Source organism: Mustela nivalis, assembly GCF_964662115.1.
Source record: "Mustela nivalis genome assembly, chromosome: 5".
Classification (NCBI taxonomy): domain Eukaryota; kingdom Metazoa; phylum Chordata; class Mammalia; order Carnivora; family Mustelidae; genus Mustela; species Mustela nivalis.
Window position 1 is genome coordinate 46609221 of NC_139024.1, and position 144179 is coordinate 46753399.

At 35.6% G+C, this 144179-nt stretch overlaps 1 protein-coding gene across 2 annotated transcripts; it reads left to right on the forward strand.

The window, feature by feature from the left end:
- The first annotated feature begins 5463 nt into the window (after positions 1-5463).
- Positions 5464-101319, forward strand: IBTK (inhibitor of Bruton tyrosine kinase). Of its 2 annotated transcripts, none has more exons than XM_082730694.1 (29): positions 5464-6357; positions 21243-21952; positions 27186-27282; positions 28707-28831; positions 33097-33207; positions 35603-35773; positions 38743-38860; positions 38941-39121; positions 41373-41496; positions 43566-43743; positions 46870-47047; positions 48246-48845; positions 49956-50042; positions 50525-50607; positions 50687-50724; positions 51167-51263; positions 58995-59096; positions 62237-62354; positions 65679-65739; positions 66086-66207; positions 67669-67781; positions 71963-72111; positions 73654-73817; positions 75011-75103; positions 75563-75706; positions 87637-87783; positions 98423-98494; positions 98902-99034; positions 100050-101319. In XM_082730694.1, exons 2-29 carry the CDS (start codon positions 21632-21634, stop codon positions 100179-100181), a joined length of 4059 nt encoding a protein of 1352 aa, XP_082586820.1. In that variant the 5' UTR covers positions 5464-6357; positions 21243-21631; the 3' UTR covers positions 100182-101319. The 2 variants fall into 2 exon arrangements, with proteins under 2 accessions (XP_082586820.1, XP_082586821.1); XM_082730695.1 differs by having other exon boundaries at positions 46873-47047.
- Positions 101320-144179: the final 42860 nt, after the last annotated feature.

Here is a 144179-nt window from a genome sequence, read left to right on the forward strand (position 1 = left end):
AATATATTTTATAAACTTAGTGATAAAGCAGTGGCAGGGTTTGAAAGGATTGACTTCAGTTTCTAAAGAGGTTCTACTGTGGGTAAAATGCTTTCAAATAACACTGCCTGCTACACAGAAATCATTCAAGCAAAGATGAGTAAATAGATTTGGCAAACTTCACTGTTGACTTGTTTTAAGAAATTGCCATAGATAGGGGCGCCTGGGTGGCTCAGTGGGTTAAGGCCTCTGCTTTCGGCTCAGGTCATGATCCCAGGGTCATGGGGTCGAGCCCCACATTGGGCTCTCTCCTCAGCAGGGAGCCTGCTTCCCTCCCTCTCTCTCTGCCTGCCTCTCTGCTTACTTGTGATTTCTCTCTGTCAAATAAATAAAATCTTTAAAAAAAAAGAAAGAAATTGCCATAGATATCCTCACTTTCAGTGACCACCACCCTGATCAGTCAGCAGCCATCAAGACTGAGGCAAGACCATTAACCAGCAAAAAGATTGTGACTTGTTGAAAGATCAGATGAAGCTTAGTATTTTTTAGCAATAACATATTTAAATTTTCTATTTCATTTTATTTTTATTTTTTAAAGAGCTATTTATTTATTTATTTGACAGAGAGAGCGAGCACAAGCAGGCAGAATAGCAGGCAGAAGGAGAGGGAGAAGCAGGTTCCCCATTGAGCAAGGATCTAGATGTGAGGCTCAATCCCAGGACACTGGGATCATGACCTGAACTGAAGGCAGTCACCCAACCTACTGAGCCACCCAGGCATCTTTTTTTAAAGGAATTTCTATGCCCAACAAGGGCCTCGAACTCATGACCTTGAGATCAAGAATTGTATGCTTTGGGTACCTGGGGTAGCTCAGTGAGTTAAAGCCTCTGCCTTCAGCTCAGGTCATGATCTCAGGGTTCTGGGATCGAGCCTGCTTCCCTCCCTCCACCCTGCCTGCCTTTCTGCCTACTTGTGATCTCTCTCTCTGTCAGATAAATAAATAAAAATCTTAAAAAAAAAAAAAAAAAAAGAATTGTATGCTTTACCACCTGAGCTACCCAGGCACTCCAATAAAGTATTTTTTTAAATTAAGGTATGTTCATAGTTTCGTTTTTTTTGGACATAATTTCATACTTAATAGACTGCCATATAGTGTAAAAATAGCTTTTATATGGTCTTGGAAAGCAAAAAAATTTTCGACTCACTTTATTGTGATATTTGCTTTATGACAATAGTCTAGAAGTGTAGTATCTCTGAGGTATGCATGTAATGGAGATTGACTTTATTTCATCAAGTGTTGTCCATTTCTCATGTTCTTCCTTCTGCCTTTAAATTGTGAGTTTCTGTCTGCAACATGCCCCTCAGGCTAAAGAACTTTCTTTAGAATTTCTGATGGGGGCAATTCTTATGGCTACTATTTCTTTTTATATTTGTGTCTCTGAAAATATCTTCATTTGCCTTCAATATTGTGGAAGATTTTCTGGGTTGACAGTTTATTTCTTTTGCTCTTTAAAGGTATTGATCTATGGTCATCTTCACAGTTCCTCTGTGAACTCCATAATGTTTTAAATCATTCTTGTTTTATGTAGTATACCATTTTTCTCTAAATACTTTAAGATTTCTCTTTATCTTTGGTTTTCAACAATTTGATTATGATGTTTCTAGGCAGTTATTTTTGTATTTATTCTTCCTGGAGTTTGCTGAGCTTCTTGGATTTGTAAATTCATGTCTCTCAGGATGTTGGCCTTCCTCAAATGTTTGTTGATTTTTGCTTTTGTGCTCATCTGTGTATTTGAGATTCTTTTCTTTTCTTTCTTCTTTCTTTCTTTCTTTCCTTTGTCCTTTTTTTTCTTCTTCTTATTTTTGGGAGGAGGCTTGTTGCACACAATCTCTGGGGGAAGGATTAAGACACATGACTACTACCTGAATACCTGTCTTTTCTTTAGATGTATGAGGAAGGAGTGGGGCATGCAGCTGAACAGGAAGCTTTAGAAGCTGATGTTCTGGGTTTAAGAGCTTCCTGATTTCTTCCAGGTTTCACCAGCTACCAAGATGCTGGCCTATCTATTAAACTGAAGGTCCTGTATATTCTACTTATGGATAGATACCCCTATTACCATCATGGGATGGGGCATGGGTAACTTCATTGGCTCACCTGCTTCTGCTGTGAGACTCTAATCACTTTGTGATTTAGTGTGGACTCCTTCCTGCTTCTTATGGTCACCTCTAGATGTGCAACACTTTTGGTACTGCAATTACCTTTTGTAACATTTCTCTCTTGTTTTGGGGCTATTACTCCTTTCTTCAGTCCAATGGAGCTTCCTATCCATTTTTCAGTGAATTCTCATAAGTTCTGTCCCACTGACAGTTAACCTTTTTGTTTTGCAATGCATTTATGAATTTGATTTTTAAAAATATGTGTTTTTTGCCAGGTCGAGGGGTTTGTGGCATCAAGAGATGGTTGTATTATGTACCCATTCTGCCATTTAAAATCAAACTTGCTTTTCTTCTCCTTTTAAAAAAAGGAAACAGTAGTGTTAACAGCTTGATTTAATTTTATAGTTAGGTAAAAAAGGAATACAAGCACCAAGAAAGGAACACTACAAATTCTTAGTCATTGTAGAGGGGAGAGAGAGTTTAGGGAGTTCACATTGTCCTGGTTATGAAATGATGCTAAGCTTGCCAAATTCATAGGTTTACTTTCTCAAGGATTTGCTTGTTACATGTAGGTTTTGAATTTGTCTTGAATTGCCTTAAAGTTTTAGATTCTTTGGTGGATTCTTTCAAGCTTATACAGTTCTAAAGTTATATTCAAACACTGCCATCTTGTGGGTCATTCCTTTTGTCTCCCCATCCTACACCTCAAATGCTCCCTCACACAAATACAACCAGAATGGTTGAGGTATGTTAACTTTTGTTAGTGCTACGAGCTCACCTGAGAGCTTGAGAGCTATCTCATTTAAACTTCATAAGAACTTTATGCATCAACTATTAATAATTACATGGTAGAGATGAGGAAAACTGAGGCCTATGTGGGTTATGTAACTTGCCTAAGGTCTCATATAAGAAAAGGAGTAAAATTTTATATCCAGGTGGTATGCCTTTGGAGTCCCTGCTTTTACTGTATCCACATGTAAAATAATAAATTTAAGAATAATACAGTGTGACATGATAATATTAGTAAGTTATAGAAGTTAAAGATGAGGGGATAACTGTTAGGAAGGGGCATCAGGGAAGTCTTCACAGATTTTTAAGGAAGTAGCTTCCTCTACATGAGGAGTTGAAGGATAATCACTGCACAGGAAGAATGTAGCTAGGACCATATCCCTTGGATATAATAGTAGAGAAATACCCAATTATCCATTATTTTGCCTGCCTTGTATCCTGCCTTCTTGGGGGAGCTACTCATTACTGTGCTTCAAGCATGACTCTCCTAGAAGCTGTCAAACATTATACCCTTGACTCCCCACCTAATCTGAGCCCATATGAACCCATCAGGGGCTCTGGAATTTTTGTGCTTAAGGCAAAGGGCACAGTGCTGTGTTTCCTAATGGAAAAGCTGTGGTGTGTGTCAGAAAGCTGCAGCCAGCCAAGTGTCTTCACATGGAAAATGGTCTGGAGCAGGAGAGAATAGGGCCAAACCATGAGGTTCCAGTAATCTCTAGGCCAGCTGCACTGTTGACCTTCTTATAGTAAAAACCATTCTTGCAGAATGTCATTGGCTTGTGTTTAGATCCACTGCAACCATACAAGTTCTAACATTTTTATTTTAGCAGCTGAAGTAGGGACAGCACTGTCTATATACAACTTGAATGACAATGTGTCTTGACAATATGTCTTGATTATGAAGGACAGCACTGTTAATTTATTTCAGTAAAATGGCATATAGGGAGTATTACAAATGCTGCGTTGCTTTAAAACATTTCTGCAGTTCTGTATTCTGGCTTCATCTCAAACTCCATTCCTGATGCCTGGACTATTCTCCTACTTCTCCACATTTCCAGCACTGCAGTCTTCTAAAGCCATCTCTGGATCTATTTCTTGCTTTAAGTCTACTTCAGAAATTCTAGTCAATTTTGGGGGTAAATTTTGATTTTTTAAATCAACATTTAATTATTGCAAAGAAAAATAAATAATAAAATCCAAAGAGGTCGAAATTTAGAAACACCCCTAAATCTACCACACCAAGATAATCACTGGTATATGGCTATCTCTTCTTCTATGTGTAAACACAAAAATGTTTAAAAAGTCTCACAAAATGGTTAATATTTCATTTGCATTCATTGTTAATCATTTCAATAATTTTTACAAATAACTGATATATTTGCAGGCATTCTGTTTTCTAGGGAAATGAGGGGCAATTCCATATCACTTGACTGGAATGTTCTTTCTTCCGTGCTTCATCTAGTTATTGCCTACTCATTCCTAGGATCATAGGTCAAGGGTCACTTCTTTGGGAAGTCAGATTACATTGATATTCTTTGTAGTACTTGTAAAGGTTGCAATTTATTCTTATGTTTGGGATTATCTGGGTTTGGCAACTGTTAAAATAAATGAATGACTGCTTGGAATAATTCTGCTGCTATGGAAATACTTTTTTTTTTTTTTCCTTTAAGATTTATTTTTAAGTAATCTCCATGCCCAGCAAGGGGCTTGAACTCCTAACCCCTGGATCAAGAGTCACACGCTTTTCTGACTCTGCCAGCCAGGTGTCCCTGGAAATACCTTTTGATTTATAAAAGTCAGATTTATTATTCATGAAGTGCTAGGCACTCTATGAACTGTATATCTGTATCTATGTAATTACATTTTTCACAAATATAAGTGCATTTTCGCTTCTAAAATACATTATTGTTCCTATTTTACAAACAAGGAAAGTAAGTTTTCAGAAAACCTACTTAACTTGCCAAATGAAAGCGATCAATAAAAGATTTGAACTTAGGCTTATGCATTTATTTACATTATTTTCTTTATTTGCCATTACTGTTTTCTTTATTCCTTATTATAAGTCATCATATATAGTTTATTTTCAAAATCACTTATTTTTTACAGTAAAAACTGGTTTTTGTTACATCAAAGTAGGAAATAGGGCACCTTGAATAAGGGGCAAAGGAACAGACCACTGTATTGGGAAGGGCAGCAGAGGGGCTCTTCTCACCTTTCCCTTTCACCAACCAGCTGTCAGGTTTTGTGCTTCCACAAGGAAGGCTGCAAAAAGACGGTAAAACTGAACTGGTGGATCTCAAAAAGACACGTAGTCCAACGCCTTCGTGCTATACAGAGGCTCGAGCTGTACTGCCAACTCCTAACTGCTAGTGTTTGTTGTGAATCAAACTATCCCTCCTTGAACAAATATTTACTGAATTCCTACGGTATGAGGCATTTTGTTGTAGTGTTTCCCATTCGGTAAACTAGTACTAATTTCCTCTTCCTCCTCTTAATACTGCTACTTTCTTTCCTAGTCGTCCCCACTCCACGCCCCCCCCCCCCGTTTTTTGTTTTTGTTTTGTTTTTTCTTTTCCTTCACTCCAGCACTTTTAAAACCGGCCTTGGATGTGGAGTTAAATGGGGGAAAAGCGGTAGTGTAAGCCTGGTGGCAGGCACTGACTGCCGTGACCCTGGTGCGCAGCAGGTCCCAGTAACAATCGAGGAAGGCAGTGACGCCTTCGGACCAAGGGAGTGACTCTCAGACAATCTGGGTGCTTGAGCGGGAAGGCAAGTGTGATGCTGCTAATCTGCGCTTTGGCTTTCCAGTGACCCCACTGGTAGGGCAACGCGAGAACTCTTCTGAGCAAGATGCCTACGCATTTGGCTTCTACTGCGTGGTGACTGGCTGCACAAGTCATCTGGCCAGGTCTCCAGGACTCTCTCTCCACCCGGGTTTATCCGGAACTCCCAAGTCCGCAGCTGACGTTTCTACCTAGGCCGCACTGACCCCAAAGGCACATTTCCACCACCGCTGTTGGCTGAGAATCCTCAGCTGCCGCGTTTCCCCGCCCCTGGCTTGCGCCGGTAGTCCGAAGGCCGGCAAGGGTCAAGTTCTCTCAGGGCTCCCGGGAAAGGCCATAGCTTAGGTGTTGCCACGCGAGGCCTTCTGGGCAGACACCAGCCAATCCTCATGAGGCATACACGAGCCTCGGCCAATCAATGCCTGTCTTATTCCTGGGTTCCGCCCGCACCGGCCTTTTCTCCCAGCCCCCTTCCCGGTGCCTGTAGTCGCGGCTGAAGCTGCAGCCGCCTCCACAGCTGCCGGGCCTGGGGATCAGACTCCCCCCTGGCACTGTTCGGTTTCTCCAGTTGTCTTCACTGAGGATGAGTCCCCGCGCGGCTGTGTGCCCGTCTCGCGGAGTACACCGGCGCACTTTCATCTAGCGACTGGTGAGGGAGTGCTCTGCGCGGCCTCAGTGCGGAGTAGGCTGAGGCGACCGTGTCGCTTAAGCCGGTGGCGGGGGGGGGGGGTGCGGGGGGGGGTGCGGGGGGCGGGCAGTGGGACAGCATTCAGTTTCCGGAGGGTGCGGGTGACCGGGGCACAGATACCTCGCGGGGAGGGAGCCCAGTGGCTCCGAGGCTGCCGCGCTTCGAGCGAGACGGCGGGGAGCGGGCCCAGGGATCGGGGTCCTGGAGTCCTCCTTCTTGCAACCTCGCTCAGCTTATGAATGGGCTGTTCTGCTACGCGCTACGTTGCTGTCCTGCCTGACACGCCCTCCAGCGTTGTTGCTTTGCTAGTTTCGGTAGTTGTGTCACTTCCCTTCGAGCCTTAAATTTGAAGCCATTCCTTGAAGCGTTATCCCTTCGTGGGGTCATATAGTTTTACTCCACTGTGGGGATACTGACTCTGGAATTCTGTGTGAATTGACCATTGTGTGAAAAGGAATCGGTTCTTGGGATTGAGGAAGACAGGATAGAGGCTTTTTATTGTAACACGTTGTGTGGTTTTAACAAAGTTTTAGGTCAGTAGCGAAATTGGTAAGCCCGGACATCCTTGACTGCTGTTCTCCAACATAGTTAATAAAACTTAAAGATATTTTTTTCAGGAAGCAGAAATTGATGTAGCACTCCCCTGCTCCCCTTCCCTCCATGCTTCGAAGTAGGGCGTTTGAAATTCGAAATCTATCAGAATTACTGAAAGACTGGGACTTTTTTTTTCTTTTAATGAGTGATAGTGTTTCTCCACTCATAATGTACCAATTCACATCCTTGCGTAGCTACTTCTTGATTTTTGTTTGTTTGTTTTGAATTCCTTGATTTGTATTGGTTTTAGAAACAGACATAGAGGAAGGCAAAAAGGTGTTTTCTAAAAAGAATTTGTTACAGGTATTTGCAGAAGCTTTAGTTAGAGCATAGTTTATCTCAGGAAATTTTTTAAAGTGGCGGTTTTATTATTTAAATAAAAAAAAAGAACTTGTATTGAGGGTTCTTAGGACGCTAAATTCTGTGAAGGAACTTACTACATTCTTTTACTCTCATTATATTTTAGGACCGTATGTAGTTCAATAGACCATAAATGAATTCAACTATTACATAAAGGAGCTCATTATTACTCGGTTTATTATTATAAATGGTATCAAAATCAGTTTACCGTTATTAATAGATCAGTAATTTTTTTGCTACATGTAGAGATGTGTTTGACCCCTAAGATTTGCAGAATTTGTCTGTTGTGAAACTGGATATTGCATCGGTAAGGTATTGAAGTCTCTATCTTTAGTACCAAGAGAGTATTTGAGATAACGTTTACTAAAATACAATATTGATGAAGGGAAATTACTAATCTCTTAAAGAAGCAAGTTCTTGTGTTTTAAAATTGTTATGTGAACTATTTTCAGGGCTTACAGAGGAATTAAAAAAATTTTAAATTCAATTTTGAGTTATAATTTGTAGCTTTGTAACAATTTAATATAGTTGCAAGTTTAAAAGGAAGATATTTTGGTATTAGTGCTTTATAAATAAGTCTGCTTATTGACTATATATGTATTTATATATATATAAATATGAAGAAATAATGACAACCCTGTCCCCAGTTCCCCCTTCCCTGAGAACTTAAAAGCTTTGTGTAGTCAAGGTCCATCCTAACAGGACAAGTTATTATCACCAACTTTGCAGATGGTGAAAAGGATTAGGGATATTAAGTTATTTGGCCAAGGTTTTATCTGGCCAAGGGTAGTAGGATCCCAATTCTTCTGACTACAAATAAGGGTAATTTTTTTGTAGTACACTGTTCTACTTCTTATTAAAAAAGATTATCTAACTGCATTTCGAGAGAGTAATTTGGGTAGAGTAGAATAGATAGAATCTAGAGTATACTTATCTGTATTTGTAATTTAAACTTTTCTGTATTTGTAATTTAAACTTTCATGTAAATTTCCTCATTGTAAAATGAAGGTGCTCATATATAAAAAGACAATATGAGGTTGAAATTTATGTAGGTTGTCCATATCAAAATTTAAAAGATGGTAGATGCTCTGTAACTAACGCATGGACACATTGGCAGTCTTGTAAGGGTTTGGGTGAAAAGCATTCCAAGCAGAAAGGACTCTAAAAAAGTTATGCCATTTTCTGACCTGTATATCAATATAAGCCCCCCCTTTCTTTTTTTTTAAAACATTTGTTGGGTGATTACATATGAATTAACTGTTTCATTTGTTTTTCAGAACAACCCAAGTTATAAATATTTGTTGCCCCTTTTTCTAAGTGAGAGAATTGAAACTTAGGAAATTGTGATGTGCCTAGGATCATTTAGTTAGTGGTCTACCTTGGTTCCTACCTCTGTGGTGTTCTGAATTTAGAGTCTGAATTTTATGGGCTATGTCTTAATTGACAGGCTTAATTGATGTTCTCTTCCTGACGTCCCAAGGCTAACCGTAACACATGGAATGTAGATATTAGGCTTGGACTTGTCAGAATGGCATGATCAGATTTGTGTTTTAGGAAGATAACTAAACTCCTAACCAAGGATAAGTGGAACAATTATGAGTCACTGTTGAGGGCTCAACCTCTACTGGCTAACACCTTTGTGGTGGGCTAGTTCCCAAGGTTGAACAATTGCCTGTAGCTAGCTGTACTGTTACAATTCAGTTTCCCATCAACATTTTGTATTCGTCACATATAAACAACTTTTCCCCGTTAATTTTTATTTGTTGCATTTTCAAAGGTTTTTTCTTTTCTTTTTCTGATTTCCAAAGTATTTACCCCCTACTCTACTTCTTGGCTGCCATTATATATAATCTGGCTAGAAATTTGGGAGTTATCACCACATCTTATATATTTAAGATCTTAAATATCTAAGTGTGTCTCTGAATTGCTCGCTTTCTTTATCCCTAAAGAAAGGCACAAAAAGCTGTCCATAATCTGTCCCACCTTGGTGTATATATTAAGCCTCGCTGTTTTCTGTCTTCTGAATTACTTGGAATTTTCAGAATAGACTAAAATGATTCCAGTGCTTTAATTTGTATTTTTTCTCCCTGCCTTGAATGCTACTCACCCTGAATTTATCAGGCAAACATGTACTCATCCTAATGTAGGAAATCTTCCCTGTCTCTCTCTTCTCAACTCCCTATTCCTATGAGTCACTTGTTTTATCTTTACCATAGGTTTATGTTTTAATCATTTGCTTAAATATAATCAGTCTTCTCTATCAAACTGTGACCCTTTGATGGTAGAGACAATAGTAGATAATAGATTTTGTTCATTGAATACAGATGTTAAATGAGCTATACTTTCACTTAAGTATTATCCATGAACCTATATTTTTATTATGTTATCTAAAATATTTATACCATATTTATTTTGTATTCCCAGTACCTGTGACCTACTGTGGATGCACTGGAGAGGCAGTGTAGTATAGAAGAAATAGCTTGTACTTTGCTGTTAAACAGATCTGTGCTTGAATTCCAACTTCTCTTTTATTAGTGCTATGATTTGGGTGGCTTGTTTAACCTCTCTGTGATGTAAAATATCCAATATGTAGTAGGTGCTTAGTAAATATTTATTTCCCTTGCTTTCTTTGCCTTCAGTAAGCATTTGTTGAATGCATGAATAACATTTACACTGGTAATTGGAAATATGGGCCTGGAATTTAGGAAAGATGTGAGGGTAGAAGACATATTTGGGGGTTATGAGCATATAGGTTACAGTTAAAAGGAAGAAAGAGATTGAAATTATTCAGGGAGTATATGAAGTAGAGAGGAAGAGAAGGCTGATGATGGAACATTGAGAGCTCCAAAATTTGAAGGTAAGGGGAAGAAGTAATGTCTTTGGAAGAAGGGGTGAGAGAGAGCCCATGCTTAAATGCTTCAGTAGTTCCCTATGCTTTCAGTATCCCTTCCTAGATACTTGGGAGAATGTGGTCTTAATGACTAAAAGCAGCGAAGTAAATTAAAAGTGTTCTTAGGAGAACCCTCTCGTTCCATCCAGATACTTAGAAGAATGTGGTGTTAATGACTAAAAGCAGCGAAGTAAATTAAGAACAGAACTAAAAGTATCTAAAAGTATTTGTAGATTTGGAGGTCATTTTGGTAGCCTTAGTGTATATGTTTTAATTGGAGAAATATGCATGGAAACCAGGTAGCAGAGGCAATGAAACTCAAACATGAATTTTGAGATTAAATTTGTTACCCTTTTGTTACTGAAGAAACAATAGTAATAAAAGCTACTGTTTGTTGCATGCCTATTTTGTGCAGGTACCAGGCTAAGCAATTTCATTTGTCATTACAGTAATGCTGTGAGATTGGTGACATTGTTTCTGTTTTCAGATGAAGAAATAAGAGATTTATGTAATTTTTAGAGTTACATAACTAGTAACAGCTGGCATTGCTGTATTTGAATCCAAAGATGTAAGGCTCTAAGAAACACTAGCTCTTAGTCACTTCCATATTTATGTTCATAGTATTCTGTATGTTTCTCCATATATTATAGTATACTACCATTTTTACATTTAATATTCCCCTTTTTGTTCATTGTAATTGCTTATGTATAGTAACAATTAGAGAATTTTCTTTGGTTGTACTCTGATTTTTTTCATGTAGTGTTTGAGTTATTTGCCAGGAAGTAGTTCTTTTCAGGTATTATGAATACACTGAAAGTACAAAGGTGGAAATATTTTAGATCCTCAAAAAAATGAAGTTAACTATAATTGACTATTTTGCTATGTATATTTTTTTCCAGTTTTCTGGAAAAGTAGTTTTAAAGTAGGTTTAAACTAGTTTAGTTTAAGTTAAGTAGTTTAGTTAAGTTTTAGTTTAGTTAGTTTAGTTAAGTAGTTTTCAACTACTTAAGGCTTTTTTACTTTTTTCTTCATGTCAACTAAGAAACGCTTTGTTTTTTATACCTATCAACAATTTAAGGTGGGGATAATGTTATAAGCCTTATATCAAATTATAAAATATACAGACTTGTAGAAACAACTGGAGCTAGAAAAGATTGGGAATCCTAATTCTATGCTGTCACCTCTGGATGGGGAAGTCAGAATAGCGAAGAGCTAGTTAGATTTAGGACTTCTGACTCTTAGTGTGGTTTGAAATGGGAGTTGAAAGTGCACATTTGCAATGTTTCATATCTATCTATGGTGCACAGAAGTTTCCCCTACACTTACAGTAAACTCATATATGTCCCTCCAAATAGTTGCCTCATAACTGTTTTTTCTTTTGTCATTCAAAATATGTATTTAAAAACTGAAATGAGAAAAGTGTTTTGGGGAATTTAAGTTTTATTTTAAGTTTTTATTTATTTATTTATTTAATTTATTTTATTTAAGTTTTATTTTAAGTTTATTTTAAGTTTTTAAAATTTATTCAGTTTATTTAGAACAAAAACAAACCAGTTCATCCAGTTCTGCCCTCCCACCCCTAATCTGATATAAGAGAGTCATATGCCATTTGCTTCCCTCTTACTCATTTCACTTAGCATAATGCCGTTGAGGTCCATCCATGTTGTTGCAAATGGCAAGAGCTCATCCTTTTTAATGGCTCGGTAATATTCCATTGTATGTATATAACTTTTTTAAAAAAATTATTTTTATTAACATATAGTGTATTATTTGCCCCAGGGGTACAGGTCTGTGAATCGTTAAGCTTACACACTTATAGCACTCACCGTATCACATACCCTCCCCAGTGTCCATCCCCCCACTCCCCCCAGCAACCCTCAATTTGTTCTGTGAGATTAAGAGTCTCTTATGGTTTGTCTCCCTCCCCATCCCATCTTGTTTTATATTTTACTTCCCTACCCCCCAAACCCCACTCTGCCTCTCAAATTCCTCATATCAGGGAGATCATAGGATAATTGTCTTTCTCTGATTCACTTATTTTGCTCAGTATAATACCCTCTAGTTCCATCCATATAATCACAAATGGCAAGATTTCAGTTCTTTTGATGGCTGCATAGTATTCCATTATATATAGCTACGACATCTTTTTTATCCATTCATCTGTTGATGGACATCTTAGGTTCTTTCCATAGCTTGGCTATTGTGGACATTGCTGCTGTAAACATTCAGGTGCATTTGCCCCTTCGGGTCACTACACTTGTATCTTTAGGGTAAATACCCAGTAGTGTGATTGCTTGGTCGTAAGGTAGCTCTATTTTCAACGTTTGGAGGAATCTCCATACTGCTTTTCAGGGTGGCTGCACCAGCTTGCATTCCCACCAACCGTGTAGGAGGGTTCCCCTTTCTCCGCATCCCCTCCAACATCTGTCGTTCCCTGACTTGTTAATTTTAGCCATTCTGAATGGTGTGAGGTGGTATCTCATTGTGGTTTTGATTTGAATTTCCCTGATGCCAAGTGATGTGGAGCACTTTTTCATGTGTCTGTTGGCCATCTGGATGTCTTCTTTGCAGAAATGTCTGTTCATGTCCTCTGTCCATTTCTTGATTGGATTATTTGTTCTTTGGGTGTTGAGTTTTATATTCTTTAAAGATTTCGATACTAGCCCTTTATCTGGTATTTGCAAATATCTTCTCTCATTCTGTTAGTTGTTTTTTGGTTTTGTTAACTTTCTTTTGCTGGGCAAAAACTTTTGAACTTGATGAAGTTCCGATAGTTCATTTTTGCCCTTGCTTCCCTTGCTTTGGCGATGTTTCTAGGAAGAAGATGCTGCAGCTGAGGTTGAAGAGTTTGCTGCATGTGTTCTCCTTAAGGATTTTGATGGATTCCTGTCTCACATTGAGGTCTTTCATCCACTTTGAGTCTATTTTTGTGTGTGGTGTAAGGAAATGGTTCAGTTTCGTTCTTCTGCGTGTGGCTGTCCAATTTTCCCAACACCATTTGTTGAAGAGACTGTTTTTTTTTTTCCCATTGCACAGTCTTTTCTGCTTTGTTGAAGGTTAGTTGACCATAGAGTTGAGGGTCCATTTCTGAGCTCTCTCTTCTGTTCCACTGATCTCTGTGTCTGTTTTTGTGCCAGTACCATACTGTCTTGATGATTACAGCTTTGTAATAGAGCTTGAAGTCTGGAATTGTGATGCCATCAACTTTGGTTTCTTTTTAACATTCCTCTGGCTATTTGGGGTCTTTCCTGGTTCCATATTTATTTTATTATTTGTTCCATTTCTTTGAAAAAAGTTGATGGTATTTTGATAGGGATTGCATGAAATGTGTAGATTGCTTTAGGTAGTGTAGACATCTTCACAGTATTTGTTCTTCCAATCCATGAGCATGGTATGTTTTTCCATTTCTTTATGTCTTCTTCAATATCTTTCACGAGTACTTTATAGTTTTCTGAGTACAGATTCTTTGCCTCTTTGGTTAGGTTTATTCCTAGGTATCTTACAATTTTTGGTGCAATTATAAATGGGATTGACTCCTTAATTTCTCTTTCTTCTGTCTTGCTGTTGGTGTATAGAAATGCAACTGATTTCTATGCATTGATTTTATATCCTGACACTTTATTGAATTCCTGTACAAGTTCTAGCAGTTTTGGAGTGGAGCCTTTTGGGTTTTCCACATTAAAGTATCATATCACCTGTGAAAAGTGAGAGTTTGACTTCTTTGCTGATTTGTTTCTTTGTGTTGTCTGCTGAAGCTAGGGCTTCTAGTAGGATGTTGAATGGCAGTGGTGATAGTGGGTATACCTGCCGTGTTCCTGACCTTAGCGGGAAAGCTCTCAGTTTTTCCCCATTGAGAATGATATTTGCTGTGGGTTTTTCATAGATGGCTTTGATGATGTCCCCTCTATCCCTATACTTTGAAGAGTTTTGATCAGGAAGGGATGCTGTACTTTGTCAACTGCTTTTTCAGCATCTATTGAGAGGATCATATGGTTCTTGTTCTTTCTTTTATTAATGTATTGCATCACATTATTGATTTGCAGATGTTGAACCAACCTTGCAGCCCAGGAATAAATCCCACTTGGTCATGGTGAATAATCATTTTAATGTACTGTTGGATCCTGTTGGCTAGTATTTTGGTGAGAATTTTTGCATCGGTGTTCATCAAGGATAGTGGTCTGTAATTCTCCTTTTTGGTGGGGTCTTTGTCTGGTTTTGGGATCAAGGTAATAAAATGAGTCTGGAAGTTTTTTTTTCCATTTCTGTTTTTGGAACAATATCAGTAGAATAGGTATTCTTCTTTAACTGTTTGGTAGAATTTCCCTGGGGAGCCCTCTGGCCTTGGGCTCTTGTTTGTTGGGTTGATTTTTGATGACTGCTTCAATCTCTTTACTGGTCATGGGTCTGTTCAGGTTTTCTATTTCTTCCTGGTTCAGTTTGGTAGTTTATAAATCTCTAGGAGTGCATCCATTTTTTCTAGATTTTCAAATTTGCTGGCATATAGTTGCTCATAATATGTTCTTATAATTGTTTGTATTTCTTTGGTGTTTGTTGTAATCTATCCTCTTTCATCCATGATTTTATTAATTTGGATCCTTTCTCTTTTCTTTTGGATAAGTCTGGCCAGGGGTTTATCAATGTTAATAATTTTTTTCATAGAACCAGCTCCTAGTTTCATTGATTTCTTCTTCTGTTCTTTTAGTATCAATTTCATTGATTTCTGCTCTGATCTTTATAATTTCTCTTCTTCTGATGGGTTTAGGCTTTCTTTGCTGTTCTTTCTCCAGCTCCTTTAGGTGTAGTGTTAGGTTGTATACTTGAGACCTTTCTTGTTTTTTGAGAAAGGCTTGTATACTTTCTTCTCAGGACCGCATTTACTTTCTTCTCAGGACTGCATTTGCTCTGTTCCACTGATTTTGAATGATTGTGTTTTCATTTTCATTTGTTTCCATGAATTTTTTCAATTCTTCTTTAGTTTCCTGGTTGGCCCATTCACTCTTGTAGGATGCTCTTTAGCCTCCATGTATTTGAGTTCTTTCCAACTTTTCTCTTGTGATTGAGTTCTAGCTTCAAAGCATTTTGGTCTGAAAATATGCAGGGAATGATCCCAGTTTTTTGATACCTATTGAGACCTGATTTGTGGCCCAGGATTTGATCTATTCTGGAGAATGTTTTATGTGCACTAGAGAAGAATGTGTATTCTGTTGTTTTGGGATGGAATGTGGTAAATATATTTGTGATGTCCATCTGATCTAGTGTGTCATTTAAGGCCTTTCTTTTCTTGTTGATCTTTTGCTTGGATGGCCTGTCCATTTCAGTGAGAGGGGTGTTAAAGTCCCCTACTATTATTATATTATTGTCAATGTGTTTCTTTGATATTGTTATTAATTGGTTTATATAGTGTGCTGCTCCCATGTTAAAGGCATACATATTTAAAATTGTTAGATCTTCTTGTTGGACAGACTCTTTGAGTATGATATAGTGTCTTTCCTCATGTCTTATTATAGTCTTTGGCCTGAAATCTAATTTATTTGATAAAAGGATTGCCGCCCCAGCTTTCTTTTGATGTCCATTAGCATGGTAAATTGTTTTCCACCCCCTCACTTTAAATCTGGAGGTGTCTTTGGGTCTAAAATGAGTTTCTTATAGACAGCATATTGATTTTTTTTTTAATCCATTCTGATACTTTGTGTCTTTTGATTGGGGCATTTAGCCCGTTTACATTTACATTCAGGATATCTATTTTTTTTTAAATTTTATTTATTTATTTGACACACAGAGAGAGATCATAAGTAGGCAGAGAGGCAGGCAGAGAGAGAGGGGGAAGCAGGCTCCCTGTTGAGCAGAGAGCCTGATGTGGGCCTCGATCCCAGTATCCTGAGATCATTACCTGAGCTATAGGCAGAGGGTTAACCCACTGAGCCACCCACGTGCCCCATATATTCAGGGTAACTATTGAGAGATGTGAATTTAGTGCCATTGTATTGCCTGTAAGGTGACTGTTACTGTATATTGTCTCTGTTCCTTTCTGGTCTACTACATTTAGTCTCTCTCTTTGCTTAGAGGACCCCTTTCAATATTTCCTGTAGGACTGGCTTGGTGTTTGCAAATTCTTTTAATTTTTGTTTGTCCTGGAAGCTTTTTATCTCTCTTGTTTTCAATGATAGCCTACCTGGATATAGTATTCTTAGCTGCATATTTTTTTCATTGAGTGCTCTGAATATATCATGCCAGTTCTTTCTGGCCTGCCAGGTCTCTGTGGATAAGTCTGCTGCCAGTCTAATATTTCTACCATTGTATATAGTCATGTACAAGACAGACTTCTTGTCTTGAGCTGCTTTCAGGACTTTTCTCTTTGTCACTGAGACTTGTAAGTTTTACTTTTAGATGACGGAGCATGGACCTGTTTTTATTCATTCTGAGGGGGTTCTCTGTGCTTCCTGGATTTTGATGCTTCTTCCCTTTGCCATATTATGGAAATTCTCTAGTATAATTTGCTCTGATATACCTTCTGCCACTTTCTCTCTTCTTCTTCTGGAATCCCAATTATTCTAATATTATTTCATCTTATGATATCACTTATCTCTTGAATTTTCCCCTTGTGGTCCAGTAGTTCTTTGTCTCTCTTTTGCTCAGCTTCTTTATTCTCCGTCATTTGGTCTTCTCTATCACTGATTCTCTCTTCTGCCTCATTTATCCTAGCAGTAAGAGCCTCCATTTTTTGATTGCACCTCATTATAGTTTTTTTTATTCCAAGTTGATTAGATTTTTAGTTATCTTATTTCTCCAGAAAGTGATTTTATTTCTCCAGGAAGGGTTTCTTTAATATCTTCCATGCCTTTTTCAAACCCAGCTAGCACCTTGATAATCGTCATTCTGAACTGTAGTTCTGACATATTACCAATGTCTGTATTGATGAAGTCCCTAGCCATTGGTACAGCCTCTTTTTTTTTTGTGGTGAGTTTTTTTGCCTTGTCATTTTATCCAGATAAGAATTTGTGAATGAGAGAATAAATGCTAAAAGGGTGACAGAGAGCCGAGAAAAATGTAAACTAACCAAATCAGAAGAGACCCAAGACTGGGGGGAGAAGCAAGAGGGGGAAAAAATGTACGTATATATATTAGAATGGTGGATAGAACAGATTTTGGGTGTATTTTGGTCTCCTAGAAGAAACTACCTCCCAAAATTTTAAAGAAACAGGAACATATATATGTACAAAAATGAAGGTAAATACAATGAAGGGATGGAATATGACTGTAAAGATGAAAATTTTTTTAAAAATTCTAAAAAAGGAATTGGTAAGATAAGCCAAACTCCTGGCACCTGATGTCATATCAATTTGCTACTCCTCCACCATCTTGCTTCTCTCTTCTTGTATATAACTGTTTAATCCATTTATCCATTGATATCCATTTATCCATATCTTGGCTATTGTAAATAATGTAAATAATGCTGCAGTGAACATGGAGTTAGTGTTTTGTTTTCTTTGGATAAATACCTAGAAGTGGACTTGCTGGGTATTAGGTTAGTTCTATTTTTAATTTTGGGGGAAACCTCCACAGTACTTTCTATAGTGGATATATTAATTTACATTCCCACCAGTAGTGTATAGGGTTCCTTTTTCTTTATGTCCTTGGCAACACTAATTATTTCTTATTTTTTGATAATAGGCATTCTAAAGGAGAAAGGTGTTATCTCCTTTTGGTTTTAATTTACATTTCCCTGATGATTAGTGATGGTCAGCATTTTTTATGTACCTGTTGGGTATCTCCATGTCTTTTTTGGAAAATCTGTTTAAATCTTTTGGCCATTTTAAAAATTAGATGGTTTAGTTTTTTGCTCTTGAATTATATGAATTCTTTGGATATTTTATATCAATTAGCCCTTTATCAGAGGTATGATTTGCAAAAATTTTTCTCCCCATTCAGTAGGTTACTTTTTCATTTTGTTGATGGTTTCCTTTGCTGTGCAGAAACTTTTTAATTTGGTGTGGTGCTACTTGTTTATTTTTGCTTTTGTTGCTTTTGCTGTTGCTGTCAGATTAAAAAAATCATCTTCAAGACCTATGTCAGGGAGGTTACTGCCTGTGTTTTCTTCTAGGAGTTTTATGGTTTCAGATCTTAAATTTGAGTCTTTAGATCATTTGAGTTAATTTTTGGGTATGGTGTAGGATAGGGGTCCAGTTTCATGCTTTTGCATGTGGCTGTCCAATTTTCCCAACACCCTTTATTGAGGAGATTGTCCCCTTGCTATTGTATATTCTTGGTTCCTTTGTTGTAAATCATATATACATGGGTTTATGTCTGGGCTCTCTATTCTGTTCCATTGATCTATGTGTTTCTTTGTGTGCCAATAGCATACTGTTTTAATTACTACAGTTTTGTAACATAGTTTGAAATTGGGGTGTGATGCTTTCACCTTCTATTTTCTCAAGATAGCTTTGGCTGTTTGGGTTTTTTTGTGGTTTTAGAACGGTTCTATTAAGTATTTATGATCAATACCTTGGAGAAGAGAATTAACATAGAATTTCTATTGTATCTAACTATTATGAAATGGATTCACTAATTTAAAATCCAGAGGACTAAAATAAAATAGAATGAACTTGAGAGTACAAAAATATTGAAAGAAAAATAATTAGGAGATGATAAATAAAAAGATGAAGAAATGTTGAATGTAAAGTCGTCCACTCTAGTTATAAAATTTCTGGTATATGGGTGGTTAGTTTTCTTTCAGGTAGTAAAAAACTTGAGGGATAGTAGTTTATCAAATAGTTGACAAATTGTATTTCATTTCTCCAGATCCAAACAGGGCAAAGCAGACAGGGTAGCATATTGGAAAAAAACTAGAGGCTCTTTATTTGGTGGCTGAGTTTTCTATATTTTCCTACAGCCTCTCTAATCAATATATTAGCATTTCTTTATATTTTTTAGGTATTTAGTTCTGAATAGGTATTCATGCTTATGGTGAAGCATTCAGAAGTGGTTTGTAGTAAAATACAAGTAAGATTGCCTTCCATTTCTGTCTCCAGCTATTGGTGCTCTTCTCCAGAGGAACCACTCTTAACCATTTTGTTGTGTCTTCTTCTAGACATCTTTCATGCATGTTCAAGCATAAATATGTAAATGCATATACAATTTTTCCATAAATGGTATTGATACACATCTCATTTTCAAGGACATTGTACAGTGTATCTTGTAGATTATTTCATATCCGAAAATATATAGCGGCTTCATTTGATACATGAGTAATACTCTGTTTTATGGACATAATTACTTCTAATTTCCATGCTTTACTATTTCAAACAATGACTCAGTGAGTATTCTTATACTAACACCATTTCACACATAGATACAGTTTTCCAAGATAAATTCCTAGAAGTAAAATTGCTTGGGTCAGAAAAAAGGTATAGTTTACATTTTCATAACTATATTAAATTTCCCTCCAGACTGTATGAGTTTATATGCTTACTGGCAGTGGAGTAGGGTACGTATTTTCTTACAGTCTTGTCAGTACATAGTAATATCAAACTTTTTGATCTTTCCTATTTTGATGGATAAAAATAGTATCTCATTATAGTTTTTTAAAAGTTTTTATTTTAATTCCAATTAGTTAACATACAGTGTTATATTAATTTCACATGTACAGTGTAGTGATTCAGTAATTTCATGAATCACCCTTTATTCATCACTAACAAGTATACTCCTTAATCCCTATTTTACCCATCCCTCCCACCTCCTCTCTGGTAACTGTCAGTTTTTTCTCTATAATTAAGAGTCTGTTTCTTGATTTGTCTCTCTCTCTCTCTTTTTTCCCTTTGCTCATTTGTTTTTTTCTTAAATTCCACATATGAGTGAAATCATATAGTATGCCTTTCTCGGACTGACTGGCTTCACTTAGCATTATACTCTCTTGCTCCATTCATGTTGTCACATGGTATCTCATTATAGTTTTAATTTATGTTTCTTTTGAGTGAGGTGAGTCTCTTTTTAAAAATCTGTTTAAATTTCCTCTTCTTTTTTTTTTTTTTTGAGAAATGTCTTATTCTTTGAGTTTTATTTATTTGATCTCTTATTTGTAGAGACTATATGTTAAAGAAGCTTTTTCTCCTTTTTTGTCTTAAAATTTTTTAATGTAGGCTTTAAACTGATTAAATGTATTAATCTTTTATTCATACTCTTGAATTTCAGACCATACTTATTAGAAAGGCCTTTTGCACTTTGAAATTATAAAAAAGAGTCTTAAATGCTCTCTTCTGGTGCTTTTATGGTATTATTTTTATGTTTGTCATTGATCCATCTGGAATTTATATTGGTGTAAGGTATAAAGTAAGTATCTAAAGTTCTTTTTTTTTTCAGGTTGATACCTGGTTTTTTTGCTACCTGATATTTAATTATCATCTCCTCCTATGGTCCTATGGTGAAGGACTTTCCAGGCACAGAGAACATTATCACAGCGCCTGGCCCTTAGTAAAAAGTGAATGATGAGAGTGTTGGTTATTGTGATGGTGATGGGTGGTGGATGCAATGAGACAATTTTGGGGGCAAATTACAGTTTGAGATGTGATTGTTATTGTTATAACAATTGTTTTAAAGATGGTTGTTGTTATAATTGTTATAATATATATAATTGTTATAAAGATGTTATAAAGATGGTGGATTTAAGTGTGCTTATATCTTGTGGGGACATGGCTAGTAGAGTGTAAAAATACAAGGGAGAAGAAACGAAGCTTTTGAAAAGAAAGAGGTGAACTCCAGAGATACAGAGGTTAATCTTAAGCAGAATAGAAAAAAAGGATGTGAAGATGATTAATGTAGTTCTAAAATACTGTGGATGTGAAGCTGAAAAGTTGGTACACTTTTACTTTTTTGAAATAGGAATTAGGGACACTTATTTATTTATTTTTAGGGGCACTTATATATAGAGGTTGTTGTAAAGTATCTGAGAGCAAGAGGCTGATTTTGTATTTTTTTTTTTTAACTTTCTCTCTCTTTCCTTTTATAGGTCACTCTTGCAATTATGGATATTTAAAAGGATCAGACAGTGTGGAGGGGGAGTTCCCCTCCTCACTCCCCCTTGGTGCTTGACTCCAGGAATAATTCATAAACTGTGGAAAGTGGTTTTTTTTTTTTTTAAATAAAGGACTTGTATTTGATATAAACTTTATAGAACTATTTATAATTTTTTGATTTAAGTGCCAAAGTAAATTGTACAAAGATATATAGTTTTATACTGTTGCCATTGAGGATTTAAATTATAATCCTAAACAGGTCATTTATTCTCTATAAATCTTTCTGAATAGTACCTTTTTGTCCTGGCTTTTTAATTTAAAAAAAATTAGTCTTAACTGACTATTTTAAAGAACTAAACTAAGGAGTCTAAAAACAATTAGGATGAATTCTTCCATCCCTGACTGCACATCAAAGTGTCGATCCCTGAAACATGCTTTGGATGTCCTTTCTGTGGTAACAAAGGGGAATGAAAATCAGATTAAGGCCTTTCTCTCCAGTTATTGTTACAATGCTGCAACTATCAAAGATGCTTTTGGCAGAAATGCCCTCCACCTTGTTTCTTCTTGTGGAAAGAAAGGAGTGTTAGATTGGCTTATTGAGAAAGGAGTGGATCTTTCGGTGAAAGACAAGGAATCAGGATGGACAGCTTTGCACAGAAGCATTTTTTATGGACATATTGATTGTGTTTGGTCTCTATTGAAGGTAAGTGTCATTTGTTTATTTAAAACTATTTGGTCTGGCATATGTTTTTCTTAGTGTTTTTCAAACACTTCATTTATTTTCCAGAGGTTTGAGTTTGTTCTTTTTAGTCGTTTGATGTCTTTTACTGTTGTAACTGACTAATCTTTAGAATTCAAATCCCATATATATATTTATTTAGATATTTTATGATACAAAATTTTAAACATATACCAAAGTTTGTAATACATAATGCACTGTTGGCTAATTGTGTCTTATATATGTCTCTACCATCTTTGTCTATCTCACATTATTTTGAAGTGAATCCCATACCTTTTATCATTAAACCCATATTATGTATCTTTTAGTATTCTTAAGAAAAATGCTTTACTTTTCTGTAACTTTTATTAGCTACTTTAAAAGGGCACTAGTTATTGAAATACAACATTTGGGACTATTTTTTGGATAGTATGCTTATTTCTTGTTTGGCTAGGATAAAGTGTTTATAGTTGTAAAAGCCAATAATTAGAATCAGTTTAATTTATTTGAAATTTCCCATCAAGTTGATTCAATCTAGGTTTGTTGTACTGTATAGTCAAATAATGAAGTGTTTTGAGATGCACTCCAACGTCATTTCACTAATGAGTGCACATTAAAAACTCAGAAGTCATGAGTTTTAAATTGAAAATTTTTGTTTGTTTGTTTGTTTTTTTGGGGGGTATAGGCATTTTATTATGCTTGTAGAGGATACAGAGAAGAACAAAACACTTCCTGTCCTCAAGGAACTTATGGTCACATTAGGGAGCTTATCTTCAGTGTCTTCATCTATTTTTGATTTTAAAAAAGTTTACCAGTTAATTCATTCCTCTTACATCTAAAACATTTGATTTAGATGCTTTAATTCTCTTACCTTAATCTGTTTTATTTAGAAAGCTAGGTTGGTAAGAGTTAAAATTATCTTATCAGCCCTACTCTTACCCTTTGCCACTTCTACAGTCTCAGCTTTTTTCCAGTTTCTGCTAGAAATTTGGATGATTGCCAGTCCTGTGAAGCTTGAGAGCATCCTTGGATTTTCTCTTGTCATAGATGTTGCCAATTCAGGTGTCAGGATTTGGGGCTTCAATTTGAAAAAGGGTCTGGTCTGAATTTTGGATCTTCCTTCTCTTTGGGGTTTCATATCCCTTTAGAAATCCTCAATCATTCTTTCCTCCTTGGCTAAGAGAAGCCAGGAAATTTTTGCTTCGGCCTCCTTGCGCTTATCTTGACTGTATTTTATTATTATCATAGGCCTACTGCTCAGTTATAGATACCTAATAGTGGATACATTGCACTGATAAAATTTTCCCACACAGAAACCTTTTCCTATCCATTTAGTAGTCAAGTCTCAACATAGCATATCCTTTTTCCCTTTGACCTTTGAACATCATTAAATTGGAAGAGCTGCAGTGATTGGAGTGTGCATGTTAGTTCCACTGCTCGACACCTATAGCATATAAGGTATTATGACAACTATAGCCCTTAAGGTATTATGGTTGGCAGAGAGAGACCATACACAAATACATTTTAAATATATTGAATTTGATAACAACATTATAGCTATAAGACTTTTTAATTGCCAAAACAAATTGTACAATAAATATACTCCCACACTGTCAGCTCCTGATTGCCAAAGTTAAAAAAAACCCCAAAACCGAAAAACTCAGCAGAAACTATTTGTCTACCAAAAGCTGGAGAAAAGAGAGCCTATTTTATGCATATCTTCTTTGACTCTGATTCCATGACAAGATGAGTGGCTGGCAAAGAGTGTTTATGTTTGTAGGGTTCTGCTGTATCTGTTTTGCTATACTATTGTTTTTTCATAGTGGTGGTTTACTTACTATTCTGGAAAAACTTGCTTTAATTTTCTTCATTTGGAAATAGAACCATCTTATTCATAAGGTTGTGTGGATTAAATGCTATACTACTTGTACAGTGTTTGGAACAAATGTTTTTTTGAGTACGTGATATATGCCAGGCAATAATCTAGGTCCTAGGGATATGTAATGAACATGACAGACAGAATTCTTTTTTTTTGTTTGTTTGAGTAGAAGGAGATAGACCAAAACCAAGTAATTAAATAAATAGAGTTCTTATTTTACAGAAGCAGAAGCTAACTAAGGTTCCCTAAGCAAAAGCTATTTTATTAGAGGGATATCAGATACCTCACAAAACAGAACAGGTCATGAGCCAGAGCAATACAATTAATTGTCAAATTATAAACAAGATAAATCTCCTCAAACTAAAATAGAAGAGTTATAAACTAAGTAGAACTGCTCTGAAGGGCCCTCCCACCTCCCTGCCCTAGGATAATTAGACAGCAAGGGCCAGTTTATTAAAGTTATTCCTAGTTTATGGTTTTAAAACTGTCATTTGAATATAAGAGAATGCTTATTTTTCTGTTTTCTTTAGTATGAGGGCATCTAGCCAGTATATCCAAAAGTACTATCAAAGCTTTAAAGAATAGGCTTGAAAGAAGTAGAATACATCCCACCTTTCCCCACTGGAAGTTATAGTCTCAAGGTAGTCTTTTGATTCTAACATTTTTAGCAGTATATGGGCAGCAATAGTGAGAGAGCCATATTAAACTCATTCAGTTTAGCTCATAACCAGTTTGGAAAAATTAGTGTGTATCAAGTACTTTTCCTGAACACTTCATCTAATTTTGGCTTCATCTCTTACTCTAGCCAGTTGTGCACAGGCATCTAGCATTTTGTATAGGTATAAATCTGTACCTTGTTTCTAGCATCTAATGCCTCTTACTTTATGTGCCAGAGATTGGCATTCATGCATGACCATCCAAAAGTACAGGAGAGTTAAAACCCTTTTAGAGCAACTCTTTGCTAATGAAGAATGGGAACTGGAGGTAAATCCTTACCCCTTTTATTCCTCAACTGGAGAATTATTCTGTGATATTATCACCCTCGACGCGCAAGGACGACAAGAAGCCCCAGTTCGGATGCATCTTCTCTCTCCTTATTTCCGCAAGTCTATACACTTATATATGCTTACATGACCAATCAGCAAGCAGGGTACAGGAGGGAGCGAATCAGGCTGTGCACCTAAAGGAACAACTTCGCTAGCAACCAATGCTGTTTACTTCCTCTTTGGGCGTTCTGCTTAGTCTCACGAGGCAATCCTAACCTGGCAACTAGCCAGGCGCCATCTTTTAATGGTGGAGGCCGCCCTGGCCAGGGGCCTGCCTCCAACATGATATATTGTATAAGGTTCCCATAATTTCCTGGTAGGATCATGCACAAACAAGCCTTAGCAGTGACCTACTTGATAACACATCCTTGTATTGGTTTTTCCACCTTTTATTTACTCTTCTGGTCCTCATTTTCTAGGATCTCTTCTCAAGAAAATTACTTGTATGCCGTCTTTATCTTATACTTTGCTTTTGAGGAAGACAGTCAAAGTAAACAAAAACAGTTCTCTGTATTTGCAGAGAGACCTATCCAGTAATGTTACTCGTGGTTCATAGTGGAATAGCTGTTTCTAAAGTGCATCTGCTCCTTGTAGAGTGTTCCCATGAAATGCTCAGGCTTGTAAGCCTGGTATATACTAAGATGCTATTTAACAAGGTAATGGATTTACTTAACTGTTTTGGGGATATGTAAAGAGTTGATCTTTAAATAAATAGGATAGACTACACACTAGTCCTTCAACCTTTAAAGTTTAAGATGAGTATACTCATCTTAACTTTAATACAACTTTTAATACAACTTTAATACAAATTTCACTGCACATACTAAAGAAAATGTCAAAATCCACTATATCTAAGGAGCTCTAATGGCCAAACAAATGTAGTCTTATGCAGTTGGGGCTCCTTAGGGTGATGCAAATATATGTAGTCTTACTAGTGTCCAGCTGATTGTATGAAGTTTAGGAAAATTTATAAAACTGGCAAAATAAACTCTAGGGATCTGAGTTTCTGGGATCCCGTTTGTCACCTTTATAGCTTGGAGCACTTTGTCGGAATTTGCCTTCTTTTCTCTTAAAAGATTAAAGAAACTCATGGCTTCACTATTTTTTTAAAATAGTAGGTAACACATGATTTTAAATTCATTAAAATCTTAGATCACTTCTTTTTTCATTTTTTACTGGTTAGCTCATTTTAGTATTTTTTGCTCATTGATAATCCTTGTGACATCAAGTATTATAACCATCTAGAACATAATGAACTTTGAATTGGTTTTAGTTTATTAGGAATCCACTGTTACAAGATAAGAGGAGATTCTTCTTTCCTAAGTAACCTAAAACAGAGGATTCCAACGCGACACAGAGTTTAATAACTTTATAGTTCTCTGTCTGTAACTACCCAAATGAGCTGTGTACAGACAGGCAGTGATACCTTGCACAGGTTAAAATAGAGAGAAGTCTAATTATTGGATATCTTACTAAACTATCAGCAAATGCCAGAAGTTATTCTTGAACATTTTATATTTAAAAACTAGTCAGATAACAACAATAGGAATTGAACATTGCTCTCTGTCCCTCCTGCCTACCCCCCATTATATTTTAAAAGATAGACAAGTATGATGAATAGGGATAGGGTGTGCTAACTGCCTTAAATAAGTGGGATAGAAAATGTTCTATTTCATGTTTGATTTTGAACTGTGAAGATACAAAGATTACTTTAAATTCATCCTTAAAACACATACACACAATCTCAGATTTTTTAAGGATACTGTTATATATGATTTATAAGAAGTCACAATTAAAGAATGCTATAAAAAAATTTAAATACAAAGATGAAAACCTGTATCACACAAATAGAAATAAAGGAATATAATTGTCTTAAATGTAAATACTGGATATAATAAAGTTTAAGCAAGAAGAGAGGTGGCCTATGTGATCACATTATATTTATAAACAGTAAATTCTAATATTAGTGTTGTGTTTACCTTGATGTCTTTATAGCCCTTAACTGAACTAGACATGGAGCATGGCTCTTTACGTAAAATGTAGTACATGCACAGGCACAGAGAAACCCAGAGCTAAGGCCTTTTAGGCAGCCGGACTTGCCTCATCATAGAAAATTTTCACATCTAGTTCATTTTGATTTTAAATGTTACTTATTTTATTTCTTCAGGTTTTCTAGTTCTTGAAAATTAGATATTTGATTTTTCTTAGTTCTCTTCTGTGTGTGAAAAAATGTGGGCGAGCATTGGAAGTAACATGTATTTTTTTTCCTCTTTTTTTTTTTTTTAAATTTTAGCATGGTGTTAGTTTGTATATTCAAGACAAAGAAGGCTTATCAGCTTTGGATCTTGTAATGAAGGATAGACCAACTCATGTAGTATTCAAACCTACTGGTAAGAAAATTCCACAGATATATTCCATTACGGTACAACTTAGAAAAAAATTTTTTTTTATAAAGATTTTATTTATTTACGTGACAGATCACAAGTAGGCAGAGAGGCAGGCAAAGAGAGAGAGAGAGCAGGAAGCAGTCTCCCTGCTGAGCAGAGACTCCCCCCCACCCCCCGCCCCGACTCGGGGCTCAATCCCAGGCCCCTGGGATCATGACGTGAGCTGAAGGCAGAGGCTTTAACCCACTGAGCCATCCAGGTGCCCCCAACTTAGAAAATTTTAATGAAACTTTGTTCTTATTAAAATACCTGAGAAAATTTATTTGTGTGTGGATATCTGCAAAGAACTTATACCTTAATGTATGTTAGCTGGTAATTTTGGGCTTTTATTCAGAACATTGATTTATTTTGCATTTTTATTTTCAATCTATATAATGTCAGTTTCAACCTATATTATGTCTGTAACAGTAAAAGCACACCCTAAGTGGGAAGACAGAATTGTAACTACTGTTACATCCAGAAAGTGCATCCATCCAGAAAGTAACATCAGTACTTACAGTAGAGGGAAAAAAGAAGTGATTCTTTTGCTCTCACATCCTTCTGATTTTTCTGATTTTACTTATTTCTCTAATTTGTTTGCCTTTGAATTTTGGAAATGGAAATTGCTGGAAAAGGAGAAGAGTTTTAAATGGGCCACTCTATACAATTTGCATTTAAGTAGTGAGCAAGCTAAGTAAGGACACATTTTTCATTTTTATTTCTACCTTGGGTACTATATTGCAAGTTACAGTTATAATTCTATTCAAGAAATTTATATGGCTTTCAAAGTAAAAATGAAAACTTAGATCATAAATTTAGCTGTGATTAAGTTTTATCCCACTTTAAAATAGTCATTACTCTGATTATAAGTCTGATTTTTGCATCTATCAAGAGCATACTACTAAAGTTAATGTTTTTGTAGGAACAGTAACAGATACCACATTTGCTTCATCTAGAACCCTTACATGTATGTATATAATATATAAATAATATTACTGTATATTATGTATCTGTTGGTAACATTCTATATTTAAATAACTATAATTATTATTTTCATAGAAACTAAGTGGCTACAGCAGGTGATTTTACTCCTTTGGCAGTTAAATTAGCTGCTAATAAAACAAGGAACAAATATTAGGTTCCTAACATTGAGGTAGCCCTGTGCTGATTTGGATTTTCTTGTTTCTATTCCTAGAATTAGATAATATGTTAATAGTTCCATAATGTAAAAAATAATCTTGGCAGTGTCTTTCTAAATATGCTGGTTGAATTAGTTCCTATAAAGAGTCTCTGTTTGAGGTAAACTGATTAATAGAGTGTATATATAATTGAACTCAACTGATACTTGTTTTAAAATATAAAAGTATAAAAATTAATTTACTTTTTAGATCCTACAGATGTCTACACTTGGGGAGATAATACAAATTTCACCCTGGGGCATGGAAGCCAGAATAGCAAACATCATCCAGAGTTGGTGGATCTGTTCTCCAGGAGTGGGGTTTATATCAAGCAGGTATTTTGAAGTACGGTCTGAGTGCTTTCAGAGGTTAAAGAGAACTTTTGTGTTTGATAGTTTATCTTTTCATTTGGATTATGTTAACTGGGTTGAAGGGATAATAACATTTTAATGAAGAAATCCAACAGAACTTCACGAATTCTATTTTAGATTTTGTGTTAGCTTTAATCATATTTAGATTGTGTTAAATACCATAAAACTATGAGATGTTTGTGCAAGCAGTGTTAGAAATTAGAAGGCACCATAGAGATACTACTTTTAAAAGTTGAGCTTCTACTGATTCTCTAGCATTTGTTTTCATTTCACAAAAATAGAGTTCTTCATATTGTTTCTCAAGTGAATTTGTTGTTGAAACTCAGTGTTACTAGTTTTAGTTGAATGAACTTGAGTTCTTAAATATATATAATTATAAAATTTGAGTTGATATATTGGGAAGTTTTGATCTTTGGTCTTAGTTCATTTTGCTGGATGATGTCTTCCACTTCCATGGGTTTTGCTACTGTTGACATGCTCATCTTTTTGCATAATGCAGCGTCTTTGTGTGTATGTGTGTTCATTTGAGCTTAACTAGGTCCTCAGAATCCTTAAAATGCTCTTCCACCTGTTAGCAGCCACTAACAATTGATCACAGTTGGGACACTTAAAAAATTTTCAGTTTTCCTTTTCTGACTTAATACATGATCTAGTCACCTTTCACGAGCTGAGCTTTTTCAGGAGCAAGGATTTTTAAATAAGAGTGAAGGAATAAATGATAGAATTAGGAAACCAGAAACTGATTATATCCTCTGGTCCTAGGTTATATGTGCTATGGAGGAAATGAGCATATTCAGGAGAAAGCTACACTTAAGGCAAGAAAGCGAGAGTATTTTGTGAAGAGATTAAGGATATAAGGAATTTTATATCCTTATATGAGAATTGAATGAGGGTTGAAGCAAGCACTATGGATAGGTTAGGAAGGAAAACAGTATAAATAACAAAAGAGGAGGCAAGTTTTTAAGATTTTATTTTTTTGACAGAGATCACAAGTAAATGGAGAGGCGGGGGTGGGGGGGAAGCAGGCTCCCTGCTGAGCAGAGAGCCCCATGCGGGACTCGATCCCAAGATCCTGAGATCATGATCCGAGCCGAAGGCAGCGGCAGCGGCTTAACCAGCCGCCACCCAGGCGCCTGAGGAGGCAAGTTTTATAGAATTATTTATTGAGCACCAGTTATGTAGAGAGCCCTTATTAGTCACTGAAATGAGCTAATGCTATACTACCATAGAGCAGAGATTATTAATCTCAGCATAATATATTCCAGAGTATTAAGGTAATCACCTATCTCCTTAAAAAATTCAGAGGTTTTAAGGTTGGAACACTTAAACTCTGGCATTGGTTGCTGAATATAAATCAGAAATTATAGAATGGCATTCTAATATTAACTATAAAATGGAACAAAATGTATTATTTCTGGCTTCAAAAAATGATTTTTCTTTTACACATTCTAAGTTTATACTATAAATATGAATATAATTTGGGTTTTATTTTAAAAGTATTTGTGTTATAGTTAAATGGGATAATGACTTTTTACATTACTTATGATAAGTATGATAAGTATATGTATTTACAGAACTTACCAAGTAGTTAAAGGATATGTATAAGTAGAGCTTATAATTCAGCTTCTAATTTTCTTGTTTTCCATAAGAACTTGACTTTCTGGAAAATAATTTTAAGATTTATTTCATAATCACTTTTTGTGTCCAAAGTTAGAAATATTTATAGATGACCTAAGAAATGTATATGTACATACTTTTTAAAAGTAAGAAAAAAGGATTTTTAAATAATATTAAAGTAAAATTTAATATACTCAATATTAGATGCTTTGAAAAATAGCAGTGTGGTGTAGAGATTATGTGTGTATGTACATGCAAGCAGGCATACTTTGTTTTATTGCACTTCACTTTATTGGACTTTAAAGACACTGGATTTTTTATAAATTGAAGGTCTATGTGAGTCCTACATTGACTAAGTCTTTCATTGCCATTTTTCTAATAGCATTTTCTTACTTCGTGTCTCTATAATTCTCTTAATTTTTTAAACTTTTTCATTAGTATTAGTTGACCCTTGAAGAAATAGGGGGTTGGGGCACTTGACCTCCCCATGCAGTCAAAAATCCATGCATGACTTCTTACTCTCCAAAAACTTAACTTCTCTGACTGGAAGTCTTACTGAGAACATAGTCAATTAGCACATACTTCTATGCATTATATACTGTATTCTTAGAATAAGGTAAGCGGGAGAGAAGAAAATGTTATTAAAGTCATAGAGAGAAGAGAATACATTTAATTAAGTACTGTACTCTATTTACTGGAAAAAAATTTGCATATAAGTGGATGCATACTAAAGTTTAAACACATGTTGTTTAGGAGTTAACTGTATTTCTTCTGGTGATCTGTTATCAGTGACCTTTGATATTACTATTGTAATTGTTTTTGGGTACCACAAACTGCATCCATATAAGATGGTGGACTTAATTGATAATTGTGTGTGTTCTTACTGCTCCACTGGCCATTGTTCCCCTATCTCTCTACCTCTTCTTGGGCTTCCTTAATTCCCTGAGATACAAATTATTGAAATTAAGCCTGTTAAGAACTTGGCAATGGCCTCTAATTGTTTAAGTGAAAGGAAGAGTTGAATGTCTTCTCATCTTAAAAGCTAAAACTGATTAAGCTTAGTGAGGAAAGTATCAAAAGCTGATAGGCTGAAAGGTGGGCCTTTTGAACCAACAAGTTAGCCAAGTTGTGAATTTAAAGGGAAATTTCTTGAAGGAAATGAAAAGTGCTACTCCAGTGAATACCCAAGTGGTAAGAAGGTGAAACAGCCTTATTACTGGTATGAAGAAAGTTTTAGTGATCTGGATAGAAGATCAAACCAGCCATAATATTCCTTAAAGCCAAAACCTAATCCAGAGCAAGTCCCTAACTCTCTTCAATTCCATGAAGGCTGAGAGAGGTGAGGAAGTTGAGAAGAAAAGTTTGAAACTAGTAGAGGCTGGTTGGTTCATGAAGTTTGAGGGAAGATGCTTTCTCTGTAACATCACCGTGCAAAGTGAAGTAACAGGTGCTGATGTAGAAGCTGCAGCAAGTTATCCCAAAGATCTAGGTAAGAGCATTAATGCAAACAGCTACACTAAACAAGATTTGCAAAGTAGGCAATGAGCTATCTTTTGGAAGAAGTCAAGTGAGTGGCTTCAAAGTTTCAAAGGACAGGCTGACTGTCTTATTAGGGCCTAATGCAGTTGGTGACTTGAAGCTAAAACCAGGGTTCATTCTCTTAAGCATACTGAAAATCCTAGGGTTCTTAAGAATAATGCTAAATTTCTGCCTGTGCTCTAAAACTGGAACAAAACCTAGAAGACAGCACATCTGTTTACTGCATGGTTTACTGAATATATGTTTCAATCCCACTGTTGAGACCTAGTGCTCAGAAAAATAGATTCTTTCAAAATATTACTGCTTATTGATAATGGACCTGGTCAGCCAGGAGCTTTGATGGACATGTACCATTGTACATTCATGTTTTCATGCCTGCTAAGAAAGCATTCATTTTGTGGCCCATGGATCAAGGAGTCCTTTTGACTTTCAAGTCTTATTATTTAAGAAATACATATCAAATGGTGATAGCTGCCATAGATAGTGATTCTACCTGCGGATCTAGGCAAAATAAATTGAAAATCTTCTGGAAAGAATTCACTGTAATGATATTAAAGATGTATTCGACAAAATCAGAAATATTAAAAGGATATACTATCTAACTACCAATACCTGTATAGGTGATGTTGTTTTTTAAAAAATGTGCTTAAGCCATTGCCATTATTTTCTTTAATAACATATATCCATATTTGTTGATCTTTGTGCTTCCTGTTGCACTGCCCAGTTCTCATTGTTTGGGGTTCCATAAAGTTGGGAAACAGCTGGCTACTGCTTTTTCTAGTTGAGCATTTGAGATTTGCATTTCCTTTGTTTAGTCTCCTTTGTGGGTAATATATGCTAATTTCTTTTTTGTTCTTTTTCCTGTTTGTCAGTGTTTGTAGACGTGGTTTTAAAATAGAGTGTATACATTTTTAATTTTTATTACAGAACATATTCAAAGTAGAGAGAACATATAATCCCCATGTACCCATCATTCTGCTTCACAGTTAGCTGTATTCTGTAATTTATTTTTTAATAAAATAAAGGATATTTTATTCAGAGAAATTTAATAATAATCTTTTGTTTTCTCTTAGGTGGTGCTTTGTAAATTTCACTCAGTGTTTCTGTCTCAGAAAGGGCAGGTTTATACCTGTGGTCATGGTCCTGGAGGACGTTTAGGCCATGGAGATGAACAGACATGCTTGGTAATTGAAATGTCATTACACATTTTAGGTAACTTCAGTAAAATTTCCATAAAATGGAGACTTCAGTTAACTTAAAAAAATTTCTAATCTACTATAAGCAGAGAGTAATATAGCAACTGATAGTAGAATTAAAAAAAAATAAGTTATTTGGGTCACTTTGGTGGCACAGTCAGTTAAGCCTCTCTTGCTTTTAGCTCAGGTCCTGCTCTCCAGGTCAGGGAACAGACCGCTGATATGGACTCACTGCTCAGCAGAGAGTCTTCTTCCCCTCGCCTTCCTCCCCCCACCCCAACTTGTGCACTCTCTCTCTCTCCGAAATAAATAAAATCTTAAAAAAAAATCAATTAGCTTCTTGTTCTATCATGTTCAAATTAAAGGATTTAGATATGCCGAATTCTAAAGCATCAAGGGAAAATCATACTTTGCATTTGGCAAATACTGGGACAGGAGAGCATATAAATAAGCTTTAAAATGTTTCCACAGTTGAAATTTTAAAAGTCAGACTAATTTTTTTTAAAGATTTATTTATGGGGCACCTGGGTGGCTCAGTGGGTTAATAAGCCTCTGCCTTTGGCTCAGGTCATGATCTCAGGGTTCTGGGATCGAGTCCCATATCAGGCTCTCTGCTCAGCAGGGAGCCTGCTTCCCCCTCTCTCTCTGCCTGCTTCTCTGCCTACTTGTGATCTCTTTCTGTCAAATAAATAAATAAATAAAAATAAAAAGATTTGTTTATTTGACAGAGTATGTGAAAGAACATGTGCATGTGCATGAGCAAGGGGAGTGGCAGAGGGAGAGGCAGATTCCCTATGTAGGGACCTCAGTAGAGCTCTATCCCAGGACCCCAAGACTGTGACCTGAGCTGAAGGCAGACAGATAACTGACTGAGCCACCCAGGTGCCCCCGTAAGTCAGACTAGTTGCAAAACCTTGGTGTTTTAATTTTTTTTTTTACTTCTTATCTAAGTATTGTGGTCTAAAAGTTGAGTCTGGGGTGCCTGGATGGCTCAGTCAGTTAAGCCTCTGAATCCTGGTTTCAGCCCAGGTCATGATCTCATGGACTGTGAGATTTATCCCTGCCTAAGGCTCTGTACTCAGGGGAATCTACTTGAAGATTCTTTTTCTCTGCCCCCTCCCCTAACTTGCATGCAGACACACACATGTTCTCTAAATAAATAAATCTTAAAAATGTAAAATTGAGCCCATAATTTCTTTGTATAATCACAAAATTGAGTCTTATGGTACAGAAACTTAGTGCTAATTTGAAACCTAATAATTACTGCATTTAGTAATGTTGCCACAGTAGGTTTTTTTTTTTTTTTTAAGATTTTATTTATTTGGGGCCCCTGGGTGGCTCAGTGGGTTAAAGCCTCTGCCTTCGGCTTGGGTCATGATCCCAGGTCCTGGGATCGAGCACTCTGCTCAGCAGGGAGCCTGCCTCCTCCCTCCCTCTGCCTGCTTCTCTGCTTATTTGTGATCTCTGTCTGTCAAATAAATAAATAAAATCTTTAAAAAAAAAGATTTTATTTATTTGACAGAGACCGCTGACTATTTGTGATCTCTGTCAAATAAATAAATAAAATTAAAAAAAAAAAGATTTTATTTATTTGACAGACAGAGATCACAAATAGCAGTGAAGCAGGCAGAGAGGGAGGGAGGAGGCAGGCTCCCTGCTGAGCAGAGTGCTCGATCCCAGGACCTGGGATCATGACCTGAGCCGAAGGCAGAGGCTTTAACCCACTGAGCCACCCAGGTGCCCCTCAGTAGGTTATTTTTAAGGTAAATTTTTTTGATGGGATTACTGGTATATTTATATATTAAAGGGCACTTTAAAAAGAGAGAGAACTATGACAACCGCTTTTATTTTTTATGGGTTTTATTATGTTCCAGATATCAGTGATGCTTTTCATGCAGTATTATTACCTTGACTTAAGCCTCACAGCAACACTGTGAGATTATAGGCATTATTATCTTCATTCTGTGCAATGTCAGAGACTGTTGTTTTTTATACTTACCAACTCATTTACTCCTCACACCTGTATTTTCCCATTTATTTATTTATTTATTTAAATACATCAGTGAATACTTTGGCTGAAGAGCTCTCTTTATTTATACCAACCAAATTTGCACTTGGTGTATGATAAGGGCTCAAAAATCATTTGTCGGATTGAATTATTTTACTGGAAGGTCATACTGGGTTTTGTATTTTACTCATATGTCCATATTCTCTCAATGTCAATATCCTGTTAAACACACCTATCTTTGCTAAACTGTAGAGTTTACCTATGATAGATCAGCCATTTATTAGTCATATCATTTTGGATATAGAATTACCAGATTCTCTTTGTATTTTTCTATAAATGGTTAATATATTATACCAAAGTTAATTTATTTTGTAGATCCCTAGGCTTGTGGAAGGACTGAGTGGTCATAATTGTTCCCAAGTGGCAGCTGCTAAGGATCATACTGTGGTACTGACTGAAGATGGATGTGTTTACACATTTGGTCTGAACATTTTTCATCAGTTAGGAATTATTCCTCCACCCTCCAGTTGTAATGTACCGAGACAGGTAAGCTTCCTTTTTCAAAACAAGGTGACTTTTTGCTATAAAACCTGTATGACAAAAGGTGCAAGGTATTGATAGGCAATTTATTTTACTTACATTTGTGGTATATACTTTATTTTTCATGGGGAGACATTAAGCATAATACAAATTAGCATTTGTTTGGAGTAAGGGAGAAAGCAATTGGGAAGTTAGGCCCCAAAGTGCTTTAGTTTCAGCTTTTAAAGTATTTATAAGCAGAAGGGGATCCACATTTTTGGGGTTTGAAGCAAATAATTTTGAGGCCTTCCTTAAGAAAAAAATATGAAGTTTTTAAAATGCAAAATGGCCATGTAAGTGAGTTACCCAGAAGACTAAGCTTATTGGCCTCATGGAAAATGTGCCTTTGTACCGAAAACATACAGGGCAGGTTTATGTGAGGTGTAGACATGTGTCCAAAAGCCACTCTTTGTTCTGACATCCCCCTCCCAATTGCACAACCACTACCAGAATGTACCCTTTACTCAGCTTCACAGACCTAGTTAAAAAAACTAGGACTGGTACTCTAATATGTTGCTAGAGTCATCACTCAATAACAAGTGAGATTTCAGATCATAAAATTTTGTATTTTCAAAGGTGAAGTTTCTTTATTGATTTAATCCTCTGGATTTAAAGTTATTATTAGGTATATTTTTAATTAATAAGCTTTTAAATCTAATGCTTTTCCATTCTGGATGACTAATGAATTAATAGGAATTACTGAGAAGTTGTTAGAGGTAGTCTCTAATCTGTGGTACTTTTTGGTTGGAAAATCCATTTTCTGTATTCATGGACTTCATGGATATTTAACCATTTTGTACATTTCTTTATAAATGGTAGATTTCTTTCCTGTTTTTATTCTTATTGTGTGGCTGTGTTGGAGCTTTAGGTTGATACGGACATATTTAGTATTCTCAGTTACTTTTGCACCCCCAGGAGCCATCTGACAACATGCAGAGACCTTTTTAGTTTTAACAACTGGAGTTGGGGTGCTATTGACATCTAGTAGGTAGAGTCCAGGGATGCTGCTAAACCTACAGTTTAAAAGTTAGTCCCTTACAACAGAGATTCATCTAGCTGAATGTTAGTAGTGCCACTGTTGGGAGACTCTGAATATGTCCAGTATTTTTTCTCTTTTTTTTTTTCATTTTCTTTATTATTTTCCTAACATAGTAAGTGTACTCTTTTAATCCCCGCTCACTTGGTTCATTCGTCTTTCTTTTTTTTTCCTTTGCTCATTTTTTTCCTTAAATTCCACATATGAGTGAGATCATATGGTATTTGTCTTTCTCTAACTGACTTCTTTATTTCCCTCAGCATTGTATTCTCTAGCTGTATCCATGTTGTTGCAAATAACAAGATTTAATTCTTTTTTATGACTGAATAATATTCGTGTGTGTGTATGTGTGTGTGTGTGTGTGTGTGTACACTTCTTTATCCATTCCTTTTTTGATGAGTACTTGGCTGTTTCCATAGTTTGGTTATTGTAAATAATACTGCAGTAAACATAGGGATGCATGTATCCCTTTAAACTAGTATTTTTGTATTCTCTCAGTAAATATCCAATAGTAACATCCCTAGATCATAGGGTAGTTCTATTTTTTAATTTTTTGAGGAACCTCCATACAGTTTTCCACAATGGCTGCAGTAGTTTGCATTCCCACCAACAGTGCAAGAGAGCTTCCCTTTTTCTACATCTTTGTTACCACTTATTATTTATGTTTTTTATTTTAGCCATTCTGACAGGTGTGAGGTGGTATCTTACTGTAGTTTTGAATTTTGTTTCCCTGATGTTGAGCGTCTTTTTATGGATCTTTTGGCTGTCTATATGTCTTCTTTGGAGAAATGTCTGTTCATGTCTTATGCCTATTTTTTAATTGAATTATTTGCTTTTTGGGTATTGAGTTGTATGAATTCTTTATATATTTTTGGATACTACACCTTTATTGGATATACCATTTGCAGATATCTTCTCCCATTCCATAGGTTGTCTTTTAGTTTTGTTGGTGGTTTCCTTTGCTATGTAGAAACTTCTTGTTTTGATGTGGTCTCAGTAGTTTATTTCTGCTTTAATGTTTTCCTTGCCTCAGGAGACATGCCTAGAAAAAAGTTTCTTTGGTCAGTGTCAGAGACCTTATTGCCTGTGTTGTCTTTAAGGATCTTTGTGGTTTCAGGTCTCACATTTAGATTTTTCATCCATTTCGAGTTTATTTTTGTGTATAGTGAGAGAAAGTGGTCTAGTTTATTTTTTGCATGTTGCTGTTCGGTTTTTCCAATACCAAGAGACTGTCTTTTTCCCATTGTAAACATTCATTCCTCTGTCGTAGATTAATTGACCATATAATTGGTTTATTTCTGGGTTTTCAGTTCTATTTTATTGATCTATATATCTTTTTTTATGCTAATACCATACTGTTCTCATTACTGCTGTTTTGTAATGTAACTTGGAATCTGGAATTATGATACCTCCAGTTATGGTTTTTTCTTTTGAGATTGCTTTGGCTATTCTTGGGATGCAAGGGTGGTTTAATATTCATACAAAAATCAGTGTAATACATTACATCAATAAGAGTCATCTGGCTGAAAATGTCATTAGTGCCACTGTTGAGAGACCCTGAATATGTCAAATTTAAAAGTACTTTATTTTCTGATAGAATGCCTGTTTTGCATATTGCTTGGTGACAGGTTGGATGATCTGGCTTTTCTACCATGTTAATTTTTAATATGTTAAAACTGCTGACGTGAAATGGCTACATCAGAATATCCTGTGTTCTGAGAAGAGTTGGAGTCTAAGTGTTAGTGCTAAGATCTGTTCATGAATTCTGCCATTAGAACTTAAGGGGGCACTGGTAGTTAGTGTGCCATATATTTGCTACTCTGGTCTACTAGATCTTTGAAATATTATATTTGTTCTTAATAATATAATAAACTGTTGTCTTAATTGTCTTTTTGAATAGATGCAGGCAAAATACCTAAAAGGAAGGACAATCATTGGAGTAGCAGCAGGCAGGTTTCATACAGTGCTGTGGACTAGAGAAGCTGTTTACACTATGGGGCTAAATGGTGGACAACTGGGTAAGAAATCTTGATGACATTATCTGAAAAATAAATAGAATTTTTTGGATATTTTGTGATTTATTTGTGTAATTTTTTAGGTTATTTGCCAGATCCCAATGGAGAAAAGTATGTAACTGCTCCTCGTCAAGTCTCTGCCCTTCATCATAAGGATATCACTTTGTCTTTGGTTGCTGCAAGTGATGGGGCCACAGTCTGTGTTACCACAAGAGGAGATATTTACTTACTTGCAGACTATCAGTGCAAGAAGATGGCGTCTAAGTATGTGTATTTTTGTAAAGAAATATAACTTTAATAGTAATTCAGTTCTTCCAGCAAAACTTAGGATTCACTTTATGCAATGCTCTGGAGTGTCAGATGAAGAAAACTGGACAAAGAGAATTTAAAGCTGAAAGGAAAAGTTAAGAGTTTTTGCCTTTGATAAGCTTAGTCTCTGACATGCGCCCAGGAAATATATGTAGAAGTTCTCTGCTAATCATAAAAAAATATTTCTGAATTATATTTACTGTGTGGTTAAATGTGACCTATAAATTTTCCTTCTTTTTTTTATGCTTCAGGTACATAGATCTAGATTAATCATAGTTCTTGGTTTGTGATGCAATCATCATTGGTTCATATGTAGCCTTTTTTTGTTACGTACCTATTTATTTTGAAAAAAAAAAGTTACATATCATGGATTCTCAGTCCCTGTGTTTGTAACTGACTGGTACATTTTTATTTTTAAATTTGTGTAGCCTTTTGTTACTTGAAAGTAGGTTATAGTAGCATGCAGTAGATTAGCAGTTGAATGGCTAGTTGAAAAGGTCAGTTAATTCAGGGACCCGTAAAACCTAAGTTTAAGTATGGATGGGTCTGCCAATTGGAGTTCCCTAGCTTTTGTGCATAAACCATACCTGTAATGTGTCATCTGTGATTTCATTTGAACAGTTTAGGGAGCAAGCTCCTAAAATCAATTGTGAGGTAAATTAATATGGTAAGAGTCCTTTACTTCTCATATATTTCAGTCTTATATAGTTGATTAATTTGTTTCTGATTTGACAACAGTTTTTTGCTATGCATTTTTTAAACAGATTTTATTTATTTGACACAGAAAGAGAGAGAGAACACACGCGCACAAGTAGGCAGAGAGGCAGGCACAGAGGGAGGGAGAAGCAGACTCCCAGCTGAGCAGAGGGCCCAATGTGGGGCTCGTTCCCAGTACCCTGAGATCATGACCTGAGCGGAAGGCAGAGACTTAACCCAATGAGCCACCCAGGCGCCCTTTGCTGTGCATTTTTATTGTGTCATTCCAAAGTATTCAACTTCTTTAAAAAAAAAAAAAGCCCTTTAAGACTAATATTTTATTAGTTTATTTAATATTTCATTCTGTGATTACAGTAATAAATACAAGTAGAGAAATAGATCTTGGAACAAATAAAATGAAATTCAAATACCTGGGTATAGCTCAATTAGTGGAAGCAGTAGTGTACAGGAATTCTAGAGATTTCTCGTGAATTTTTAAATAAGCAGTCAGGTTTTTAAATTGATACTGAAATGCAACAGAATCCGCTTTTGCTCTTGTAAATGAGATACTACTTCATAGACATAACATCCATGCAATAAGCTCATGAACAGAGAATGTCAGCCATCAGTTTGTCACAGTTCAGCTTCTCTGTGTAACAATATGTATATAACCTACTTCTATGTGTAACAATTGGAAGGGTATCAGTTGTAGGTCATATTTTAGTTTTAGAAACATGAAAATGTGAACATAAGTGTTTCTTAGAACTGACTGACTAGGTTTTTCTTTTGAGCATGAGGTGATTTGTGGGATGTTAGGTTTTGTTACTGATTAACATTTATAAAACTTGCCCTGATAATATTAAATTACATAAATACAAGTTATATCCAGGTTTTAGATAAGAAAATTTTTTGTTGTAGATTGTTATTTTGGAAAGTAAAAATCTTTTAATGCAGGCAAAATATCTGCAAGGGAGGACAATGATTAGAGTAGTAATAGACAAGTTTCACACAGTGGTATAGGAGTATCACATGTATAGGTATAATGAAATGGCTAGTAGATGAGTTATTAAATTAGCAACATTGCTGATGATTTTCCTGGTAGCTATAGCTATTTAGGCTTGTCCATATTTGAAATTAAGGATTTCTATTTCATTTTCAGGTTTAAAGTTTTTCTTGTCTGTTAAAATGTAAATACTCTTAGGAGCTTTTAGTCTTAGCAGTTATATCCAGTAGAGTAAATGTGTGCATTCTAAAGTGGGGCTTTAGGTGTCAGAAGTGTGTATATGTATGGGTGGAGGCATTTAGGAGGGAAGTACTTGCTATGAAAAGAAACAGCCATTATATAGGGGACACATACAGAAAGGAGAGACTAAGGTTACCAAAGGCCAAATCATCTTACTTCACCTTTCTCAGTAATCACCCTAGATTATTGTTTTATTAATAATTTCTTTAAAATTGAGTGTGTCTATTTTAAAGAACATATTAATGAAGGATTTTCTTTTTCACCTAGACAACTAAACTTGAAAAAAGTTCTTGTTTCTGGGGGTTGTATGGAATACAAGGTTGATCCTGAAAATTTGAAAGAAAATGGAGGTCAAAAAATTTGCATTCTTGCAATGGATGGAGCTGGAAGGGTGAGTGTATATTTATGCAAAAGTGTTTTAAAGTAATTTTATTCTGAATTGATAGCTATAAGGGACCTGATAATGTGAACATGTATTACTAGATAATGATGATTCCTGTTGACTTTGTTTCTCTACCCATTTTTGACATACCCGTTTTTGACTAATTAGTATGGACTTGGTATTTCAAAGAAAGTTTGATGACATTTAACTAACATTGCACAGTATAGCTTTGTTAAACTGTAGCTTAAAATTTCATTTACTATGCTTGAAATGGAAATCAATAGGGGATTTGGATGGATTATCTCATATGCATATTGAGTACTAATGAAGATAGCAAATTACATAGATATTCTATGTAACTGCTTCTTAAATTAAAAGCTAAACAGGTGATACTAAAAATTTGCTTCATAATTAGAAAATTTTTCCCAGATTTAGTTTTTTTTTTTTAAGATTAAAAAAATTTTTTTTATTTATTTGACAGAGAGTGAGAGATCACAAGTAGGCATAGCAGGCAGAGAGAGAGGAGAAGCAGGCTCCCCGCTGAGCGGAGAGCCTGATGCGGGGCTTGATCCCAGGGCTTGATCCCAGGACCCTGAGATCATGACCTAAGCTGAAGGCAGAGGCTTAACCCACTGAGCCACCCAGGCGCCCCCCAGATTTAGTTTTAAATAAATGTACACATAATGTATATTTTTAGAGATTATAGTTGTTATATATAAGATAATGCCTTCATGGATCACTATAGAAAGAATCGCTAATCTCCTTCTGTTTAAGTAGAGTTCAATTAGTTCCCTATGCAAATATATCAGTACATTTCTCTAATGAAATTGTTAAATTAAAATTATATTATATATTAGTAACAGAGTTTTACACTGTAGCTAGAAAAACACAGATTGCCTTATGCTTTTTGCTTATCAAATAGAAAAAACAAGAATGTTTTCTGAGGTTTATAAAGTGCTATAAAATACATTTTGGAAATTGCAGAATTAATCATAAAGCTCCATCTACTGGTATAAATCTGTGGTCTATCATTTTAATATAGGGAACTATATCAGAATTAGAACTCTAATTTTATACTAATAGGAGGAAGCAGTGGCATGGGGTTATGTAAAATAGTGAGTGTAAAAAACATTTGACTCTAGCATGTGTTTCATTTATATTAATAGGGATCTAGTCTATACCTTTCATTGTTACTTTCTGGAAAATTAGAATCTTACTATGAAAACCAATCTCTGAAGGAATCAATCAGTATAGTCTTTTTTTTTTTTTTTTTTTTTTTTTAATTTTTAACGTAACTTTTGAGTGACCTTGGCAGGTACCATTTTGTGTTTTACTTTTCTTAAATATGAAAATTATGTAGTTCATTCTCCTCAATATGAGGAGAATTGAACTTTTAAAAATCAGCAGTATTAATTTTTCAAATAATATCTTTCTTGGAATGCAAATATATGAAGTAGATAAGAGTTACTGTTCTGGATAAAGCTGAATTGGGAAACTCAAGACCATACCTCTCTTTATTCTCTCCATCCCTGTGCAGCAGGTTCTGAGTCATTTTTCAGGAACACTAAGGTTTGTAGAACCATTTGGAAGCCATTGAACTCTGTTTTAATTTTCTATCTGTAAAATTTTGTTTTAGTTATAAAATAGGGTTATTCATACCATTGCTTTTTTTCTTGAGAGTTAAAGTAAGGATTTTCAGTAGGCTGATTTTCATTCTTCTTGCAAACAGATGGTACTACAACAAGTGTGATATCTAAATTTTAGCTTTCATACTTCTGTTTTCCTTTATCATTTTAGTAGATTGATTTGTGAAAAACAAGTAATACTGAATGATACTTCTTAAGAGGAGTGTCTTTTAAATATTTTTAATGTTTTCATATTTGCTTAATGTACTTTTTCTGAAAGATACAGTTCTTCAAAAATAAATTGATTTTAATAGTATCTTTTTCTGTGAAAGAATGAACATGAAACATTAATCAGAGCTTTTGTTTTAGAGATATTATTTCTTGATTTCAGTTTTTGGTTGTTCAGGTGATGTATGGGAATATATATTCCAATGTAATTTGGATTTATTTTAGGTATTTTGCTGGAGATCAGTCAGCAGTTCTCTGAAGCAGTGTCGATGGGCCTATCCACGCCAGGTCTTCATTTCTGACATTGCTTTAAATAGAAAAGACATTTTATTTGTCACACAGGATGGAGAAGGATTTAGAGGGAAATGGTTTGAAGAAAAAAAAAAGAATTCTGAAAAGAAAGGTCAGTTCATATATATGAATAATACATAAATTATCTTTCAGTTAACCTTTAATTTCACAAATGTTTGACAGTAATGAGTCTCCTTTAAGTCTCCTCTTTCGATTTTTGATGTGTGTGTGTGTGTGTGTGTGTGCAGATAAGCTGAATTCAGTTCACTTAAATCTGGTTTTCAACTGTTTATCTGTCTCAATATATCCTGAGGTCTTGACTATAGGGCCAGGGAAGTGTAAAGTTTAAAGAAAAAACTTCCCAGATGCTTTTAAATCATCTTCCAAGCTCCATTTTTTCTCTTCTTCTCTAAATTGAGTGTATAAGTGTATTGAGTGTATAAGCCAATTGAGTGGCTTATACATATGTGTGTGTGTGTGTGTGTGTGTGTGTGTGTATTTTACCCACTTGTATATATAAAATTAAAGTTTTTAAAATGTACATTTCAGGGTCCTGGGTGGCTCAGTGGGTTAAGCCTCTGCCTTCAGCTCAGGTCTTGATCTCAGAGTCCTGAGATCAAGCCCCACATCAGGCTCTCTGCTCAGCAGGGAGCCTGCTTCCCTCTCTCTCTGCCTGCCTCTCTGCCTATTTGTGATATCTCTCTCTGTCAAATAAATAAATAAAATCTTTAAAAAAAACAAAAACGAAAACGTACATTTCATAGCTTAAAGGGAAATTATATGGGAAGAACAAAGTCTATATTAATGAGAAATAAAAGTAAATAAAATAAATTAAATACAAGTAGTATTAAACAGTTACTGAATAGAAAATAGTTTTATTTCATTACTTGGTGAATGTAAAGGATAGCTTTAATTAAGGTGCCATGACTGAAAATAGAAGTTATTCATTATGTAGTTCATTCTTTTTTTTTTTTTTTTTAATTTTTTTTTTAAGATTCTGTTCATTGATGAGAGAGAGAGAGAGTACAAGCAGGGGGAGAGGCAGAGGGAGAAGCAGGCTCCCCAAGAAGCAGGCAGCCCAACGTGGGACTTGATCCTAGGACCCTGGGATCATGACCTGAGCTGAAGGCAGACACTTAACCTTCTGAGCCACTCAGGCACCCTATAGAGTTCATTCTTAATTTTATCTGATTATGAATTTATAAATTTTTTGATTACTTGCATTGTTCTTTTAACTTAGGTTACCAACTTTTTTCTTTCATCCATAATTATTAATCTGTTGATTTTTCTGCTGGAAAAACTAGAATTCATTTACCACTTCACAGTTCGTTGGTCCCACCCTGTCCCTACTCACATGGACTACTGTAAAAACTAGGTTTTCCTTAATCATAGTCTTATTTCTTTATATTTATTCTTAATTATCAGAATGATCTTTTAAGATCTGATTCTAATATTCCTGTTTCAGAACTCTTTAATGGTTTTTCCACTTCCTAAACATTATCCTAAAAGCTCCTGCTCTGACCCTTATGTCTCTGAACTCCCTTTCATTTACCACTCTCCAGTCAGATTGACCTTCAGGTTTTCAATTTTTTTCAGTAGTACCAGGGCTTTTTCTAATTTTTCACATCTCAGGTTTATTTATACTTCATCAGAGATATTTTCACAGATCTCTGAATCTAAATTGAAGTATCCTGTGTCACTTTTCATATTCCCTTTGTATTTTCAGGATACAGGTCATTTTTACTTGTTATTTATTTATCTTTGTGATTAATTTTTCTAATGCTTGCCTCCTATCAGACTGTAAGATGGCAAGGAACCTTGACTATTTCACTGTATCCTTAGCATTCAGCATATTTCCTGACACATAGTAGTCCCTTATTAAGTCATCTGTTAAATGAACAAATTCATTATTAAATGGTAAAACATATATAAGGAACATTTAAAATTATTCAGAAAATTATTACCTATTCTTCAAAATCGTAAAGCCACAGTGAAGTGATTACTGATTTGTTGTATTTCTTTCTTTTTCTTATAGATTATATAAGTCTACAAACTTAAAGTAGATTTACTATGTGTCAGATATAGGGCTATGCTTTATTTATAACAAAATATATGTAAGATAGGCCCCTGTTTTCAGACATTCGTAAGTTTGTAGTGACAGTAGACATATACATAACTATTTACAGTTTACAAATACTAATATGTGTATGTTAGGTTTGAGAGTGTAGAAATTGCAGTAACTGAGTTTTTGGGAAAGATTAGTGAAGCCCCATAAAACTGAAAGAGTAAATTTTGATGGAGTAACCAAAATGTTGAAACATGAAAAAGTTGAAAGTCTTGGGATTGTATCTTAGTCATATTTAATGGTCTAGAACTGAATTCATGATCTCATGCTCCCACATTTGCTTTTCAACGTTTTCTAAGTAAATGGTTATCTTTGACGCCTCACATCCCTCCACTCCAATATCTGATCAATCATCCAATTTTTGTCACTTCTGTCTCAAATATTTCTGAAATCTTTCCACTTTTCTCTGCTTGTATTGCTACAACTTTAGTGTATGTTATTTATTCTTTTTTGGACTCTTATAGTTTCCTAAGTGATCTTGTTGTCTTTATTTTTAATTTCTTTCAGCATTCTTCCTATTGCAACCAGAATCATTTTTTGCATGCAAATTTCATACTTTTTTTCATAGCCTTAATCTGACTTGTAATGAAATAATCATTTGTTTAAATGTCTGTCTTCTCTGCTGGATTGTATATTCTGAGATATAGGGATGCCTGTCTTGTTCACTACTGTATCATTAGGGACAGACTGATGATTGCTGTATCACAATAGCACAGTATGGTCACTCAGATATTTGGAAACAAATAAACATGCAAACAAATTATCAAAAGGCTAAGTTTACATATTCTTAATGCAAGCTGAGGATTTTAGAAGCCAGTATAGTACTAGATTTGCTTTTTAGAAATATAACTTTGGTTGCAGTGTGGAAGATGCTTTTGTTGAAAGAGATAAAGTTGTGGATAATTGAGAATTGACTAACCAAAATTTCCAGTATAATACCTGTTCATAGGGTACAAATTGTGTTTAACAGAGAGAGGATATACTTCTTCAAAAAGACATATATGAAACATATTTCTATATTTTAATTGTTTTTCTATTTTCTTTACTCCTAAACCATTTTAAGAGTTTCAGTTAAAGCCTCCATTAATGGAAGTTTGTTTTTTTTCTTTTTAGCAGAGATTTTATCAAATCTCCATAATTCCTCATCAGATGCGTCTTGTGTCTCTGATATAAATAGTGTATATGAAAGAATTCGGCTTGAGAAACTTACTTTTGCCCATAGAGCTGTTAGTGTCAGCACAGACCCAAGTGGATGCAACTTTGCAATCTTGCAGTCGGATCCTAAGACAAGGTACACTCATATATATTAAATTTCATTTTTAGAAGGAATAATCACTGGGTTTTCTTTTGTTTTTAGTAGCTCCTGGAGCAAATTTCATTGAAATGCTTTTGCCAACACTTGTAGAGGCTTTAGACATAAGATCATGTTACCTGGATATCTCAAAGGTAGAATTTGTTACAGTGGAAATGATAAGTGTTTCTCTTAGTTTGTAAACTATTACTTATTGAAAATATTAAAGATACATATGTATATGCACAAAGTTTATATTTTAGTACTTTATGATGTACTCTAGGTTCAAAGATTCTGAGACATATATAATAAGCATTAAATTGTTTGCAAAAATTTCTAACACTAGGATATGATAATTAATAAAAGAGGAGGTAGTAATAGAGTTGTTTGTAGGGGAGTTTGAATTTCAGTGCAAATCTTCTCTAAGTCACATTAGTAGGGAGATGATAGGTTAAGGTAAATATCAAGGGTACTCTTGGAAAGAAGTCCTAGAAGTAGGGTGACTATCCATACTGGTTTGCCCAGGTCTGTCCCATAATTAGCACCAAAACTCTCATCTTCTGAGAAAGCTCTCAATCCAGGGCAAACCTGAAGGTTTGTTTCCCCTACCTGGAAGGGTGAAATGTGGATTAGGAAGGTATGATAATAATCTTACAATACTGAAAGAACATACTGTATGTCTGTATGGGTATTTATCTTTATATTTAGTTTCTGAGTTTCTATCCTATTCTGGGATTTGGTTGAAGTATTTGCTCAGTTCTTTGTAGATTTAGTTTTCTTCACTTAAAAGGATAAAGGATAAAATAAGAGGATATAAAAGGTTGAGGACTGTATTCTTTTTTAGATATTTTTAGTTTTAAAGTCATTTGTGTTTAGTTACAATCATTTAAAAAATTTCTGTGAAATGATCATTTGAATTTATATCCTGGTATTTTCTTGTAGAAATAGAAAACACTGCTTTAGAAGGAAAACTTAAATCTTGTCGTTTTAGTGTAGCAGAAAAATATAAAAAGGAATAAAAACATTGTAATGTGTGATATGGTATATAAGACTATTCTTATATTTTAAGAAATGCCAGATTTAAAATCTTGTAAGTTTAATAATGAAAAAAGAAATTGTACTTTAAAAGGAGAATTGATTAGGGGTGCTTTTTTTTTTCATTTCTTGAAAGTAAAATTGATTTTTGTTTCATTTCTAGCCTTTATGAAATTCCAGCTGTATCCTCATCATCCTTTTTTGAAGAGTTTGGCAAACTCCTAAGGGAAACTGATGAAACGGACAACATACATGATGTGACATTTCAAGTTGGCAATAGAATCTTCCCTGCACATAAATATATTTTGGCAGCGCATTCTGACTTTTTTCAGAAATTGTTTCTTTCAGATGGGACCTCTTTAGACTTTACAGATGTTTATCGGAAAGATGAAGATTCTGCAGGATGCCATCTCTTTGTGGTGGAGAAGGTTCATCCTGAGTTGTTTGAGTACCTTTTACAATTTATATACACAGATACTTGTGACTTTTTAATTCATGGCTTCACACCAAGAATAAAATTAAACAAAAAGCCAGAAGAATATCAGGGCACTATGAATTCTCATTCAAATAAAATGAATTGCCATGAAGGTAATCAGAAGTCGGCATTTGAAGTTTACAGAAGTAATCAAGCTCATATGGTTAATGAAAAGCAGAAAAGCAAACCAAAATCTTCCAATAAAGGGAAAAGTGTTGGGGAAGATGATCCTGTAAGAATGTTGCAAAATGTTGCAAGGAAATTCGGTTTCAGTAATTTGAGTAGTAGGTATGACTTGTCCTTAATATCTATTCTTGAACCTCTTTATGCCCTTTAAAAAATTCTCTTTTTCTTTACTACCCCTCTACCCTCCCTCAACTCTTTCTATTTTGGATGTGTTTTTTCTCCCATTTTTTGCTAAAACTATCTCTGTAGGACTCTGGATTAAAACTATGGAGGCTGCTAGTGGGTTTGAACTCTCCATGGTGTTTGTGTAATGGGAATCTGGAATGGTAGGCAGTGTGGTATACTGGAAAAAGTACTCTTTGCAGTTAGACCTATATATGCCTCTTAGCTCTTCTATGGTTGGGGCAGATTTCTTAGTTTCTTTGAACTTCAGTTTCTCAGTATATAAAAGGGAGGGATAATAGTGATCTCAAATTGTTGGTGTAGTTCTGTGGTGTAGCAAGTGTGAAGTACCTAAGACAGATTTGTCATTTAAGCCAGATTCTTTGGAATTCTCTTTTTTTAAGGTATGTATGTTGCTTGTGGCAGTGTAACTTCTAATGTGTGGGGTAGAGGAGAGAATCATATATCAGGTTTCCTGTTTAAAAACAGTGAAGGACTTTGTGCTATGGCTTTGATATGTTTTATTGTCAGTAACTGTATTTAGTGTGCATTTGACCCTTGAGAATCATGGGTTTGACCTGTGCAGATCCATTTGTATTAAGATTTTTTATGATAAATTCAGTATGGTACTGTAAATGTATACTCTCTATGATTTTCTTAACATTTTCTTCAGCTTTTATTGTAAAAACAGTATGTAATGCATGTAACATAAAAAGTATAAACATACATATCTGTTCATGTTATTGGGAAGCCTTCTAGTCAACAGTGGGGTATTAGTATTTAAGTTATGGGGGAGTCAAAATTTTTATGCAGATTTCAACTCTATAATGGGGGGTTACATAGTGGTGACTAACTGCTGCGTTGTTCAACAATCAACTGTACTTTGAAGTAAAATTGAAGAATATATGGTACTCTTTTATCACAGAGTAGAGTTTGTTGAGATCCTTTTCTGGGTGATAAAAATTATATGGTTATATATAAGGTAATTTGTTGGATTTCTGGTTGTTTGTTTTGGTCCGTCAAATGTTAATTTTTATCTATTCTTGATAGGTTAGATGGAGTCAGATTTGAAAATGGAAAAATTAATGTTATTGAGAAGAAACCTGGTAATAAATTGAAGCTAAATCAGAAAAAGTGGTAAGTTAGGAAATGGAGATAAACTTTTCATCCTTAGGTTTTGAAACCCAAGTGTGAAAACAGAGCTCTTCTAACTGACATATGAAGCAAAATATATGAGTAGATACCATTTTATCTTTACTAGTCTTCATTTCTAGGAATGTTGGAGAGATGTTGAGGTAAATAGATAAAATATTAACTATTAACACCTGGTCTGTAATGCAAAAGGAAAATTAGAAGGAATTAGAAGGAAGAACTTTTTTTGAATATTTATCTGTATTCAGTTCCCTTTAAATATTATCTTTATTGTAAGGCCCTCATTATCTTTCCTCAAATGGAAGGAGATGAAGTACTTTATTTGTATGTATGTCCTCAAGTTGTTTGTTTTCTGCTGTCTTTAATGAAAAGAAAATGAACAAAAGCCAAATCCTTTAATAAATTCCTTATTTGCTAAATATGTAAAGAAATCATTCTCATTTCAATTAAAAAAATTTATTTTTCAGTTCATTTCTATGTGATGTGACCATGAAATCAGTGGATGGAAAGGAATTTACTTGCCATAAGTGTGTTCTTTGTGCTAGACTTGGTAGGTATACTTTTTAATTAATTGCTGATTTATTATTATTGTTTAACTGTTCTAATGAATTGTACCTTTTCTTTCCCAGAATATTTTCATAGTATGCTGAGTAGCTCATGGATTGAGGTAAGTTTTAAGTTGAAGCCACATGGTTGGTAATCACACTTCTTTTTGTTTTGGGGAAATTACGTACTAAAGAAATGCAGAATGGGAACTGCATATTTTAAGTCAGTTTCACTTTTGTTTTAAACTTCATTTATGTGCTGACGTGCTGGAAAATAGAAACATTTTAAATTAAAAATTGTTACAGAAAAACTTAATAGGTCAGAATTTCCCCTTTATTATTTGGACATTTGTTTGGAATACCAGTGTGATTGGTTTTTGTTTCAATTTTTCTTGATTTCCCTATGTTACAAGGCATTTTAAAATTAAATGTATGTCATTTTAGATTTGTGTTTTATAAATGTTCTTTTGCATTTGATGTTATCCCTATTCAGATTTTCTATTCCAGTCAGAATGAGGTAGTTTTTTTAGTTTAAAATTAATTATTTTATTTTATTTTATTTAGGCTTCCACTTGTACAGCTTTGGAAATGCCCATACATTCTGACATACTAAAAGTTATTTTGGACTACCTCTATACTGATGAAGCTGTGGTGATAAAAGGTATTAATAAGAGGATGTTTTAGATATTTAAGATATAATTGAGTAATGGCAGAATCAACATGAATCTTAATTTCTACTCTAATTGAAATAAGCCATCAACAGAGGTTAAATTTAGAATCAGCAATAGGGATACTTACTAATATTAAAATTAAAGGAGTGGAAAAAGAAAATTTTCAGTACGTGAAAATGAAGTCTATAGGATTATGTATAATGGTTGAGATTAGATTTAACAGTTTCATACCCAGCTGTTTCTGTGATTGAGATCAGGAACAGACAATAGAGAATAGTTTTTGACAAATATAAGTCTTTTCTTGTTTGTTTTCCTCCTTGTGATAATATCTCTGAAGTAAAAGAAACAGACTAAGAATTGAAGCAAAATTTATGGAGAGATTGCGTTTATATACTTTTTCAAGTAATACACCAATGTTTTAGTTACAGAGGGTTTTCAGTCATCTTTGGTGTACTACTGTGTTTAGTTATATGTGTATACCAGATTTTTTTAATCCTTTCTTCCTTCAGTGGACATTTAGGCTGTTCTATATCCTCACTGTTGTTAATTGTGCTTCAGTGAATATGGGAGTGCAGATATATCTTCAAGGTCCTGATTTCAATTCCTTTGGCTAAAAATCTCAAAGGTGGGATTGCTATATCATATGGTAGTTCTATTTTAATTATTGGAGGATCCTCCATGCTGTTTTCCATAATAGCTGTATCATTTTACACTCCCATCAACAGTGCACACAAGTGTTCCCTTTTCTGCATATCCTTGCTAACACTCGTTATCTTCTGTTTTATTAATAATAGCCATTGACAGGTGTAAGGTGACATCTCTTGTGGTATTGATTTGCATTTCCCAGATAATTAGTGACATCGAACACCCTTTTCATGAACCTGTTGGTTCGGATATATTAATCCCTTGTCAAATGTAGTTTGCAAATATTTTCTTCCATTCCAAAGGTTGCCCTTTTTTATAAATTTAATTTTTTTATTCTATTAATTATTTCTCTTTGCTTTGCAGAAACTTTGTAGTTTCATGTAATTCCACTTATTTTTGCTTTTGTTGCATGTGATTTTTGATGTCATATTCAAAAGATCACTGGCAAGACTAGAATCTTTTACCCTGTTTTCTTCTAAGGGTTTTACAGTTTCAGGTCTTTTGTTTAATTCTTTAATCCATTTTGAGTTAGTTGTTTAATTCTTTAATCCATTCCAATCATTTTCTTGCATGTGAATGTTCAGTTTTCCTAGCACTCTTTATTGCAAAGGTCGTCCTTTCCCTATTTTGTATTCTTTATACCCTTGTTGAAGATTAATTGACTATAAAATGAGGGTTTATTTCTGGCTCTCCTTTTTGTTCCATTGGTATATGTGTCTGCTTTTTATGGCAATATCTTAAGATTTGATTACTGCAACTTTGTTACATATTTTGAAGTCAGGAAGTGTGATGTTTCTAGCCTTGTTCTTCTTTCTCAAGATTACTGAAGCTCTTCAGGGTTTTTGTGGTTCTGTATAAATTTTAGGATTACTTTTTCTGTTTCTGTGTAAAATGCCATTAGAATTTTGATAGGATTTTATTGAATCTATAGATTGTTTTGGGTAGAGTGGGTGTTTTAACAGTATTCCTTCAGTCCCTGTACATGGAATATCTTTCTATTTATTTTTGTCTTCAATTTCTTTGATCAGTGTTTAATAGTTTTTAGAGTACAGATCTTTTATCTCTTTGGTTAAATCTATTCCTAAGTGTTTTATTCTTGATATGATTGTGAAAGAAATTGTTTTTTTAGTTACTTTTTTGGATAGGTCATTGTGCATAGAAAAGCAACTGATTTTTGTATTGATTTTGTAACCTGCAATTTTACTGTATTTGTTTATTACTTCTGATAGATTTTTGATGGTGCATTTAGGGTTTTCTAGATACAAGATCTTGTCACCTGCAGAGACTGTTTTACTTCTTCCTTTTCTGTTTGGATAGCGTTCATTTTATTTATTTATTTATTTATTTATTTTCCTCGTTACTCTTGCTAGGACTTCCAATAGGAATGGCATGAGTGAGCATCGTTATGTTGTTCCTGGTCTTAGACAAATAGCTTTTAGGTATTTACTGTTGAATATGGTGTTAGTTTTGGAGTTGTTGTTGATGGCCTTCATTATGTTGAGGAACATTCCTTCTCTACCTAATTTGTTGTAAGTTTTTATCATGAATGGATGTTGAGTTTTGTCTTAATGCATTTTCTGCCTGTACCGAAATGATCATGTGATATTTGTTCTTTATTTTGTTAAGATAGCATCAACATTCATTGATTTGTATGTACTGAACTATCCTTACATCCAAGCATAAATCCCACTTGATCATCATGTATGAGCTTTTTAACATGCTATTGGATTTGGTTTCTTACTATTTTATTAAGGATTTTTGCAGGTATATTCATCAGGGATATGGTACTGTGATTTTCATTTTGGGTAGTGTCCTTGACTCTTTTTGGTAACAGGATGATCTGGCCTCATAAAAGAAGTTTGGAAGTTCTCCCTCTTCCTCAGTTTTTTTTGTTTGTTTGTTTTTTGTTGTTTTTTTTTTTGACAAATTAGAGAAGGATTGGTTTTAATTCTTACTTAAATGTTTGGTAGAATTCATCCATGAAGCCATCTGCTCTAGGGTTTTTCTTTTTTGGGAGATTTTTGATTAATATATTCAGTCTCCTTACTCTGTTATTGGTCTATTCAGATTTTCTGTTTCCTCATTCAGTCTTGGTAGATCATGTTTTTAGAAATTCATCTGTTTCATCTAGGTTACCTATCCCATTTGTCTGCTTACGATTGTTCAGAGTAGTCTCTCAAAATTTACATTTCTGTGATATCACTTGTAATGTCTCCTCTTTCATTTAGAATTTTATTTTTGAGGGGAATTTTTTTATAAGGGTTTGTTAATTATATCTTTTCAAACAACCAACTCTTAGTTTTGTTGATCTTTTTTGTTCTTGTAATGTCTAGCTCATATATTTCTGCTCAGTTTTGTTTTTTTTTTTAATTTAAGATTTTATTTGAGAGAAAGAGAGAATGAGTGGGGAGAGGAGGAGAAGAGAGAGAGGGACAAGCAGACTCCCTGCTGAGCACAGAGCACAGTTCGAACTTTAGTCCCAGGACCCTGATATCATTACCTAAGCCTATGTCAGATGCTTAACCTACTGAGCCACACAGGCACCCCTCTGCTCAATCTTTATTATTTTCTTCTCCTGCTGACTTTGGGCTTTGTTTTTTCTTTTTGCAATTCCTTTGTTGTATAAAAACCCTCAGTTCTTTCTTTCTTTTTTTTTTTTTTGAGATTTTATTTATTTATTTGATAGAGACATAGCAAAAAGAGGGAACACAAGCAAGGGGAGTAGGAGAGGGAGAAGCAGGCTTCCCACTGAGCGGGCAGCCTGATGCAGAGCTCAATCCCACGACCAGGGATCATGACCTGAGCTGAAGGCAGACGATTAATGACTGAGCCACCCAGGCGCCCCTAATTTCTTTCAAGATCTTCCTTTTTTTGTTATGGCATTTATCAGTATTAACTTCCTTATTAGAAGTTCTTTTGCTGTATCCTGTAAGTTTTGGTCTGTTTTATTTCCATTTGCATTTGTCTCAAGGTATTTTTTGCTTTCTCTTTGATTTCTTCTTTGAATTAACATGTTAATTTCTACATATTTACTCATTTCCCTATTTTCATCCTGTTATTCTAGTTTTATGCCACTATAGTTGGAGAATATACTTGGTATCATTCAGTCTTCTTAAATTGTTAAGACTTGTTCTGTGGCCTCATATGATCTATCCTGAAGAATGTTTTATGTGCGCTGAGAATGTGTATTTTGCTGTTGTGAATGGAATGTTCTGTATATATGTGTTAGGTTCTTTTGGTCTCTAGTGTTGTTCAAGTCTGATGTTTCCTGGTTGATTTTCTGTCTCCATGGTCTGTCCATATTTGAACATGAATATTGATATTCAAGCTCTCTTATTACTGTACTGATGACTATTTTGCCTTCAGCTTATATATTTTATGTATTTAGGTGCTTCACTGTTATATGTTTGTTGCATGCTTCTGTACAGCTGTTAATATCCTATTGATGAATTGACCCCTTTATTATAATGACCTCTTTGTCTTTTCTGTTTCTTACTTGAAGCCTATTTATCTCATAGAAGTATAGCCACTCCAGCTCTCCTTCAGTTACCATTTGCATGGAATATTTTTTTTTATCCTTTCACTTTCAGCTCATGTGTGTTCTTAAAGGTAAAACGAGTCCCTTGTAGGGAGTATACAGTTGAATCTTGTTTTTTTTTTTATCCATTCAGCCACTTTGTCTTCTGATTAGAGAATTTAATCCTTTTAAAGTAATTATTGAAAGAGATTTAATAATGCCATTTTGTCAGTTTTCTGACTTTTACAGTTCTTTCTTATTATCTTCCTTTGTGATTGAATGATGTTTTGGTAGTGATATACTTTGATTCCTTTCTCTATATCTTTTTTTTTTAATTTTTAATTTTTTAATTTTTTATAAACATATAATATATTTTTATCCCCAGGGGTACAGGTCTGTGAATCGCCAGGTTTACGCACTTCACAGCACTCACCAAAGCACATACCCTCCCCAATGTCCATCTCTATATCTTGTGTATCTACTATAGGTTTTTCCTTTGTGGTTACCATTAGGCTTACATATAGCAGTCTATTTTAAACGAATCATGACTGAATTTCCATTGCATATAAAACCTCTACATTGTACTTCTCCCCACTCTGCCATTATTTCTTAAAATATTCTTTATGCCTTTTTTTTCTTTTCTCCTGCAACTCTCATATGTATCTTGATATGCTAGATAGTATTCCATAGGTCTCTTATGCCATGTTAATTTGTATTCATTGTTTTTTCTTTCTGTTCTGTTCTTCAGATTGGATAGTTTCAGTTGACCTATAATTTCTACCTCTTCATTTGAAGAGACATTACTCTCATACTTCCTTTCAATTTTTTAGACATGATTTCCTTTAATGCTTTTAATTCCTTTATTAAAGGAATTAAAATAATTAAAATAGCTGTTTTTAAAATTTTATTTATTTATTTTTTTAAGATTTTATTTATTTTTGACAGAGATCAGAAGTAGGCAGAAAGGCAGGCAGAGAGAGAGGAAGGGAAGCAGGCTCCCTGCTGAGCAAAGAGCCTGATGCAGGATGCGGGGCTTGATCCCAGGACTCTGGGATCATGGCCTGAGCCGAAGGCGGAGGCTTTAACCCACTGAGCCACCCAGGCACCCCTAAAATAGCTGAACCCTAACAGTTCAGCATCTTGGCTTCCTCAGGGACCGTTTCTCTTTGTTACTTTTTTCCTATATATGAGCCATACTTACATGTTTTTTGCATCTTTCATAATTTTTAATGTATTTTAAATAATATAATGTGATAACTCTTGAAATCAGATTCTCCTCTCTCCCCAAGGTGTATTATTTGTGCTATTTGTTTATTTTTCTGAACTGATTAATTCTGTAAAATCTCTATTCTTTTGTCTTGTGTGACCACTGAAGTTTCTGCTGGGTTAGCTTAGTGGTCAGCTAATAATTAGAAATTTCCTTAAATGCCTTAAACAAATAAATTCCCAGTCTTTATCATGGATTCTTTGTGTATTTGGGGGCATGCATTCATTTCTCAGGCAGGCAATTTATGACTCTACTTTAGCTCTTACTTCCTGCTTTAGCAGAGCCTCATGTCCAGCCAAAGGTAAAACCTTAGGGCCTAAGTTTTTCCTTGACCTGTATATAGTTGTCTATATGTGTGTGTGTGGCCTTCTAGATTCATAGCAGTGTGTTGGAACTTTTCAAAACCCCCTATGGACATCTGCATTAGTCAGCTGGAACTGCTGTAACAAAATACCATAGGTTATATGAGGTGGCTTAAAGAATAGAAATTAATTTTTTCATAATTCTGGAGGTTAGAAGTCCCAGATTAGGGTTTGGCAAGGTTGGTTTCTGGTGAGAACTTTCTTCTTGGCTTGTACACGGATCCCCATATGGCCTTTCCTCTATCCGTGTGTGCATGGGGGGGGCAGGAGAGAGGGAAATAGACACCTCTTTGATACCTCTTCTCTTAGAAGGACCCTAATCCTATTGGACCAGAGCTCTACCCTTACAACTTCATTTTTCCTTAATTACTTCCTGAGAGGCTCCATCTCAAATACAGCCACATTGGAAATTAGGGCTTCAACTGTGAATTTTCAGGGAATACAAACATCCAGTCATAACAACTTCTCTTTCCCTACCTTTTTAAAATTTTTTACTTTTTAAGATTTTATTTATTTGAGAGAGAACAAGAGCACATGCAGGGGGAGGGAGAGAGAGAGAAGCAGGCAGGCACCTTGCTGAGCAGGGAGCCTGATGGGGGCTTGATCTCAGGACCCCCAGGATCATGATCTGAACCAGAGGCAGAGGCTTAACTGACTGAGCCACCCTCCCTTTTTTCAAAAAACAAACAAACAAACAAACATAAAACCTTTCTTGATCTGCTTCTTGTTTCTACCATCTGTTATAATTGTCTCAGTCAGCTTCAGTGTTAAACAGTTGCTACTGATTGTTTTTGATAAATGCCGTGAAGGAAGTGCCTCTTAACACCAGTAAAGCTTTGAGTCAGGTCAAAATTAAGACAAGCCCTGCTAGTAGGATTTCCAGGAAACTGCCAGGCATGTCAAATAATGACAGTTCTTTGATAATGTAGCTTTATAACTTTTCTGCCTCCTTTAATGGCTGTAGTTGTTTGTTTCCACTGTGATTGCAAGGTTACTGGTTTTTAAGACAACTGTGGAGGAGGGAAGAAGAGGATTTAAATAGAAAAAGCTATAGTGTCCCATCACTCCCCTTTTCTTACCAAGATTTAGCCATTTTTTTCGAGTCAGCACTCCCTAGATTATTGTAAGCCTTTGGCTAATTTCTTGAATTTTGAAAAAGTTGATTTTGACAGTTTTATATTATATTCATTGCTTTTGTGGAGGAATTCTAGAAGTAGTCCTTAGTTTGCCATTCAGTGACTTCACCTCTTCCTTCTTTATTAAAAATGGTTTTTCTATGTTTTTTTTTTTCTTTGTAATCTTTTTTTCCCCTTTCCTATTGTGGTCTTGTTTTGTTTTGTTTTTGTATTTATGTTTTTATTCTGGAAGTGTGTCAGGGTGATTGCTCAAGGCCATCAGTAGTACTCAGGACTGAGGTTATTTTAAATTAAGGAACTCCTATAGTTTAAGAAGAAAATGTACTCTTAGGCTTCTTTATTTAAAACAAAAATGGTTATCTAAGAGCATTATTCACCCCTCTCTCCATATATATGTATATATTTGTTCTTAACAAATGTAAATGTATTTAACATGTACCTACATAATTTCGATACTGAGATTTGGATTTTCCTCTATTAGATTGAGAAATGTTTAACAACATGGGAGATTTTAAATAGGTCATGCATTCTTATAGCCTTCTAGACTAAAAGATCAATTCAAGTTGCACATTTTATGTCCTGGTGTGAACCAGGGCATTTAGGTGTGTTTCTTTCCAGCTTTCTAATTAAAAGGTAGAAAATTCTCACATTATTACTATTTATCAGAGTTGCCATTGCAACATTTAGAAAACAGTCATAATCCTCTTTTTTTGTGTCTTAATTACTTGGAGAGCTTTTTTTCATAGGTATAATGTTTACAAAGTAATAGTTTTGCTTGTTTTCTTTTTTTTTAGAATCTCAAAATGTGGATTTTGTTTGTAGTGTTCTTGTGGTGGCTGATCAGCTTCTTATAACTCGATTGAAAGGGATGTGTGAAGTAGCATTAACTGAGAAACGTGAGTACTTTTGAATTTGAGTATTACTATGTTTTCAGGTTGGTATAGGATTATTCATTGATGTTATGATTCCATTTGTGGTAAAATGCACCATTTTTTTTTTTTTTTTAATTTTTTTTAATTTTTTTTTTGTTTGTTTATTTAACAGAGAGAGATGACAAGTAGGCACAGAGAAAGAGAGAGAGAGAGAGGGAAGCAGGCTCCCTGCCGAGCAGAGAGCCCGATGCGGGACTCGATCCCAGAACTCTGAGATCATGACCTGAGCCGAAGGGCAGAGGCTTAACCCACTGAGCCACCCAGGCGCCCCCCATTATTTTTTTGAATCATGAAAAATATTAAAACATTTAAGCTATTTTGTGTCATTGAAAGCACATTCTTATTTCAGATGTGTTAATAGGTGAAAATACATACATCTTATAATTGAAATATGTTAAGTTTTTTGAAATGTTGTAAAACCTTGAATTATGAAGATGTTAGGAAATTTATTTTGAAATTTCAAAGGTGAGTGTTTGAAAGAAATTTTTTCCTTTTGCCCTGGTCTTGGCTGTAAGTCTGTGTTTAGCTACCTGTTACTGTTTGCTGGAATTTTTATATAATTGTCTCATTGATGTATTTGATCAAAACACATCTCTTTTCTCTTAAACTCTATTTCTTTCTCTGTTCATTATTTCATTTAATGAATACTTCATTTAAAAAAAATGCTATTTCTTTATTTGTCAGAGAGAGAGTGTGTTCATGCACAAGCAGGGGGAACAACAGGCAGAGGGAGAACCAGGCTCCCTGCTGAGCAAGGAGCCTGATGCAAGATTTGATCCCAGGACCCTGAGATCATGACCTGAGTGGAAGGCAGATGCTTAATCAACTGAGCCATCCAGGCGTCCCTGAATACTTCATTATTTCAGTTAATTGTATTGCTGTCTTTTTGAACATACAACTTTTGAAACCCAAAGCTGTTTTTTATGTTATTTTGTTCTTTGCATCCAAATTCTTTCAGTTGCTAGAATTGATGCATCTTTAACCATATTTATTGACCACTTCCCCCCCCCCCCCCACCTTTTTATTCTGTCACTCTGCTAGTTGAGTTCACTGATATCTGTCCCTTCTGTGTACTGTCATGGTAATCTTTTAAGTCCTCTTTCTCTCTACTTCTCTTTTTATTCAGTCTTTCTGTTGGAAGTATTATATGTCTTTTCTCTTTAGGTATTTTTAATTGCTTACTCTAGGATAAAGGTTAGGTTTTCTTAGCCTGATATAAAAGCTTCTAATTTTATCTTTGTTCATCTTCATTGTCTCATTTCCACTTTAGGAAGTATGAAGTGATTTCCTGTCAGAATTTCTAATTTGTATTTGCTGATAATTTGTTTTAGCTCTAGTGTCTTACTTAATTACTTTTCTTGAGCTTTATGGAATATCTTCTCCTTGGTTATCAAAAAGAAATGTTTGTTGCATTCTTTATTTTAATATAACAGGAATAAAGTATACATATTGGAGATATTTTCAGCTATTCAATTGACTTTCCTGGCATGCTTGGATATTCTTTTTTGGCCTATGCTGCACAACTATCCTATAAATGAATAGCTTGATCATCCTAGAACTTAGCAAGAGAAGGGTTCAACAGAAGTCTGGTCTCTTAGTATAGGGCAGTACTTGTTCCCAATTCCAAAATTTTTGTATGATCCATTTTCGTGAAATGGAAGACTTTGGGTTCATAATTAGTCGAAACTTTAGGTTTGGTTAGGAGTAGGACAAAGACCATAATTGACTGCAGTTGTACCTTTTGATGGCGTTATAAGGAAGAAAGAAAAACAAATGTGGAATATGCCAAGTATAGAAAACAGTTCTGTTCCTCTGTTAGAACTCACAGTAAATAAATAATGGAGGGGTTTGGGAAGCCAAAGTTACATGCTACGTAGGTAGAATATTGTGAGATCGTCTCTAGCATATTAGGATACTTCATATGTAAAGTTACTGGGATTGTAATAAAATCCAGAGTCTTTTGTACAGTATGCCAGATTCTATACTGGCATAAATAATAATACAGTGATATTTAAATGCAGTTGTTTTCCAAATATATTGAGTATGTATTTATATAAATAATACACCCACATAAATTCTGATGGATTACTCAATATAAATATGTTTTATAGACTGATTTCATTAGTTTCTCTTAGTCTTTTTTTTAAATTACCCTTAACGTTACCTTGACTTTTAAAAATTTATTTATTTATTCATTTATTTTTAAAGATTTTATTTTTTTATTTGACAGAGAGAGATCACAAGTAGGCAGCGAGGCAGGCAGAAAGAGGGGGAAGCAGGCTCCCTGCCAAGCAGAGAGCACAATGCCGGGCTCAGTCCCAGGACCCTGAGATCATGACCTGAGCCGGAGGCAGAGGCTTAACCCACTGAGCCACCCAGGTGCCCTTAAATTTATTTTTTAAACCATATTCTATTTTTTAATTTTTGAAAGTCATCTCCGTGCCCCACATAGGCTCAAATCCATCCCAAGATAATAGTTGCAGGCTCTACTGACTGAGCCAGCCTCTAGTTTATCTTAGTCTTAAGATCTTTTTAGTTTTATAGGAGAGAGAATAACAATTCTGTGTTATATAAATGAAAAGGAAAGTTATTTATCGATGGAAGTTGAAACTATTCCAAAAATGAAAGGTGGAAGTTTGTCAGTTATTATGTGTTTGCTTTCAGATGACACTGTAACACATCATCTGGATTTTCTTTTGGTGTGCTTATTTCTCCTCATAACCAGTTACACTGAGATGGAAAGTAGCATTCTAAATTTGCCTTAGTATAAATTATTTTGGCAAGAAACTACTTTCAGGGGCGCCTGGGTGGCTCAGTGGGTTAAGCCTCTGCCTTGGGCTCAGGTCATGATCTTAGGGTCCTGGGATCGAGCCCCATATCGGGCTCTCTGATCCGCAGGGAGCCTGCTTCCTCTCTCTCTCTGCCTACTTGTGATCTCTCTGTCAAATAAATAAATAAAATCTGTTTAAAAAAAAATTAAAAAAGAAACTACTTTCAGTTTTTCTTGCTCTTAATGTTCAGAGCTGACAACTTTAAACATAAGTATATTGTATTTGCTGTAGTAGCATGGCTTTCATCTCATTTTAAGTATCTTTTCTTTGTAGTTACCCTAAAGAATGCTGCTATGATACTGGAATTTGCAGCAATGTATAATGCTGAACAACTGAAACTGTCTTGTTTACAGTTTATAGGACTGAATATGGCTGCTTTACTTGAAGCAAGGTAGGTTGGGTGCATACATTATATGACTGTTGTAAAAGCAATTATTTATATATGATAGTAGATATATTAGTAATTTAAAAAGGTATAATGATAAATTACAGCTTTGTAGAAAATAAAATGTAAGGGATTTCAGTCATTCCATCAGTATTTGAGTGCCTAATATATGCCAGCCACTGCTAAGATACATCAGTGAGCAAAACAGACAAAATCCTTGCCCTCAATGGAGAGCTTCCATTCTTGTTGGAAATGTGTAGGAAAATATTATTAAAGGTATATTCTTTATATGTATGCATATCTCTTTGCTTGTCTAGGCTGATTTACAACTATGTTACCTAGGCTTTTGGAAACTATATATAATACTAATTAAGACAGCACATAACTATTTCACATGTAAACGTGAAAATTTTGTTACTGGTTGATTTCCTTTTCTTTTTGCATTTTTCTCTTTGGATAGTTCTTATATTACATATTGCTTCTTTAGTCAAACTTAGGCTGCAGCAGGTGGCCTGAAAACTTCAGTTGGTTTAGTTTGTTGGAAGCTGGTATGAATATTTAAATCTTTATGTTGAAATTAATGAGTAATGAAATGATTCTTTGAGAAATGATACATTTTATATAAAACAACTGGCTGAATATATACACCCTATTTTATAAGCTAGTATTTCATATTACTGATGTTTACTTGGATTGAAAAGATTTGTTAATGTTAATAATTTAGGAGTCATAGGTATTTTAGAATTAGAGGGATCTTAGAAACTTCATCCTATTGTTCTTAATTATCTTTAGTGGAGTTGTCCAATGAAATAAATATACAGATTCTGTTTTTAATATAAGGTCAAATATTTATTACTATAAAGTCAGTGGTGAGAAAAATGAGTGTTCTGGGGAAGTTTTAGATGAGAGTTCTTCATGCACTTAGCATTTTTCAAGCTCCAGTATCATTTACTTGTGCATTTTATTTTAGCCATAAAATGATAACTAATACTATGTGCCAGGAAGCATCCTAAAAGTGCTATGCAGATCTCAGTTGATTTTCGTGGAAACTGATGAAGTAGATTCTGTTTATAACCTCATATTACAGATGAGAAAACCCAGGAACCCTTTTTTTTCAAGGAATCAAAATCTTGATCTATATAATTTAGTATAAATGAAAACAGATTTTTAAAAAACGAATTTATTTATTTAACAGAAAGACACAGCGAGAGAGGGAACATAAGCTGGGGGGAGTGGGAGAGGGAGAAGCAGGCTTCCTGCTGAGCAGAGAGCCCGATGCGCAGGGAGCCCAGTGTGGGACTGGATTCCAGGATGCTGGGATCATAACCTGAGCCAAAGGCAGACATTTAATGACTGAGCCACCCAGGTGCCCCTGGAAACAGATTTTTGATATCTCACCTTTCACAGTCAGGATAATTTTAATGAAACTGATTCTAAAATATGACTGAAATAATTGTGTTCTGATTTTTAGAGGTGAATCACTAATAGATTCTTAATAATTGCTATATAGGGTTAAATTCAGAGGAAAGTCTTTTGGCAATGTAATGCTTTGTTATTTTGTGGAAATGCTTTTCAAATGTAAATTAATGTTATGGGATGTTAGGCAATAGGATTTTATTTTATTTCAGTTTTTAAAAGATTTTATTTATTAGAGAGTGAGTGAGAGAGCACATACAAGTGGGGGAGGAGTAGAGGGAGAGGGAGAAGCAGACTCCCTGCTGATCAGGGAGCCTGACGTGGGTCTTGGTCCCAGGACCCTAAGATCCTGACCTGAGCCAGAAGCAGATGCTTAACCAACTGAGCCACCCAGGTGCCCCTTTGCAATGTGATTTAAAATGCCTCTGGTGTTTTAGTATCAAAACCTGGCTAGGTTTCAGAATAAATTTTTTTGCTGACATTACATTAATAATTGTAATCAAAACAGTTTTGTTTTTTTTTAACTTTGTCTTGCCAAATTAAGCTCATGCAGTTTCAGATAAGGAATCAACCAAAATACAAAACAAGCACCAAATCTATCTAAGATATGATATTGGAAAATGATGTGTCTCAGTACCATTGTTCAGTTATTATGTTGTGACAAGTGTGTCAGGCGAATCATTAAGAATGGCACTTAGTAGATATCACTTATATAATTTTACATGAGTAGGTGTGCATAACTTGCCATAAAACAAAGATTTGTACAAATTTAACCATTCCTTATCAAATATGTGTTTCTTAGGGGTGTAAATAAATATTTACAGAGATGTTAAAAAGGAGAACTGTACCACAACAGGTTAATTATCATCAAAATGTTAGGAACTGGTATGATATAGATTTGAATAGGCAAGTTGTTTTGCATTTGTAAAGATAGTTTAAAATATATTTTAGAATGTAAGTTTTGATTTAAGTTTTCACTTAAGTGCTTTAGAAGTATCTCTTTGGAACTTGGGAGTTCCTTGAAATTTACTTTGAATACAGCTGATCTAGTCCAAACATTTTATGCATCATGAACATACTAAAGCCTAAATGGGTAAATTGAATGCTCAAAGTCATGCAGTGATAGTTCTAGATAGAATTAAGGTATCATGTTAGGCCATTGTTCTGTCAGTATAATGCTCCTACTGTAGCTAAAGATTGGAAAGTTGGAGAATGAATACACATGGTCCCTGATTTACCATGGTTTGACTTAGGATTTTTCAGCTTTACGGTGATGTGGAAGTGAAACATGTTTAGTAGAAACTGTTCGTTGAATTTTGAATTTTGATCTTTTCTTCATGCTAGTGATAAGTAGTACAATACTCTCTGGTGATCCTGGGCAGTGGCAATGAGCCACGGTTGCCAGTGACGTACAGAAACACAAGAATGTAAACAGCTGACATGCTTATTTTTTACTTTCAATAGAGTAATTAATAAATTCATAGGATATTCAACACTTTATTATAAAATAGGCTCTGTAGGCTAACATATGTGTTATGAGCATGTGTAAGGTAGCTTAGGCTAAGCTGTGATGTTCAGTAAGTGGGTATATTAAATGTATTTTTGACTTAAGAGATTTTTAACTTTTGATGGATTTATTGGGATGTCAAGGAAGAACTGTAGTTGCTATTTTGCTACAATATAAATGATAGAAAAATCTTTTCAAAGAGTTGAGTTATATTGAAGATGTTTGAAGATTGCTGCTTATTTGAAATATATAATTTCCAAAAAGAATTTATAGCAGCTGTCATATTAATGATTATAAATAATGTGTTACTTATTCAGAAATGTAAAATGTCTCTACATATATGAAAAATCTTGATAAATATTAGCTTACTTAAGTCTTAAAATAGAATTCTGTATCATGTGTTTTAGGTCTCTTGATGTTTTAAGTGAAGCTGTTTTGAAGGATCTTTCTGTCTTTTATAGAAAAATGGTAAGGTTTATGTTTTTTTCAATAATATGATCAAACTAAAGTAGTATTATTAGGTCAGACTTCTCAGTAGAGTAATTTCCTAATGAATTCTAACATATTAGGATCTTTTAAAAATGAGGATATAAATTTTTTTACAGATCCCATAGATTAGTATGATAGTTTTATCCTTAAATATTTTTAATTTTGATTATTTTAATTGCTCTATAAATGAAAGTTCTTGAAAGCTTTTCTTTAGTTATTAATTTACCAAATGTCAGGGCAGGACAAATACGTGGATTCACATGATTCCTAAGAAATAGATTAATTTGTATTAACAAGGGACACTTTTTTTTTTTTTTTTAAATAGATTCCAGCAATGGATAGAAGAGTCATTACACCATATCAAGATGGACCAGATATTAGCTATTTGGAAGTAGAAGATGGAGATACCTTTTTGAAAGAAGAAATAAATTTGGAACAGAATTATTCGTAAGCTTTGTTGCTCTTTTTTTCTTTTCCTTTTCTTCTCTCCTCCTCCTTTGTCCACCCCCAGTCTTTTACACTAGTAACACTTACATGCTTAAAAAGAAAAATTGGAGAATCCTGACGTAAGTATGTATTTATGTTTATTCTTAGCCTTATTATAAGAGAATAAGTGCATAATTATTTGCAGATGTAACAGAATTACCTATAAATATAAAAGGAATACAACCATCAAGTTAACAATCTGGTTGAATAAGTGCATTTATCTTAGCTACCTTCCCAAACCCTGCTGAAATTATAATAAATAAGAAAGGCATATTGCACTAAAGAGAACAGGAAAGGAGAAAATTGAAGATTTATAGTTTTTGAAGTTGGAAAGGGGCTGCTGAGAGTAATGACTTAGAACAGAAAAAAGACTAAAACAGAATTCCAGAAAGGCTTAAGAATTAGAGGTAGCAGATTTATGAAGATTAGGGTGAGTTGTTAGATTCAGAAAAAAACATTTTTAGAAATTCTAATATAGAGCATTACCTCTTTCTGAATCCCATTTACCCAAGTGATTGCCTGTCCCATCCATCTTGACAGAAAGATTTGCCCTCTAGAGAGTTTGAATCTAAGAGGAGTGCACTATGGATTTTTTTCTATGAGAACTTGACTGGTTCAAGAGATAGGGCCTATAGTGACTGACATTTGGGAATTCTCCAACAAAATATCCCAGGTTCTACATTATCTCCCTGTAGTGTGGCCAACCACTTAACAAGCCCTGTTTAGAATTTCCAATCTTCGTCTTAGACTCATTTATCAACTGGTTACAGAATTACTTTCCTTCTACTTGATAAATGACTTGTTAAAATCTTTGGGCATTCAAGTCATTTACTATATATATATACTTTATATATTATGTAGCTTACTGAGAAACTGGTCTTGGGTTCCAGAGGTTTTTTTTAATCCCTTTAGCATCTAGGTTACTTGCAGTCTCTGATACCTGATTATTTTACTTTTCAAAGTATTTTCCTATATACTATCTTTTTTTTTTTAAGATTTTATTTATTTACTTTGAGAGAGAGCCAGCAAGAGCATAAGCAGGCTGAGAGGCAGGCCGAGGAAGAGGGGGAAGTAGGCTCCCCAGTGAGCAGGCAGCCTGGTGTGGGACTTGATCCTAGAACCCTGGGATCATGACTTGAGCCAAAGGCAGATACTTAACTGACTGAGCCACTCAGGTGCCCTATACCATCTTATTTCTAACTTTCACAGAAATAGTAGAGCCAGAACAAGTAAGACTATCACACTGAATTTCACTAAAACATGTAATTTGCTCTGGGCCACATAGATAAATGCAACTAGAGCATGTATATTTTTTGTGTTCTTTGACTAATATGCTGTATGTATTCATTTGTTCAAAATACATAGTTCTGTTATTAATCTGTAGCTTCTAAAAATGAGTTTCATATTTGCTTTTTTTTCTAGGGAAAGTTTGTTCAAGAAGGCAAAAACAAAAGCAAAAAAGAAGCCACGTAAGCGTTCAGATAGTTCTGGAGGTTATAACCTTTCAGATATTATTCAGAGTCCACCATCCACAGGTTAGTGAAAGTATCTTAGGATATATTTCCTGATCTAATCTTTCATGTCTCTGTTCTCTAATTCATTTAACATGTATTAAATACTATTGTATGCCACTTGCCAGGTTAGGGTTAGCCTATTGTAATAGAAAATAGTCTTTGTCTTAGGGAGGCTACAGAAAATGATAGTATATTGTAATAAATATTCTGACTGAAGTTTGCTTTGGGAGCACAAAAGAAGAGCCCATATTAGTCTGAGAAAATCAGGAAAGACCTCTTAGAGGAAAATAATACGTGAGTTGCATCTTCAAGAATGAGGAGTTGGCCAAGAAAAGGAGGCAGGCTAATAAACATACAAAGCAAAGGCAGCAATATGCTCCCAAGACTAGAGGGACTAGAGAGAACTGCACATTTCTTATGCTTGTAGTTCAGCTGAGTCAGCCATATAGGGTATGTGCGTATAGGTGGTAGTTGAAAACTGGTCAGATTTTAGAGGCATTTTATGCTAACCCAAGGAATTTTAATTTTATTCTGAAGGCTGTGTGTAGTTAGTTGATGGAGGTCTATCTACCTACCTACCTATTTATATATATTTTTTTGGCAGGGTGGGGGGAGGAGATTGAGCGCTGGGGGAGGGGCAGCAGGAGAGGGAGAGAGAGAATACCAGGCAGACTCCATGCCCAGCGAGAACCCCAACACCGTTTGCTGTCACACCCTGACATCATGACCTGAACTGAAATCAAGAGTCAGGTACCCCTAGTTGATGGATTTTTAAGGCATCTGATGTGAATGAATAAAGTTTGTTTTTAGAAAGACCACTCTGTCTAGTGGCATAGAGGGTTAGAGATAAACAAAACATGGCACAGATACTATTATCACATGGATTAATTTCATTTATATCAGTAATGTCATGTGCATTAGGTTATAATCTAGTAATATAATACAACACATTTCATATCTATGCATTATGTGAGCTGTTTGAAAGTAAAGGTTATGTAGTTTTTTTAAAATTTTCATTCATTTTGGAAATCTTTTACTAAAAAGATGAAGAAAAATGGAAATCTGTATACCCTTCATTCAGATGTATCATTAAGCTCTTACCACATTTACTTTTTCTTACAGACTTTTATTGCTATTTTCCCTCATCCTCCAAACCTTCTATACATTTTTTATAGATCCACTTGGAATTTGGATGATATTTTAATGTGAATTAATATTAATATGACTTTCCTAAGAATAAGGATATTATTCTACATAACTACAATATTACTATCACATCTGCAGAATCATTGCATCTAAGACAACTGGCATTAATTTACTAATATGTAGTAGTATAATCTCTGTCCAGATTTCTCTAATTGTCCAAGAATGTTTTTGTAGCTTTTTATGTTTTGACCTTAAAAAAAGATCTAGTATTCTATGAAGATAGACATTGTCTTTTCTTATAAATGTCTTTTTAGTCTCTTTTAACTAGAGCAGCAGTTCTCACATCTTTTTGTTTTCAAAAGTTCAGGCCAGTGGTATACTAGATTCATTTGATTAGATCCAGATTAAACTATCTAAATTTTAATAGTTTCTTTAGATAAAAATACGGAAGTATGACCATAAAATATTGAGGCTGCAGTATGGCTTTAAGAAATGATATGTGTGTTTATAGCAGTAACACAAACAGGTACAGTTTCTATAAGCAGTATTTTCATAGTCAGTCAGCCTGATAAAGTAAGTTTGAAATATTCAAGTGCACAGTTTTGTCCCTGTGGAGGGAGGGGAGGAGTTGTCATTCAGAGTAAAGAAAGAATGTCTTTTTATGTTTAACATGATGTACAATTGAGTTACTTGATGTTTCGGTAATGCTCAAAGAATAAATCATGTCAAGAATAGTTGTTTTAGATAATACAAAAAGATATACAAAGGTTAATATACCTAAATATAAAAAAGATCATCATATACCTAAATTGATTGATGAAGCACCGAATATAGGTCTTTCACATTTACTACATCTCCTGATTCCTATTTTAGGACCTTTCAAAATGTAAAATTCTGTGATTTTGTGTTCTCTGTGTTACATGAGTTACCTCTAGTCCTTAGAAGGACACATGGGTGGATTGATGGAAAGATGGAATAAATGGAGAGACAGTCATGAAACTAGTGATTTTTCCAGTCACCTAAAAGACTTAGGGAAAAAGCATATATTTGGTTTTATTTATTTATTTATTTATTTGCAAGACCATGAGTGGGGGGTGAGGGAAGGGTAGAGCAGAGGGAGAGGAAGAAGAACAAATAGACTCTATGCTGACCATGGAGCCTGCTATGGGGTTGGATATCAGAACTATGAGATCCTGACCCCGCTGAAACCGAGTCTTACAGATTGATTGACTGAGCCATCCAGGCACCCCATTTGGTTTGCTTTAAGTTGTGATATTATTAGCACAGGTGTTAGAATCTTAGCATTTCATAACTGGAAGAGACATTAATAATGACCTAGTTTATGTCCCCTTTTTTAAGCCTGAGGAAACAAACTCAGAAAACTTCAGTGATTTGAGGCAGTGACAGGCAGAAATAGAATTTATTTTTTTTAATTCCAGTACTGTGTTCTTTATGCTGTACTACTTTATTTGTGGCCAAAGCAGATGATGAGCTAGAGGTCAAATTTATTTAATTTTTTAAGCTTTTATTTATTTGAGAGACAGAAAGAGTGAGAGAGAGAGAGAGCACATGCCAAGGAGAAAGGCAGAGGGAGAAGCAGGGAACCCCATGTCGGACTCAATCCCAGACCCCTGGGATCATGACTTGAGCAGAAGGCAGATGCTCAACTGACTGAGCCACCCAGGTGCCCCTTAAAGGTAAAATTTAAACTGGGGACCAAAAAGACTTCTGTAAGTAAATTTATTTTTATTGATCCTTAACATTAGACAAAAGGCATTCTGTGAAAATGTTTTATACGAAAATTAATTGTGGGCCACTTTAAACCTCCTTTGGGAGCATTCTGGCATTAAATATACTCTCTTTAGAGAAAAATTTGCTGCTGGGGTGCTTGGGTTGCAGAGTTGGTTAAACAACCATTCTTGGTTTCAGCTCTGGTTATTGATCTTGAGGTCATGAGATCTAGCCTTGTGTCCTGCTCCATGCTCAGTGTGGAGTCTGCTTGGGATTCTCTCTCCCTCTGCCCTCCCTGCTCATGTTCTTGCTCTCACTGAAATGAACAAATATGTCTTTTAAAAAAAATTCGGTGCTCTTAAAAACATTTAAAAGATTGTGGGGGTGCTGAATGTTGATTCCAAACTATTTTAGCAGTGACAGCAATGAAAGAGGCATTGTCAAAGTGATTTACTTTAAAGAAAACATACTTATTTGAATGTATGAGAGCTGTTTTATTTTGAAGTTATTTGTAAAACTTTTAGTTACTTGTGGTTAATAGCTCATATATGTGTGTTAATGTTTCTTTGCTGCCTCATATAGATTCTACTAAAATTGAAATATGTGAAAAAAACACATGAGCTTAAACAAAAGTTTATTGTTTTCCCTATTTACATCTGAAATGACTCTCATGTATGAATGAATACGGATACCAGATATGTCAGGGAGACAGGTATTTAGGTTGCCTAGGAGAATTAAGGGTATGTACATTTCATAACAACCCTTTTGCTTTAGGTGATAAGCTAATTAAAATAGCTTTCAATCCACAGATTTATTTTTTTTCCCCGGAAGTAAAAATCCTCCAATAGGCCCCAGTTTACTTAAGCATAGACTCTGCTACTGGGCTAGTCTGTTAACTAGAATAGAAAGGCTACAATGTTCCTCCCACACAGAATGGGGCCAGTACCTCTCTGCATGGGTACAGAGAACTTGGTACAGAGAGATGAGAAAGGGGAAGGTCTGAAGTTTATTAATTTTTTTTTTTTTTATGGAGAAGTTCTGAATCACTTTTTAAAGAAGTACCTTCCTTCGGTTCATTGCATAATTGTTGTGTAATTGAAATGTCTGAAGCTATTCTTTAAAGTCTTCTCCATTTCAGTTTTTTACTTTAACTAATTTTTTCATCAGTTAGCTTGAATTGTCAAGATTTGATGCAGTGAATATAATATAAATGTTATTAAATCTCTGGATAAATGGAAGTTTTTAGCTCTATTTAGTTCACTGAATGTAATATACTTGTTTAATATATATGTGTTTAAATATTTTTTTAAAATTTTACCTTTCAGGATTATTAAAGTCTGGTAAGACCAATTCTGCAGAATCTCTTCCAGAACTGTTGACATCAGACTCTGAAGGAAGCTATGCCGGAGTGGGTAGTCCTAGAGATTTACAGTCTCCTGATTTCACAGCAGGATTTCAGTCAGAAAAACTAGAGGTTTGCTTTTATTTAGTAATGTACTGTTTTCTTCAAATTTTAGATCTACAGACAATTTATCTTTAGTTTTTTATTATTTTTTGCTCTATCTTTAAAATTCTCTCCTAGCTGGTTTATAAAAATATAATATGTGTAGTATTAGTTTTCTCAAATTTGCATTATGTTTCTAGTTTTAAAGATTCTAAATGGCAGTTTGAGCCTTTTATGACATAACATTTCTAATCCTCTTTCTGCAATTAAAGTATAATGTTGATATAGAATATAGCAACACTGTATAGACCTATGGAAGAATATATTTATAGCTAAATTACTTGTCAAAAAAACTGTCAAGGGGCACCTGGGTGGCTCAGTCAGTTAAGCTGCTGCCTTCGGCTCAGGTCATGATCCCAGAGTCTTGGGATTCGAGTCCTGCATTGGGCTCCTTGCTCGGCATGGAGCCTGCTTCTCTGCGCCTCTGCCTGCCACTCTGCCTGCTTGTATGCTCTCTCTCTCTCTGACAAATAAATAAATAAAATCTTTTAAAAAAACCGAACAAACTGTTAAAATAATTTTGAAAGTAAGCCTAACTTCAAATTCCACATAGTCTCTTTCCTCTATCATGTTGTTAGGGGCAATACAATCTGGAATGGAGTTCTCTGATTCTAGCATAACTGACATTATGCTGCAGAATTTTAGTTTGGTTAAACTCTGGGGAGGCCATTTTTTGGCTATATCTTAACCTTTTATTCCATAATCATTCATCTATGGGAAAGTAAAGTGTCTAACTTATTAGATACAGTCATTTTTCTCTAACCCCTAGACCTCCACAGAACTTTTAGGACTTTGAGAAATTCATGAGACAATGGAAAATTTACCCATTCTTCTTGGTATTCTAGGCCTCACGAATTGATTTTTTTTTTTACGTGTTTTTTTAAATTTTTATTTTTATTTTTTTGTGTGTGTGTAGTATAGAAGTTTGGGGGCAATTCATATTAACCTGAAGGTGGTACAGAAGACAGATGAGGTTTAAAAGGAAGATTAAAAGCATGCTGTCAGTGTCTGGCAATAATCTTCTATCCTGGCAATGGAAATAGCCATTTTAATATCTTCTTTGACCTACTGTAATGGCAATTCTTTCAGGGTTTCTTTTGAGCTATCAATATTATTTAACTTTAATTTTAATCAGAGTGAATTATATGACATTAATATGAAACAAAATGAAAGTTCGGCGTTAAAGTCATGGACATTAATTTTAAAGTTATTGATTTATACCTTATTTGAACAACTTCATTAATGTTTTTCTTTAATACTAATGTTAATAGGGATTTAATGTGCAAACTTACTCCCCAAAGATTATCCCCAAAGCTCATGATAATTGGGTTATAGTCACTGATAAGTTTTGAGAATTGGGAAGGTACTAAACCAGAAGAATGCTGGATGACTATTGTTATATTATGCTTTAATATAATTTAACCAACAATTTAAGTACCAACTATATGTTACATACTATATTAGGTGCCTGCTCTTACTCATTTTTTAAATTTTTCTTTTTTTTATCTCCAGGGGAAAATTAAACCGTATGTTAATGGTATACCTTCTACATATTCTAGAGAAGATTTAAAACCATGGGAAAAATCGCCAATACTTAATGTATCTGCTCCACAGACCATTCCAAGTAACAGAATTGATACTACAAGCTCTTTAAGTTGGGTTGCTGGGTCTTTCAGGTAGGATTTTCGTTTTGTTGTGTGCCTATTTGAGAAATATTCATTTTTAGTCCAGTGGAAATTTTAATGAAGCACATTTTACAAGTATTAATGTAAATTTCTAATACACAGAAAACTACCTATGTGCATACAAATTAGTGGCCCGCTAAAATAAGCACTTTTCCCCCTAGAATTTAGTTCCCTTTGTACTGTCATTTGTGAAAACTGGCAAATACTATATGACACAGAGATATCTATATCTAGATGTATTGATTTAATAGCTCTTTTTTTTTTATAGTCTTCCTGAATGGGAGTTTTAACTAATATATACTATTTTGTCATTTGTTTGCTTACTTTATCCTTTTTTTTTAGCACATTAAAGGGTATTTAAGTTCTCACAAAATGTATTGTTATTCAGTTATTTTTCAGAGGACATTCATTTACTGTTACACTGTGCTTTGACTTGCCTATATTAAATCCATGTTTTTCTTTTGTTTGGAAAAGTGAATTTTTTAAATTGGAGTAGGTATAATTAGAATGCAGTATTCTTTTGAAGTGTTTATTGAGTTGTGCCTCATCTTTATATTACCTACTATGGTTTGTCATAGGCTAAAACTTAATTGACTCACAATTATATATTATATAATTATATATATATGACTCACAATTATTTATATTTATGTAATTATTTTGAAATGTACTGTATTTTACAAAGTTGGAAGACCAGAACTAGACTGTTTTATTAAATATGTTTTAAGACTAATTTGCTTGGGGTAACGTCAGCAAAATAGATTGGCTATTTCTAAAAGTTATAAAATTTTTTTCTCATTATAGTATTAACTCCCTCAGCTGGGTTTCTAATATTATTGAGCACTCCCAAGCTTCACTGTTAAATTTTTGCTGTTAACATTAGACAATAGTAAGACTTTTGTTAAAAACAGAATATAGGGGCGCCTGGGTGGCTCAGTGGGCTAAGCCGCTGCCTTCGGCTCAGGTCATGATCTCAGGGTCCTGGGATCGAGTCCCGCATCAGGCTCTCTGCTCAGCAGGGAGCCTGCTTTCATTCAGAGTATCCTTTTTGAATTTGGCCATAGCTGACAAACCTAATCGTCTCATTATCAATCTTATTTATAGTTTACAGTTTCAGTGAAGTTTGGGGGTGGACTTTATGGATCAAGAACTGTGTTGTAAAGTACCTTTTATATGTATTTTAGTCCTATCAGCCCTCCTGTCATGGATCTCAGAACCATCATGCAGATTGAAGAAAGTAGACAAAAATGTGGAGCTACACCAAAGACAAATTTGGGGTTGGTTAAAAAAAATCATAAAAAAGGAAAGACTGTGTTGTTTCATAGTTCTGTTATAAAGAATTGGAAAGACCTACTGGACTTTTTTCGTTTTTCTATATTTGATATTTAACTTACATTATAAGCTCTTTCCTGGGCATTCTTAACATTTCTTAAATATATGCTAAAGATTGAGTTGGATTGATAGTCCAGCTCTTGTGGAATATGGTGTTGACTGTCACAAATAGGCCTCTAAAATGATAATTGTGGATATTTTTGATGCAAGTGTAATATATTAGTAGGAAGGCTCATTTGTAGCTATTATTTGATTATTGATAGTGTAAATTGTTAATGTCTCTGTTGAATCTTGTGGCCATTTTGATCCAATAATAGTAAGATCATATCAGATAAACAGAAAGCAATATAATTACCTGTAACCTTCATTAAGTAGAAATTAATGCTAATTCATTTAATTTCTAGCAAAGTGATTTCTCATGGAGTTAAACTTTCTCAGAAGCAACGAAAAATGATTGCAATGACTACCAAAGAAAACAGTTCAGGAATGAATAGCATGGAAACAGCTTTACCTGCTCCTTCAAAAACTCCAAAACCAGGGAATGCATGGTATGCTTTAAATTCTATTAAAATAAACAGAGATCTCTGCATTAGCTTGCAAGGTAGTTCTTGGCTTCTTGGTCTCCCTCCCATCTTTCCAAATATGTCATTCCTTTCTTTGCTTTTCAGTTAAAAATTAGACCTTGTGTAGTAATTTTTTTGTTTTAATATTTACATCATGGTTTCCAAAATTTTTTGTACATAGATACAATTTCTTCTTAGTATTCTTTCTTTCTTTTTTGTATTTGAGATAGAGCAAGAGGGAGAGCAGGAGCTGGGGGAGGAGCTTAGGGAGAGGGAGAAGCAGGCTCTCCACTGAACAGGGAGCCTGATGTGTGGCACATTCATACCAGAGCCAAAGGTAGATACTTAATCTACTGAACCACCCAGGCGCTCCACTTCTTAGTATTCTAATTAGTGTGTATAGCTAAAGTAATTTAAAGAAGCAGTCTTATTTTTTTTTGTTCTTTTAAGAAACAATATATATCATAGAAAAATTAGATAAACACAATTTCTTTTTACCACCTTAATTTCTTTGTCCTTCTGGATACATCATGAATATCTTTATGTTGTTATAATTATGCCTTTCATCATCACTTTTTTTTTGTTTCTTTTTTTCTATTTTTTTAATTAATTAATTTATTAATTTATTTATTTTCAGCATAACAGTATTCATTTTTCATCATCACTTTTAACGTATTTACTTGCTCTAAGTTTACTCCATTAGAATTTACCTGAAATGGCAGGATTAATAGGAATAATCTCTAAAAAGGTCAGCTAGGAATTTGAGGTATATGAAATAGGTTGTACCTCCTGCTTCCCTTCCAGCCTCCCTTTTCTTTGTAGTTTATATCATTAAAAACTAAAAAGGAATTCTAGAGAAAAAGTATATGGATAGTGTGAAGGGCAAGAGATCCATTGAACTCCCATTTCCTCATAAGGACTGAAGAGGGTCTTGGAGTCTACTCTTTGTTGGAGGGAATCCTTTCTTTGCTTCTTTTATTTATTATTATTACTATCTTTTTTTTTTTTTTTTTTTGAGAAATTGAGAGAGAGAGAGAAAGTGAATGGGGTGGGGAAGCGGGGAAGGGCAGAAGGAGAAAGAGAATCTTAAGCTGCAGACTCAGTGCAGAGCTGTACACGGGGCTCAGTCTCATGACCCTGAAATCATGACCTAAGCCGAAATCAAAAGTTGTGTGCGTAACCCACTGAGCCACCCAGGTGCCCCCGCCCCTTCATTGCTTCTAATGCCACATTTTCCTACTTGTAAGAGAATAGTTTTCCTAATTAAAATGTAAGTTACTTTGAAGAGAGTGGCAGCTCATTTTGAGTGCTACCAAATAGACTCAATCAATGTCTTTCAGAGCTATTTCTAGATCTAAAGCATGATCACAGAAAAGAAGCTAAAGAAAGAGGTGGGAAAACCCAAGTAAAAAGGAGTAAAATTTGAGAGAATTAGTTTAGTAGAATGGTTTTTTTTTTTTTTTGAATGTTTTAATTCATCAGTATTTGTGGCATACTTTTATATATGAGACAATATATGGTAGAATGATTTGGTCATTGCCTCTGTAGGGTTTGTGGGAACACTGAGTAGTGTTTTCCCTATAGTAGGGAAGAGTTCCCAAAAGTTCTTGGATCAGTTCTCAGGACACTAACTATACTGCAGTTTGAGAGAATGAACTATGTACATGAGGAGGCTTTGGGCTCAGTAATATAGTTTTAACCATGCTATTAATCAGTTTCATTATTTAAAAACAAAAAGTAGAAGAAGATCCTAGGGAAGATGGTTGATTAGGAGGACTAGAAGAAAAACCAGCTGGTAAGCTCTTGGATATTGGTCTGAGCAATATTTTTTGAAGATTTATTTGAGAAAGAATGTGTGTGCACAAGTCAGGGGAGGCGCAAAGGGATGGGGAGAGAATCTTAAGCAGACTCTGCTGAGCAGAGAGCCTGACATGGGGATCAATCTTATGACCCTGAGATCATGACCTGAGCTGAAACCAAGAGTCAATGCTCAACCAACTGAGCAGGCACCCCTGAGTAACCTATTTTTTTGAATTGTCTCCTCCGACAAGGGCATCAAAAGCAAAAATAAGCAAATGAGACTACATTAAACCAATAAGCCTTTGCAGAATAAAGAAAACCAACAAAACAAAAAGGCAACCTACTAACTGGGAAAAGATATTTGCAAATGATGTGATTGATAAGGATTTAATATCCAAATTATATAAAGAACTCCTATAACTCAATATCAAAACAAAAAGCACAACCAAATTTTAAAAAATGGTCTGAGGACCTGAATATACATTTTTCCAAAGAAGACCTAGAGATAGCCAACAGACACCTGAAGAGACGTTCGACATTACTAGTCATCTAAGAAGTGCAAATCAGAACCACAATGAGCTATCACCATACACCTGTCAGAATAGCTGTTGTCAAAAAGACAATAATAACAAGTGCTGGTGAGGCTATAGAGGAAAAGGAACTTGTTGCTGGAATGAAAATTGTGCAGCCATTATGAAAAATCGGTATGGAGGCTTCTCACAAAATTAGAAAAAGAGCTACCATATGATCCTGCAATTCCACTTCTGGTATTTATATGAAGAAAATGAAACACTAATTTGGAAAGATAAATATAGAATCCTATGTTCATTGCAGCATTATTTATAATAGCCAGGTTATGGATACAACTAAGTACCATTGATGGATGAAAGGATAAAGATGTGGTATGTATACATAAAGTGGAGTTGGAGCCATTAAAGAGAATGAAATCTTTAAAAAAAAAAATTAGAAGAATGAAAATTTGCTGTTTGTGTAAGATTAATGGATCTAGAAGGTATTATGCTAGGTTAAATAAGGAAGAGAAAGACAGATACTATATGATTTCCCTTATATGTAGAATCTAAAAACAAATGAACAAAACAGAAACAGACTCATTCATACAAAGAACAATCTGGTGGTTACCAGCTGGGAGAAGGGGAAGAGGATTAAACAGTCAAAATAACACAATTCTGGTCATAAAATAAGTAAGACACGTAGATATAATGTGTAGCATAGGAAATATAGTTAATAATGTGTAACTACTTTGGTGGTGGTGGATTTATGGTGGGTGATCCCAATGTGTATAAATGTGAAACACTGTGTTGACTACCTGAAACTAATAAATATATGTCAGCTATACTTTAATAAAATTAAAAAAATATAAACAAATCAATAGCAGTTTTATGTATCTTAGGATATCAAATAAATTTAATTATAATTTTATTCTGAATTATCAAGTTGAGTTTATATAAAATTAATCACTTATGTCCTTATGATTTCTTAAGACTATTTTTGATATCTGAAGTATCTTTTAAAGTTCATTTCTGCTAAATTCTTCTGAATATATATACTTCTTTGATTTGTACTCATTAAACAATAGGCTGAGGTTACTTGATAAAATATATGTGTGTAAGTTATATGTACATAAGTATGTACATAAAAATAATTATATAGGGGTGTCTGGGTGGCTGAGTCAGTTGAGTGTCTGCCCAGGTCATGATCTTGGAGTCTTGAGATCTGAGCCCTGTGTTGGGCTCCCTGCTCAGTGGAGAGCCTGCTTCTCCCTCTGACTGCTGCTCCCCCAGCTTGTGCTCTCTGTCTCTCATGTTCCATCTCAAATAAATAAAACTTTTTAAAAAATAATTGTATATATATAAAATAAGGATATTTTATATATATATTATATATTTTGGTTATGGACATTTTATAACTTAATGGCACAAATCAAGGTATTTTTTAGCAATTTTAAAAATGTTTAAATAAAATGGTTGATGTTTAGAATCCATGAATTTATATCCATATTTAGTCTGAATGGAAAAAATCATTTGATTCTTGAATACTTTTTACACATAGGGCATAAATACATGTAATATATGCTTGAAGAAATTAAAAAATAGAATAGGATTGCTTTCCTGGAAATATCCCATGTAAATGTTAGTCTAAAGAAAGTTGGTAGAATTTAAACTTTACTATACTGTGAATAAATTATAAAATTAAAATTAGCATTTTAATGTGATTTTCAAATGGTGTATATATAGAGTATATTCAATACTGCAGTGATATAAGTTTTTAAAGATATTTCTCAAAGGTGCATTTTCATCATTCTGAAGAATCCTCTAAGACAATTTTATTTTTGTTGAACATGTTTTTATGCTGTATTTATCTTAATATTAAGGTTAAGTTACAGTTCATTAGCAAATCACAAATTAGTCCTGTAAATCTGCTTCTGATTGTGGGAGGGATTTTCACTCACCTAGTTTATATGTCTCATAATATATAGTTGTACTCCTGCTGTCTGCAGTTAGGTATGGTAATATGTATTAAAGATAACTGGTTCTTGCATTAGAATGAAGTTCTGATCAGCTGAACTTAAATCTAATGTGAAAACACCAAGTGTATATCTGAGAGTTGGCCACTTTTCTTTATCACCTCTTTTGCTTAGAGAAATAATACATTTCTTACCAATTATCCTGAGTGAACGAATGCATAATCTTTGTGGCCTGGCTTGATGTATGAATATAAATTCTTCCAAATTCCATGTAGAGGTAACCTATAAATTATAAACTAATTCAATTATTTAACTTTTAGAGCTAAAAATTTTATTTATTAAAGCTAAAATTTCAGGGCTGCTTTAGCTGAGAAATAAAGTCTCAATTTTTTATGTGGTTACAAATGTCTACAAATGTTTCTTCATAAAGCTTCTGTGGTTGCTAAGATGGAAAATAGCCAGAGCCTGAGTTAAGAAAGCAAAATCATGGGAAATCAGATACTATTTCAAATTATGGCATGATCAGTAGAAAGAATAGTAGAACTCATTTATAGAAATCTGTTAAGTTTTTCTATAGATAACGACTGCATGATTAATGAACATTTGAGTTTAAGGTATTTTATAAGGACTGTTACTTACATGTATTCCTAAGGAGATACTACCAGTAGCTTTTTAAAAAAAGTTTTGAAAGTTTTTTTAAAAAGTATGTATCATTTACCACATATAGGAGTCCCTAAATTACCCCTAGGATGAATCTGACAACTTCTGTTTTATAGATCATTGTGAAATTTCTGTATTTAGAAACATGAATACTTAGAGACATTGAATGGATTCTTAGTCAAGAACATTGGCCAGCAGTGTTCCCAAATTGCTAATGTTATACTGTACACCATAGTTACCTTGTTTGCTAATAGAAACCTTTAGGTATGTGTGCTTTGGGAGGAAGGAGGAATTGTTAAGGAAATGGGGAATGATTCTTTTGTATATGTGTTCAACTTTTTATGTTTTATGTATGTATGTGTTTAGGGAAAAATTTAATGGTCAAGTCAGGTAAGTTCCTTTTGAAGAAGTATTTTTAGCATGAATACCTAGTTAGGTCGTGTTTCTCTGATGTGATTTAAGGTTTTACGTAGAGCAAATGACTTATATGTGGACACAGTATATACTGTGATTAACCTAGGGTTCTGGAGTGAGCCTTGTTTGAGTTTAAATATGGATCTGTTATTTGGTAGCAAAATAAACTTAAATCAGTTATTTAATCTTTCTTTATCTTACTTACCTTGTACATAAATAGAGCTAAAAATAGTACCGATTTCACAGGTGTATTAAGAAGCTGAAACTGAGGAGCACCTGGGTGGCTCAGTGGGTTAAGCCTCTGCTTTCAGCTCAGGTCATGATCTCAGGGTTCTGGGATCGAGTCCCACATCCGGCTCTCTACTCAGCAGGGAGCCTGCTTCCCCCTCTCTCTCTGCCTGCCTCTCTGCCTACTTGTGATCTCTCTCTCTCTCTCTCTCTGTGTCAAATAAATAAAATCTTAAAAAAAAATAAAAAGCTGAAACTGAGTTAAAGCAGGAAACATTAAGCATAGCACCTTCAACATTGTCTAATCAAATATATAAATGTTAGCCATTTATACTTCAATAAATTATAACTTGATTTGTCATGTGGCCACACAATTAATTGATTTCCTTAACATGTATTAAGTTTTTGGCGAACTTTTTTTTCTTAGAAAAATCTTACCTGAGATGTTTTGTATTGATCTAATCTTTACTGAGCAATTTGGTAAAAGTTTACTGAGAAGTTTGGTAAAAAGTTACTGTTTTGTTGCACAGGATGCTTAGCTCATACAATAACAAAACAAAGTGTGAATCATCAGTATCTTCTTACTATTTGTGTTATCTTTGGCACTTCATAAGAAGTGTTGCCTTGATTTCTTACTGAAGGCAGTGGTAGACTAGATAAAGGAGGAGTTCTCTGATCATTAAGAAGTGGATTTGGATCCCAATTCTGCCTTCTCTCTGGTGATCCCTGAACTTTAGTTTCACTCCTCTTTGAAAAATAGGATATGATAAAAATACTAGTCTTTTAAGATTGTTACTGGAAGAATTAAATTACATGATGCATGTTAAAGTGTTTTGCAAATATGGTTTGGTAATTAGATCAGAGTTAGGTACAAATGAGCTATTCAGACAAAATACAGGATTTTAGAAGGAATTGGTCTTTTATGGGCTATCTCAAATAGTTTATGAACTTAATCTAGGTATGGGACTTTATGATTTCTTGTCAGTATGAATTTAACTTTTTTGGGAATTAATCCAGTGATCATTTGTGTCCACTTAGTAACATGACCACTTTGTTCTCTGAGTAAAGAAAGTAGAAAAAAAATTTAAAGTTAGGCATGGAAATTATTTACATTATTATTGCTTATAATTTTGACTCTAATGCTAAGGATTCTGAAAATGATGCTAAGGATATGATGTAGTTCTAGTGTATTAAATAACTAGTAGCTAAAGGTTATCTTTTAAAAGTTATTTTTCTGAGACTTTAGAAGGAAAGAGATACTAAGCCTGTCATAACTGATTATATGTCTTCATGTCAGAACTTCTTTGTTCTCATTGTCTCCTTTTTCTTTTAGATCACAGTTTTGTTAAATGCTCTGAAAATCATGGATAGTAAGACTTAACATTGCATTTCTCTGTATCAGCTACTGGTTTAAGTATTTTTTTATAAATTAACAATTTGATCCTCATAACAGCCATTATGATGATGGAGATGGTATTAGTAACCTCATGTTATTGATGAGGAAACACAAAAGTTAACTTCTCAAGGTCAGAGCTAAAATTTGAACCCAATCAGCCTAGCAACAGAGCTGATAAACCTAACTCTATTATCCTGCAAATTGTTTTTGCATTGATTGTAAAATACAACACTGATTGTTGAATTAACAGATTGATATAAAAATCTGAGTAGCAACTCTTTGAAAGCTAAATTAGTCTGTATAGATTTTTTAATTTTTTGCCTGTTTTTTGGTATTATTCTAAAATACATTTCACTTTCAACTAATTATCAAAGTATTACATCTGTGTGGGTGTGACTCATTTTGTGTATTTAGATCAACCTAATTTTTATTTCCTCTATTTTTTCAATGTAAAATTAGGTTTGCATTTTAAGTAACAATATATCCTTAGAAGTACAGTTATAATAAGTTTATAGGTTGAATTTTCACAAACTGAACACATCCTGTGCAACCAGCACTCAGACCAAGAAGTAACATTACCAGCATCTTCTGAGTCCCCTCCTGCCACCTTTCTACGTCTCCTCCCCCTGCACAAACCCTCTATCTTTTTTATCATCCACTATCCTGACTTCTCTTTCTATAGATTTTTCTTTTAATGTATACCAATAGAATTAGGTCTGGCTTCCTTTTGTTCAGCATATTTATGAAACTGATTCATATTTTGATGAGTACTAATTTCTACAGTGTAATATACCGCAACCTAGTCATTCAGCTTTTGTTTGCATTTGAATATCTTTGTTATTTTACTATTAGGATTAGTGTTGCTATAGATGTTCTAGTTCATGTCTTTGTTGAAGTACTTTTGTATTTCTGTTGGGTATATAACTAGGAATAACTGGATCATAAAATATGCATATATTCATTTTTAGTGGCTGTCACAGAACAGTCTCATCAATGGTATATGAGTTGTGCTTTCTCCACCTCTTTACCAAAACTTGGCATTTTTTAGCTTTATTTTAGTCATTTGGGAAGGAGTTCCGAATTCTTTTTCTATTATATTTTTTTAAAGCAACTTTATGAAGGAATAATTTACATGTGTTAAATGCACTAATTTTGTGTATAGGAGTTTTGACAGATGTATGATCTGTGTATTTACCACCCCAATGAAAATAAAAAGAAATATTTCCATCATTCTAGTACCTTTTTCAGTCTCCACCTATGCCATCATTGATGAAATTTGTCACTATAACTTAGTTTTTGCCTGCTCTCAAACTTTATATAAATGGCATATAAGTACAGTTGTGTTCTGTATTATGTCTGGCTTTCTGTCATTCAATTTAAAGTTTTGGAGCTTCATCCATGTTGTTGCATTTATCTGTAATTTCTTCCTCTTTTGTTGAGAAATACTAGGTTTCCAGTATATTTTTATGAAAAATTATTATTTATGTGTAACTCATAATAGACATGTTTTTATTTCTCTTGGGTAAATACTTAGGAGTGGAATTGCTGGATCATATGTTTAAGTGAATGTTAGACTTTATAAGAAAAGCACTAAACAGTGTTCCAAAACGGTTATGTTTTATATTCTGCCAGCAGTGAGTGAGAATTCTTCTTGTTACATATCCTTTCCAATACTTGGTACCCTTAATCTTTTTCATTTTAGCTACTAATAGGTGTGGGTTATTTCACATTTCTTGAGGGCTTATTGGCCATTTTCATATCTTTGGGATACATATTCAGATCTTTGCCTTTTGTTGGTCATATTTTGGATCATAGGTCTTTTCTATAAGATTTTTCTACTTTATCCTGTTAATGTATGTTTTATATTGATTTTTTTTAACTGTTGCACCTACCTTGCATTCCTTGGAAAAAACCTCATTTAGTCATTGTTTATTATCTTTTTAATAAATTGCTGAGCATTACCCTTATCCCAGAATAAGTTTTCTTCAGAAAGTTCTCTTTTATCCTGGCCGCCCCCTCCATACCAGTGTCAACCACTCTCATGATTTTTCTTCTTTGACCACAGATTAGTTTCAAATCTTAGAACTTTATATAATGAGAGTCAAACATTGTACTTTTTTCTGTCTGGCTTCTTTCATTCAGCATGTTTTTCAGTTTCATCTAGCTTGTGTATACCAATGATTTATTCCTTTTTATTATTCAGTAGTCTTCCAAGGTATGAGTATACAATTTGTGTTTATTCCTGTTGATAGTTTTTGGCAATTATGAATAAAGCTGCTGTTAACATTCTTGTTTGGGCCTTTTTACGGGCATATATTTTAATTTCTCTTGGATGAATCCTAGAGATAATGTTGGATTATACAGAAGATGTATGTTTACTTATTAAGAAATTGCCAGACCTTTTCCCATAGGATTAGTACCATTTTATCTTCCCACCAGCAAGAGCATTGGTTATTTTATATTCTTACCAACATGTGGTATTGTCAGTTAATTTTACCCATACTGGTGGGTGTGCAGCAGCCTCTCATTGTGGTTTTGTGTTTCCCTGATGAATAATGAGGACTGTTTGATGTGCTTATTGGTCATTAGCATATCCTTATTTGTGAAGTGCCTACACAAATTGTTTTTGCTTGCTTTTTGAAATTGCCTTGTCTTTTACTACTTGTTTTTTAGTTTTGAGTTCTAGGAGTACTTAAAAAAAAAAGATTTTATTTATTTATTTGAGAGAGAGAGAATAAGCAGTGGGGAGAGGGATAAGCAGGCTCCCCACTGATCTGGGAGTCCCATGCAGGGCTCAATCCCAGGTTCCTGGGACCATGACCTGACCCAAAGGCAGATGCTTAACTGACTGAGCCACCCAGGCACCCCTCTAGGAGTTCTTTCTTTTTACAGTATGGATACAAGCCATTTGTCAACTATGTGTTTTGCAGATTTTTTTTTCTTTTTTTCTTTCCCTTTTTTTAAAAAAAAGTATTTTGTTTTCTATTTTCTTAATGTCTTGTGATCAGAAATTTTAATTTTGGTTAAGTCTGATTCACCATTTCTTTATTTGGTGTTTATTCCTCTATAGATCCTAGAAACCTTTGCCTACCACCAAGTTATGAAGATAGTGTTTTGTTTTCTTCTAGGATATTTAGCTTTTACATTAGGTCTGTGATCCACCTTGAATTAATTTTGGGATATGGTATGAGATAAAGGTAAAGGTTTTTTCTTCTATCAACCATTTATTATAGATAAAATACTTTTACCACTGAATTGTTTTGGAAATTAAGAAATTGAAATGACTGTGTATATGAGGATCTGTATTTGAGCTCACTATTCTTTTCCACTGACCTGTTTGTTAATCCATATGTCCGTACCCCTCTGTCTTGATTACTCTGACTTGTTCTGTCTTCTTCCAACTTTGTATTTCTTTAAGAATACTTTGGCTAATTTAGGTTTTTTATATTCCCATATAAAAGAATAGAATTAACTTGTTAATTTCTACAGTTAAAAAAGCTGGTGGATTAATTCAGTTTTTAAAATAGAGATAGGTCTATATATATTTTTATTTCATATTTTTGTTACCTTTGATAAATATTTTTTTAAAAGATTTATTTATTTCAGAGAGAAAGTGCCTGAGTGGGAGGGACAGAGAAAGAGGGGAAGCAGACTATACTAAGCACAGGGCTTGACCCCATTACTGCAGAGATCATGCCCTGAGCTGAAATCGGATGCTTAACCAATTGAGCCACCCAGGCACCCTAATAAATTGATTTTTATCAAATGTATTTACATGAAGTAAATATAAATACTTATAATCTTTATTTTTTTAATTCCAGTGGTATCTTATATTCGTTAGATAGCCCTAACTAATTTATTATTTAGATAATCCTTAGATTATCCCTAAACAATGGCTTAAAACAATCAGTTTATTGTCTCATAGTTCCTTTAGGTCAGCTTCACTGAGTAATTGCTTATGGGTGTCCCTGGCTCAAGTATCCCACACTGCTGTAATCAAGGTTTAGCCAGGACTATCGTCATTTCTGATCCTGACTTGGAGAGGATCCTTGTCCAGGTTCACTCAGATGGATATAGAATACTGGATTGATAGCATTTTTTCCTAGCTTTCATAAAATTAAAGATGTTGTTCCATTGTCTTTTGGCTTTCCTTGTTTCTAATAAGAGTATCATACTGTGTTATATTTCTTTCAAGATTTTCTTTTGATCTTTGGTATTTAGCAGCTTGTTTATTACATGTCTAAGTATGGTTTTCTTTAGATTGATTTTCTCTGAGGTTGCTAAAATTTTTTAATCTTTTTATCTTCCACCAAATTTGGGAAATCCTTGGCTATTGTTTCATTAAATATTTTTGTCTGCTGTATTTCTAACCTCTTCTTCTGGTGCTCCCAGTTACACTTATGGTAGACCTATTGATATTATCTGATAAGTCCCCATGGCATAATTTTTCTTCAGTCTTTTCTTTCCTTTGTTTAGTTTTAAAAATTTCTGTTGATTTATCTTCAGTTTTACCGATTCTTTTCAAATTGGCTATTCCATCCATCCAGTAAACTTTGTTTTTTAAATACTGTATTAAAAGTTATTGAATTTCTGTTTTGTTCTATTTCATAGTTTCTTTTCCCTGAGCTTATTCTTCAATTTATTCTGAGCATTTTTTATTGCTGCCTGAGGCTTAGTTATAACACTTGTTTTTAATATCATTGCTAATTTCAACATCTGGGTTATCGTCAGTGTTGGTCTCCATTGTTTTTTATCACATTATTTTGATTAGTTCACAACTGACAGCAAGAATCTAACATCACATTAAAAACCAATTTATAGATCATCACTGTAAAATTTTTATATACATTCTCTTCCTTTCCCCCTGGTAATTTCTAACAATGACCTTTTAAAAAAATGGATGTTGTAACTGATTTTTGTTCTTTTTTGTAGGGCATCTTCTCTGCATTCAGTTTCATCCAAGTCATTCCGGGATTTCTTAGAAGAAAAAAAATCTGTTACTGGCCATAGTTCAGGAAATCATGTCAGAAAAGTTTGTTTTAAAGGAATAGAAAATTCCCAGGCTCCAAAAGTTGAAAGGTAATAAGTTAAAAATTTTTTACCTTAAAAAATTCTGTGGTGGTTTTACATTCTGAAATAATCTTTAAAAATTTATCAGGCAGAGTTTTACACATTCTTTTACATTCAAAATTAACATGTCTGCTTTTTTGTGGCTTTATTTTGGTATAATTTTCTTACAGTAAACTGTATATACCTTAAGTGTACAGTTTGATGTTTTGGCATATGTATGCATTTGTGAAACCATTACCACCTATATTCAAGACAATGACGATATAACCGTCATTCTCAGAACTTTCCTCATGCCCCTTGGTGATCTCTTTCTCTCTTCCTCATTTTGCTCTCTATGCAGCTGCTAATCCTCTTGTGTCAATAGAGACTATGGTGTATATTCTAGTTTTATACCTGTAGGATCATGTAATCTGTACTTTTAAAAATTCTCTTTTACTCAGTATATAGTTTTTTGATATTTGCTATGTGTATCATTAGTTCATTCCATTTTACTACTCGGTAGTATTTCATTGTCATAAAGCAACCTATATATCTGCATCTGTTGATGGATGTTTGGGTGTTTCCAGTTCTTTCTTTAGTTATTTTTGATACTAGTTTTTAAAGTTCAGTGTTTTTTTGTTTTTGTTTTTGTTTTTTAATTATTTATTTGACAGACAGAGACACAACGAGAGAGGGAACACAAGCAGGGGGAGAAGGAGGGAGACGCAGGCTTCCCGCCAAGCAGAAAGCCCAATGTGAGGCTCGATCCCAGAACCCTGGGACCATGACCCGAGCCAAAGGCAGACGCTTAACAACTGAGCCACCCAGTCAACCCAGTTCAGTGTATCTTAAAAGATGTTTCATATTTATTTATTCTTTTAAAAAAGATTTTATTTATTTACTTGACAGAGAGAGATTATAAGTAGGCAGAGAGGCAGGCAGAGAGAGAAGGGGAAGCAGGTTCCCTGCTAAGCAGAGAGTCCAGTGTGGGGCTCGATCCCATTATCCTGAGATCATGACCTGAGCTGAAGGCAGAGGCTTAACCCACTGAGCCACCCAGGCACTTCTAAAAGATGTTTCATATTTTAAATGACTACATGGAACATGAAAATCTAATCATAATTTAAAAAGCAATTTTCTAATAAAAATAGTTTTTCTGCCATAGCATATAAATTCTCTTAATCATTGTTCAAAAAAGAACATTTTTGGAGCATTAGATAATCCAGTGTTGGAAGAAAGAACCGTGTTTCAAGTTGGTTGACTAAATGGGATTTTTTTTTTCTTCTTTCTGCTAATATGACGTCTTCCAAAGATATTAATCCTTAAAGTATTTTAGACAAAACAAAAATGTAATTAAGAATGTTGTACTGTGACCAGATTAATATTTTACATAATGATAAAGCTTTTTAAACACTATTTGTTAGGCCTTTTTCCTCTAAGCCATTTTTAATGTGAAATCTTATGTCTAATTCCAGTAATAAGTTAATAAGTTAATATAAATTTCTCTAATCTAATATAATCTAATTTTCTAATCTAATCTAATCTAATCTAAATTTCTCTGATTGAATTAAGATGAGGGGTCTGGGAACAATACTATAGTTCAACCTTATCATATCTGCCTTTTAAGCAACTCCGGAGGAACTATCAAAGTCTTCTAAAATTGGAAATTACTGGTTTAGATGAACTCTTTAAACATTTTCGTTGTTGATATTGTGACCTCCTGCCTTATTATAATGTACATTTGGGACCAAAGATCTTGAGCCATTTACTTAAATGATACAGAAAATCAGATCAGAACGAATCTGAAGAAATCATTTTGTCTATCTCCCTGTGTGTTTATGAAAACTTTTATTAGTGGAACACTACAAAAATCTTAAATGTAATTCTAACATATAAAATAGATCAACTTTTTATATGTTTACTTATGAAATAGTGAGAATATTAAGGCTGGTTTGTTAGGGTCATAAATACAGAATTGGTTGTGATTTAAGACATTGGTAGTTTTAAAATTGACAAGTATTTAGAGTTACAGTGACAAAATGAATTTAGCCCCTGCCTGTAGAGAGCACACAGTCCAAAAGAGAAACCTTACACTTGTAATTAAGTGTATAAAATATAATGAAAAATTGTATCAACCTCAACTTTTATTTCAGCATTTAATTGTCTAATATTAAGAAAATTCTGACTGAAATTTATAAATGGTTTAAGATTCTCTAAGAGCATACTTCATTTAAACAGAGATAGCGGAAGAAATTTTCTTCTTGAATTGGTATAGAAATGAATTAACCTGGCAACAGAAGTTAACATGTCAGTGATCTTTAATGTATTAAAAGTATTTGGAAAAAAAAGTATTTGAGTGCATATTTTTTTATTAGTCTCAAAATGTATTTCAGAAAAGTACTAACAAAGTTTGGTGAACATTTTATGATACACTGAAAATGACTGAACTAAACAATGTAGAGCTATTCAGTATTTTGTAAGTTGTATTCTTAAAAGATGTTGAGTGAGGGGCATTTTATTCCATTCCTAAATGACAGGTAGGCTTTTAAATGTTATTAAATTCTCAGAGTAAAAATGTTTATTTTCAACTACATTTGAGTGCCACTGTACCCATATACTTGATTTTATGTTTATATATTTATTTCATAAATGTGTCTATTAGTTACATAATTCTAAACAAATGTTTTAAAAAGTCATTATTTGTATATCTCATTACATATTTTGATTCCAAAATTTCTTAGAAATTGTTTTAAAAAATTGGTTGTCACACTCTGTAATGATCCTGCATCTATCACAATATTTTAAAAAATTGAATACAGTATAGTCTTTTTATTGATATAAGAGAAACATAAGATTACTACTGGTTTTTGTAAGTTGTGTGATGAGTGGTGTAGACCAGGCATTTAAATAGAAGACATGTAACTTCCCTGTTTTCTTACTGTGAAACACATTAAGTCTGTCTCTATTTTTATTCATTTTTTTTCTTTTTTTATTTTGCACTCAAAGAGTTATTTTTCCTATCTATGGTTAATATTTATACCTGTGCTGGTATCTTAACTCCTTTCTACTTTAAAAGCCTTAAGCTGTGAATTATCCCTCTCTTTTCTTGTGGATATTCAGCTTTGTACTTTTAGGTAGATACCTCCCATCTGGTTGTATACATGCTTATTAGATCTCTCTCATGTGGGCTGGATGAGGTAATGAATCCCTCAGTCATCCCCCACACTTTCTTCTAACAGTTTTCCTATCATTACCAATCCCCTAATCCCTTCACAGCCAGATTTCTCAAAAGAGTTGTCAGCTCCCAATCACTTCTTAATCCAGTCTGGCTTCCAGTCCCATTACTAAACTGAAACAGTTCAGAGTAAGTTCATCAGTGACCTCCATATTGCCAAAAACATGAACTTTTTATATGACTCATTCTATTTAAAGTTCAATTACAGGTCATATTCTCATTTCATTCTCATTCTTTCTCCACCATTTCATGAGCTTCTATTTTCAGTTATCAGCTATACACTAAAGACTCAAAAATCATATTGCCTGCTCACAACTGTCATCTGAGCTTCAGACTTACTCAGCTTTCTTCTTCATAACTCCATCCTACTTGGATGTTCAGAAATATTTTAACTTTGTCTAAAACCAAACAATGTTTTCCTCAAACTCCTTTCATAAAATCAAACAAAATTACAAAGCAGCCCATTCTTCCTGATTTTTCTTCCAAAATTCTTCCTGATTTACCCAAAGAAAACAAAAACATGAGTTCAAAAAGTTACATGGCTCCCCTGTATTTATTGCATTTTTTTTACAATAGTCAAGATATGGAAGCAACCTAAGTGTCCATCAATTGATAAATGGATAGAGAAGATTGTGTGTGTGTGTGTGTGTGTGTGTGTGTGTGTGATGGAATATTACTTAGTTATAAAGAAGAATTAGATCTTGTCATTTGTGAGAGCGTGGATGGACCTAAAGGGTACTATGCTAAGTGAAATAAGTCAGACAATATAATTTCACTTCTAAGTGGAGTCTAACAAAACAAAAGAAATAAGCAAAACATTCATGTCTATAAATGGGTATGTTGGTGCCAGAAGGGAGGGGGTTGTGAGCATGGGCAAAATAGATGAAGGGGATTAAGAGATATAAACTTCCAGTTATAAATAAGTCATGGGGATGAAAAGTACACAATAGGGAATATAGTCAATGATATGTAATAATGTTGTATGGTGATGGATGGTGACTACATTTGTGGTTAAGCATAGCATAATATATAGAATTGTTAATCACTCTTGTATACCTAAAACAAATACATTATATGTTAATTCTACTTCAATTTTAAAAAATGCATATATGAAGTCCAGTTCTTCATGAGAGGAATGGAATATTTTATGGTTAACTGGAAATAAAAAAGTGTATCATAATGCTTAGTTTAAAATAAAGATAAAAGTTCTCTTTAAAAAAATCCATTCTTCCTGAATTTTCTTCCATGTTAAATGGCAAGGCTTTACTATTCCACCTTCCTTACTAATATTCAGTCTGTCATCAGGACACTCCAGTTTTAATCCTTAAATATTCCTTAAATCATATATTAAATTGTATCTCCACTGTTTTTACCTTCATTCAGATTACTATGATCTTTCACCTGGGCCACCCTATCTTCCTCTCCTCCAGTATATTGAAGCAGTTATATTCTTTTTCGAAATGGCAAATGTTATTGCTCTTAGGGTAAAAGCTAGAATTCTTATCTGGGCTTTAAGGCCTTCATAGTCTGTTTTCTTCCAACCTCTTATCTTTCTCTTTTAACATCTCTGGATTTTCTCTATCTTGTTCTTCTCTCAGTTTCTCAAATACCATTTACTTCTTGCCACTACCCTTTAACTAGATGACTCTGATTCTTTGTTTCTATTCAGTTATATTCTTAGGTGAAGTCAGACTTCCCTTACTGGGTCAGTATTTTATGATATGTTCCCACAGCACTTCTCACTCATCACACTTTTCACAGTTATTAGTGTGATTCTTTGTTTAATGTTTTCAACTGTAAATATTTTAATGTCTGTATATCTAACTATATGTTCAATGAAAGCATAGGAGAGTCATCTCAATGAGAGACTGATCTGTGCTCCTCACTGAATTACCAATGCTTAGAATATTTTCTAGCATGTAATAGAGTTCAGTGAGAACAAGATGATAAGTTGAGGTAAAATTGTAGCTGTTTCAGGTAACATTTGTTTCTAATGAGTAAGTTATACTGTATGCCTTTGGTGTGTAAATTGTAAGTTATGAGCATTAAGTTCATTTTAATATTTTTACATTTTAAATATTAACACTATAGATTGAAATTTTCTTATTTTCTTTGGATAAGTCTATCTTAAAATACTGACGATCTGTGGTTTCATAGTTGATCACTAGAGTGTGCTATAACATCAAGGCTCTTAATTGTGAAAAGTGGCTTCTGCTATATTATGGGTTTAGAAATTGTAAAGGAGTGTATAATAGTATACAGTATTCTACAGGAGTATTTTATCAGTATATACTATAATACAAGAGTATTATATAGGAGTGTATAATGGTGTCATGACATCCATAGCTTGTCTGTTTGGTAAGTGGAAATTAATGTTTTAAATAGCTGTATATTATCACTGATCACTGTATAATATCATATGATCACTGAGAAGGGAAATTGCTTGACTTTCATTTTTTAATTTCATTATAGAAAATGTGAACTCATAAGTGAGCTTTTTAAAAAAGAAATAATGAAACAAAGTAAAATATTAATTCACCAAATTATATATGAACAGCATTCTGCTTGCCTCTATCAGGTGTATATATAGGAAGTGTTAAATATAGGTCTAGTCCCTTAAATATGTTTGAAATATCTAGTTGGTAAGTCTAAGTGTGCATACCTGAAAGGTAAATGAAAGGTCAAGAATGAAATTGGAATACAATATAACAGTATTAAGTCACAAGCAGTATATGATTTAAGTGCCAGGTGAGTGGAAAAGAGGGAAAAAATGACTTTGGGTTGGAATTATCAAGAAAAACCCAACTGAAGAAGGGCTTGAGTAATAGTTCATAAACACTTTTCTTATTCAGTGCCAAATATTTGATCATTATATGTATGGCCGTAATGAATGATGTCAAAAAAATATTGATCTATTGCCACAAACTTTTGAACACAGAATGGGATTTTTAAGAGAGCAGAAGTGTAATAGAGATGGTGTAAATAGAGGTAATAGTGAGAATTATAGCTGGAAGACAAATGGTATGTTCCTTTAGGGAATTTGTGTGGCAAGTGTAATGGAGTTCATCTTAGGAAATTCCTCAAATCATGTATTCTTGTTTTAAATGTAGAAAATACGATTACCTCCACCCCCCACCTCCCACCACCCCCGCCAAGGCTAGGGAAATCCAGGAATGGCAGTGTTATTTGGGGATGTCAAAATGCAGAAAGGAGGGATTTGTGGAATTTATGTGTTTATTGTTACTTATATGTTCTTTTTCATTTTCATGTGTTTTCTTTCATTTTCCTTCCACTTAAGCATCCCTTTATGTAATTCTGGGCAGAAAATGATCTTGTGTTTCTTATTGGCAAGGAAAGCTACTTGCAAGGCAAAAATTATTCTGTCAACTCTAAACATAATTAATGTAATTTTAAATAATTGTAATTAATTATAATTTATAATTTGTAAATTGTAATTTGTAATTAAGCTAATACAGAATTCCTTAAAAAAAATAAAAGTCAGTGGTATGAGTAAGAAGTAATTTAGTTATTCTCAAAGTCTAAATTTGGTAAGATTAATGTTCAGTTTGAACAAAAATCCCTGAAAATAGATTTTATTATAGCCAGACTTTTAATGTTGCTTTTATTTTCAGAAGGCTAAATTTTATACAGATTGTCTATTGAGAAGTCTGTTTCTGTGTTGCAAATACCTACAGCTTAACAATGCTGTATTTATTATCTGAAAGCTTATCATGTTTTTGATATTTGTTTAATCAAAGCTCTAATAGTTTTGCTTCATTCTAAGATGAAATTTTCATGAACTTTCAGTTGTTTGGGTAAATTTATAGCTAATGGGATTATCCACTGAAAAAATCAGTAAGGGAATGGCTTTTGGGATTACAATGTTAGAAAACAGATTTGAGTTTCAGTCTAACACAGTAGCCCTCTGTGAACCTTTCTGAACAAGATTAAGCACATCTAAAATAAGAATAATATCATACAGGTTTATTATAAGGCTTAATATCTGATAATGCATATGGAAGTACTTTATAAATGATAAAATGTTATACAGGCCAATTGTTATACTTAAGCTCTGATTGCTTAAGTTTGATTTAACAAGGCCTAAATAGATACTTTAGTCCTGATAATCTGTTTTAGCCAGTACCATATCATTTTTCACAGACAGCTTGTAGCTGCTCTTAATTAAATAATAATGGATTCTACAGTATTTTTCCATTTCATTGAAAGTGTCAAACACTTAGCCAATCCCAGACACTGGAGGGATTTTTGAATAGCACTCAAGTCATTATCTGTGTTTATTCCATGTTATGCTTTAGTGCCCCAGAAGGCCTCTAATCTCTAATCTCAGACCGACTTTAGGACTTTTCTTTTCTTTCTTTTTTCCTTTCTTTCCTTCTTTCTGTCTTTCTCTCCTTCTTTCCTTCCTTCAAGGACTTTTCAAGGACCTTAACCATGGAATTTGCATTTAGTCACTAAAGTAGCACTCTATTCCATCAGAATGTAGAATTTTTTTCCTTCATTCTGTAGCTATTCTAGTCTAGATACTCATCATCTTGTAAAATTTATTCCAGTAGTGTTCTAATTCATTTTCTTAGCTTCATTTTTCTTCTGGCTAGACGTTTTTTACTTCATCCTGGAAATTTTTCTTATTTTGGATATCATAGGTCAAGTCCTATTTTGGATATCATAGATTTCAAGTCCTAGAGCTTAAAACTAAGAACCTATAACTATACCTATTTTCAGTTCACTCAGTATCTACCATCTAGAGTTATCCGTAATTCAAAGGAATTAGGAACTTTAAAAAAAAAAAAAAAACCTGTTTTCATTTCATACTTAAAATCCTCTGGCTTTCTTATTCTGTTATTTATTCTTTAATTCTGTTTTTATAAACAACTGTGTTCCACATATTCTGTTGGACATGAGGCACAGTTCTGTACCTTGAGAGACTAGTCTAGCAGTTAAGACAGATGTGAAAACAATAGCAACACAGTGTGGGAAGCTCTGTAATAGTAGTTGAAAGTGCTGTAGGAGTAGAGAGAAGGTGGTATTTGAGCCAGTCCTTAAAGAATAAGAAGACATTTGTAGTGGAATGGATTCTAAACTAAGGGAAATTATGGAAATAAAGGCAGGTTTATGATAATGGAAAACATACTGTACTCTGAGTGAAAAAGATCTGCTTCGTGTTCTGTTTCTGTTACTTCCCAACCTGTGACTCAGGCAATTATATATAATATTCTTTGAGTTTGAATTCCCTAATCACTGTAATGGAAATAATACATGTTTTCTTTATAGAGTATTGCAAAGATTAAGTGAGATAAAATATTTGAAAATACTCTCAGTGAATTTATTTGCCCATGCATCAGGTCTAAATGTTTTAGCTTTCAATGTATTTTGTACTCTGGCACTCATGGTTCATTTTAACTTTAGTTCTCTTTTAATCTCTTCCAAACTCTAATCCTGCCATTCTATTAATATCTTTACTTAAGTTACCAAAGTCTTTTACCATTCCATATATTTTACAGCCAAAAACCCTATTTCAATGCCACTGTCCTCAGCTTTAATGCCATTTTTCAGTGAAGCCCTCATGTCCGTTTCTCCTATGAATCCATACTACTTTGTGCAAATTGGTACAAGTATTGGTTGTTTTATCTCATATTGTTTTATCATTGTTTATAGATTTTTTAAAAGATATTATTTATTTATTTGACAGATCACAAGTAGGCAGAGAGGCAGGCAGAGAGAGCAGGGGAAGCAGGCTCCCCACCCAGCAGAGAGCCCAATGCTGGACTTGATCCCAGGACCCTGAGATAATGACCTGAGCCGAAGGCAGAGGCTTTAACCCACTGAGCCATCCAGGCACCCCTATAAATAGATTTTTAAATCTTTCCTCTCAGTTTTTAGAGGGGAAGGGACTAAGGTTTTAGTTTTTGTTTTTGTTTGTATCTTAAGGTAGCCACTAGATAGTTTTTGACGTAGTGTTCAATGATTCATTGCTTGCATATAACACCCAGTGCTCATCACAACATGTGCCCACCTCAGTACCCAGCATATGCCCTCCTCAATACCCATCACCTGGTTACCCCATCCCTCCCATCCCCCTCCTCTCTGAGACCCTCAGTTTGTTTCCTGGAGTCCATAATAGTCTCTCATGGTTCATCTCTCTCTCTGATTTCTCTCCCTTCAGTTTTCCCTTCTGAAGGGACCGAGTTTTTAATCAGCCTGATTTTCAGCACTATAGTGCTATACATACCTAACAACTGTACAGGTAATCCATAAATAAATCAGGAAGTCAATATTTTAGACCCTGTTTGTTCATTCTCTGACTTTGTATTAAACCTGACTAGGCGTAAATTTGCTCATTCCTGAAAGAGGGCATTTGATTAATCCTGATAACTCTAGGTACCTTTCTAGCTATAAAATTCCATAATTAGGCCAGTCTCTGTAGTACCTTTGTTAATTTTTTTTTCCCTTACAGGAAAACTTCTACCGCCTCATCCTATACCTCTTTTATTGTCTTCTCCATGAGGCCCTCTCAAATGCCAAATCTTTATTTTCATAGTCCTTGTTAGATGGAGTCTAAGTTGTTTTCTGCTATATATCATTTTTTTTTTTTAAAGATCCCATCCATTTACCTGACAGAAGGAGAGAGATCACGAGTAGGCATAGAGGCAGACAGAGAGAGGGGAAGGGAAGCAGGCTCCCCGCTGAGCAGAGAGCCCGATGTGGGGCTCGATCCCAGGACCCTGGGATCACGACCCGAGCCGAAGGCAGAGGCTTAACCCACTGAGCCACCCAGGCGCCCCTGCTATATATCATTTTATATATTGTTTACTCATTTTGTGATTTCGTAGAAAAAAGAAATCATATCTTATATGTTTCCATCCTGGCTTAATGCCTGGCTTATTAAAGTATTTACTCTATTAGTTGTTCATACAATTTGGCTAATTATCTGGTGTGTATGTATTTTGAAACTTGATGCTAATTTTTCATTTTTATTCATAAACTATTACTAATGTAAAACTTTATTTACAAAGTTTTCCGTATTTCCTAATGTGTGTTTGATAATAGTAAATGGCTGTATGAGTATTATTAGAAAAAATAGAACATTTCTTGCAACATCTCTCTGGTATTTTATACACAGGATTTTATAACTACCTATAGATTCTTTTTTAATGGTTTTTATTTATTTGAAGAGGGAGCCTGGATGCTGGGCTTGATCCCAGAACACTTAGATCATGTCCCGAGCTGAGGGCAAACGCCAGGCACCCCTGTAGATTTTTTTTTACTTATAATTTTAAAGGTAAGTCTGACTTCCACTCATTAACTTGAATCCTGAGTCAGGACTTGTAATTCTTCCTCTGTATTTCTATTAGTAAACAATTTTGCTAATATTAGTTGAAGTTTTAACCTCTGGTTTTGGCATTTGTTTTGCAGTTGCTCCACTCATGGTACCCCAGGACCAGAAGTCAACCATATTTCAGATTTACCACTTCTAGACAGTCACAAGTAAGGCTAACTGATTAGCTTTGGAGCCTCCAAAGCTAAGCTATTGTTTAGTAGTGAAAGATAAGACTAAAAATTGGGAGTAGTATATTGAATAGAATGAGTTTTCTGACTACTGTCTGTTCCATAGTTTGAGTTACCTTTCTGTTTGGTTATATCATTTCTGTTCCAACCAGCCTTTTGGTGTTTTCTAAAGTTTTCTCTATAGCACTGATCCAAATAAAATATTAGTTCTCCTTGCTTCTCTTTCTCATCTCACCATTCTGTAAAGAGAATGCAAAAGCTTCCAAGTCCCTTCATATTGTAGGTCACTGGGAAAAAAAATGTAACACTGTTTAATATTTCAGAGGAGAATTTATATGCAAAAATTTGCAATGATGAATGAGAACTCATTGTTACTATTCTTTTAGTCCCTGGCTGTCTTCTTCATTGACTGCTCCTTCCATGGTAGCCCCAGTCACTTTTGCATCTATTGTAGAAGAAGAACTACAGCAGGAAGCAGCTCTTATCAGAAGTCGAGAAAAACCCTTGGCTTTGATTCAGGTAGGTAATGTGCCTTTATGGATTTAATTTAGTGAAGGGCTAGATAACATTTCATCTTGAGAAAATTGTGTTTGTTTTCATCACAAAGGTACATATATTTATCATGTTAAAATGTAATATAAAACTAAGGGACTCAATAGTATTAATTGAAGGAATTCAGGATAATTTAGAACAAAGCAATTGTCACAAGGGTAACTTTTTTTTTTTTTAGCACTGGCAATGCTTTGGACTGTTTTAGTTTTTTTAAATAGTGATCAATAGGGCACCTGGGTGGCTCAGTCTGTTAAGCATGTGACTCTTGATTTTGGCTCAAGTCATGATCTCAAACTCCCTTTCTGGCTCCACACTAGGCAGTGGAGCTTGCTTAAGATTCTCTCTCTCCCTCTCCCCCTCCTGCCACACTCATGCGTGCTCTCTAAAAAATAAAATAATAAAATTTTTATATAGATACACACACACGTATGAAATATATATATTTTATTACATAAATATATTTTATATATATATATGTATGACAGTGATCAGTAATGAACTTGGCATTATCTAGTACTTATGGATCAGTAAGTGTTCTTAGGTTGTAAGCCACAGATACCAACTTTGGCTAACTTATAGAAAAGAGAAATTATTAGAGGGATATTAAAATTCCACAGATTTAGTTGAAAGACCAGGCAGCCAGGGTTGGAAACAGATAAGACCCATAGTTGTCCTGAAGAGTTAGGAGATTTGGAAGCAGAAAGTATCTCACTGAAATTTATTGGAATGAATAGATTCCAACAACTATTTTCAGGGTGTTTTTTTCTTTCTGTTCGAGATTAAAATTCAAGGGAGGGTGGTTATCTGATTATTCTTTTTCAGGCTTTAAGCCTTCTGCTTGCAAAGGGAATAGCAGGATACCTAATTTAGTTCTGCTACATTGTATTCATAGAAAGTGGTACTTCCACAAAAGGAGATTTAAAAGCTAATATAATCCTGCTGAAAGATTAAAGCAAGTTTTTTTTTCCCACCCTTTTTTCAGATTGAAGAGCGTGCAATACAAGATTTATTGGTTTTTTATGAGGCATTTGGCAACCCTGATGAGTTTGTCATTGTTGAAAGGACACCACAGGGACCACTGGCAGTACCTATGTGGAATAAGCATGGATGCTAATTTGCTCTGGAGTTGAAATGCATTTTTCATAAGTCATGATTGTTATAAAGAAGAGCTATGGAAAAAGAGTTCTTACAAATTTGGTAACATTCTAGAAAGAATGAGAAAGGATCTAATTTCTTTAGTACAGCTTAGGTGTGTAATGTCTGTATGATAAAAACAAATGCCACAGAATTGTGATTTTAGTAACTTTTTATGTAAAAATGTGAGAGGAAAAACTTCACTAGGTTAAAAGTTTAAGTAGAATTATTTCTTCTGAACAGTCTGAAAAGGAAAACATGAGTGATTGAAGTTTAAAATTTAAGAGTGAGGAATGAAAAATAACTTTCCATTTGAGAATTTTGGATAAATAATTTAGAAGATATTGCCAAATATCTGTTGTCACTCTTTTTTTTAAAAAATATATGATATTGATCAGCTTAAAGTAGGAGCATCCGCCATTACTTCTGATCCATTAATAGCCAAATTTTGTGTTTGCAGTTATAGTTTGTTTTCATTCTTGACTTTTGATCAGGCCGTCAATGTTCCAGGTTTGTTTTAAGTGTGGACTGCTCAAATGCTGTATTATTTCAATTTGTACAGCACATTTTGCATTAAATTATGAAATACAGTGCAAAGAGAATGTGAATACTATTCTGAAGCTTAGTCCAAGATAATGGTTCCTTTATTAAATTTGGAGTCATTGTGTGTTGTTTTTTGGTGGGGAGGGGAGACCGCATAAAAACCTGATTATGAATCAATTTCTCGAAATATTAAAGTTTTCCAAAATAGATGATTAATTATACATGCAAGAATTAATAGTTTTGAAGACTCTTTACAATATTATGTAATCAGAAGTTCTCTGAGCCTGAGTTATATGAATAGACATATGCATTGTTTTCTTTACAGTATGATGTTTGGTTTTAAGTGTTTAGATTTGTTAAAAACAAATGTTAAATTGTGCTCCAGTAAACTAGACAAATTGAGAAGGTTAATATTCTCATTTCTGAAACATAATCCTAGGAGAACATATAGGCAATTCACTGCTGTAATTCAGGTGATGGAAATATGTCTGAAACTAACTTAATACTTGAGGTTTAGCTCTACCTAAAACAGCAAATTTGTAAGCATATGTGCAATAAAAAATAATCTTGATCCATTTTAGTGTTAACATGTCTTCAATATCTGGTACTATATTGACATCTACCATAGGAGGAATTACTAGCCGGTGTTGTTTACATTGATGCTGTGTGTTCATTCCTTCAGTGCTTGAAAAAGGCAGTTTTCCTAAGATGCGTCTATGATAAGTTTTATATTACGTTTAACTAAATTGAAAAGAAATGGATTTTGTAATGTTTTATTGAAGTTGCAGTAAAGAGGCCTTTACTAAAGTAATTGCTTTATTTCATATGAGGCTTTGATTCTTAATGCATATTGGGATCATTAACATTTAAAGATGCTATAAAGTGGTGGTTTTCACAGTGCACTCCATGTTGCCTGGAAAGCACCCTAAAAAGCCTTTGTTGGATGGGATTTGAAGGAGGGACAGGGCTAACTGAGTCTGTGGGGCATTTACAAAGCTCCACCAGAGTGTCGCACTTTCTGGCCCATTTTATATAATGAGGTGTTCTATGAAATTTCATTGGGGGGCGGGGGAAGGAATTCTCTCGGTAGTAAAGTGAAAGATAAGCATGCTATACACTGTAACTTCCATAAACAATTCCATGAAGATAGTAACCTAATACTTTATCACCAAAAAGCCCAGGAAAGTGATGGTCCCCCTCCTCACCAACAACAATATTATTCTGCCTGTAGTATTTAATTCATCTTTAATCTCCTTGATTTCAAGACTTAACAGAATTGAAGAAAATCTGGATATTGTCAATTTAAAGGATCAGGGAGTGAAGAGGTTTTTAAGATTGACCAAAACAATCGTAGAACTCTTTAGCCTGGAAAGGTGATGGTTAATGGAAGTAGAGTGGTAAAATAAGAATATTTTGAAAACTTGCAAAATTGCCAAGTCTGCCAGTCAAGTAAATTTTTTGACAAAATACTAGGATTTGGGACCTCTCTTAAAGTTCAAAAGAAGTAACTTTTAAAACAAAGTTAAGAGATTCCTACTTTATATTATATAGGAATGACAGAGTTGAGAAATACTGCTAGTCAATATCTAGGTTTGTTCTATAGCTCTTGGAGATTGGGTGTATGGGTTTGCTCATGATAAGGGTGTTAATAGCTGTTTCATAAAATTTTAGATCTGAAGAAGCCTAATACATTAATGTTGCATATTGTCTTCATTTTATTTAAAAAAAAAAAAAAAAAAAGGCCAACTCCAGAGAAAGTGACTAAGAATGAAGCCTGTCTTTTCAGTCTGATTCCCCTAGAGCCGTGCCTCCTAGAAATTAGCAATTTAACCAAGACTGAGAACAAATTTAAAAAGCACTTAGAAAAGATAAATGTAACCAGAAGCTTTCAGAATTGTCTGTTTAAGAGAACTTTTCAGAAGAAACTAAAACAACCTTCTAACAAAGAATTGGGAACAAGTGATCCCAGGATTTATGGTACTGCTTATGTGTATCTTTTTTGCTTGAAGTGATGTTCAGTTATGTTCAGATACCAGAAAAACCTCATCTTTCCTATACACATAACCATCAAACTGTATCTTGGTCTTTATGGATTTTATTTTATTTTTCTAATGTCTCTCTACTTGGCTGTCTTTACTTGTCTCTCTGCTTGGCTGCCATTTCATCTGTGTCAAAACTGAATTCTTGATACCCCAAACTTCCTGATCTTTATTTTCTTATCTCTTATTTTGTCATTCTTATAAGTCATTCGGGCTGAACTTTTGGATTCTACTTTATCTCTTTCCCCATTTGCCCCCCCCTGCATTTATTGGTTGTCCAGCTCCTATCATTTATTTAATCTTTTCCATTTCATTCTTCATTTCACTCATTTCCATTACTACTACTGTGTTTTATGTTCTTTTTTCTTTCCAAAAATTCTTAGACCTTTTGGTCTCAGTACAAAAGGTTTATACTGATAAAATATTACTGAAAACTCTAAAGAGCTTTTGTTTATACGTGTTACATCTATTTGTATTTAATGTATTCAAAATTAGAAATGTAAAAATTCAATTCCTTTAAAAATCATAACCATATGTTAAATAACATTTTTAATAAAAATGTAACTATTTTACAAAACAAAATTAAGATTGGGATCATTTTATATTTTTATATATAAAAATAAATACAAAATAAATATATAAAAACATACGAGTATTTCAGGTTTAGGTCTAGGCTGTCTGGGTTAATAGAGGACTCCTGGATTCTAACTGCTTCTACATTCAGTCTGTTGCAGTGTCATTTGTCATACAGTGTCTGGAAACTTGAGAGACTGAGATAAGACAAGTTATGAAAATGGTTTGGATCTGACTCCTGAAAGTTTGAGAACATGGTTCAGAACCACTTTAGTTCCTTAGCTGCTAACCCTTTTTCCATCTGCTTGGTGCGGTCCATTAAACTTGTTAATTCCCAAACTAATAGCCCCAAGGAATATGTCTTGTCTGTGCTTTGAAAGCTTAAAACTTGTTACTCCCTCTACACTTTGAGTAAGTTCACATTTCCTCAGTTGGGCCTTCAAGTGATTTTTTTACCCCCATCTCTACACGTGGTGGTAGAGCCAAACCTGACCTGATATTTATCCCAAATAGATTTTGCTTTGTTCATACAGATGTCTGCCTAAATTTTTCTTTCTCTTCTCCTACTGAAATTCTCTTGATCCATGATTAAGGCAACCCAAATTCTTCTTCCTTCATAAGCTTTTTCCTGTTTTTTTTTTCTCCCTGTAGCTTCTCAAAAGAAAAAACAATATACATGGATTGACTGTGTTCCCATTTCCTTTCAGCACTTTATACCTTACAGGGTACTTGTCATATTCTTTCATTAGTTCTGTTTTCCTATTAGTCTTTATCTTTCATTAAATTACTTGTACTTTGAAGGCACAGACTAAGCATTCCTTTCTTTATGTGTTTTATTTAAAATCTTGAGCCATAACACAGTTAAGTGCAAAAGACAAAAATACTCAGCTAAGTGACTTACCAGTACATCAAGAAATGGATCATTAATAGCACCTCAAAAGAGGTACTGGATTTGATTTGCTAATACCTAATTGAGAACTTTTACTTCTGTAACTCATGAGAGATAATGTGGTTTTCTCTTCTGTGGGTTTCTCTTCTGTTTTTTTCTGGCTTTAGAACCAGTGTAATAATGGCCTCATAGAATGAGTTCAGAAGTTTTCCTCCTCTTTTCTGGAACTGTTTATAAATAGTTGGTATTATTTCTTATTTAAATCTTTGCCAGCATTAACAACTGAAGCCATTTGAGCTTTTCTTGGATGAAAAAATCTTTATTAATTCAGTTTCTATTTCTCTGTAGGTTGTAGGCATACTGAGATTTTTAAAAAATACTTCTTGAGTCAGTTACAATAATTTATGTGTCTAGGACTTTATCTGAATAGTTTATTGGCAAAAAGTTTTTCACAGTATTTCTAATCCTTTTAATCTCTGTAAGATTGGTGAGGTCTCCACTTTCATTCTTGATTTGGGGTCTGTGTTTTCTCTTTTTTCCTTGATCATATTACTTTTGTCTATCCAAAGAATAAATTTTGAGGTTCATTGATTTTTCCCCTTATTTCTTTCCCATTGGTTTTAACCCTGATCTTCATTATTTCCTTTTTTCTGCTTGCTTTAGCTTTTACTGTTTTTTCCAGATGTTTAAGAGCTTTTTCCTAAATATAGGCATTTAAAGCTATAAATTTACCAGTTAACACTGCTTTACCTGCATTCCATAAATTTTTATGTTTTGTTTCTATTTTCATTCAGTTTAAAATATTTTTAAAATTCCTTTTGATTGTTTTTTTGAACCATGGATTATTTAGAAGTATATTTAATTTCAAAATAGTTGGGAATTTCTCTACCCTTTTGTTTATTTTTGTTCTAATTTTGTTAAGTTTGGAGAATCTATTTTATATTGTTTCAGTCCTTTTAAATTTATTAAGACATATTTTGTCATCTAACATACATAGAATTTAGAGATTATTCCATGTGTTCATAAGAAAAATATGAGTTGACATCATCTTATGAAATGGCAGCTTATAGAATTTTTTCTGTGTTGAGACCAGAAATTGTTACCTAAATAAAGGATAGAAATAGAGGCTGAAGATCAAAAGGTATGGACGGAGCTGATTATCAGTCTATTTGCACCTCAGATCCATTCTCTTTTCTTCTCTTCACTATCCTGTCTTGTGAGGCTGAACTCTAGAACTTTACCAACTAGCTCATTTTCCTTCTGGCTTTGGGTTACTTTAGCCAGTTTGGAGCAACTAGTATACTGCTGGCATATTGACAGGAGGAAGGAGACTGAACTTTTTCTTTTTTGTCTTTTGTCTGGCAAGCTTTTAATTAATCAATAGCAAAAGGGTACTATTTATAAATTGCTTATAGTTCCCTTTACATCTCAAATTTTTTTATGATTTTTAAAAATTTTGAATTTTCTTAGGTGCCCTAAAATCCATTAGTCCTAATTCTAACTTGATATAAAGAAAATAATAGTTTTTCCAAAGATCATCCAGAGAGGAAATCAACAACAAAATAATGTACATGTGACATGTTAAACCAGAGGGACTTAACAGTTATATACTGAATATTCCATCCAGGAACAACAGAATACACTTTCTTCTCAAGTGCACATGGAACATTCTCCAGGAGAGATTGTAAGTTAGTCTACTAAACAAGTCTTAGTAAATTTAAGAAGACTAAGGTGATACCAAGCATCATTTCTGACCACAATGGTATAACCAAGAATCAATCATAGGAAGAAAACTGGAAAATTCAGAAATAATGTGGGGATTAAACAACATGCTACTGAGCAACCAATGGGCCAAAGAACAAATAAAAAGAAATAAAAAATACCTTGGGAAAAATGATAATAGAAATACAACATAATAAAAGAGGATGCAGCAAAGGTGTTTATAAAAGGGCAATTCATAGCAATAAATGCTTACATCAAGAGATAACAACAAAAAAATCTCAACCTAACTTTATACCTCAAAAAAAAAAAAAAATGAAGTCCAAAATTAGTAGTAGGCAGGAAATAACAAAGATCACAATGTAAAGAAATGAAACAGAAACTAGAAAGACGTGTATAAATGAAACTAAGAGCTGTTTTTTTAAAAAGGTAAATAAAAAAAACTGAATCACTAAGGAAATGTTGAAAAAGAAAAACAAAGCAAGGGGCATCACTTGCCTGATTTCAAGCTTCACTACAATGTTGTGGTTACCAAGACAGCATGGTACTGGCACAGAAACAGACACATAGACCAGTGAAACAGTTCAAAGCCCAGATATGGACCCTCAACTCTACGGTCGCAGGAAAAAATATACAGTGGAAAAAAGTCTCTTCAATAAATGGTGCTGGGAAAATTGGACAGCTATGTATAGAAGAATGAAACTCGACCGTTCTCTTACACCATGCACAAGGGTAAAGTCCAAATGGATGAAAGACCTCAACATGAGGCAGGAATCTATAAAAATCCTAGAGGAGAACACAGGCAGTAATCTCTTCAACATTGGCCACAGCAACTTCTTTCAACATATGTCTCCAAAGGCAAAAGAAACAAAAGTGAAAATTAACTTTTGGGACTTCACCAAGATCAAAAGCTTCTGCACAACAAAGGAAATAGTCAACAAAACAAAGAGGCAACCCACAGAATGGGAGAAAATACTCACAAATGACACTATGGACAAATGGCTGATATCCAAGATCTATAAAGAACTTCTCAAACTCAACACCCCAAAAACAGTCATGTCAGAAATTGGGCAGAACACCTGAACACACACTTCTTCAAAGAAGACATACAAATGGCTAACAGACACATGAAAAAGTGTTCATCATCTTTAGCCATCAAGAAAATCCAAACCAAAACTGATTGAGATATCGCCTTACACCAGTTAGAATGGCCAAAATTAACAGGACAGGAAACAAGAAGTGTTGAGAAGATGGAAAGGAGAACCCTCTTTCACAATGCAAGGGAATGCAAGTTGGTGTAGCCACTTTGGAAAACAGTGTGGAGGATCCTCAAAAAAATTAAGACTAGAGTTATATGACCCATCAATTGCACCACTAGTTATTTACCCAAAAATACAGATGTAGTGAAAAGAAGGGCTATCTGTACCCCAATGTTCATAGCAGCATTGACCACAATTGCCAAACTGTAGAAAAAGCCAAGATGCCTTTCAACAGACGAATGGATAAAGAAGATACGGTCTATATCTACAATGGAGTATTATGCCTCCATCAGAAAGGATGTTGATAATTTTGTATCAACATGGACAGGACTGAAGGAGATTATGCTAAGTGAAATAAGTCAAGCAGAGAAAATCAATTATCATATGTTTCACTTACTTGTGGAGCATAAAGAATAACATGGAGGACGTTAGGAGTAGGAAAGGAAAAGTGTATTGGGGTAAATTGAATGGGGAGATGAAGCATGAGAGACTGAACTCTGAGAAACAGGTTGGGGGGCGAGGGGATGGGTGAGCCTGGTGGTGGGTATTAAGGAGGGCACGTATTGCATGGAGTGCTGGATATGGTGCATAAACAATCTTGGAACACTGAAAAAATAAAATTTAAAAATGAATAAAAATAAAAAATAAATTTTAAAAAATGATCTTTAGCAAGACCCCCCCTCCCCAAAGAGGAAAAAAAGAGAGGACACAAAATTAGAATGAGAGAGATGTTACAACTAAGACCACAGAAATAAAAAGGATCCATAAGTTACTATGAACAATTATATACCAGTAAATTTGAAAACCTATAAAAATGGATAAATTCCTAGAAACACACAACCTACAAAGACTGAATCATAAATAGAAAACTTGAACAGACTAATAATTCCTATTCAGGACATTGAATTGGCAATCAAAAACCTCCCAACAAATAAAAGTGCAGGACCAGACAGCTTTAGTGATGAATTCTACCAAATATTTAAAGGAGAATTAAGAACAATCCTTATCCAAGTCTTCCAAAAAAATAGAAGAGGGAACACTTCCAAACTCATTTTACAAGACCAGGATCACCCTAATACCAAGGTCAGAAAAGGACACACACAAAAAAACTAAAATTACAATCCTATATCCCTAATGAACACTGATGCAAAATCTTCAACAAAATATTAGCAAATCACAATCAATAATACATTAAAAGGATCATATGTTATGATCAAGTGGCATTTATTTCAGGGATGGTTCAATATCTGTAAAACAGTGTGATATACCACATTAACAAAATGAAGGACCATCTTTAATAGATGCAGAAAAAGCATTTGACAACATGCAGCACCAATTAATGATTAAAACTCAACAAAGTCGATATAGAGGAGATGTACCTCAATACAATGAAGGTCATATACAACAAGCCCACAGCTAACATTGTATTCAGCAGTGAAAAGCTGAAAGATAAGAAGACAAGGATGCTCACTCTTGCCACTTTTATTTAACATAATATTGGAAGTCCTAGCCAGAGCATTTTGGTAGGAAAAGAAGTAAAAGGCATCGAGATCAGAAAGAAAGAAGTAAAACCGTCACTGCTTGCAGATAATATGATACTGTGTTTACCACTATAAACCCTGAAGACTTCACCCAAAAACTGTTAGAATAAACGAATTCAGTAAAAGTTTCAGGAATCAAACACACAAAAATCTTTTGTTTTTATATACTAATAATGAACTATCAGAGAATTTTAAATGATCCCATATACAGTTGCAGCAAAAAGAATAAAATATCTAGGAATAAATTCAACCAAGGAGGTGAAAGATCTGTAACACTGAGAACTATAAAATATTGACGAAAGAAGCTGAAGAAGACATAAATAGATGTTCTGTACTCATGGACTGGAAGAATTAATGTTAAAATGACCATACTACCCAAAGGAATCCCTATCAAAATTCCAGTGTCATTTTTATTTCTCAGAAATAGAACAGTTCTGAAACTATGAATATGTCTGAATAGCAAAGCAGTTTTTAGGGGAAAACAAAAAAGTTGGAGGCATCACATTTCCTGATTTCAAACTGTAGTACAAAGCTACAGTAATCAAAACAGCATGGTATTGCCATAAATAAAGACACATAGATCAATGGAACAGAATAGAGAGCCCCAAAATAAACCCATACATTTATGGTCAGTTAATTTACAACAAAGGCATCAAGAACATACAGTGGGGAAAGGAGAGTCTCTTCAACAAATGCTGTTGGAAAAACTATCATACATCATGTATAAAATTTAATTCAAACTGGATTAAAGACAGAATAAAGACCAGAAACCATAAAATTACTAAAAGAAAAATATGATAAACGCTGACATCAGTCTTGGCAAGGATTTTTTGAATTTGACAACAAAAGCAAAGGCAACAAAAGAAACAAATGGGACTACTTCAAACCTAATAAACTTCTGCACAGTAAAGGAAGTCAATAAAATGAAAAGGCAACCTACCAAATAGGAGAAAATATTTGCAAGTGAGGGGCTAATATTCAAAATATATAAAGAACTCCTAAAACTAAACAAACATGTGAAAAGATACCCAAGTTACTAATCATCAGGGAAATGTAAATCAAAATCACAATGAAACATCATGGCAAACCTGTCAGAATGGCTAAAATAAACAATACAAGAAATAACAAATGTTGGCGAGGAAGTGGAGAAAAAAGAATCATTGTACACTGTTGGTGGAATGCAAGCTGGTACAGCCACTGTGGAAAATAGTATGGCTGTTCTTCAAATAATGAAAAATAGAATTAACATTATGATCCAGTAATTCTACTATGGGGTATTTACCCAAAGAAAATGAAAACACTCATTCAAAAAGACATGCATATTTTCCCCTTTAGCTGGTTCTGGTTTGACCTCTTAAGGTCCAATTCATATATCCTGAGTTGCTCGGAATTTTCTTATTTCTGAGTAGATGTGATTATCCACTTCGATGAGTTTAACTGATGACTTCAGCTTTCAGTAGACTTCAGCATGGTGCTTTGCTCTTACAGCCCAAGCCAATTCAATACCAGCAGGCTGACCTCACACCAGCATCTCAACAGCTCATCAGTTCCCCTGGTCACCTCCACATTGTAGCCTACAAAGCATGGCTTCACTTTTCCCGTGGTGAATTTGTGTGGTTGTGCTCCTTCACTAGTTGGCCCCAAATGGCCAGAACGCTGTGTATAAATAAGTTCTGGAGATCTATCACACTTCAAACCACCGATAACTAACACTGCTGATTTTATACTTAAAATCTGCCAAGACAAATCCTGTGTTCTCTCTCTCTTACACACACACACATACACACATACACACACACACACACACACACATTACTACTAGTAAAGGGGGAAAGAGGAAACTTTGGGAGGTGATGGATATGTCTATGACCTTGATGGTGGTGAAGGTGGTAATGGCTTCAGAGAAGTACACTTATTACCAAACTCATCAAGCTGTATACATTAAATATGGACAGCTTTTTACCTATCAGTCATACCTCAGTTAAGTGGCTTTAAGAAATAGATGAAATAAAAAAACAAGTGAAAAGAGCTGAACAGGGATTGTGTTTGATCTGGGTCAGGGAGCAGCTATTTTGGCACAAATCTTTTTTTTTTTTTTTTTTAGAAGGGCTTGAATTCTAAGCTCTGTAAATATATAATACTTTAAAAATTGAGATATTAACTATAAACTCAAAAATCTATTAGATAAATGGCTTTATAGAAAAGAAAACCAGACATATATCTTGCTCAGTATAAATATTGATTTACCTGGTGTTTAATCTTAAAATTTGAGACTGTAAAGCAAGTACCCTGAACTTGGTTAACATGAAAGCTCCAATTATTCAGCTAAGTTTCCTTCATAAAATAAGCCCCAGTGTCAGAAAATGTACACTGTAAAGCATCTATCTTCATTTGCTATAGCTATCAAATATTTTAAGGCAAAAACTATGGTGGAAGCATTTAGATTATTTACATCTATTAGATCTTGTTTCAGAGTATTTTTTTTAAACTTGTTAAAGCAAAAGACTTTTGAATCCTATTGTGATGTAAAAACAATACAAAGAGAAAAGTAAATCGTGTAATCTAATAAATTACCAAAATATATCATAGAGCATAAGGAATAACACGGAGGACATGGGGAGATGGAGAGGAGAAGGGAGTTGGGGGAAATTGGAGGGGGAGATGAACCATGAGAGACTGTGGACTCTGAGAAACAAACTGAGGGTTTTGGAAGGGAGGGAGGTGGTGGTGGTTGGGTGAGCCTGGTGGTGGGTATAATGGAGGTCACATATTGCATGGAGCACTGGGTAAGGTGCATAAACAATGAATTCTGGAACACTAAAAAGAAAAAATAAATTAAAAAATTTGAAAAAATGAACCAAAGGGCTGCAAAAAATTAATAAATCCACCCAGTAATGGGGAAATATATATATATACACACCATAGAGGTAGAGCAGTAGATAAGCATATTTAAATAAACCCTTTTCTGGGGCAGCTGGGTAGCTCAGCTGGTTGAGCCTCTGCCTTCGGCTCAGGTCATAATGTCAGGGTCCTGGGATTGAGCCCCACCTTGGGCTTTCTGCTCAGCAGGGATCTGCTTCCTTCTCTCTACCTGTCTATCTGCCTACTTGTGATCTCTCTCTCTCTCTGCCAATAAACAAACAAACAAACCCTTTTCTAATAAACATATTAATTGCTGGGTCTTCCTATTAGTCATTAAAGAAAGTCAGTAAAGAAAGTAACTCCAAAGCAGAAAGTTAACAAAATCAGGTAAAGTTTATCAATATTTGGGTTTGGTTTTTATTCAAGCTAAGCATTTTTAAAATTGGTCTTAATTTTGTGTTCCAGTTTAGTCTTAGATTCTTCTTTGGAATAATCTGAGGTTTATATTTAAGAACATGTGTTAATAGTATTCCAAAATTAGAAATTAGAGCTGTTTTACAGGTAACTGTAAGTTCAAATTTTTATGTGTAATGTAATAAAAGTCTCCAAATGAGGCACTATCTTTCAGATTCATAGAAACAGATGGCATATTAATTTAGAAATTTTAGTAGTGAATTACATCAAAATCATAAGCTTAAGAATTGGAAGTGTGAGAGTTTTCTGTGTTTTGTATAAACACCCAGTTGCTACATGGATAATATTTAAAGATGGATAAATGTTTAAATAGAATTACACAAAGTACATTCATCAATTTATTTTTCTGTCTTCATTTCATTGTGAGCCAAATAAGTGAGCTTAAAGGACAGAAGGTAAAATAATTTTTTTTTTTTAAATCAAGTCATAAACATCAAATCAAGCAAATTTTGCTCCATTACAGTTATAGCTTACTTTAATGAATGAGTCTTAAAATTCTATGGAACAATATATTCTGGAATTTAACAAAAGTATATTTTGTATACTTTAGGATGAAGAGGAAATATTCCACCCTCACTGAGAAGAAGTATTTTATAAGATAGAAAATAAAAGCATCATAATTAAGTTAAATTCATAACAACTTATGCCTGACACTATTAAATGGCTTAGTTTAGACTTCTGAAGTGTTCTCTTGATAGAAATTATAGATGATTCTATTAAAAATATTTAAAGTATTGTGTTGTTGTAACTCAGTTCTTCACTTCTTGTGTAATATTTAGAAGAAATAAAATTTATTATCATTTTAAGTTAATTTTTAGAGAAAATGAATTTATAACTATTTTATCTCTAAAGTTCTATTTGTTACATATGTCACTGGTTTCAATTAAGTCATTTAAAGTTTCTAAAAAAATTAAAGTTTCTGAAAAAATTACTAATTGCACTTATCAATAAAAAGTGAAATGGAAATAACAGTAGGCTGAAATGAAAAGATGAATTTTCTATTACCTTTCAAGAATAACATAAGAGTGACCAGTCTAATAGGCAATAAAATAGTGTATTTGACTCATTTTGCCATCATGAGACATGGAAAACTTTTAGGGAAAAGAGGCATTTAGTATGATTTTATATTAGATACATAATCTATAACCACATAACTAAAACCATCACCATCAACATCATATTCATTACCAAGCAGCCTCGGAACATTTAATTTGTGATTATGCAATGAAGACTCAAGAAGGGACTTTTTCAACATGCTTTATTTTAAAATTTCATTTAGCCAATTATTTATTTATTTATTTAAGCAGTATCTCTGAGGGATTGGAGTTCCATGGAAAATATTCTGGATTATACTGGCATCAAAGTTAGATATATGCTGTTTTTTTCTTTTTCTTTCTTTCTTTCTTTCTTTTTTTTTTTTTTTTTTTTAAAGTAGGGTCCATGCCCAGTGTGGCGTTCAGTGTGGGGCTAAAATTCATGACCCTGAGATCAAGACCTGAGCTGAGATCAAGAGTTAGGATGCTTAACTGACTGAATTGACCAGGTACCCCAAAATTAGTTATAAAGCTCTGGAATTAGACAAACTACCAAGTCACTTTACCACTCTGAGCCCTGAGTTCTCACCTTTTCATTAAGAATAAAATTTTCTACTTAATGAGAGTATTAGAGATTGTTACTTCATATAAAGAACATAGCTTATTATAAGCATAAATAAAAAAGTGCTTGCTTATCAAAAAAGCATTAGTTGAAGCAGAGTTCACAAATGCAGATACTGTAATTCCTCATCAGAATATACAAATCCTAGGGGGAAGAAGCAAGATGATGGAGGACTAGGAAACTGAAATATCATTAGGTCCCAGGAGTTCAGCTAAATAGTTACCAAACCATTCCAAACACCTACAAACTCAACAGGAGATAGAAGAGATGAAGAGCAGCAATTCTAGGAACAGACACAGAAATCAGTTGCATTTCTATACACCAGCAACAAGACAGAAAAAAGAGAAATTAAGGAGTAATCCCATTTACAATTGCACCCAAAATCATAAGATACCTAGGAATAAATCTAACCAAAGAGGCAAGGAATCTGTACTCAGAAAACTATAAAGTACTCATGAAAGAAATTGAGGAAGACACAAAGAAATAGATGTTCCATGCTCATAGATTGGAAGAACAAATATTGTGAAAATGTCTATGATACCTAGAGCAATCTACACATTTAATGCAATCCCTATCAAAATGCCATCAACTTTTTTCAAAGAAATGAAACAAATAATCCTAAATGTATATGGAATCAGAAAAGACCTCAAAGAGCCAGATGAATGTTGAAAAAGAAAGCCAATGTTGGTGGCATCACAATTCCAGACTTCAAGCTCTATTACAAAGCTGTAATCTTCAAGACAGTGTGGCACAAAAACAGACATATAGATCAATGGAACAGAATAGAGAGCTCAGAAATAGACTGTCAACCCTATGGTCAACCAATCTTTGACAAAGAAGGAAAGATTGTCCAATGGAAAAAAAAAAAAAGTCTCTTCAACAAATGGTGCTGGGAAAATTGGAGAGCCATGTGCAGAAGAATGAAACTGGACCATTTCCTTACACCACACACAAAAATAGATCCAAAATGGATGAAAGAACTCAATGTGAGAAAGGAATCCATCAAAATCCTTGATGAGAACACACACAGCAACCTCTTCGATCTCAGCTGCAGCAATTTCTTCCTAGAAACATTGCCAAAGGCAAGGGAAGCAAGGGCAAGTATGAACTACTGGGACTTCATCAAGATCAAAAGCTTTTGCACAGCAAAGGAAACAGTCAACAAAACCAAAAGACAACTGATAGAATGAGAGAAGATATTAGCAACTGACATATCAGATAAAGGGCTACTATCCAAAATCTATAAAGAATTTATCAAACTCAACACCCAAAGAACAAATAATCCAATCAAGAAATGGGCAGAGGACATGAACAGACATTTCTGCAAAGAAAACATCCAGATGGCCAATAGACACATGAAAAAATGCTCCGTATCACTTGGCATCAGGGAAATACAAATCAAAACCACAATGAGATACCACCTCACACCAATCAGAATGGCTAAAATCGACAAGTCAGGAAACAACAGATGTTGGAGGGGATGCAGAGAAAGGAACCCTCCTGCACTGTTGGTGGGAATGCAAGCTGGTGCAGCCACTCTGGAAAACAGCATGGAAGTTCCTCAAAAAGTTGAAAAACAGAGCTTCCCTATCATGCAGAAATTGCACTACTGGGTGTTTGCCCTAAAGATATATATATGTAGTGATCTGAAGGGGCACATGCACCTGAATGTTTATAGTAGCAATATCCACTATAGCCAAACTATGGAGAGAACCTAGATGTCCATCAACAGATGAATGGGTAAAGAAGATGTGGTATAATATAATGGATAAAGAAGATGTGGCAACGACGTGGATGGATCTAGAGGGCATTATGCTGAACAAAATAAGTAAATCAGATAAAGACAATTATCATATGATCTATCTGATATGAGGAATTTGAGAGGCAGGGCTAGGGGTTGTGGGAGTTAGGGAAGGAACAAAGGAAACAAGATGGAATTGGGAGGGAAACAAACCATAAGACACTCTTAATCTCACAAAACAAACTGGGGGTTGCTGGGGGGGTGGGAGGGTAGGTATAGGGTGGTTGGGTTATGGATATTGGGGAGGGTATGTGCTATGATAAGTGCTGTGTAATGTGTAAGTCTGATGATTCACAGACCTGTACCCCTGGGGCAAATAATACAGTATATGTTAATAAAAATAATTAAAAATATAATTTTAAAAAGTAAAAAATATATACAAAGCCCAGAAAAACTGAGCAGTATGTAACCAAAAACATCTATGAAGCAATAAGAAGAAAAATGAACTATTTTGTATTAAATATACATTTTACTTTAGTTTATGATTCATAATTTAATCTCATAACTAATTATGAGATTAAACTATTAAGCTATTTTCACATAATCTTACTTAATCTTCATGCAAATGACTAATACTATGTTTATTTTTACATTTAATTTTACAGATGAGAAAACTAAAGTAAAAAGTAACTTTCCAAACTCTAACAGCTAATCTGTGGAGCCTGTATTGAAACTTATCTGATTCCAAAGCTCATGCTCCATTTTTAAAATTAATTTCCTCATATAGTTAAAAACTTTAACATAAAAAGATGAAAAGTCACATCTTCTATCCATGCCTCCAGTACCCACTTTCAGATGCCCCACACTTTCATAAGATTAGGTGTTTTTCCAGTTCCTTTATGCAGATTCAACACATACAAATATATATTCTTGGTTTCTCCAAAAATATGTAGAGTTCTTAAGATATCAAAATCATGATTAGTCAAATCAACATATTTTAAAAGTCTATGTTGTGAAAGTTCCTGTTAAAAGGATGAAAGACAAAGTATAGACTCTATCTAGAATAAGGAATGACATCTGAAAAATGAATTACAAAATATGCACAAGAAATAAACAGATAGATGACATGATTCTTTATATGGAAAACCCAAAAGACTCCACCCCAAACAGCTAGAACTCATACAACAATTCAGCAACGTGACAGGATACAAAGTCAATGTACAGAAATCAGTGGCTTTCTTATACACTAACAATGAAAATACAGAAAGGAAAATTAGAGAATCGATTTCATTTACTATAGCACCAAGAACTATAAGATACCTTGGAATAAACCTTACCAAAGAGGTAAAGGATCTGTACTCGAGGAACTACAGAACACTCATGAAAGAAATTGGAAAAGACACAAAAAGATGGAAGACCATTCCATGCTCTTGGATCGGAAGAATAAACATTGTTAAAATGTATATACTGCCTAGAGCAATCTATACTTTTAATGCCATTCTGATCAAAATTCCACCAGTATTTTTCACAGAGCTGAAGCAAATAATCCTAAAATTTGTATGGAATCAGAAGAGACCCCGAATCACTAAGGAAATGTTGAAAAACAAAAATACAACTGGTGGCATCACGTTACCAGATTTCAAGCTTTACTACAAAGCTGTGATCACCAAGACAGCATGGTACTGGCATAAAAAACAGACACATAGACCAGTGGAACAGAGTAGAGAGCCCAGATATGGACCCTCAACTCTATGGTCAAATAATCTTTGACAAAAGCAGGAAAAAATACACGGTGGAAAAAAGACAGTCTCTTCAATAAATGGTGCTGGGAAAAATGGGCAGCTATATTTAGAAGAATGAAACTCGACCATTCTCTTACACTGTACACAAAAATAAACTCAAAATGGATAAAAGACCTCAACGTGAGACAGGAATCCATCAGAATCCTAGAGGAGAACATAGGCAGTAACCTGTTCGATATCAGCTATAGCAACTTCTTTCAAGATATGTCTCCAAAGGCAAAGGAAACAAAAGTGAAAATGAACTTTTGGGACTTCATCAAAATGAAAAGCTTCTGCACAGCAAAGGAAACAGTCAACAAAACAAAGAGGCAATCCATGGAATGGGAGAAGATATTTGTAAATAACAGTACAGACAAAAGGTTGATATCCAGGATCTATAAAGAACTCCTCAAACTCAACACACACAAAACAGACAATCAATCAAAAAATGGGCAGAAGATATGAACAGACACTTCTCCAATAAAGACATACAAATGGCTATCAGACACATGAAAATATGTTCATCATCACTAGCCATTAGGGAGATTCTAATTAAAACCACATTGAGATACCACATTACACCACTTAGAATGGCCAAAATTAGCAAGACAGGAAACAACGTGTGTTGGAGAGGATTTGGAGAAAGGGGAACCCTCTTCCACTGTTGGTGGGAATGCAAGTTGGTGCAGCCACTTTGGAGAACATTGTGGAGATTCCTCAAGAAATTAAAAATAGAGCTTCCCTATGACCCTGCAATTGCACTCCTGGGTATTTACCCCAAAGATACAGATGTAGTGAAAAGAAGGGCCATCTGTACCCCAATGTTTATAGCAGCAATAGCCATGGCTGCCAAACTGTGGAAAGAACCAAGATGCCCTTCAACGGACCAATGGATAAGGAAGATGTGGTCCATATACACTATAGAGTATTATGCCTCCATCAAAAAGGACGAATACCCAACTTTTGTAGCAACATGGACAGGACTGGAAGAGATTATGCTGAGTGAAATAAGTCAAGCAGAGGAGTCAATTATCATATGGTTTCACTTATTTGTGGAGCATAACAAATAGAATGGAGGACAAGGGGAGTTAGGAGAAGGGAGTTGAGGGTAATTGGAAGGGTAGGTGAACCACGAGAGACTATGGACTCTGAAAAACAATCTGAAGGTTTTGAAGGGGCAGGCGTTGCGAGGTTGGGGGAACCAGGTTGTAGATATTGGAGAGGGCACGGATTGCATGGAGCACTGGGTGTGGTGCAAAAACAATGAATACTGTTACACTGAAAATAAATTTAAAAATTTTTTAAAAAATTAAAAAAAATTTCCCTGACCAAATAGATCTCCTTATCTTTTTTCAAAATAGACAAAAGGCAAGTTACTGTCTCTTTTTTTTGATCCCTGCACCCAGTAAAACCGGAATGGAGCCCAGTATAATGGGAGTGGAGTGTTACATTGAGTTCTCTTTCCCATTGTGAATGGTCATGTGAGTAAATGGTGACTGTCTTATTTGGAGTCTCTCTGCCTTCCCACCCCAATCTTGAGAAGAAGAACCAACTCCATACATGCTATTTATGCCCATACACAGCTGTGACTCAATCCCCTAAATGAATGTTAGAACTATTGAGGACTGGGCACATACTTCAAGTGCTTTCTTAGGACCTAATTTGATTTCTAAGGATATTCACAATGCCTAGGATTTACAGAGTACATTTAAAAAAATCAATTTGACAGCCAATTATTTTACATTGGCTACTGAATAAACAATGCTTCAAAATCTTGGATTAGTACAGGATACTACTTAAATGCATGCTTTCAATTAAACAAAGCATACGGAATTTTAAAAAGTCTGAAGCAATTGTGAATAATAGTTTGGGTGATAAAAATCACTTGCTTAATTGCCCTTATGACTTAAATTTGGCATTTATTTCATGCATATTTTTCTATCAGAATATAATTCCACGTGGTACCAAACATCACAGTGGCTATATTTTAACAAAGACAGTAGTGGCTCTATGGCCATGACGTCAACTACCAGAACTTTCAAACGTTAATGAGAAGATGACTCTGAATTTAGTTTCACATATTGAATAAATGTGTTTCATGAAAGCATGAAGTGATACTTCAGCAGGAAGCCAAGTGCAAAGATGTTTAATCCCAATGTTTGATTGTACTACAGCTGGCTTACTGGCATATCATGCCCTTCCCTGCTCACGACTGCAATCTCCCAATAAGAATCTGGTTAACACCTGTGTCTTTTTTTTTTTTTAAGATTTTATTGACTTATTTGACACAGAGAGAGAGATCACAAGTAGGCAGAGAGGCAGGCAGAGAGAGGAGGGGAAAGCAGGCTCCCTGCTGTGCAGAGAGCCTGATGTGGGGCTTGATCTCAGGACCTTGGGATCATGACCTGAGCCGAAGGCAGAGGCTTAACCCACTGAGCCACCCAGGAGCCCCAAAACCTGTGTCTTATCTTAATGGGTTGACATCAAAGTTAATTTTCTAAAAAACACAAAGCTCTTTGAGCTTCTCTAAAACAAGTGGGAATTATCTCTCATTTTTTGTTTATAACATAGGTTATTCTAGGAAAGCACAACATGGAATTCTGTGTCCAGGCCCTAGGGAATGGCTCACAGTCCCCCTTACACATTGTCAGTGACCATTAGGTTACCCTGATTACTCTGTAGAAAGCACAGCCCAGCCTTGACCAGGAACACTGGAAACCCTGAAGGGGCAACCAGTATTAGACACTGCTATTAGAAGAACCAAAACTATTTCCTATGTCAATAGAGAGATCTGCAAATATTTTTTAGTAGAAAAGGAATATGTTTAAGAGCTGAATCTAGTTTTATATTTGACTCTGAGCCTTGGTAAGTCTTGCCTCTGAAGCATCTTGTAATACTTTCAAAAAAGACTTGTGTGATGGAGTGTGTAATGACCAAGCTCTGCTAATCAGTGCATGTTTTAATCAGAGGGGAAATATGGACTCTGTGTGCATTCTGAAAGTCTATAGGGATTGGTCAAAATTTGTTCTGAGAACTGAGTAAAGATTTAAGTAAGAAGCAGGAGTGAGGGGCGCCTGGGTGGCTCAGTGGGTTAAAGCCTCTGCCTTCGGCTCAGGTCATGATCCCAGGGTCCTGGGATGTAGCCCCAAATCAGGGTCTCTGCTTGGTGGGGAACCTGCTTCCCCCTCCCTCTCTGCCTGCCTCTCTGCCTACTTGTGATCTCCGTCTGTCAAATAAATAAATAAAATCTTAAAAAAAAAAAAAAAAAAGGAGTGAACTGGCCTTTGTTAACCTACCTTCATTGAGGTAGTTTTCCTTTGGGCTGACTCCACTCAGAAGTATTATAACCAGAAGTCCAAACAAAGCCAGTTTATGATGCTTTGGCTTGATAATATAGCAATATCGTCTTGTCATAGAGGTGGTTACATTCTGTAGATGACTGCAGTTGATCTTGTGAGTTCACAGATCTTTCATCACATAGTAATATGGTGACACAAAACAGTTATTTGCTTTCAACAGTATGTATTGACATCCACTAGGTTGTCAATGATGGATTGACTTTTTATACTCTTTTTTTTTTTAAAGATTTTATTTATTTATTTGACAGAGAGAGATCACAAGTAGGCAGAGAGGCAGGCAGAGAGAGAGAGGAGGAAGCAGGCTCCCCGCTGAGCAGAGAGCCCAATGTGGGGCTCGATCCCCAGACCCTGAGATTGTGACCTGAGCCAAAGGCAGCGGCTTAACCCACTGAGCCACCCAGGCACCCAACTTTTTATACTCTTGATGGCAAGCCCCACATCTAGAAATGTGTGAGGGGCTGGGTGTTTCAGCAATACTTAATATGGATGAAAAACATGGTAGGACCCCAGGAAGGCTAAAGTTCTTAGCTGTGGTAGTGAGTACTGCAAGTGGTTTTCCTTGGGTTAATTAAGGCTGGAAGCACTGATGATATGGCTTAAGAAAAGGACATTCTCACACTTGAAGTGATATATGACGTTGGACTTAAGCACTCCCTATGAAGAACCACTTTTCCCCCAGTGGATTTATGCACATTCCTTGAAATGTCAAGTGGAGGCTTTCAGCCACATTAACTATTTGAGCAATGTAATATCACAATGCATGATGGCCACAAGATTTTTTGCTCAAATGCCTTGACAGGAAACCCTGGAAACAAGAGACCCAGCAGTGCAGGTAGTCTGGACTCTTTAAGGAAGCATTCAGAGGATCTACTGCCTTGGGCATCCTACAGTCAAAGACTTTTCCCAGTCCTTACTGAACCATTGCTGGTTCAGGGTGGCTGGTATCCTGCCTATTTGCTCAGCATGAGAGAGGGCCACAGAAACCTGCTCTTTCTGAGCCACACTGAGGGGAGGGAGAAGGTTATTGAGACAAAATAAGGCTTGCCAACCCTTTCTTACACTTACAGACATTTATGAGCACTGCTACACATTGGGCAGGCTCCTAGGCGTCTTTACTGGCCCCCTTGGCATAGCGTCCAATTCCTCAACTAACTCGTTCCAGATGAGATGAAGAACTATGGTAAGCAGTAGCAGCAGCAGCATGCAAAACCAAGACATATGGGAAAAGTTAAAAGATGTGGTGTTCCTGTGACTGAGTGTTACAATCACCAGTGATGTGAGCAAGTCTCCTCTTTACCAACAGCAAAGAACATTTGTGTTTGGGCTTCAAACTGGAACTTTTCCTGAGTTCTTCTTAAAATGGGTTCTTTCTTTTCTTTCTTTCTTTCTTTCTTTTTTTTTTTTAAAGAATTTATTTATTTATTTGACAGAAAGAGAGATCACAAGTAGGCAGAGAGGCAGGCAGAGAGAGAGAGAGGAGGAATCAGGCTCGCTGCCAAGCAAAGACCCTGATGCGGGACTCAATCCCAGGACTCTGAGATCATGACCTGAGCCGAAGGCAGAGGCTTAACCCACTGAGCCACCCAGGCTCCCTTAAAATGGGTTCTTAATTTCTTTTTTTCTTTTCTTTTCTTTTCTTTCTTTCTTTCTTTTTTTTTTCTTTAAAGATTTTATTTATCCATTTGAGAGAGAGTGAGAGAGAGCATGAGAGGGGAGAAGGTCAGAGGGAGAAGCAGACTGCCGGTGGAGCTGGGAGCCTGACGTGGGACCCCTTCCAGGGACTCCTGGATCATGACCTGTGCCGAAGACAATCGCCCAACCAACTGAGCGACCCAGGCGCCTGAGTTCTTAATTTCTTGAAAAAGTTTTGGAATCTATGGTTGAAAGAAGGATAGTAACATTCATATGTTGATTTTGCCTTTAAATTGCATCAAGAAATATTGGAAGGCTTAAAAACGTGCTTCAGTATTCAAGCATGGAATAGGATAGACTCAGACGCTGTAAGGTTTCCCATTAGATACTAAATCACATGTGTGTGCTGTGTGTCTTCTGTAGGGTTTCTAGGGCAGGGTCCATCAGTTTATTTGCACTAGAGCATAGGGAGCAGCAGGGTAAGCTTGTGGTTTCCTTGGATTCAGTAAAGCTGTGATTCTGTGGGAACATTTGTGATACCATGTTTTTGGTCTCTTCTAAAGGGCGACTGAGGGAACCGAGGATCCCTTTGAGGCTCTTGCTGGAGTCCTTCGCTGCCGCTGTGAGTTATCGGCAAGCACCAACCAACCCCTCCTACTCCTTCTGCCATCCTGGGAAGCTCATCTTTATCACTTCCATGCATTCCTTCTTCTGTTCTGAAATTCTTGAGAGAGAGAGAGAGAGAAAGAGAGAGAAGGGGAGGGAAGTAGGGTTGTGCACGAATTGCGTGTGTGGGTGGGGGAGGGAGTGCACGCATGCGCGAGAGGAAGGTAGAAGAACAGCTGATTTATAAGTTTCAAATTCTCTTCCATTTTATGGGGGTGAGGGGTGCATGCTATTTCCAAGACAGACATCCTAGAGAAACAGATTTCATTAGAGAGGCTGAAATGACAGGAATGGTTTAAATTTAGCATTGGGGCGGCAATGCCGAGTCTAGGTAATGTACATTTAAAATGATTCCAGTGTTTTATCTGATGCCAGCTGTGCAGCCTTCTGGATAAATCATTTCACATCATATACTTCGCAGCCCTTAGTGCTGATGTATCGCTTAGCCACGAGGATGCTTAAATGAAGCTAGCAGCCACTACAGGGCTCACTGCCTCAAAAGGAGCTCCCCGCCACCCATCACATTCTCGGCACCAGCACCTCGTCCCACCAGTTTCGGTGACGGGGCTCAGTATGAGGCAGACCAATAAATTCTGCCCACGGAGACTGAGTTTCCCTGGGCACACTAGCCATTCACTCCGATTTATTTTCCTTGGGACCCGGTGAATCATCTTTTGTACCGTCTCTTACGTTGTGTGACTCATTTTAAGCTATTTTCTGCTCCGCCTGGGCCGAGAGGCTCATTTCTGGAGAGGGCCCTAACTCATCTGCTAAATGTCATGAATCATAGCACTGCCCTTCATGGAAATGTCCACGCTTGCTTTACCGGAGAATAAACAAAAAGAGCCATCAAGTGAAGAAGTTGCCTTCATGTGAGTGAAGCCCAGGCCTCTCCCAGGCTTATTTTAAGACCATAATTTGCATATTGCTTTTCAGCAATGATAATGTTGGCCTTTGTAATTTTGTTGCCTTTGCTTTTATCAGGAGGCATGTATGTATCAAATGCACTGTTGCAACCAACATCTGCCATGTTTTCAGAACAAAAGTGGCTGGGGGTCGTTCCCACTTCCTAGTGGCCTCCTTCCCTGTCCCCTCTTCTGTGTTCCTTTTCTTCTTTGGAGGAAAAAAAAAAATTAAATTTCTCCTTCCATGCCCTTTCTAGTTGATGACAAAACAGTTTTTCCAGAGGAAGTATTACTAGTTTAATCAGAAAAATAAGAATCTTTTCAGTATATGTTTAATTGATGAAATTTATGTTCTATGCAGATTCGAGAACATTCCAGCATATCTCTTAATATTACAGAAGCTAAAAAAAAAAAAAATCAGTTTCCATCAAAGCACCAGGGAGAAGGTGCAGAATGTCTGGTGTCTGGTTCAGGTGCTTGGAGCAGGCTTGGCTGCCTTCACTCCGCTAAAATTCCTGATAACCGGTTGTGGCCCCTAGGCAAATGTTGAATATCTCCGCAGAACAAAGGAAATCTTTTCCCTATTGTTTTATTTAATTGCTTTCATTTTTCAGGGCAAATTTTTGGTTTATACAAGGGTAAGACTCAGCTTTTCCAGGATTAGGAAACAGATTGTAAAATATTTTGCTGGGTCGGTACACAAAATACTTCACTCTGAGATGAGCTCTAGCTCAGGGTCTTGCCTGAGGCTCAAATGCCTCGAAAGTTTAGGTTCTGAAGAAAATGTTCCAGGAAATGGTTGCATCCATGCCATACAGTTACCTAGTGAGCAAAGAGTTCCTGTGTAATCTATGCAAGGTCATGATGAATGGAGAGTGCCACTGCTGGCACGGGGTCCCCACTGACCCAGCACCCCGCCTCCGGCTTAGAGGCGTGCAGCCGCTCCCACAGCTGCAGCCCAGAGAGCACAAGGCACGGCATGCTTTTGCTATGTGTTTTAAATTAGCTTAGTCAAGCTATAAATATTTTTGGTAATTTCTAAAAAAAATGAAATGTTTCTGTCTAAGGCAGAAGACTGTGTTGTGCAATTCAAATTAACTTCTTATGGAGGTGGGGTCTGGAAAACAGAAGGGAAGTGTGCTTCTTACCACGGCTGTTCCACTGGGGTTGTAGATAATTGGTCAAATTTGCTCTGAGGATTTCTTAGTTACCTTGGGCATGAAATTCAAATTCCTGCCTGTGGCCTCTGCTAACATCCATTACACGCCAACACCGGCCTCCTGTATGTGTCCCCTTCTCTTGAGGCATAACCTCCTCATGAACTGCCTCTAAATGGACTGGTTTTTCCCTGACTTTCCCTAATTAGAATAATTTCTATCTTCCTATCTGTGGGGGAATCTCTGTTTCCCCTGTCAATACCAATGGAAACCCTCTTATCCGAAGAACTTGTAAGCAACACTGGTTATATATAGGCAGACTCTGTGTTCACTGGACATTCTGATGGTCCTTGGAACAGGAAAATGATCCAAATAGCGTACTGTATTAAAATGATGATAATGTTTGAAAGGGTGGAAATGAAATGACATATACACAGATTTTTCTTCTCCTCCTCTATTTCTTCCTCTTTCCCTCTCCTCCTTCTACGGTTTCATAGCTTGAAAGAAACAAGGAAATGCTAGGTAAAGGTGGAGTTCTTAAGATGGATAAACTTGGGCTGGAAACTCTGGGTTGAATAGGGTGATGCTAAGATTTTTTCAGACTTTGGAACTGTCTGGATATCTTAACTGGAGCTCTGGTCCACCAGACCGCTGCGGGAGTGCTCCAGAAAATAATGCTGGCACTAGGGTGTGTGGGAGGGATACAAAAAAGAAAGACTTAAAAGAAACATACTCCAGACTTAAAAGCACCATACTCCAGATCATCAAATCTTTATCGTCACTTGGGTTGTGCCTTGTGTGGTGAGGGTTACCATCCAGCAATAGTTTCACACAATATTCTTTCAGTCCTGATGATTGGAGGAGACACAGAGTAGCTGGAATTGAATCATAGAGATGGCACTGGGTATGAAAGTCAGATATAATAAGATGGTGAAATGGAGACAGCTTGAGCTGATGGCTGGTGGGGAAGGGGAGAAGGCCTGGTCTAGGATGACATTCAGGATTTGCCTCTGAAAGACATGGTGGATGGGGGCATCGTTCCAGTGAATGAGGAATGTTGGTCTAAGTCAGCAACAAAACTTCTGAGGTTTGCAATTCACTTGGACCACTGAAGATATTGCAGAGTTAACATGGCCAAATTACAACTCTTAATTTCCAATCCTCATCCCCAACCCTATCTCTTAACCATCTTTCTGTTGAAGTCATTGGCATCCATCATCCACTCAGTTACTCAGAAGAAAAACCTCAGGGAAATTTTTGTTTTTTTGATATTACACCAACAGTTAATCTACTTCCAAAATGTATCCCAAAGGCCTTCCTTTCTTTGTACTACTTGACTACACAACATAGAAGGTTAACTCCATGAGTATTTGAATGGCATAATCACAATTCCTTTCTCCTTTTGAAATGAAAATGGAAACTAACATCAAAGTGTGGGATTACAAGGCCTTGGGGCTCCCAGAGCATCACGATGTCTGGTACCCTCTTCTTTTCCAATTCCACACCCTTGTTCAGTCACTAGTGGCCTGTCTTATGTATGTGAGATCTCTCCTTGACAGGGAGAAAGAAGACACAATGATATTGTGTAATTTGGCGCTAGGTGCCATTTTTTCCTGTCTATTATGATAGGGTGTAAGGTTTTATGTCTGTATTTTATGAGTTTCTAGAGGAGTCTCTCCTGCCCTCTTTTTCTCTCTCTACTCTTGTCTCCACTGGACCCAAATTCTTCCCTTTGAGCCCTCTTGAGCCATCAATAAGGAGACCCTCCAAGCAGAAATCCTGTGGTACTTCTATTTCCCATGGGAGGATATGCATTTGGGGATAGTTCTGCCAGAAAGACAAGATTGACTAACTCTCCCATCTTAGGGGAATTCAGCATAGAGACAAACACAAAGAGCCAGAGCCATATTTTTATCTTATTCCCTCCTATAGTACAGTAAAATTTTGTTAAGATTTTTTTATTTCCAAGTATCTATAATTTTAAAAACTCTTTTGAAAAGAACTCAACATATTTTGTCTATTTAATTATAATTCCAATTATAATGAACATGAGGACTGTTTTTGAAGATGACCCTACCTCAGGTAAAGGAAGCCAAAATGATTTCTAGTTAGTTGTGCTATTAGCTTTTCACCAAGTAGGTTAGCAACCAAGAATTTTTAAATAATACGACTGTAAACTACTCCATTACTGAACAATCCAAGAGCTTTCAAATGTCTGTGAAAAAATACATATTTTTAAAAAGGCATATTTTGTGAAGTAATGAAAAAATAATGTAGCTTTACAGAATTAACCTAGCTTCTGTGTAAATGCCCAGGATTCAACTTCTGCTTGCTTATTCACTCCATTAATACATTCACACTTTCATTCTTTCTGAGTTCAAGATAATGTGAAGACACTCATTCTGTATTTAAGGCTAAACTTAGTAACTATAATCTTTGATGTGTACTTTTTGAGAAAAATTATATTAAAAATCTATTCATCTCTTTATAGGCAGTGTTGTTTTTGAGTTGCTATTAATGTGTATACACGAAAAGGATTCTAATTTTATTTATAAAACTTGTTCAGCATGAAATTCTTTGTAGGACACAAAGAAACAAAGGAACATATGTATGATAGAGCACAAAGTTGCCTAAACCCAGTCATTCAAATCCTTTACTATAGCTAGTAACAAAAACTGGTGAAGTTAAGATCCAGAGCTATATCCAAACAAAATGCAACCAAATAGCATTAATCATACTTCTTTCCAAACCTCCCCAATTGATATATTGTTATAAAAACAATGATAAAGAATCAGCAGTCCCTTCAGGATAGTTAAAAAATGTAGAATATGAATATTTTGTATAAGAAAGTTTCAGGGCTCTATAAAGGACTAAGGATAAGGTCCCAAATATCTTGTAACTTAGTGTAATTGGCTTAAGTTCAACATAGATAGAAAGGAAATGGATTATTTAGCCTATAGAAATCTTTTGCATTGTTATTGATTTAGGAAACTTAGATTTAAGGCACCCTGTACATGGCATTTACCCTATCCAAAGGAATCAGGTCAGAAGAAGGTCTGTGAAAAATCTAGGCAAATGGCACATGTAGGGTTTCATGTTTCCTATTTTTCTGAGACCCCTGAAAACGCTACTATAAACAATCCTGTTCCTCATTTCAGATGACATGATTTGTGGATGTAAAGTCTGGAACCACTGCAGCCATTCTGTCAATATGAGGGAGATATTGGCTTGAGGATAAAGCTAACATGGAGGGCAGGACAGAGAATTGGAAAGAGACTGGTTCCCTGGTGATATCATTAAGCCCTGAAGAATACTTGCCTCTGGACTTTTTATTCATGTGAGCCACCTCTACCCCCCACACTTTTATTACTTTTAGGACAAGTTTGATTTTTGGTTATTTGAGGTATGTATCCTAACTGATGACCCCTGAGTCATTAGCACATAACTAGTATGCAAGACCATGGAGAACATGTAGAGAAGAAAGACTGAATCCTGGGACATTATAACCTTGGAGGTTGGGTCAAGAAGAGCAACATAAAAGAGAGAGAAGAAACTGGCAGGAAGTAGAAAGAGAATGAGGAATGTGTGGGGGTCACTGAGAAAAGAAAAAGAAAGAAAAGTGCTTGATGGATGAGGAAGTGGTCACTTCTTTGAGAGTTCCTGGGAATCTGGGTAACACAAGGGCAGATATGTGACTCTTGGAAATGGCCTCACACAGCTTGTCGGCAGCTCCATGAAGATGAGTCAGTGGAGGGTAGAGCAACACCCTCAGAGGGAAAAGGGCTGAAGGCATGAAGACAGTGAATGGATTCATGTTTCCCGAGGTTTTGCCGGGAAGAGGAGCACAGCAGGGTATCAGAACAGAGGGTTCTCTGGGATTAGGACAGTTTGTCTTAGCTGCTATTGTCATTTGTTTTTTTGAGAATATTAAACACCAGCTTGTCCATGTGCTGATGGACGCACCTAGAGGAGAAGAATAAAAGAGGTTGTGGGAAATCAGAGACTGGCAGAAGTGTTTCCTTGTAGAGGGGAAGGGGCTGGGGGCCAGGAGGAAGGGGAGATGCTTCATAGGGGTGGCAACACCTGTTTCCTTGTCAACGTTGGGGATGCAGAAGACATGAGTATGGGGAAAAGTGGATGTGTGGATTTGTGGTCAGAAGATGGAGAAGCCCCTGTTGGATTTTCCGAGTCAAGTATGAGTGAGCATCAGCTGTCAGGACATGGGGAAACAGAGTTCTTTGTTAGGATCTTGGAAAGTGAGCTTTTATATTCCTAAAGTTGCGAAACTCTTTCTAGTTAATTTCTTATCTATCAGCTTAAAAGGATGCTTTATAATTGTCTTGAAAGCTTGCTGTGCATAGTGGGATCAGAGGGGATGATGAAGGGAGGCGTTTCTTTTACTATCATTTTAAGGTTTAGGCAACTAGATTCAAATTCTCTTAAAGCTGATTTTTATAAAAAGGAAATTTAAAATATTTACAACGCAGTGACATATATATTATTTCCTTTCCAACAGTAAAGTTAGCTCACATCTGTGGTCTTTGTGGACATAACCCTAGCCTTTTCTTTTTTCTTTAAATTTCCTCTAGTTCTCTGGTATTGTGAGAAATTGGGAATATAATTTGTAACACTTGTCCAAAGCTATAATTAAAATGTATACCCTTAGGGGCCTAGAGGAAGAAGAAAATATCATATTCCATTTCTCTAGGCAGTTTTATAATAAGATGAAGTTGAGAAACTGTCTGATGTTTCAGGATGATTAGCTATGACTTCTAGTTATAAGTTAGTGAGAGGTTCTTATTACATCTTAATTATAAGTTTAAGCTAACAAAATAATTTAAGCTAATTAGACTATTAAAAAGACCATGCGGAGGAGGATTATTTATTATTTATTATTGTCAGTTATTGTTTTGTGAACACTTTGCTAGTCTCGTCCTATTTCAGGCAGTGTAAAAGAACTTGTTTTGCATAAAACCTCTTGGGGACTTGAAATCTAGCATCTTCTGTGTGGAGTCTCCCTACTATGTATTTCCCAAGAGCCAGCATGCCTATCACATCCACCTGCGGATTTCTACTTCTGATGACACGTGGCTGAGAACAAGCACGAGTTTCATTCAGGCAGAGTCAAATAGAGATCAATCTCACTGCCTAAGATTCAAAGACCTTTGGGGGCAAAGTTAAAAATACAAGCCTTAGTAGCTAAGTTGTTCAAAACACGTGGCCTAGGAGAGAACAAACCCACACAGTTCACAAAACACAGTCACTGGGCCAGTTCTAGGCTTGGTGAAAGGGCATCAGTTAAAACCGCCATACAGAATTTTTTTTTAAACATATAATACTTAATAACCTTTCTCCAAACATAGTTTTTAAAAGAGGTGCCCTGGTGCCATTTTTTCTGTTACCTGAAAGAGAGATTTATTCAAGACGCTGGTAGCCCTCGTGAACTTTTGCAAACTATTCGTTACTAGCTTCACCTTTGGTCATTCATTCATGAAACAATGAAAAAATATATCAGGAAATAAATCGAGGAAATTGTTCCTATGCTGTTAGTGTGGAGACACCAAGGTGTCCAACTTCTATCTTTCGGCTGTGCAAAAAATATCACTGTCATTAACTTATATAACTCCATTTAAATTCTGACCACATGTCTGAGCCTTAACATGTACCTAGTTTTGAGATGTACCTAGTTTTGAGAGTATGATTACTACTGGTCACTTCTCAGGCATCCATTGCCCAGTTCCACACGGTGGCTTCAGGACTGGGGAGCTGAGGTTTTCATACTAGTTCCATGGCCAAGCCTGGGTAGAACAAATGTGAGAACCTTTGCAGGATTTCCTCTGATCTGTGTTTTTGGTCACCTCATCCAGCCATTCCCTACACGGCCTTAACGGTGCTGCTGAGAAGCAAGGTTCAGTTATTTGCTCTGGGATGACAGGAGGCAGAATTCTATGATGGCCTCCAGGATTCCTGGTCTCAGAAGTACACGTACCTCTTCTTAATTACTCAGAAAACCATAATCTAGGGATTGGTGTGAAAGGCTTTCGCAGATGTAGCTCAAGTCCCAAATCAGTTGACCTTAAATTAGGGAGAATATTCAGGCGGGTCTGATGTAATGACATAGGTCCTTAAGAGCAGAGTGTTTTTTCCTGCTGGTTGCAGAAGAGGAAATCTAGGATTCAAAGCATGAGAAGGATTCACACACCATCTCAGGCATGAGAGTAAAATGGAGAGCAGCCCTGACTGCCAGCCAGTGGCAAACGTGGGCCTCCACCCAAAGACCGCAAGAAACGGAGTTCTGCCAACCTGAATGAGGCTGGAAGTAATTTCTCCCAGAGTCTCCAGACAAGACTCCACCCCACTGTCACCTCAGCTTCAGTCTGTGATATTCTGAGGGCACCCTGCACCGGACCTACACATCTGTGAGCAGTAGGAGATGGTCCCTGCTGCCCCCATGGCACCGTGAGCTAATGAATGGTGTTTCATGCTGCTAGGTTGGTAGTAATTTATGATGCAATAGGAAATGAATACAGGCCCCCAAGGCCTTGCTCATCCCCCTCTTCTCCCCCCGGGGAGTCTGTTTCCAGTTTGGAAGAAAGAAGTCCAGAGGAAAGCTTACACAGCCCTTCTTTCTTTAAGACACTGTCTTTATAACCCCTTTCTTTCATTTCTTTCAAACCCCGCAGATGTTTTCTTAAAGTTCAGATGTTGAGAAAGTGAAATCCGGAGACTTGCAGCCCTCCCCTCTCTGTCCTTCCGACACTCAGAGCCACGACCAGTTACCCAACAAGATCAACAAGATCAGAACCTACAAGATCAGCAGGATCAGAACCTACTGCCTGGCTATAAGTGAGGAAAGGGAAGAGAATAATCCAGGGAGGGGGAAACATGCTGCCCACTGGGATCTTAGCATATTGCTCCGTCCCAGCAGCTTCCTCCCTCAGTCACGTGAATTTAGACAGGGTGGAGCAGAAGCTCCAGCAGGACCATCAGACACAGCATCCCACCAAGTCCCCGAGTCCCTCTAAGTGACTGTGTGGCTTGGCTCCTGCCTCTTCTCTCTAAGTGGGGCAACAGGGCACAGATCAGCCTGCGGGAAACAGAAAGAAAATTGTTCCTCAGCCCTGGCCAGTGGGCATGGCATCCCCAGGGAGCACCGCCCCAAGGGCGCCCACCTGTGCCAGTCAAGGATGTCTAGATCGTGGACCTCTGGGAGCTCTCTGGCAAAGGGAGAAACCATCTGGTGATGCCTCCTGGTATCAAGGGCTGGACAATGGGGACCAAGTCCTCATCTGTCATAGCATAAACACATATCTCCCTCTGGTCCAAAGAGGGGGAAATGGCATGTCCTGGGACATGGGCTGTGAGGTACAGAGCTTCTGAGAATCACAGGGGAGCAGCCTTCTTCTTTCTTTTCCCATTGCAGCCTCTAGGGAGGAGGGGCAAAGAGAATTGGCAATTTCCATGTATTCCATGGATGCTTTCTGCCAGGCAGTGTACCCCATTTTCCAGGCATTGCACAGTTTAGCCCTTATGATGACTATGCAAGGTTGGAAAAACCCCCATTTTAAAGATGCGAAAGTCAAGCCACAAAGTGGTTAAAATCCACCACTCAGCTTGGGGGATGGAGTTGTCCGGGCTCAGGCTAGCAGACCTTGGCTCTTTTCCTTTCTAACCAAATGGCCTGTGACATGGAGGAGATTCTCTAAAACAAGATCATATGTGGGATGAAGACGAGAAGGAAAACCACATGGCCTAGGGACCGTATGAACAGGCATCTGGGTGAATCTGTTTAAATTAGTTGGCAAAGAATCCAAAGTTGAAGGAGACTGTGATTATTCTGATTTTGGTGGCTGCACCTAGACACACTCCCCGGGTACCTCCAAATGTGATTATATTTGTGCTGAGTATGGCTGCCTGAGAGGCTTCAAATCTAGCTCACCGCGGTTTTAGGTCTCTACCAGGTCGATGTGGAAAATGACTTCCTCCCATTGGTCCAACAGCATTTGATTCCAATGGCTTCTGTATTTGCCTCATTGTGTTAAAGTGTGTTGTCACCAAACAATCCACCTGGCCACCATTAGTACTTATTTTTGTTTCCTTAAGACCAAAGCAAGTCTAGCACATAGTGGGTCTTCAGTATTCGAGAGAAAAAAAAGAAAACAACAGAAGTCTTTGCATAGTTCTGGCCACGGAGACATAATGATTTGTTTCCAGGATATGCTCGTACAGATTGGCCAAGATCTAGTCAGCTCCAAAATAAGGAGCATCTCTGCCCTGCCCCTCTGGTGCTTGAACAGAAGGATAATTGCTGACATTGTATAGGGATAGGAAGTCTCGGTCAAGGTGGAGAAGGTCAAGGCTATGGTTATCAGAGCTGGTTCTGAGGCAATACCTGGGGCCCGGTGGGTTGTGGAGCTGAACTGCAGATAAGTAAGGTTCATTTCAAGGGGCCTCCATCAGTAAGGACAACAGAAAATTTTAATTGCTGCCATTCTCCTCAAGTTCCCACAGGAGTCCCTGCTGAAGCCATTACCCAAGAAAGTGACTGTCCTTAAACCTCTGTTCCACTAGCTGGCACTGCTTCCCTTCCCCATCTGGTTCTTTCCACCACTCCCTGCCAGAGCGTTCCTCCTGCATCCACCAGACCCAGTGGGGGCTGTTCCAGTAGAATTTCACTGGAAGTTCTCCCTGGGGGGCTTAGCCCTGTAATTCTCGCATCTTCTGGAAGCTTCTCCTCAGCCAAGCCCCAGCCTGTAGATATGCAGGGGCTGAGTCCATCCCCCCTTCCCAGCCCTACTCCCACCCCCAGCTTTATTGAGCCTGCTTTGCTGCATGCTGGGAGGAGTCCCCTTGTGGCTCAGCAGGATGGGAACTGAAGAGAGGGAGAGGGCTGTGGTTCTGGTAATGCTGTTTGAAACTTGTGCTGTGTTTTCTCGGAAACAGTGATGATTAGGTTCTAGAATGTTGTTGGTGTCACACTGTCTTGGCTCTGTGATGAGGGTCGCCAGCTAAGGTGGGCTGGTCTACTGTAACTCTACGGAGAAACATATTCTGAGTTTCCCAAGGATGTCTTAGAGATGAACTTGGATTCTAGAATCGGTTAGGAGCTGCCTGTTCTCAAATTTATCCCAAGGAGCTTACAATTTTTCTGTGGCATGATTTTGAGGTAGCTCTGGTTTCATGATCAGTATAAATCACAGTCAAATCTCAGGCTCTTGGAAGTGAGGATGCTGAGGAGAGAGAAAGTTTTCCTGAAAACATCTTTCCCAGAAAGCGACGCAGGAGAGGGACTCCTCATTTTCAACAAAACTCAGAACATTCTGCCCTTGGGTTTGTTTCCTGTTTTGAATATTCCAGGGGAAGGAAGGAACAGAGTGCGTCAAGGGGTGCCCACCTGCAATGGCTGGATACCCAGATCCCAGGTTCCAGGGAAGCTACTTCCTCCTCAGACAGCTGCCCTTTCTCTTTATGTTCTTCTCAGGATATTATTAGAATACATGTCTACTATGGGTTTAGGACAAAGATTCTGGAAATATCTGATGATTGAAATTTTGGTCTTTAATTCTTCCTGCTTGGATCTAAGTTATACATGCTATGCTTTGCTTTCTTTCTTTCTTTCTTTCTTTCTTTCTTTCTTTCTTTCTTTCTTTCTTTCTTTCTTTTTAAAAAAGATTTTGACAGAGAGAGTGAGAGTGTACAAGTTAGCAGAGTGGCAGGCAGAGGGAGAAGCAGACTCCCCCCTGAGAAAGGAGCCCTATGCACGACTCGATCCTAGGACCCTGGGATCATGACCCAAGCTGAAGGCCACCGCTTAACCAACTGAGCCACCCAGGCGTCCCTATACATTCTTTTCTAAATGAAAGAGACGAGATCATCAGTTTTCCTTATACTGACTCCATCAACCCTAGCAAACCTGGCTGAAGAGGTCAGGCAAGTTCTTTCTCATTTTTTCTCACAAGTTGCTCCCCACTCTTGTCCACATCATCATCCCCTTGAAATGTTATTAAATGAGTGGCAAATATAATCAGGGTCTTTCTTCTCTGGTTTGTCCGTTTCCTCCAGTTTGCTGGCATCGCAAGCAGCCTGAGCAACTGCACACTGTTTGCAGCGTCCTGAAGGCAGCAGGCCGCATGCTAAGCGCTCTGAACTTCAGAAGGATAGGGTTTCTGAAATGCAAAGGAGCCGGAGCAGGTCTGAACTGACGTTTCATTATCAAGGCAGCCCTGTTTTTCTTGTATCTTTGAAATGAAAGGTGAGCTTTTCATCATCCAAGGAAATTCACAGGCAGAGAATATCCTTTCCTCTCATTTCACATGGTTCCTACCTGTCTTGGAATAATGAACCTACGACATAGGGGAAATAAAACCCAAATGCAAACCCAAAAGTCAAGAAGCACTAAGAGGTTGTCTGGACTTTCTGAAAGCTCTGTCGCTTGCATACCCACCTACTGGTGGGGCTGGGGTGGGAAAACTGTCCAGTGACATTCAGAAGTTGAAGCTTGAGGTTGGTACTGAGCGGCAGGCTCGTCTCTGCCATCTTTGTTTCCCTTGAGACCTTTCACAGCCTCTCGCATTGCAAAAGCAGCTCTGAATAAGAACCAGTAATTAGTGCAATGGGTAGTTAATATTTATTATGTTAAGCTCTTACTAACTTGTAATAGTCATTAATCATGTAAACTTACGAAAAATCCTAGGAAATTCGTGAGCAACCATTTTCTAGGTTAATATATAAAACCACAGAGACTATCAAATCTCAACAAATCCTTTAAGTGAATTTAGAAGTGAATGAAAAGCAAAACAAATTTGGTGTCTGATTGGGACTCCTGTGAAACGATAATGCAAGTTCTTTGATGCTATTTGGTAAATCATGGGAAGAAACAATTTTGGGTTTTTATTGCTAACAAACAGAGTAACTTTATGTGCTTTTAAAGCAAATTTTCATGATTCTGAAAGCTTTGCCAAGGTTCAGGGGATCTATGGTCTGTGATACTGAAGTTGGTGGGTGCGAATTTTGGTTTGTTGCTGTCTGCTTACAGAGTTAGCACAGTGATGAGTTCAGAAGAGGTAGGATAAATGCGAGCCCAAACACAAGATTTGTTGATCATACATTAGGAAATCTGAATTCACACTTTTTCTAACTTATACGCTGTTGACAAAGAAAACCCCTACCACTCTCTTTTTCACTTTCCAGTGATGGCCCCTATTCTTTTGTGCCCAATTCCAGGACGTTCAGCTACAGGAAGGCTCTACAATGGACACTATATATATTTTTTCTTTTCTTGTTGAGAGAAATGTTCCTTAACATTTTCAATTCCTGGATTTAAATCAAGTATTAGCTCTCCAGTTAGTCCATGGGTGATGATCCTGGGTCCTCATACCTAGCTCATTCTTCTGCCCACTATCTAGGAGAGAAACATAGATTCTGTTTCCTGAATGGCTATATTTTCTTTGGATACCAAGTAAGTAAATATTAGCCTCACTTGATCCAGAGATTTTTTTTTATTATCAGATTTTTTTTTAGTTCTGATTATAGAAATTATGTTAAAAATATGGAAATTTCAGAGAAGTTTAATGAAAATTTTTGAAATGAGCAGAAATTCCATCATTTGGAGAGAATTACTGCTAACATTATTTACATTAGTTATTTTACTTTTAACTGTACATTAGTTATTTTTCTTTTAACTATTTATTATCACAATAATACATGGAGGGTTGCTAGATAAAATAGAAGGCATCCAGTTAAACAAATAATGATGTGCTTTTTAATAAGTATGGTTTCACTTATTTGTGGAGCATAACAAATAGCATGGAGGACATGGGGAGTTAGAGAGGAGAAGGGAGTTGGGGGAAATTGGAAGGGGAGGTGAATCATGAGAGACTATGGACTCTGAAAAACAATCTGAGGGGTTTGAAGTGGCGGGGGGGTGGAAGGTTGGGGTACCAGGTGGTGGGTATTATAGAGGGTTGCATGGAACCCATGGTGAAAAAATAATGAATACTGTTATGCTGAAAATAAATAAATTTAATTAAAAAAAAGTATATCCTATGCAATCTTTGGGATATATTTACACTGAAAAAGAAAATCACTCATTGTTTATCTGAAATTCAAATTTAACTAGAAAGCCTTTATTTTTATTTGTGAAATCTGGCAACCCTACATGCATGCTCACTGCATAAATGCAAAAAGAATGAAACATAAATCACTAGGATTTGCAGATTCTCACCACCCTTGATTCTTTCCCTAATCTCTTGATATCATTGGAAGTAATTTGGGTGTTTCTCATTTAACCCATCTAATTGTAAATGAAAATGGTTGAAGAATGATTTTTTTTTCAATAAATAATGTCATCATCTTTAACCTCCTTTGGTTTTTCCCTTCTTTTTCTGGAGTGCTCATTTTAAGGAAAATGAATATGGATGAAGCCCAAAGTAAAGAAAGCCAGAAATACCACCAGAAGTACAGATTTTCAGGATAAGAATCTGCTAAAAGACTGAAAGGTGACCTCGTGATACATAACATCACTCTCATCTTTGACAGCCAGGAGAATGGCAGGAGAAGCGCTGCTTGAGGGGGGCACATGCATGTTGGTGTGGGTGTGCACCTCTGTCCTTCCATCTGCCTGAAATGTGATTGAGAGCAGAAAACAAAAAGCACACTGAAGCTCAAACTGTTAAGCAAATTTCCCTCACTTCCTGTATTGTGGTGGACCTAAGTAGATTATCTATCCACTTTGCTAAGGGAAAATGGGAGAATGGGCATTGACTTTCCAAGGGATTTTTTTTTCTTTAAGATTTTATTTATTTAATTGACAGACAGAGATCACAAGTAGGCAGAGAGGCAGGCAGAGATAGGGGGAGATAGGGGGAAGCAGGCTTCCTGCTGAGCAGAGAGCCGGATGCAGGGCTCCATCCCAGGACCCTGAGATCATGACCTAGTCCAAAGGCAGAGGCTTAACCCACTGAGCCACCCAGGCACCCCCTTTCCAAGGGATTTTTATGCTGTTTCCGATACCAGGATACTCGTGAGTGGTGGACTTGTTGACTGTGGGAGTGGGCGCATGGGTACATGTGTGGTACCGCACATGAAAGGGGACAGGGAACGACTTACATGGCAAAGATGGCTCCTTAGATGACAAGATCTAATGTGGAGGGAGCACATCTTCTGGGCTTACTCTATGGTGCCTAACTATGTCAGGATATCAACACTAATCTATTCACTATTATAATGAAGAGTTCAGTTGTTTTTGAGGGAGTAGTGGTCAAATACTTTTCTATGATTTGTAAAGTAAAGAAATTTCTAGATAAGTGTTCAAAGCTTCTTTTCTCTTCCTCTGCCACTCCCCCAGGGGTGGGTCCAGGGCAAGTTCATGATGATGGGAGGAAGTTCTCTATTTTTGATAAGCAGAGAGACTAAGAGATGTGCCCACGTGGGAGTGGCTCTCTTTGGTCCTATAACTCCCGCAGACTCTTCATTCCTATTTGAAGTGCCAGGTGTGCTCTGGACTTTGGGAACACTCCCCACTGATCTTTCCTCTGGCCTCTAGCCTTCTCTCCTCTGGCCTGCTGTGGCTGCTCTGAAGAATAACCAGATGGTTGTAAATCTTACTTTAAAATCCTTTGTCAAAAGACAGGGCCTATGATTAAACAATTGAACTATTTTTTCCCCCCATCTGCTGGACAACCTCAAGGTCATGTCTAATTAAAGAGAAGTTTCTCCTGTCTGGGCAGGGATTTGGAAGAAGGTTTCTTTTGGGTAAATCTACTCAGCTCTTCACACTTGGCCAGAATGAGGAGCGTGCCAGGCAGAGAGCAAGCTGTTGGATAGAAAACACTAAAAGTCTCAGTACTTGCCCTCAACAAGCTCATCTGGTACAGAAAATAGAGAAAAAACAATTACAGTATAAGAAGTGTTGTGGAAAATGTTGGCTATAGAGATGGAAGGCTGGGTGTGTGTGTGTACGCGTGTGTGTGCACATGTGTTAGGAGTAGTGCAAGGCAGATATTATTAAAAGTCTGTTGGAAGAAGTTCTGTTTATCTCTTTTAAGAGACTTATTTGATAGAGTGTGTGCAGATGTGTTGGTGGGGGCAGAGGAAGACTATCGAGCTGACTCCCCACTAAGTGTGGAACCTAACACAGAGCTCCACCTCACAACCCTGAGATCATGACCAGAACTGAGATCAAGAATCGGATGCCTAATTGACTGAGCCACCCAGGCACCCCCAAGAAGTGGTATTTAAAATGAGCCTTGAAAAACTGCACAAGATACAGTAAGTAGAAAAATCATTCCAGAAACAGCATTAACAATACACGGAAAAGGGAAGGTGATACAACTCAAGGAACCACAGGTCAGCAAGACTGGATTCTGGAGCAGGAGGAGAGAGATGTGAACAGGACTTGGGATGAGGTGGGGCCAATCATGAAGGGCCTAATGAGCTTTGCTAAAAGGCTTGGATCTATACTGAGAACCACGACAATGAAAAATTTTAAAAGACTGTTATAATGGAAATTAACCTTTAGAAAGATGTTTGCAATAGCATGGGTAGGAGACTAGAGGAGATTGGCTGGATTTATAGTTATGGGGATCATCAGTATTTAAATTACCATATTGACTCTAAGACCTATCTGTGGTGTTCAGGACTCCTTACAACAGATAGCAACCTGTTTCAGTACATGACTGGAATATTATTTTATGCAGTGCTCTATAGATAGTTACAGACTTTTTATGAAGTTGTTTATTTTCTATATTCATAGTTGTCACAATTTTGAAAGTTGAGAAAGGAACCATTCATCTCATTTTATAGAAGGGGAAACTGAGGCTCAGATTATGACTTGCCTCAGATCATATAGCTATTAAAGTTGCACTGGTCTTCAGTCTTCAAATCCAAAACTCTCCTGCACACCAAGGGGCCTCTTCTATTACAGTGAACAACTGTACAGCTAACCACATCCTCCTTTCTGTAGCAGGCAAATGTGGATCCCTTAAGAGTTTTAAAGAGCAAAGTCACAATACCCACACAGAAATTATACCACAGCATTCTTGGCATGCAGCACCATCCTAGAAGTCCTCATTTTGTTGCTAAATGTATTCACTGTACGTGCTTATTGTCTGGAATGCAGTATAAAAAAAGTATGATCACATAAGGGACTCAAGTTTATCTGGGTCCTTGCTAATATATTTCCTTCACTGTCATGAAAAGTAGAGCCTCTGGGGTTGGTACAATGTTGCAATAAAGCTATGCTGTCTCCAGAAGACTGCCTCTTCCACACTCCACTGGTATATTTGTGCCCAGTAGAACGGATTTTACAGGGGAAATATGGGAAAAGTATGTGAGTCAGTTCCCGGTCTTATTTCCTAGGTTGAGAAACTGTGATCATTCATACTGGTTCTGAGACTTTAACTCTGCCCTCCTCATCCATGAATGAGGACACTCTCTACAAAAAGTCTTGAGGGACTCTCTTCGAGGTATACCTCCCACTCTTCCTCTGAACTCAGTTGATCTGACATCCCAAACCCCGCCCCGACACCTTTCTCTTTTCAGCTGAACTACTGGACCAATCTGATTAAAAGTATTATTCTATCGGAATGGGATTTAAAAAAATGCCTTCATGGGGTAGGTCATTTAAGCTCTTAACCTCTGCCTAGGGCTTTGTAAATTTCTGAAAAGATTTTTAAATAAGAAACCTAACTTCAGTCTTCTATGAGGATAAAGGTAGTTCATGGAATCATCTATGAACCAGAGACTGACTATAATCTCATTTATTTGGGACTGCACAAATCCAGTTAAAAATGAAATGTACTCCTGGAGTCTTTCATGGGTGAGGATCATAACTGTTAGTTCCTAGCCTCAAAATGTCCAGGTTCACTTCATCCTTTCCATGTTCTATGGCTCAGTTTATCATACTCAATGGGGAAAATCTGGAAGCTTTTTCTCTAAGCTCAGGAAAAAGAAAAGGATGTCCACGCTCACCAGTTTTTTTTTTTTTTTTAAAGATTTTATTTATTTATTCGACAGAGAGAAATCACAAGTAGGCAGAGAGGCAGGCAGAGAGAGAGAGAGGAGGAAGCAGGCTCCCTGCTGAGCAGAGAGCCCGATGCGGGACTCGATCCCAGGACCCCGAGATCATGACCTGAGCCGAAGGCAGCGGCTTAACCACTGAGCCACCCAGGCGCCCCTGTTTTTGTTTTTTTAAACATAGTACCAGAGGTCCTAGCTGCAACGTTCCAATAAGAAATAGAAATAAAAGACACCTAAATTGGTAAGAAGTAAAGCTATCACTATTTATAGACATGATACTATATATAGAAACCCCTAAAGATTCCACCAAATAACTATTAGAATAAATAAACTCAATAAGGTTGAAGGATACTGAATTAATATACAAAACCTGTTGCATTTCTATATACCAATAATGAACTATTAGAAAGAGAAATTAAGAAAATCTTTCCATTTACAATTGCATCAAAAAGAATTAAATACCTGGGAATAAATTTAGCTAAGTTGGTGAAAGATCTATACTCTGAAAACTATGAGACAGTTATGGAAGAAACTGAAGACAACACAAATAAATGGAAAGATATACAATGCGCATGGATTGAGAGAATTCATATTATTAAAATGACCATGCTACCTAAAGCAATCTATAGTTTCAGTGCAATCCCTGTCAAAATTACAATGGCATTTTTCACAGAACTAGAACAAACAATCCTAAAATTTGTATGGAAACATGAAAGACCCTGAATGGCCAAAGCAATCTTGATAAAGAAGAACAAAGGACACAATCTGGGATCTCAAACTATAGTACAAAGCTATGGTAATCAAAACAGTCTGTGAGTGGCACAAAAATAGACACATCAATCTACAGAACAAAATAGGAAATCCAGAAATTCACGGTTAGATGGCTAATTTGTATACAACGAAGAAGGCAAGAATATACAATGGGGAAAAAATGGTCTTTTCAATAAACAGTGTTGGGAAAGCTGGATGCAGAAGAACAAAACTGTACCAAGTTCTTACACCACACACAAACATAAATTCAAAATGAGTTAAAGACCTTCATGTAAGACCTGAAACCATAAAATTCTTGAACGAAATCACAGGCAATAATCTCTTGGATGTTGGACTTAGCAGTTTTTCTGGATCTGTCTCCTTAGGCAAGGGAAACAGAAGCAGAAATAAGTGTGACTACATCAAACTAAAAAGCTTTCTCACAGTTAAGAAAACCATCAACAAAACAAAAAGCCAACCTACTGAATGGGAGAAGATACCCGTGAATGATCTAAAATGTAAAATATATAAAAGATTCATACAACTCAAGACCAAAAAAACCAAAAACCAAAAGCCAAACAACAAAACCAAACAAAACACTAAACAAACCAAACAAAAAAACAAAGAACAAACCCAACCCAAACAAAACCAAAAACCAAAATAAAATAATCTGATTAAAAGTGGGCAGAGGACCCAAATAGACATTTTTCCAAAGAAGATATTCAGATGGCCAAGAGACACACAGAAAGTTGCTCAATATTTCTAATCAGGGAAATGCAAATCAAAACCGCAATGAGATAATGCTTCATACCAGTCAGAATGGCTGATATGGGAAAGACATAAATATTGGGAAGGATGTGGAGAAAAGGGAATCCTGGCCCATTATGGGTGGGAATTAAAATTGGTGCAGTCACTATTTAAAACAGTATGGAGGAAAACAGTATGGAGGTTCCTCAAAGATTTAAAAATAGAAAGACCATATGATCTAGTAATTCCATGTCTGGGTATTTACTCCCTAAAAAACAAAAGCACTAATTTGTAAAGATATATGCACCCCTATGTTTAATGCAGCATTATTCACAATAGCCAAGATATGGAAACAATGTAAGTGTCCATCTAGATGAATGGATGAAGAAGATGTGGTACACACACACACAGACACACACACACACACACAATAAAAATATTAGTCTTTAAAAGGGATGAAATCTTGTCTTTTACAAAAACGGATGGATCTAGAGATTAAGTAAAATGAGTCAAAGAAAGACTACTACCATAAGATTTCACTTACATGGTGAATCTAAAAAACAACAACCAAAAGGAAAACAGACTCATAAATACAGAGCATAAGCCACTGGTTACCAGAGGAGAGGTTGGTGGGGGATGGGTGAAACAGGTGAGACAAATTACAGGGAACAAACTTCCACTTAATAACTTATACACAGCAGGGATGAAAAGTACAGCATAGAGAATATAGTCAATAATATTTAATAATGTTGTATGGTGACTACACTTATAGTGGTGACCATTTCATAATGTAGGTAATTGTCAAGTCAAAAAACATTACACAACAAACTGATGTAATGTTCTACGTCAACTGTACTTCAATTACAATTTTTTTTTTTCATCAAATACTGCCCTTCAACTTTTGGTGTCCATTTAGTATCTCCAGTAGAGCCCGTGATCCATCCGCACTGAACAAAATTCCCAGGCTTCAGAGCACAGTGCTTCAGAGCAATCTAATGTGCGACTGACAGTCAATAAATCCTTTCAAACGACTCTTGGCAAACCATTGGCTTCTGTTTATTTGCAGCAAGCACAATGTAACACATCACATTTTTGTTTTTGTTTCATGCTTTTGCCGCCCTCAAGTTCAGAGGTCAGTTATGTGTTCAGTTGCCGTGGGTCTCCTGAGGTTTGGCCGTCTGGTATCTGTATTTCCCACAGAGTCATTATTGAGCACTTTTTCAAACTCACTGTTTGTGGTCTTATTGCATCTCCATTTTTCACTGGACACTACCTCTGAAATAATTTTGGAAACACTTAGGGCATAAGAAATTTTTAAAAATGATTTTATTTGATAGAGACACAGTGAGAGAGGGAACACAAGCAGGGGGACTGGGAGAGGGAGAACCAGGTTACCCTGAGCAGAGAGCCTGATGTGGGGCTTGATCCCAGGACCCTGGGATCGTGACCTCAGCCAAAGGCAGACGCTGAACGACTGAGCCACCCAGGCGCCCCAGCAGAAGTAATTTTTAAAAAGCCAATACAGCTACATTTATAGAACCTAATTTTATCTGCGATAGTGCAAAACAGGTACGTGGAACATTTGTCGTAATAAAGAATCTTAAAATGTGTAGCAACACAGCCACGCATCTGACTGCAACTCACTTCAGAGTGATAGGCCTGAAGACG

Bases quoted from the DNA above. Each gene is read 5' to 3' on its own strand.
- IBTK (XM_082730694.1), top strand. From the start codon at position 21,632: ATGAATTCTTCCATCCCTGACTGCACATCAAAGTGTCGATCCCTGAAA. The intron at 41,497-43,565 runs GTGAGTGTATAT...GATTTATTTTAG, and splicing joins CAATGGATGGAGCTGGAAGG to GTATTTTGCTGGAGATCAGT. The intron at 43,744-46,869 runs GTCAGTTCATAT...TTTTCTTTTTAG, and splicing joins AAAGAATTCTGAAAAGAAAG to CAGAGATTTTATCAAATCTC.